Raw genomic sequence first — 144,179 nt, forward strand, 5'->3', positions numbered from 1 at the left:
GAGGGACTAGAGTTTCTGTTTTCCTCTTAATTTCCAATTTGTTGCAGACCAAAATCTTAGGTAAAGAAATTTAAGGGACTTCCCTGATGGTCCAGTGGTTAAGACTCTGTGCTCCCAATGCAGGAGGCGTGGGTTCATTTCCTGGTTAGGGAACTAAGATCTTATATGCTGCATGGTGTGGCCTTTAAGAAAAAAAAAGAAATTTAAAACATTGCATCAATGTCAAACTGCCATCAAAGTTTCCTCTCAATTTGTGTTTTCATCTCTCCATGGGCTGGAAACAAACAGGCTGCAGGCCAGCCCCAACCACAGGTCACTTTCACACAGCACTGCTCTACAGTGTACTGGCAGACCATCTGGAGGGCTTTGTGCAGACTTTTGTGATGGTGATGACAACAATTGTGGATGGGTAACAAAGTGGAGAAGACACTTCTGACAATGATGGCTTGCATGTGGACAGCAAGAACCTTCTAAGAAGCTATAATTAAGATTTTAGGTCACAGTCTTCCTCAGCTAGTAAAGCATGAGGAGGTGGAGGTGGGTACAGGTTCAGTAGGCTAACTTTATACAAATCTGACAGTTCTCCTGGTGAAGAATGTATACCACCACTTGCTTCCTGTTACTCTACTCCTCTAATAGGACAGGACAGTAGGAAAAGGGCCAGTCAGGAATACTAATCATAAAAGCTCAGGGAAATTTATTGTAAATTTTCTTTCCTCATCAACGTGCAAAGGAAAGGATCGCACATGCTTAGGAACTAGCACGTGGACACGTTAACATTATCCCAACTCAAGCAGTAAGAAAGCTGCTGAAAAGTATTTCAAAGCTAAATGACTTATGAGTTATTTGCACCACTGTTCTCTTATTATAGAAAGCAGGGAACTGATCATACACACATTCAGCATACTGAAATCTAAAATAAATATATCTTATTATAATTTTTCTTTTAAGAGTAATAAATACCCCTAACTTTAAGGTTTGTAAACTCATAAATTTTCTATGCCTCTTTATAAGTTAAGACAGATTTCCTGGGGGTATTCCCTGGTGGTCCAGGGGTCAGGACTCTGCTCTCTTACTGCTGAGGGCCTGGGTTCAATCCCTGGTTGGAGAATTAAAATCCTGCAAGCTGTACAGCATGGCAAAAAAAAAAAAATACAGATTTTCCAGGCAAGAGCTTGAAGGTTTGCCAAAACTTATGCTGGGTGGACTAAATGTCTAAAAGCATATGACAGCTACTTTCATCTTAAAGCATCTGAGGAGGTATGGTCACAGCGTTCAGTATTTCAAATTTTAAACTGCAGTGTCTATCACTAGTAGACTCAAAACTACATTATTTTCCTGCAATTGTGGTTTATTGTAATCTTGATTCATTTTTTCAAAGACCATTCAATACATTTATACTATTCCAGTAATTACCATGCTACCAAGAAAAACAAGTGAACAGTTTATTAAGAATTAAATGAGGGTATGGAATGTGATACAGTACAAGACACTCAAGATGGATACAATAGTACTACTCACACAAAAAGTTAAATCTCTTTAAAAAAATCAGAAGACAAAAGAAAAAGCAATTCCATCATCATAAAGTATTTCATGCAAAAACATCAAAGAAATCCCCAGTCCCCCCCCCCACCCCTAAGCTCCTAACAAAAAGCTATCTGAAATATGCCATGCTAACATATTAACCACAATATAATCATTCATAGAAAAGCAACACACTAATTAAGAAATGAATTAGATGAAACAACACAGGCTGCAAAATCGTAAACTCATAGACCACGATGATTTTACATGATAAGCAATTCCAGATTCACTCATAGGGCGAGCAATACGAGCTAAATGTTGAGAGAGAAGGTATGTAAATATAAACTCCACTAACTCATCTCATTATCTTCTAATTATAAAACCTGGAAGCTTCCAGAACCTGAAAAATTATATAAAATTTGGCATACTCCATTTGTATTCCAAGAAACGACTTTAGGATCGTATTTGCAATTATTAGAGAGCTGTATAAAAAGCACTTTATGGTCAGGAATTGACCTCTTAAATAATGATCACAATTTACATCAATAGAAACAACTCCAGATATGCATTTACTGTGAATAACTCTTACTCAAGATAAGAAACATGATTTTCTAGCACTTTATGTACAAATTACTGCAAAGGCCCAGTTAATTTAGAGACTGAATAAAATGTAAAATAAATGTGAATTGGTACAGAGAGATTCTGAATAGGAACAGCCCCATTAACAGAGGTTTAAGTGGGTAGCAATCTTGCCTTGACTTCCAAGAGAACGAGAGTCAACAGATTGCCAAGCTGTAACTCATGTCTCTGTACCAAGATGCGTTAATATATTTCATGGAAAAGTAGTTTTACCTTAAAAAGTAGGAATGGCATTTTATGGGATGGTATTCCCCTCCACAGCTGCCAAACAAGCCTGGTCACCAGGCGATGCAGAGAGTGTATTTCCAAGTGGGTGTAACATGTCACAGTGAGGCGACCCAGAAGCGGAAGCACCCATCTCATGGCACCTGCCTATTCAGCAGGCCAGGAGAGAACTGGGACACCCACGTGTCATGGTTTTGGGTTGAGCTTACCTATGGTGTATAAACTGGTTATACACGAAACAGTAAGGCCAAAGAAAAAGAACAGGAGAAAAACTACCCACTCCCATCTGCTATTTTTTTCCCTTTAAATTTAACGTAATTTGAACAGATTCGAAAAATTTCAGGATTACCCTTCCCACATCTGAAATTCAACCTCCTATTTACATTCCATGAAAACAACACTATAATTGTTCTCTAAAAAACAGAAGCTCTTGCTCTAATTTTCACAAAATAACAAGAAAAATTTTCCATGTGAAACCCAGAGTGTGAGGCTTGTAAAGAAGTGTCTGTAATAATCAGGACCGTGATAGTTAAGAGCTCTTTGGAATGTGTGTTATACATACAAAGTTATCACAAATTAAACTCCCAGAGTATTTATGAAACAAGTTCTTAAATAGGAAAGATTATTGATGAGAGATAAATGCTTCCATTAGCAAATTAAATCTGAGGGATCAATCTTTCCCAAGTGACAAGGTGTCTGCTAATAATTCAACACAGCCTCTGGAATCAAACGTCAAAGATCACTCAATCATGATGATTCAAGATGAAGTACAGATGAGCAGTACGTATGAAAAAAATTTGTAAACCGCTGCCATTCTAAAACAGTAGATTTATATTACAAAGCAATGTAAATAAATATTGGGCTAGTACAAAAGCTCTTATTTACAGTTTTACAAATGAAACTGTATTCAGTGTAAATGCTGTGTTTTGAAGAACACAGTACTGTATTAGTAAAATGAGTTCTGTTGAGGGGAATTACAGTTTCTGTTAGAATCAATGTATAATGTATAAAAGATTCAAGTTAACTCTGTTTATAATTTAGTACAGACAAACCCAGTTTAACCTGGAATGGCATCTGTTAAAGTGCTGAAAAACAGGAAATATTTAGAAAACACTGTACATTATTAAAGCTTTATCAAGTCAGAATGTTAAAACCCTTTCACATTTTTAACCTTTTGCCACAGGGTTGTGGACAAGATGATTTTTCTCAGCAAAGGAGTAAAACTTACGAGGCCACCAGCTGCTTAGATGATTTTAGGTTCGGTGGTGCTAGTTTCCTAAAACAACTATTTACCCATCAACCATACCTTCAGGCCTTACAATCTGGTAAGTAATTAAATATTCAGGATAAGCCTGGAAGAGAAAGATTAATTCAAAAATTGGTAAATAAATTTTTTGAATGGAGACTTATTCTAAGGATTCCTTATCTTTAGGGAAGAAGCTCTAAATTAGTGTTGCAGATCAGAATCAAAGGGCCTCTTCTCAAAACAGCTTTATGTGACTGCAATCCCTTCGATTTTCAATCAGCAGGTCTAGGATGACTACTGAGCATGTGTTTGTCTTTAGGAATTGAGGTTATCCTGATACATATCCGCAGTACATAATGTTGCTCTAGAGATGCTTCTGACTCCATCTATGCCACTAACAGCAAGCTGGAATTACACATTTCTTTGCTACAGAGAGGTTAACTATTAAAATAAATATAGGATTCTAATTAATTATATTTTACAGAAGCTTAAAAAAATTCAGAATAGCTGGCAAAATCTGAATAAGGTCTGTAGGTTAGATTTACTACACCAATGATATTTTCCTGATTTTAACAATTTTAAGACAATGTCCTTAAAATTTAGGTGTAATTAGGAAATACACCCTGAAGTATTTAAGTGTAAAGGAAGATGCTTATATCTTACTTCCAAGCAGCTCAAGGGGGGGGCGGGGGAGGGGGGGGAGGATATACACATATAGTAGGGAGAACATGATAAAGGAGAGAGAATGCTAAAGTATTAACATTTTGAATATCTGGGTAAAGGGTCTAAGGGAATTCTCTTTACTATTACTGCAACTTTAAGTCTGAAATAATTTACAAATAGAAGTTAAAAAGAAATCCAGTTTGTAAGGCACTCTACCTTGTTAATTTAAAAGATTAGAAAAAGGTTAAAGTACAGCTCTAAAGTATTGCTGAAAATGAACAAATAAAACGGAATTACCTGCTCGCCTCTGTAGATAACATACTCAGCTAATGCTAGGCCATTTACACTAGGTCGGCCAGTGACTGAGTGATGGCCTGGAGGAGAATGCGCCATTTTCATTGCACTGAACTGCAGGAAAGACTTTCCCAAGGTTACACGGCAGAAGAGCAGCTGCCTGTAACACGCGAAAACGGAAAAGATTTCCCTGAGACAAGGCCATACAGGGCAGTTTTATTTATGTGCACTATATAAGCTTTGAATGCATTTATACATAAACACAATTGTTTTCACCATTTTACCCTTTAAAGAGTTTTTAAAGAATATCTTCTACTGTTCTCACTAATGAAATAATTTGTCACTTTAATCCTCAGTGTAACTATAAAATACTATCTTAGAGAGATTATAATAATCTTTAAGTGATACTGACTCTGCCATCCTGCTTGTATCCCAGCAAAAGCACAAATCATAGCCCAAGTGAAGAGGAGGAGGAGGTTTTAAGGGACTTCCATGAAGTGTCTTACAAAGGTGAACATTTATCCAGATAAGTCCTATTGATTCCACTTTCAAAATGTATCTTTCTTCTAAATTCTACTGTCACTATTAAGGCCAAATTGCCCAAATTTCACTTGGACTATAACAATGGCCTCTGAGCTACCTTTTCTGTTTTTATTCTAATAAATTATTTTCCATCTAAGCTACTGGTGATTTAGGGAAAAAACAAACAGCAAAAACCATAAATCAGATGACACTACTTTTCTACTTAAAACCTTTTAGAGACTGTTCACTGTGCCTAAAAGAAAACCCACATTTCTTATAATGATCCCAAATTCTCCAACTTTACTTTGTGTTCATTACACCTAGACACATTAGTTTTTCTTCCTGCAGGCCAAACTTTCTTGCCCCAAGGCCATCAGACACGCTGCTGCTTTAACCATCTAGAATGATATGTTCTACCACTCTTCAACAGGCTAATAGTCATTTTTCAAGTTTAGCTGAAATGTTTCTTCTTCAAATATGTCTTTCCTCACCAGAAGTTTAGGTTGTATTACTTTCTCACTCCCCAAGGGCATATGATTGGCCTTCCTTAGGTCCAACGAACTTTTTGTTATTTCACTGCTTCTCTCTCTAATCTACTTTTCTTTCTACAGGAGAAAAGGAGATTTGGTGGCCTGATGATTCTGTCTTCAAAGAAGATAGGCTATATTTTTTATTCTAAATATGCTCTTTGCAAATTTTCTTAGCATTTCTAATAGATTTTCTATTATAGTCACAATCAATCCATGATAATTCAGCATACAGAAATCTTAATTAATAAATTTACTTCCAGACATACAAGCATTGTACTTCAAAGACAACTGAGAAGAGGTACTAGAACACTGCTTACTATTAACAGTCAGAACTATTTAGCCTCCAGATGATACATGACAAGTAAAGATAGCAGTGTTCAATTTACAGACTCTCAAGAAATTACAAGCCTCCTAGCCATTCCAACCTATGATCTAAAATAGAAGCGGGTGGGAGGTCATACCCAGGAGGTCTGGCTTTAGACACCTACATGAGTCTAAGTTTAGAGGGAAAACAGTAAGAACAAAACATAAACAGACAGTCTTTGTCTCCCTTTAGGACTTCAGGCCTTCACTTTGGCAGCCCTTCAAAATCAGCTGGGAAGCTTTTAAAAATCCCATGCCCAGACCAGACCCCCAAGTGAGAATCTCTTGAGGGTAGGACACAGTCATTAGTAGCTTTTAAAGCCCCTCAGGTAATTCCACTGTGCTGCCAAAGCTGAGAACTACTGCTCTAGGGTTTTTAGATCTGTGATCAGAAGCTTCAGCATCCCCTAGGAACTCGGTAGAAATGCAAGTTCTAGTGCCCTAGCCCCAGACCTACTAAATCAATAATTCAAGAGGCGTGGCATAGGAGTTTGTGTTTTAATAAGCCCTCTAGGTGATTCTGAACTTGCTAATGTTTGATAGCTACTGTTCTAGGTCTTTATAAGCAGTGCTCTAACCACAGAATAAATTTCAGTAATTAATCTTACTTGATTTTTCAAATGGTGAAGATTATTTACCTACAAGGATTTTATCAACTAGGGCCAAGTCATTTGAATGATTTTAAAAACTAAGCTCCACTAGGGAACTAAAAGTAGGAAAAAAAGAAGTACAAAGTAATTCTTTGATAATGTGCTTTCTAAAAGGACTGACATGCTGATATGCTTTATTATAATTTTTTTCTGAGTAGTAATATCACAAATTGACAATTAAAATCATACCACAGTGGAGGAGAGATTCTCTCATCCATTGCCATGAAATGATTAGGTGCAGCAAATAATGCCATTTTATTAATAGCATTTGAATAGATTTTTAAACAGTCCACAATAAAACTCTTTCGTGCCCAGCAATATTTTCTACTCCATATTCTGAAAGCACTGTGTGTTCCAATGATTGAATGATGTGAACAGATCAAATGCTTGTAACTGTGCTTGGCTCTTACAGACCATTTAAAAAACATAAGCTACTATTAGAATCAGTGAGAGGACCAAAGCAACCTGAACTGTGCCTCACTTGGATTCCTAGAGTGGTCCAAGATAATGTCTTACCTGAAAATTTCAATATGGAACCAGTTCTTATCTGATTCTTATCAAAATAAATGAGAAAAGCGATCTCTTACCTGTGGCAGATGTAACAAGATCTGTCTTTATGTACTGGACATCCAGTACCTCCTCCAATTCCATATACATACTGATTGCTTTTGGAAGAGTTTTCAGCAAAATAGATCCCAGCTCCAAACATGCCGCCTATGTAGGCATGCCTTTCATCAAAGCCTTTATGGATAATTGCATTCACAAAGGGAGACCCTACAAATACATATAAATAGGTAACATTTTTAAATCACAAGTAAAGGAATAAAAGCTAAAGCGTCTTAGAAGTTAAATTCTTTCTTTTTTCTTCAATTGTTTGATTCCACAAAAATCAGAAGGCACTACAGCCAACCCATTCCCATGGTGCCCTGCGTGAAAACAAGTCAGCTTAGATATATGATGGACTAAAATCCCACTACTTAAGGCTCCAAGCAGTGAGAGGAACAGACATGAGAAGAAGTTAAATTCTGAATTAACATACATATATCACCACCATGATAAGCAAAACCGAAACACAACTGTCAGCTGGCTCGCTACTTTAGAATAGTTATTTTAGAAGAATTGCTAATGTGAATGAATGTTTCTAACAGGGTGGTGGTTCGGATGCCAAAGTGAGGACACATACAGATTCAACTAGGAAAAACGTACAGATCACCAGAAAGAAACATCAGTGCTAGAGTTATCAAATTCCCGGCTCCAAATTCACACCAACCCACAATCAGGAGTCTCATAATTGACCTCCTATGGCCAGGCTGAACACAACTAGGTCATGCAATGACACCCACATTCGTGTACTTTTCCTAGATACCCTAAGCGGCTAAAGTGACCTTTTCAAGTTCATGCTTTTCTTCCTATTTCTCTCCTATTCTTCCGCTTCTCTGCCTTTATCACTTGCTAGTACCAGATTCCATATGCAAATGTGGTGTGTTCCTTCATTCCCTACATACTGACTTCTTTCTCCTCCTTCCTTGCATGCATGCCAAAAAGGAGCTCAGCCAAAGACCAGGAGGTACTAAGCATGGAGATCAGGTCAGGGAGGGCAGTGAGGCTGGGGCTTGGGAAAAGCCAATATGACACAGCTAACTGATTCATCAAGATTAGTGTCCCTTTTCATAAAGGGACAAGGGAAATACACTGAATTCTGCTTTACAGAAACTAAAGAACAGAATAACTCACTTGAATTAACTTGGAAAAACCATTTCTATTATAAAATAGAAAAAGTCATACATTACAACCCTTAAGTCAATACATAAATAAATATCATGTTCTGTGCCAAGATTTTATCATGACAATTTTTAGGGTGTTGAAATGAGAAGTACCATTGAGATATTATATACTAATTCAGTCTGCTATAGCCATTCTTCCAGGGGATTGTGAAATTTAAATACTGTATTTTATAGAACTTTACCAAGTCTCTAAAAATTTTTTGCAATCAAAGCCAATTAAGGAACAGATTGGAACTATCATGGGTAATGTGCTTAAAGACTTGATAAACACTACACTAATATCTATATTCATTTTTTCTATAAACTTGAAATATCAACCACCACCACCTGCCGTGTTGCAACATAAATAGGAAATTTCAAAAATGACAAGTAATGGTGCTCAGTAAAACTTCTCAGAAAACTCCACAGGTTCAATGACAATTATCTTTTTGCACCCTGGACACTTAGAAGCACAGTCACAAGAGGATGTACATATTCTTCTGAGGCAATTTTCAGATCCTCCTTTAATTCAATCAACCAGTTAAAAGTAACACACATCAATTTTCCAGAGTAACCCTAACACACAAAATGAATTACATACATACATACATACATACATCAGTTCAGTTCAGTCGCTCAGTTGTGTCCGACTCTTTGCGACCCCATGAACTGCAGCACGCTGGGCATCCCTGTCCATCACCAACTCCTAGAGTCCACCCAAACACGTGTCCATTGAGTCGGTGATGCCATCCAACCATCTTATCCTCTGTTGTCCCCTTCTCCTCCTGCCCTCCATCTTTCCCAGCATCAGTGTCTTTTCAAATAAGTCAGTTCTTCGCATCAGATAGCTAAAGTATTGGAGTTTCAGCTTCAACATCAGTCCTTCCAATGAACACCCAGGACTGATCACCTTTAGGATGGACTGGTTGGATCTCCTTGCAGTCTAAGGGACTCTCAAGAGTCTCCTCCAACACCACAGTTCAAAAACATCAATTCTTCGGTGCTTGGCTTTCTTTATAGTCCATGTATGGGCACATCCATACATGACCACTGGAAAAACCACAGCCTTGACTAGACGGACCTTTGTTGACAAAGTAATGTCTCTGCTTTTTAATATGCTGTCTAGGTTGGTCATAACTTTCCTTCCAAGGAGTAAGCGTGTTTTAATTTCATGGCTGCAGTCACCATCTGCAGTGATTTTGGAGCCCAGAAAAATGAAGTTTGGCACTGTTTCCACTGTTTCCCCATCTATTTCCCATGAAGTGATGGGACTGGATGCCATGATTTTTGTTTTCTGAATGTTGAGCTTTAAGCCAACTTTTTCACTGTCCTCTTTCACTTTCATCAAGAGGCTCTTTAGTTCTTCACTTTCTGCCGTAAGGGTGGTGTTATCTGCATATCTGAGGTTATTGATATTTCTCCCAGCGATCTTGATTCCAGCTTGTCCTTCTTCCTCCAGCCCAGCGTTTCTCGTGATGTACTCTGCATAGAAGTTAAATAAGCAAGGTGACAATATACAGCCTGACGTACTCCTTTTCCTATTTGGAACCAGTCTGTTGTTCCATATCCAGTTCTAACTGTTGCTTCTTGATCTGCATATAGGTTTCTCAAGAGGCAGGTCAGGTGGTCTGGTATTCCCATCTCTTTCAGAATTTTCCAGTTTATTGTGATCCACACAGTCAAAGGCTTTGGCATAGTCAATAAAGCAGAAATAGATGTTTTTCTGGAACTCTCTTGCTTTTTCCATGATCCAGCAGATATTGGCAATTTGATCTCTGGTTCCTCTGCCTTTTCTAACACCAGCTTGAACATCAGGAAGTTGATGGTTCACGTATTGCTGAAGCCTGGCTTGGAGAATTTTAGGGATCACTTTACTAGCGTGTGAGATGAGTGCAACTGTGAGGTAGTCTGAGCACTCTTTGGCATTGCCTTTCTTTGGGACTGGAATGAAAACTGACCTCTTCCAGTCCTGTGGCCACTGCTGAGTTTTCCAAATTTGCTGGCATATTGAGTGCCAGCATCATCTTTCACAGCATCATCTTTCAGGATTTGAAAGAGCTCCACTGGAATTCCATCACCTCCACTAGCTTTGTTTGTAGTGATGCTTCCTAAGGCCCACTTGACTTCACATTCCAGGATGTCTGGCTCTAGGTGAGTGATCACACCATCGTGATTATCTGGGTCGCGAAGATCTTTTTTGTACAGTTCTTCTGTGTATTCTTGCCACCTCTTCTTAATATCTGCTGCTTCTGTTAGGTCCCTACCATTTCTATCCTTTATTGAGCCCATCTTTGTATGAAATACAGTCAGCAAAAACAAGACCAGTAGCCGACTGTGGCTCAGATCATGAACTTCTTATTGCAAATTCAGACTGAAATTTAAGAAAGTGGAGAAAACTACTAGACCATTCAGATATAACCTAAATCAAATCCCTTATGACTATACAGTGGAAGGGAGAAATATATTTAAGGGACTAGATCTGATAGACAGAGTGCCTGATGAACTACGGACGGAGGTTCGTGACATTATACAGGAGACAAGGAAGGAAGACCATCCCCAAGAAAAAAAAATGCAAAAAAGCAAAATGGCTGTCTGAGGAGGGCTTACAAACAGCTGTGAAAAGAAGAGAAGTGAAAAGCAAAGGAGAAAAGGAAAGATATATCCATTTGAATGCAGAGTCCCAAAGAATAGCAAGGAGAGATAAGAAAGCCTTCCTCAGTGATCAATGCAAAGAAATAGAGGAAAACAACAGAATGGGAAAGACTAGAGAGCTCTTCAAGAAAATTAGAGATACCAAGGGAACATTTCATGCAAAGATGGGCTCAATAAAGGACATACTTATATACATATATATATAAAGAGAAAATATGAATAGTCAGTATTATCATTTCTATACTTTTTCTATTATGGTAATCTTATTTATAAACTATATCCATTCAAAACATACAAATCAAAAGTTTGAAGACACAAATATAAATGCAAAGATTTACAGAAATAATGTTTGTTTTTTAGAAAATGATATGAGAAATATATAGATTCATTATTATTTCAAACCTGACAAAAAATGTGGAGGAGGATGATGGCAGGTAGGGGGAGAGGAATCTTACCATGAAATAGCATTCTTTCATTTGCATGGTTGTGGTTTTCTTCAGAAACTTCTTTTCTCCTATGAGTGTATCTTTCCCATAGTTTCTTGTTACAAACTTTCTGAATCTATAAAAAGAAAGCAGCAAAATAAAAATCTCTGGATCACAATAATTACTTACCTACTTGTTAATCTTAACCAAAAATGGGCCACATAGGACCAGAAGAGAGGTAAAATTTTTCTCTGAAATATAAATTACGTATTATTTTTAGTCAACTAAAAAGCTTTGTCACAACCATAAAGATGAAAATATATGTACATTTTAGAAGTCAAAAACTACAGATGAGAAAAAGTTACATATGGCTACATGTAAAGGTCAAGAGTACTATTAATTGGTTAAAATACTTCTATTCTCACTTTAGAATTATTACTAAAACATGTCCAAATCAGACATACTGAGTTCTGTATGGAAGTGTAAGAAATAAAATAGTGTAAGAAAATAGTGTAAGAAAGAAAATACTGTCTTTCCCCCAACTGCTTTTTCTGGCTCAAAGTACCATCTGTTTTTAATTAAAATATTTGATATAGCCACACCAAACAATCACACCCCACACACACACCCCCTCTAATATTTCCTCTATTCTTCCCTATCCCTCCAATTCCTAAAACTTTTGTTTGGAGAAAAGTTTTAAGATGGATGCTGGTTTCGCTAGGAGTATTTCTAAGTCAAAACTCACAATCTTAGTGCTGCTTTTCAGCTGTATTGAGGGGTGCTACAGCCCCCTGCTGGTCCAGAACACATCTGGGAGCTGATGGTTTTAGTCTAGGTTCAAATTAACTCAAAATACCATCAAAGACATAATCAAAGCACACAGACTGGCATAAACAGAGCTCATTCATGTTTTTTAAAAAAGGGAACAAAAACAAAAGTTTTATCAGTGAAAACACTTGTATTAGATATTGTACTAAAATATCTTTCTAGAGAAAGAGAACAGCATACCTCCCAAATTCAGTAACTCTAGAAATCAAACCCATATTCTGTTCCTTGCCCTCACCGTTAACAAACCTTGGCGTATTTTGTTACTGGTTGCACACAAAATGCCCTTGACTAAAATCTACCTATAATAGGAATAATTATTTGTTACAGTAATTATTATTATACACGTGTTTATGAAAAGAAAACTCAAGATGTCACTCAGGTCATACCATGATACGAACTAATGAAATACAGCTCCTGAAATAACCCTTGCACCTGAATAATGTGTACTTATTTTATGTCATCTTCTTTCTAAATAGTAAGAACATAACGATCTTGATGAATAACTCTAAAATATGAGATCTATTGGTATACTCAGAATAGTGTATTATTGTGAGACAGTAACACAACACAACTGAAAGATTTCATACTATTCACCTTTCAGTTTAAAATTTAGGTATCAGAGATACTTGCCACATTTTAACTCTAAATCTTATAATGATTAAGAATAGTTAACAGAAAATCATTATGCATCTCGAGTATACAGTTTGGTTGCCATACAGCTTTTAAAAACACCAAGCAAATTAGCAAAGCTGAAAAGGCCCTGAGCAGAGTACCTGATGTTAGTAAGAGTCAGTGCTCTCTTTAAGGTATTTTTTTAAATGACTATTTCTGGAAAGATGAAAGGCACAGAGGGAGCACTACTAAAATGACCAAAAGACGGTATTATGTGTGAGGACTCACAGAAACCCGGAACAGACACAATTAGGACAAACCAGAAACAAACCAACCATGGTGTAACTGTAAAGATGGGAGTCCTTCCATGAGCCACAGAAAATTCAAAAGTACTAGAAAAAAGTCAGCAAGAGTACCTTAATAGTAGTGTCCATATTTAAAATCCTAAGCCTACAGGACTTATCATCCAAGAATGAGAAGTCATAAAGCTTACTAACAATGGAATGCTTATTCTAATCCATAATAGATTCCTTAATTTGTCGTATTTGCTGAATGTCAACCGTTAAGATAATCCTGTATCTTGCCATTTAAACTTATTTAAGTTTAAAGATTAAACTTAAATACTCTTTAAGTTTAGAGATTATTTAAAGCATAATCTCTAGACTTAAATATGTTAACAGGCTGAACTAGTAGGCAGTACAGAGACTGAGGACCTTAATTGCCAAGGACACATTCCTTCCCAAAATACCCCTGCCACGGGAAGGACTTACTGGGCTGCACACATGACGTTCTTTTGAGAGTTAATCATGGTTTCAGGCTTCTGAAAACTATGGTCACAGTGAACTTTATTTTCACTGACTTATTACCTTGAGAATATTGTATCTGTTGAAGATCCCACCTGCGTGACCTCCATCTCTGTGCTCTCGGACTGTACTCTGCATCTGATGGAAACACATTTCAAAAATATGTGCATTAGCTTGTAATTCTTTTCTGATTTAGGGAACACAGTTCTTGACTCATGTGACTCTTAAGACAAATTAGGTTTTTAATATTTTTGTTGTTTAAGGAATGAGTTCTATAAGTTTGCAAGAACTACTTCAAGAGACAGTGCATAGTTGATACAATCAATCCAAAAATACCTATAGGTGAAAATTATATAACGCAAACTACTGGACAAAAGGCAACAAGCAAATGCACAGGTGAGCCAAACATACAAAGCCAACCAGCTGGCACACTAACAAACAAAACCAAACCAATGATTTATCTGTTCCCATTCATTTTGCTCTCATAAAGCACAATTTATATTTCACTGAGAGTTGGAGTTTCCTGAGATTTACTAAGCCTCACTCAACTTTGTATCTCTGTGCTCAGCTCACACATACACAGTATGGTGTTCTTCAAAGCGCCGGGCGCCATTTTAAGACTTTGGTGGATACAAGAGTTTTATGGCAAGAAAGTTAGAAAAACATTTCCTAGATAAGTAGCATCCACATGTTCTGGGTCTTGTCTAAGATACAGGGCTTTGCAATTGCCTTCATGAAGGAAGGGAATATTAGCAACCTCTCCAACAGAACTCTGTATATTAATTGCAACGCTGAACCAAATTATTAGAATTAAAGCTTACTGAGATAGTGTATTTTAAATGCTGATTTTGTAAGTTTTCAGGTGGTAGAGTGAGGGACAATTAAAAACTCCTGCTACATACATGTTCCAATAGATCTGGGAACTTCTGGGAAATTCAGCTGCTGACCTGACATTTACATGGTGTATGAACATACCTCTTCCTCTACAGACTGAAACTCTTTATCTTCAGCAGACAGATCAATGAGAATTGTTCCACTTCCAGAGGTGTTCAGAGTTAAGTATGGGTTAAGACCTATCAAATGAAATTTGAAGGTTAAAAAAAAAAAAAACTTGCCAGAATCCTCCTCCCTGCCCCCAGTCCACAATAAACATCAACCCAATACAACCACCCAATTTATCTGATGCTTATTACTAGTTCTTACAAGTTTTTTATTTGGGGACAGTTTAGATTTATAGGAAAGCTGAGAGCACCGGGAATTCCTGTGTGCCCTCACTCCACTCTCTAAAGTCACCATCAGCAACATTAATGTTCCCATTTTATACAGTCACAGCACACATCAAAATTAAGTAAATTACAGACTTTATTTGGATTTTACCAGTTGTTCCCCACTAATGTCCTTTTAGTTTTCCAGGATCCAAACCAGAAAATTACACTGCACTTAGATGACTATTTTTTTGACCTTAAAAGTCATAAGGGTTTTGTAAGAATAGTTCTGAAAATCTTTCTATTCTTTATCTCCTATGTGTCATATGTTTTCTTCTTCAAATCATTTCCTTTACTAACTAAGCAGCCCTTTCAGCATTTGGTCCCTTTATTTTTTGTAAAACTGAGAAGAACCTAGCATGGCCACAGGTAATTTTAAATTATCTAAGAATGAGAAGTCATAAAGCTTACAAATGGTGGAATGCTTATTCTAACCCATAATAGATTCACTTCAGCAATGAATTTATCCTATTTTCTGACTGTCAACAGTTTAGATCATATATACTTTCATATTTTTACTCTCACAAAAGCTTTTAAAATGGAATCTTACACAGGATTTTCTAATTTCTTTGTGGTATCTATTAACACAACTCTCCTGTAATCTCTCCAAGATCTCCAGAGCTCCACTGTTTTCTCAGGTAGGACTCAAGTCCTTTTTTGTTGTTGCTCAGTCACTAGGTCATGTCCGACTCTTTGCATGACCCATGGACTGCAGCATGCCAGGCTTCCCCGTCCTTCACTATCTCCCTCTCCTGGAGTTTGCTCAAACTCGTGTACACTGAGTCAGTGATGCCATCCAACCATCTCATCCTCTGTCATCCCCTTGTCCTCTTGCCTTCCATCGTTCCCAGCATCAGGGTCTTTTCTAGTGAGTCAGCTCTTCGCATCAGGTGGCCAAAGTATTGGAGCTTCAGCTTCAGCACCACTCCTTCCAAGGAATATTCAGGGTTGACTTCCTTTAGTATTGACAGGTTTGATCTCCTTGCTGTCCAAGGGACACTCAAGAGTCTTCTCCAGCACCACAGTTTGAAAGCATCAATTCTTTGGCACTCAGCCTTCTGCACAGTCCAACTTTCACATTCATATATGACTACTGGAAAAACCATAGCTTTGACTATATGCACCTTTGTTGGCAAAGTGATGGCTCTGCTTTTTAATACACTGTCTAGGTTCGTCATAGCTATTCTTCCAAAGAGCAAGCATCTTTTACTTTCACGACTACAGTCACTGTCCGTAGTGATTTTGGAGCCCAAGAAAATGAAATCTGACACTGTTTCCACATTCTCCCCATCTATTTGCCATAAAGGGATAGGAATGGATGCCATGATCTTCATTTTTTGAATGCTGAGTTTTAAGCCAGCTTTTTCGCTCTTCTCTTTCACCTTCATCAAGAGGCACTTTAGTTCTTCTTCACCTTCTGCCATTAAAGTAGTACCATCTGCATATCTGAGGTTGCTGACATTTCTCCCAGCAATCTTGATTCCAGTTTGTGATTCATCCAGCCTGGCATTTCACATGATGTACTCTGCATATAAGTCCTCTGCTGCTGAGTTAATGCATGGCAGTTTCCCTCTGGAGACTAAGAGCACTGTTCTGGTCTGAATAACAGAGCTATCACAAACATGCCAAACCCTAATAACAATGTATAGGTATGGCTGCATTATAATATCTACGGGAAGTATGACAACTATACAGAGGAGGACATTTTACAGAAAAAACACTTAACAGAATAAAGTCTGTGACAGACACTGGACTAAGGCATCTTTGAACGTCCCAAGAAGATACTCATAAGTGCTGAAAGATCAGAACGTGTAATCTGTTGACTTGATGCACTGAATACTAGCTAAGGCTGTTAAGTCAGCAAGGTAAGAGACAGTCAGAAGTTTGCCACTGGTTCTAATTTGCAAACTGGGTATAATGCCAGTATTATACAGACTCCTAGCTGCAAATGAAGATAAGGCAGGTGGTAACTTCATGCAGAAAAGTGACCCTGATGTGCTAGACCAGACACAGTCATTCTGTGCTGCTGTGGTGTTTCTCCTCCACGTAGGAATCAATGTTCCTACTCAATGCAGCTGGATGTCATCAGAACGAGCAGAGGGCCAAAGGCGGCAGGGAGGGACGCACCTCTGCCACTTGGAAGCAGTGTATCTGCTTCTATCACTGTTTCCTGAGCCTGTAAACAGTCTTAACTGCCTCCCTACCAGGTTCACAGTGTTTTCTAGTAGAGGCACAATGGCAGTCCAAAACTGAGGGTTCCAGTTCCTCTTCATACTAACATTCCAAAAAGCCTCGAGTCTGCCCTCTTCTTTATCTTATAAAATTCTGTCTTCTATACTAGCAATATTTAAGACCATCTCACATTTTAAACGCTTTGCCCTAGTTCCTATCAGGCAAATAAAGTGCATCTACCTTTAATCAATCCCAATCCAGAATTTCAGTTTAAAGCATTCCTTAGCTTGAATCACAGAACTTTCAAAGTTCTCTTTTTGTTCCTCAAGAGATAGACCGTATCCTGGATAGCATACATTCTTTCCTCAAAATTCCCTCAGTTTTACTAATGGAGGTTTGTCTTTAACCCCAGTTGTATAGCCAGGTCTTCAATTATAGGAGGCTTCTAATCTCAGGGTACATCACTCCCTCAGTTGAACAAGAAACTTAAAATGTGGTTCTGACAACTAAAATAACTCATCTTTTATACCAAGACCTGATATACAGGAAGTGTGAACATTTCCAGAACAAATGCAATTTGCATTTTCCTTATGTATCAACATTCAAGAGAAATAAAATATTATTCAACTTTGTTTTATTACGTTTCCTTAGTTGCAACATTATTGTTTCCTTGTACTTTTACAGTAAGTGTTTAAAATGTAACTATTTACAGCAAAAGAGATTTACAACATTATTTTATGGGCAGGCCTGAACACCTAGCCATTACCTGTTATGTTACCATATGAGATATCCAAGTTTCAGATCTTTTAGAACCATATAATTTTTGAGCTACAATAACTTCAGAAATGAGTGAATGGAAATAATAGAAAAAACTTCAGAGCTAAAATAACACCCATATTTCTGAATGGCCCAGACACTTCACTTAGGTTCACAGAGTTAAAGGTAGCAGTTCAGGAAGCCTAACAGTGGCAGATTTAAGATTTGACTCCAGGTTTCCCGAATCCTCATTAGTATTCTTCTTATCAAGTGGACTATTACAGATTTTAAAATTATCCTTGAGGGGTGCCTTTATGCAAGCTGCTAAACTGACGATAGCAATGACTTAAAATGAAATACCTTGTTGTCCAGAGATAAGTCTCTCAACTCCTTTAATTAGTTTGTGTCTATGTCCATAAGCATTGATTCCGATCTCTTTCAACTCCTTGTGTCCCATCTCAACTAATACATCCAACGTGATCTTACAAAAGAGAATGAAACCGTTTAGAAGACTTGTTTGGAAGACATTCATATATTGGTGTTCTCACAATGTTATTAGACTTGTATTTCTGAACACAACATAGAAATGAAAGCATACCAGCTATTAAACTAAAACTGAAAAGTTGCAGTTAATTAAACAAAAGTTGAATCAAGAACTAACCAAAAACATCATTATTTTCATTTAGTATTTGAACCTGAGTAGAATTAAACTGCAAAACAAAAATACATTTTCAAGTTAACCACATTTAGGTGCACTATTTTATCTCTTCCACTATCACTTTATATCCAACTATTAATACAATGTCTTAATGTAATGTGCCTACAGATTCTGCACTATGTTAACTGGTAACTTTAGCATCGTTGTTTAAACGAACCCTTTTAACTCTGAATATATGATTCCCATTTTGTGAAACTGAAGGCATTCTTTAAAATCCTGTATTATTTGCAAACCTTTCATGAAGCTTTCTTTGAATAGTCCGGCTTGTAATAACTCTTTCTTAGAATTTCTATGCCAAAAACTTAATTCTTCATATGTTCTTGATAATTTAACTAGATTAAAATTCCTTAGAGGTACAAGATACAAAAATTACATTTTCTGAACTCAAAAACTCAGTAAATGTATTCTGACAGAAAACTTAAATTAGGACTATTCAAGAAAAGCCCAGATACATAGTTTGTGGAGAAGGCAATGGCACCCGACTCCACTACTTTTGCCTGGAAAATCCCATGGACGGAGGAGCCTGGTAGGCTGCAGTCCATGGGGTCGCTAGGAATCAGACATGACTGAGCAACTTCACTTTCACTTTTCACTTTCATGCACTGGAGAAGGAAATGGCAACCCACTCCAGTGTTCTTGCCTGGAGAATCCCAGGGACGGGGGAGCCTGGTGGGCTGCCGTCTATGGGGTTGCACAGAGTCGGACACGACTGAAGCGACTTAGCAGCAGCAGCAGCATAGTTTGTGTGTCTATATAGCTTCCCAAAGTGGTTAGCAACGTGTCAGGCTTAGAGCGGGTAGTGATTGATGTAAGAGAACTGAACAAACTGAGGTCAAGGATAACTTATCTTTAAGAAATGCATAAGCTAGATTTATTCAAGAAAGCTATTTTGTTACCACACAGAAACAATTTTTATGTGCTAATAAACTAAACATGACTTAGTGAGTAAACAACAAGAGCAACAAACTGAATGGGAAAAAAACAAGCCAAATTAGAAGAGGGATTGATTTCCAGTCCTTACAAAAAACACACATCCTTTTCAGTCCTCAATATGTTGAATGGTTCAGGGCATTTCAAAAGTTTCTATTTTTCCCTTGAGGTTCCCCAAAACAACAAACCAACTGAAACAACTCATGTACTTACCTGTTCTCGCTCAAATATATCCATTAGGTGTTCAAGCCCAAGATTTCTTACAAATTGAGTTATGCTAAAATCTATTCCTGGAACTGGAAAATAAAAAAAACAACACAGAATTTCACATCGGAATAATGTATATCAACATTACAAAGGCAAAGTTTTGTGATATTACATGTATAAAGAATATAAAGATGAAACAAAATGTAACAGCCATCACAATATAATATTAAACTTAACATCAAAATTACAAAGAGGACTTCCATGGCGGTCCAGTGGTTAAGACTCTGCAGTCCCAATGCAGGGGCCACAGGTTCAATCCCTAGTCAGGGAACTAAGAGCCCATATACGTGCTGCCATACCAAAAAAAAAAAGTGAAAAAAGGTATAAAATTTCATCATTAAAAGAAAGGGCTAACCAAGGAGGCACTCACATGTTACAAAGAAATCTTTTCTTTTTTAAAAATTTATTTTTAATTGTATCTTTAAAATAAGTTTTCATACAGCTTAAACTAATATAATATTATATGTCAATTATACCTGAATGTAAAAATGAAAGTTTCCCTATCTTAGGGTAAAGAGACTGTAGGTATATGTGTCTTTTTATTTTCTTTTTTGGCAGCACCATGTGGCTAGTGGGATCTTAGTTACCCAATTAGGGACTGAAACAAGGCCCATGGCAGTGAAACTGTCAAGTCCTAATCACTGGACTACCACAGAATTCCTTTCCTTAAAAAAAAAAAAAAACTCAAAATTATAATACGCTGGAAGAGATAAATAAAGGCATAGTACTCAACCAAAAGGATTTCTATAGCTTTCAAAAAGGTTGTTTACATCTAAAGAGTAGGTTAACATTAGAACCTCATCAAGTCTGAACGTAGAGGGAGAAAGTTTCATTAGAATTCAATAATATTAAAAATGATTTTTCAGCAATCCAATATCAGTTATTTTGGCTGATATTGGCTGATATCTCACCTTCCTTTTTCTCCAAACTGGAAGCACCCTCTGTTCCACTTGAACTGACTACTGAAGATAGCTCAGAAAAACTGCCAGACAAATTGTCGAGACTGCTGGCTGCAGAAAGGCTTGATGGGCTGGATGGACCTGAAGACAGAGCATCTGCGGTGGCTGCTGGGCTTCTCATGCCATTGAGCACTTGCGGTTTATAACACGAAGGCAGAGCGGAAGGGGGCATGGCTGCTGTCAGGAGGGCACTGACATCATCTGCCTGGAGTAGATGTCAGATGGAGATGAAATCCGCAGTAAGCAGGTGTAAAACTCTACTATACCCAACAGAATGCATTAAAAAAAGAGACAAAGCCCTAGCAGATTCGCACTAGAATTGCTTATATAAAGATGATTATTTTAAAAAGTGAAGCAAATAAGTGATATTCAGCTAAACTGTTATTAAATGTAAAACAGAATATAGAACATATACTCTGAGGCATACAAAATAGAAGTTTAAGATGTGGCAAAGCAAGAAAAAAAATCCTAAGACATCATGATTGAAAAGTACTGTAATTAATTTTAGAAATATAAACTTTAAAAAGTAAGATCTGAAAACTTTTAAAGGCATTCTGAAGTAATTCGATCTATGTGGAACTTTAGCAAACAGAATGATGGTTGATTTTTTGGGGAAAAATTTCAGCAACATATTTGTTTCTCAAAATCGAACATTTGGAAGGGTAGGGAACAAGGATATAATTTTAATCAAATATGCCAGAATGGAAAAAAATCCCCAAATTTACTGGTATATTAATTTAATTAGTAACAAATACTATTCTTTCGGTGGCTCAGTGGTAAAGAATCCGCCTGGCAAGCAGGAGACGTGGGTTCAATCCCTGGGTTGGGAATATCCCCTGGAGAAGGAAATGGAACCCACTCTAGTATTCTTGCCTGGGAAATCCCATAGACAGAGGAGCCTGGTGGGCTATAGGCCATAGGGTCCCAAAAGAGTCAGACATGACTTAGCAATTAAACAACAACTATTTTTTTACAATGCTCAATTAAGACACCAAGTAATTAACATTCAGCAAGAAGTAATCAGGACTTATTTTCATGGCTTGTCATTTATACTGCCTTTTCAATCCTCATCTTCTTTCCCTGAATCTGAGGACTCCCATGACACTCATAGTTGGTATGTAACATTTAAAAATAATAATAGCACAATTTATTGGATGCCTCTTATGTACCTGAGAGCATGAGGTATATCCCCTCATTTAATTCTCACATTAACCAAATACATTTTACCTCCATTTACAGATTAGGTAACTGAGGCTTTGAGGTTAAGCAACCTGCAAAACCATACAACTGTTAAGTGGTAGAGCTAAAATTCTAAGGCAGGTCTGTTTGACTCTAAAGCCCAAGCATGTTCTCTAGGGCACCCTGTTTCAATGTCACTTAATTATATCTAGTGGACTAACACATGGGTGGACTGAATTAAAAAAAGTTCACTTCTAAGTTAGCTTGGAACTGGAAGGACATTTCCCTTAAGAAATAATCTTGCAAATACAGTTGAGCTGTCAGCCTGCTTAGAAAATTCTATCCAACCAGCTGAACTAAATTTCAGTTTCTCAATGTAACTTGCAACCATGGAATCTCTCGGTAGAAAGCAATCTGCAAGACAGACTCTCTCCTTCTCCATCTCAAGAAGAATTTCCTCTCCCTTTCCCTCTACTGCTCTGGGTCAGTGTCCTCAGGGGCAGAGGCAAGAGAGGCACCTGAGTCACAGTGGCCGCAGCAGAGGCTGGAGGCCACAGTGTAGACACATGTAGGAATTTTCTCAGGAGAGGAAACGGAAAAAGGACTTCCCACAGAAAACTGGAGGAACAAACTTGTTTCATGAACGGTTTTGGCGGGGTATGCAATAAAACCTTTGAGATGAGACAGTGTTTGGAGGGAAGAAAATGTCTATAAACCAGGCTCTGCAGCTGCATGCTGGAGGCAACGCTCCCGGCTGGGTGGTTCATAAAGACCCCCGGGCCCATACTATCTTGTGCCCCTTGAACGCTGTTCATGAAGTGCCCTGCCTGCTTGTTTCCCAACTACTGTAAGCAGTATACCTTATACTTCTTTTTCCCATTTCTAAAAGTACTCAGCTTACAAAAACTGATAATTCTACTATTTACTTATTATATTTTAATACCAAAGAGATCCAAAATTTAAACCAAGCTAAACGCCAGATTTTGCCACATTCACCAAGAAAACATTTTATATATATATATATGCCAAGGGAATTTTCAGAACGTCAGGAAAGCACTGAGATTTTTCAAAAATCCCATCACTTACTGAAACTAAATCTAAAGGTGTTTGTCCTTCCTGATTTTTAAGAGTTGGATCAGCTCCATGGGCCAATAATAACGCACAAAGCTGTGTTCGTCCCTTCTGGGCTGCCTCGTGCAAAGGTGTGAAAGCCCATTTGTCCGTAGCATTGACACACGCATTATATTTTATTAGCAAAGCTGCTACATCTACATGCTGTAGAAGAAAATAAACCTGTTATAGTCTGAATTATTACTTTATTATATTGTAGTTCTTAAAAAGACACTAGCTATACTCTAGAAATGAAAAACTGTGTTTTTTCTCCATCAAAATTTATGGGCTACTGATTAGAAATTACAGTAGTAGACATTTATATAACTTGAGAAAATATCCAGAAAATAGATACTACTACACAGAAAGAAACTACACTAATGGAACTTTAACAATATCTCATTTAGGTATTATAACTGCTAAACATCAAGTTATAAACCTGCAGCCTTCCTTAATTAATCAACTGAAGATGTTCAATACTGATGATTAATATTCAAGGCTATTAAATATAAGTCAGAAACAATGCATCTGATCTCAACAGATTTGTATGACCCCAGTGGATTTTCTGGGTACCAACAAATAAACAAAATCACTAACATCTCACTGAAAATAAGAGACGTGTGCTGAGGAAGGTAAAATAACGGAAGACAAAACGTCCACGTCAGACAGCAAGCTCCCCGCAAGCTGCAACAGCCTGAGAATGGAAACTTAGAGGTTATTTACTCTTTAGCGCTCATATTTACTTCTCTGTAAAATGAGAAAGTCAAACTAAATTTCCTTTGCATTGTAACACTGATTTTCACTGAGAAAACTGCCGGCATTTTAAAAGCTAACATGAAAGAACTTACGCCGTAAGATGCTGCATTGTGTAAAGGGATAAGTCCTCCTTTGTCCTGAGCATTCACATCAGCTCCATGCTGTAGGAGATACTCCGCAACTTCTAAATTATTATAACCAGCTAATTCAGGAAAGAAGTAAAATTACTTTTACTTGTTAATATAAAAATAGCTACATATATATATATATATATATATTTCTAAAAGATAGGATTTTTAAAATAAGAGATTTGATAGAAATCTGAAATTCTCCAATGGAATCTACTAAAGATTTAGCTTATGAAAAAAATTGCCCACTGGCCTCAAGTTGGAAATTTTCAGTGATGAAATTCATTTCTTTTTGAGATTCTAAGGTTATATTGGCTGATTTACTTAAATAGCTCCTTTTAAAACCTTCTTACCAAAGTCCCTGCCTTCATGGTTATTGTATATACAACTTCCTGAACTCAGGTAAATGGTCTCAAGGCTGCAAGCAAAAGGCATCCAATCATACAAAAGCAAAGTTAGGAACAGAAGTGGCTGGCAGAACAGAAGACAACATATCAGTGGGTCTCAGGGTCCCATTTCCTCAGAATATCACAAAGACATGCTTTTTGTCAGAGAGAATGTAAGTGTACACATCTCTATGGGCAGCAGAATCTACTGCTGCTAAAGCCATGAAGTAGTAAAACTGAGTATTTTATAAATGTACTATAATCCCCCAGCTGTCATCTTGGGAACCGACAGCTATCTTAGTATGTGTTCTTGGTAAAAAAAAAAAAAAAAAAAAAAAGATGTATTGATATACTGTATCTGACACATAATCATAGTTTGAAAGCAAATCTGGAATTTAACTTTGCCAACATAAAATCAGCTGTCACTTGAAACTTTAAAATAGTTCAAAATATATAATTCATTCACTTTTACTGCAGTTTTCAGCCTTTTGCTGAGACATCGAAAAAAAAAAAAAAAAAAAATTTCAGTAAGATTAAGAAAAACAAAACTACCGTAAGCTAAATACACCAAATCCAAAAGTCCTTCCATGTCTCAAAGCATAATACTACCTAAGTGAGAAACGTTCTGTGTGTACAATGTATTTGCCACTTACAAAGATAACACAGACTTACAAAGTAATAGTGTTCTAGATAAGCTACCATTCAAAGCCTAATGTAAATAATTATGCACAGCACAATCCCAATCTGAGATCAGGCCACATTTTGTCTTACATAGACTACTAACTCCACTTCCAAAATGCTCTAAAAGACACAGAGATGGAGTAATTCTTTCCCTTGGCCTGTGGGGTCCCAACTCACACGGGGTCATAATTTAAAGGTCTAAACCACAAACACTAAAATGATCTCTCATGGGACTTAGCTGGTGGAAATGGCTGGGACTCTGCTTCCATTGCAGGGGGCCTGGGTTTGATACCTGGTTGGGAAACTAAGATCCTGCATGCCACACCAGGCATGGCCAAAAAATAAACAGAAACTCCCTAGGAACATAGTTGCTCACAATGTGAGACTGAAAGGAACTGAGAGAAGAGCACTTCCCACACCACACAAAGTGGCAGAAACACCTGCATTCCTTTTTTCTCTTTTTAAACCATGTATATTTATATTAATCTGTATGGGTCAAACATGCCTATGATGCAACTCCACTAAAAGACTAGTAGCTCAGTAATTTTAATGACCCATTCCCTAGCAACTTTTTCTTCTTTTTTTAAAGGTATATGAATTTTTATTTAAAAATTGTTATTATTTTTTGGCCACGAGGCTTGTTGGGATCTTAGTTCTCTGATCCGGGACGGAACCCACGCCCCTGCAGTGGAAGCACAGTCTTAACCTCTAGACTGCCAGGGAAGTCCTGCTAGCACCTTCAGTGCAGCTCAGAAAGCTGTACTGAAATCACAGTGCTGCACTTCATGCAGTGAAGACAAAGACAGACCGTGCCGGTTTCATGAGTGAAAACTCAGAACAAAAGTTAGATACTCAACTATAGCCCCCAAATTTCATATGGTGAAGCCCTGATCATTAGTACCTTAGAATGTGACTGTACTTGAAGATAAGGCCTTTTAAGAGGTAATTCAGTTAAAACAAGGCCGTGAGGGTCAGCCCTAATTCAACGTGACTGCTGTCCTTATAAGAGCAGAAGTTAGGACATAGAGACACCAGGGATGCACATATACACAGAAAAGGCCACGTGAGGACTCAAAGAGAAGGTGGCCATCTGCAAGCCAAGGACTGGGGCCTCAGTAAAAACCAATCCTGCCAACATTTCCAAAGCTGAGAAAATACATGTCTGTTGTTTAAGCCACCTAGTCTGTGGTAATTTGTTAAGGCAGGCCTTACAAACTAATACAAAAAACAACAAGAATTTTATGTCACTTTTGGAAGTGTAAAGACTTTTTTCTGCTTCTGTTTAACAACTATCATTAGAAGAATTGAAAATTTTAACTTTCCATCAGGAAGGCTGACTCAGGCATATTTTTAAAGCTTCTATAGCAAAAACACATTCACCAAAGATGATTCAAACAACATGATAACCTGGAATAAAGGTTCTAAAGCACATGGAGACTGGCAAAGCCGCTTCCAATTATTCTTACTGAATGTAAATTGCTATACTAAAGAGAGCATGGCCCTGTACAAACACTCTAGTGTATACGGTATTAGAAGACACCTGATTCGAATCTTTCAAATTTACTTACAGGAAATATTTTACTCGGGTAAAATGAATCTTAGATGTGCCAGCCTAAATCTGTGACACTTCGTTCACCTACCTGCTAAATGTAAGGGTGTTGAATGCCGGCCTTGGGTATCACGGCAGTTTACATTATCTGGTGAAGACAGCTTCTTTACTCTGGCCAAACAGCCCTTCTTGGCAGCATCCAATAAAGCTGCATCTCCCCGAAGCAGATCCTGAATATCTGTATCTCCTTCTTTCACCAGATCCAAAGGGGTGTTTCCATCTCTGTTTTTCTTTGTGGGGTCTGCACCATGCTGGGCATGTGAAAAACAGAAAGGGAAGATTTAGCTTAAGTTTGCCTTTGGATAACAAAAAAATAGTCAATCTATTTTATACAGACACTTAAAGGTTAACATGACTATGAACAATGTTAATACACAAAAAATTACAATAAAAAAGACACTTAAATATTACTGAGCTTTAATAATGCAAGAATATAACGAAAATTTTAAACTACATTCAAAACAAAGTAGTATTTCATTAAAAATTACCTTTCACATATGCTATTTTGTTTTCACAAACATTTCAACGTTTGTATAAGGTATAAATTTAACTGCAGTCTTGTTTTTACTGTAAAATACCTACAGATACCAACGGACTATCAATTTCATTAGTGCTAAATAAACCTGGCTTATAGTGTTCATGACATTTATTCTGAAGTCTAGGTACACAATTAGAGTTTTGCTTCCTATCCCTTTACTATTAAAGTTTGGAGCTACAAGTAATATAATAAACATATTCTACATTATATACCCTGTTCATAAATACTTCAATATACCTGAAGCAGAAGTTTGCAAATTTCATATTTTCCTTTGGCTGCAGCTTCATGTAAAGGTGTAAATTTCCATAAGTCAGCTACATTAACTACTGCTCCATGCTTAACAAGAAGCTCTGCAACTTCATAATGTCCATAAGAACATGCATTGTGCAACGGTACAAGGCCTCTGAAATGAAAAGTTAAATAAAAAACACAACACAAAGATATATTTTAATTTAAATAACTACACAGAGATGATAAAGTTATTGACTTATACAAGAAATTCTACTGATTTTAATTTATAGAACATAAATTTATTGTAAGCAGAAATGGAATTACTTTGACAGGGGCAGAGAGGAAATTTTTAAAATATTTAAAATTGCAGAGACCATAACAAGCATCTATTTTGCAATATCTAGGGTTAAGAATTATATATTTTTATTTATTTTAATTTTTTTCTCTTTTGGCCACATATCAGTTTATGGGATTTTAGTTCCCTGACCAGGGACTGAGTTGAACCTGGGGCCATGGCAGTGAGAACCACTGAACCAACAGGGGATTCCCAAGAAGTATTTTTTTTTTTTTAATTAATATAAACTGGAAGAAATCAAGTATCCTCAATGCAAACTATTTACTACATTAAAAATCAGTATCACACTACTGTTGCAATCTCTTTGGCTATTATAAAATAACAAGGCATTAAGCAACTAAGTCTTCATAAAAATACTTGGTAAAAATCATAAAATCTTAACTGAAATTAAGAAGTATATTTAAGCCAATGTTGGAGAACAGACTTCTCTGAAAATAAAAGAACCACCGTCTCATAAAAATGTTTTCAGATTTTCCTAAGAAGGTCAGATAAAGGCACTGGTACTTGCCCTTTGTCTTTCGCATGCACGTCAGCTCCGTGTTGCAGCAGATATTCCACCACAGACACCCGATTATAGCCAGCTGCAAAATGGAGCGGTGTAGACTGACGTCCTTCAATGTCTCTGCAGTTGACACTCTGAACAGTACACAATTTCTGTAGGATGCAAGACACATGATGCTGTATATTCTGACTTCTTGTTTTCATTCATCTAGTAGAAATTTCAAATGCCTGATTTATTTTGTCTCATCAAATTTCTCAGACACTCTCTATTTATTCTTATTTCATTTTGTCCTTTATTGGCAATCCCTCTGGTCCTCTTATCTGTAATCATCTTCTTTTGTGAAAGCTAGTGGGTAAATTTTATTATTACGATTACTACTATTTACATAAACGTAATGTAAGTACCAGTTAGCAACAGTAATTTCCATTTGGTGGCAAATATATATACAGATACACGGGATCACAGAAGCATTGGCATCACCTGGGAACTTGTTAAAAACTCAGATTCTCAGACGCTCCAACCTACTGAATCAGAATCTGTATTCTGACATGATCTCCAGGTGATCTGTAAACACATTAAAAGTCTGAGGAGTACTGTTCTAGAACAGTGGTTCTCAAGTTTTCATGTGCATTGGGTCCAGTCTCCAGATGTCTGGGACTGGGCCTGAGAAGTTGCATTTCTAACAAGCTCCATATGATGCTGATGCTGACTGTCAAGGAATTACACCTAGAGAATTATACTGTACTATACGGAATGAATGAATGGACAGAATGCTATTGGTTATGCACCATCCTTGGGAGAATTAAGAAGTCACTCTCAAGTTCTTACGTTTTTTTGGTTGTTGTTGTTTAGATGAGGAAGCTTGACTGAGAGAGGCTGTAACACTCAAAATACTCAAGGGTATTTTGCATGAAAAGTATGAATATTTGAGGAAAGAAAGCAGCACAGATAATAAATCATGGTGTTTAAAAAAAAAGTCAAAAGAATATTTTAGAATAAAAGAATATTAGTAAAAATCCTTTCTCTTTTTTACTAGCCTATCCTAAAAGCAGAGATAAGCTAAGCCTAATAAACCAAAGGAGCCAGGGATCAGTGGATTTACCTCAACGGGTTTAATAGCAGGTCTGATAACGCTATTCAGTGGCTTTCCACACGAGAGCCTGTTAGATACACACATTCAGCGTTCTACCACTGATAAAGGGTGTTTTGTGGGTCTGAAGTCGGCTCTAGGGAGTAAGTATTTTCAACACGTATAAAGTGCTGCTGCTAGATTCAGTAGTTATCACTGGCCACTCTAACTCCCTAGCTCTCAAGTTTAATTTTGTCCATTCAGAGAAGTTTTCTAATAGTAGGTGTCTAAGTATCTAGCCTGACAGCTCACCAGTAAACAAACACAAGCAAGCACATAATCAAGTGTTCACTGGGAAACATGCAGGTGGTATTGCAGGGACAGAAAGGCTGACGGAGATAAATTTCCAGTGAGTGACTTTAAAAGTAGAGGTAAGGGAAGACAGCCTAATGCCTATCACAGGGAGAGAAGAAGGTCCTCCTCAATTAAATGGCATTATTTCATTCTCTAAGTGCAATTCCTGCACCCAGTCTTATCCTCACTTCATCTGTTTCTTCCTATAGTTTTCTTTTATCTTTATGAAAACAAAGTCTGGTTTTTAATAGTAGGTGTACTGAACATAGTTTTATGCTCTTTAATATATGTAAATGGATGAGCATTACAATTTTTTATCACCACCTCCACCCAACACACATAAAAATCAGCTACCTGACTTTAACTCCACCTGCCCATCTAACACAACTTATCATTTCCTCCAAGAACAAACAGCTCACTACCCTTGAGTGTTTTGTTTTTCTGTAAGTCATTCATTAGCCAGTAAGAGAAACAAGTCAAATAATAAAACTGCATAATAGCATTTTTCTTTCAAAACAATGAAATCTGAAGTTACCTGGAGATGACTGTACTATCTACACAGATAAAGCGGGAGGAAAAGAGCACATGGACTTTTAAAAATCAACTTTCAGAAATCTCTCGATTTAAAAGCACAGTGAATAAATATCCTCAGAGCTCAAGTTCTGATGAGACCATCATTCACATTGTTTTATTCTCAAGAAATCTAAAATTTACTTTGTGGGGTAGGTCTGTTCAGGATTAAGAACACCATAGAGAAATACAGTGAAACTGCTTCAAATGGAGACTTCTGCCATGAATCAAATCAGTAATTTTAGCTTTTAATAAAACTTATTACCTATCAATGCTCCCTCAAATAGGACCAAGCATTTTTTTGAAAGTCTGTTGTGGGAGGAGGACACAACAGGGCTTCTTCCCTCCTACTAGCTTTGGAAATTGAAATTAACATTGTTTTACTAAAGAATTATTTAATCATGAAACATGCTGAGTTAATTTTAATTTATATTAGTTGACTTGAAAAACAGTCTTGCTCTTTCAAAATTTCAATCTTCTGGATTATATACCTGGATATACTAATATAGTTTCTGTAGGAACAGGAATATCTGGTATAGGCAGTAAGACATTACATATGATTATATATCACATAAATACGTATGTATTACAGTAAAAGCAAAATTTGAGGAAAGGTTATTCTATGGAGGAACATTATAGGAGATGGGCCACAGAAGGGCTCAGGATGGCTCTTCTGAAGAAGAAAAAAACATTTCAATCCAGATAAATTGAGGATTATTGGGAGATAGTGGCTCTGAAAAGTGGTGACACTGTGTTATTACTATATTTAAACACTGGGTCCTCACAGAGGTAGAGGAGGCAAAGAAATCAGAATAAACATACAGACAGAGGGATACACTGTTTAGTTTTCTTCCCTTCCTGTTTTATGTATCATATGTAAACAAGAAGAGACAATAATTCATATAGTTCATTCTTTTAAAGGGACAAATGAATAGGTTCTTTAAACAAAATGCATTCCCATAAACACGTCATTATCTAAATTTATAACTGTGATATATTTACCGAGATGTGTGTGATACTAGTTTCTTTCATTACTCAATGATCCTTATTTGCAGAGCAGAACTAATTAGCATTATTTACCTTTTAAGACAATGCACATATAAATAACTAGATTTTTTTAACAGTACAGATTCATTAAACACTGTCAAAATAAAAACCCAATGTTAAAAAAACCATAAGATCATGTCTTACTTTTACGGTTTCTACATCTCCAGCCTTTGCAGCTTCCAGCAACTGTCTGTCTGCCTCTGAATTACCTAATGGGATACCCTCTAAAAAGAAAAAAAAAAAAAAGGAAGAGAGAGAATGAAAGAGTGATTAACTTCTATTTGGAAGATGGGCCCGACCAAGTTTTAAGGGAGGCATCTTATCTCAGAGTTCCTTTTACAGTTTGATGGCAATTATGTAGGAAATCTCCATAGTAGTACGGGAAAAGCAGTATAAACTTTTTTGAAACATCACATATGTGAAATGTATATAGATATGAATAATAACTATAAAATGAGATTTAAGCAATATAACGGAATATAAAATAGATAACAAAAGATTACTCTATAATGAAGTCAGTGACTGGTGGTAAAGTATTAAATAAGGAGAGCAACAGCTAGACATCTACCCATGGTTCTGCCGTTGACTAGCTATCTGAATTGGAACAAGTCACTTGAACTTTCTGGGCCTCAGATTGTTCCAGTTCAAAAAGACAGACGTTGGATTAGAAACAAGTGAAGTTATTTTCAGGTCTGAAACTCTATGTTTTATAGCTCATTTTAAATCTCATAAGAAAGGAAGAAAACATATACCTTGTATCTCAGAACAAATAAACTTCAGATGGGTTAAACCTTAAAAATATTTTAAAAAATAGGTGAATATTTATTTTGAAATAGAAAAGCATCCTAAAGCAGTACATCAAAGGCAGAACCCAAAAAATATCTGATTTGGAAAAATATCTGTCAGACAACAACATAGCACTAACAAAATTATAGGCAAAGAAAAAATTGGAAAAAATACTGCAGCATACACCTCAGAAATGCAAATTAAAATGATATACTGGGCTTTTCTTTCATCCATTAGTGGACAAAGAGCAAATGAAGGAGTTACACTGTCAATATTTCTATAATTTGCATTTTAAAAAGCACCTATTATTTCTGTAATACAAACATACACACACACACTCACCCAAGGAAATTATAAAGAATCATAATATCTGGGACTGACAAGGAAAACTGGTCCTGTCATACACTATTAATAGGAATGTAAAATGGTACATAACAGCCTTTCTAGGAGATGATTTAACAATTATGTTAACCTTGACTCGGAAATTCCACTTACAGAAACTCTTTGGAAAAGTAATGTGTAGCATTAGCATAAAATTAGGAAGACTGTCAATGTCCATCACTAGGTAACTGAACAGAACTAATGCTATTACCCTCAACTCTGACACTGAAACAAATGCATGGTAAATGGGAAAGTAAAGGCAATTTTGAGAGCAGTCCTGTAGTTCAGAATTTTAGAAGTTCCCAGGAGATCTTATTAATCTGTCTTCGTCTATTCAAGCAATGTTTTTCTCAAAATGTGGCTTCTAAACCACAGGCTTAAGGATCATCAAGGGGGACTATTAAAGGTACAAAACGCTTGGTCTGTTACATTTCTTCTCATTTGAGCTTTGAGGTGTCAGACGTTCTATTAATTTCTAGTAAAATACAGAGATGTAGGCAAAGACACTTTCAAATTATGGGACCAGGTTTCTTTTATTTATCTTTAATTGGAAGGGACCAGATTTCTAGGCTGAAATGTTTAACCTATGCCAAATGTGTAGATATTGAATATAAATTGATTTGATTTTTAAATGCAATGAGTATCAGTGTATTCAAACATAAGTCAAATAGTTGGTTACCTTGTACAGATTCTATATGCCTTATATGAAGGATCTAGAAAAGAGTGAAGAGGCAGGACTGGTCTCTAGAGCATTATTTATAGCTCTGGTTGCTCTACTGGAGATATCTACCCTTTTCAGTTTTCCTCTCTTTAAAAAGAAATGGCAACTATTACATCTCACTCTTAAAACCTTTCTAGATAAAAGCTTAAGAGCCAGCTATTTACTCAGCAAAGATCAGTAGCAAACACTACTGGGAAAACATTAAAGACTTAACAACATGCGGGCATTGACTACAATGAGCTGATCAAGAAGTAACAGCCAATAATTTTGAAAATTTATCTTTTTACTACCAACTCCTACATGATATATGAAAAAACTTATAAGTTAATTGAAAAAATAATTTCATCGAAGTATTCAATACCTTGAAGAAGTTGCTGCACATTTTCATTTCCCATCTGTAAGGCAGTAAAGCCCTGAAGGGATATAATGTTAGGATCACACCCATAGCTCAGGAGTAAGCGGCAGGTTTGCAGATGACCACAATGTGCAGCTCTGTGCAAAGAAGTCTGACCGAGATTATCCAGAGCATTAACCTTAACAATCAGAAAAAATGGAAATTAGCCAGTGGTATAAAATTTAAAATGCTCTAATTATGGGTTCAGGTTCAACACTTGTTATTAACTTAAAAATGCTCAAGTATTCTCTTATGAAGACTATTATCCAGTGGCAAATAAACTATTTTCTCTCAAATTTAGAGTACAAATTCACCAATTCATGAAGGCCGACATCAGGATTGAATAATAGTTGTGTTTAGCATTAAAGCACTCATAGATTCATCGCATTTATAGACACTGCCTAAGGTCTAATGCATGTATTTTTAAGGATCACTGAGGTGCAGAAATGTAGAGACTAACCCCAAGAAAACAGATAACAAAGTCAGACACTAAATCAGCATTAAAATACTTATTTCTATTGGCTTAATCTTCTATCTTATCATTTAAAATACAATCTGTACAAAGACACTACAGTATATTCACACAATGGAATATTCTCAGCAATAAGAAGAATTATTGTTACTGCTGAATCGCCAAAACATTAACCTGAGTGAAAAAAAGTTTGACACAAAAGAGTCAATGAATACTGTACGATCTCATGGACATGAAGGTCCAAAGTGGCAAATCAATCTACTGTAGAAAAAATCAAAATGGTTGTTGCCTCTAGGCAAGGAGACTGCCTTGGATGGGATACTGTCTCTGCCATGTGGTTATGTTCTCTATCTTCAAGAGTTTTGGTTACACAGGTGTTTGCATTAGGCAAAATTCAGTAAATGTACATTTAAGAGCTGTATATTTCATTGTACGTAAATTCCACATCCAAACAAAAACTACAAATACTGACCTCTAGTTGATGCCTACTAAAAGAATTTAGGGAGGTGTGTATAGTAACTTGCAAATTACTTTGAAGTGTGTCAAAAAATGTAAGATACTGATAAGAGGGAAAAATTGCTGGATATGTAAGAAAACAGTATGGTGAACAGCTAGTGGTAGAATTCATATGGCGAGTATATAGTTACACTCTGTAAAACTCTCTCAACTTGGCTGTATTTTTGAAAAATTTCATAGTAATAATTAAAAAAATCTTCGGTAAGACCCCTTCTATCTCATTCCCAACCCACCAACTCCCTCCCCTGCCACCCTGGAAAATAATTCTTCAAAACGTAACTGAAAAATAAAATTCCTCAGTAATTATGTGATCACTAGTGTGTTTTAAGACATTATCCAATTCACATTCATGGAACTGGAGAACATCTGAACAGGATTATATAGTAAGATTTTCTCAATAATTCTAAAAGTAACCTACAAAAAGCTAGTCTCCATACTTACAGAATCAGAAAAATCAACTTAAAATGCTCAGAGCAACTAATCTATTTATTCATGAACTCACATTCACTGAAACCGTGAACTATATCCACTTGAAAACTTTATTTGGGTGCCATTCTGTGTCAATATTAGGGGACCAACTTGTCCTAGTTTGGCTGGGATATTTCTGGTTTTAGCACTTAAAGTCCTGTGTTCCCAGAAATCCCTCAGTTTGGGGATTAGGATGGTTGGTCACCCTAGCCAAGATTGTTTCATTGAGTTATACAACTCAAATTCAATATGCATCCAGATAGTCTTCAAGTAACACACCACATGTAAGAAAAGAAGCAATCAACAAAAAGTTATAGAACAGACAGACAAATGAGATATGCCAAGCAGTCAAGCAGAAATAAACTTTATTTTTTTAATACTTTACAATAGGAAAGATTGAAATTATACATTATCAAGAATTCCCCCAAATAAGAGAGAAATTATTAGGACACTGAGAAGCAACATTAAAAAAAACTGCAGAATTTGAAGTGGTTCCTTGAGTGGAAATCCAAGAAAGGACAGCTTAGAAAATCGTTCTGCCAAGTTCACTTAGAGAAGAGCCAGCTCGTCTATTATATAATGTATTTCTACCAAGATTTTGTTTGAAGAAGACAAGGATCTGTGGCTAAGAAAACTGTGAAAACCATTGAATTAAATGACTGTTATCTCTTCCAATCTGGGATGCTATGTGTATTGTTTATTGAGAATTTTTTTTTAAGTTCCTGGGTAAGAAATGATGACTTTTAGCCTTGATGAAAACCTAACTATTCCATGAATACAATGCTTTATCTTCTTTAAGTCTACTTGACTTTTTTGGCGGTACAGCTGATATATATTATCTAAGCTTACAGTGCCCAACACAGTGACATCAGCTTGACTTTAAACTTAAGTATACTGTTTCTACAAACAGAAAAACCATATTCTCCTAATAAAAAGTATAACTCTTATAAACAAAACATTTCTCTCCTGAATGCTCTGGAGTGAATGACTTTTGTGATTCATTTTTAAAAAAAAACGCTTTTTGTCCAAGTGCCAACTATGGAACAGCAGCTTCACAATCTGAAGAGCTATCTTTTTAGTCAACTTATTTAAGTAACTTATTTCCTTCTGTTCCATGTTCTCTGGCAGAAATAACAGAGGGTAAGAGACACTGTGGCTGGGGTAAATAATAGGAATTATCATGTAAGCAAGGAACAGAAGACACCAGCAGAGAATTCCAGAATAAATATGTCTGGCTAGGGATACTCTTAAGAGTGTACTGTTAGAAAAAGAATAACTTGACCAGTGAGGTGTGGTTAACAGGAAGGGTGAAGGAAGGATATACAGGAATAATGTTTCTTTGAGTAAATCCACAGCTTTTCTAGCAAAAAGATACTGAAAAAAGTATCTGCAGAACTATTTTGAGGGAAAAACTAATACTTAGGAGAGAGTAAATAGTTTAGGAAATCAGGCATTTTATCTACAAAATCAGAAACAACTCACTGGATTACCAAAAATTACCAAAAATGAAGTATACCTTTGCTTCATGTTTCACCACTACTTCAACAACATCGTTATGAGCTTTCTCAGAAGCCACGTGCAGAGGAGTCAAGAATCTTAAAGAGAAAAAGTCAGCCGGACAATGAATGTATTTTCCAGAAAACAAAAGAGTCAATAATTTTTAATTATTAAAAGCAAACTTACTCTTTAGTCTTTTCATTGATGTTGGCTCCTTTTCTTAGCAACAGTTCACATATTTGCTTTCTTTTGGGATATGGAGATGCAGCAGCACAATGCTAGATAATTTAAATTGAAGCATTAATCAAGGACTATACAACTGATTTTTAAGAATATTCGTGTATCCAACCAAAAATAATCAAGATGTTAGTTATTTCATGTCTTTGTTTCACTTTTGACTTAACTTTGCTCTTCAAAGACTTTCTATTGGCTAGAATGTGCAATGATTACCAAATTCTGACAGGGCCTGAAAATCCTATTTACCAGGTGATGTGTTACTAAATATTTTGATCAAGCTTTATAGTTGCCCTCCATCTCTGCAAAAGCTACCACTGCTGTGATGAAAACCTTAAACTGTGATCAACAGTCCTTTCAAAACTGTTCCCAAAGAGCATGATGTTTATGTTATTTTTTTAAAGGTTAATAAAACACTCCAAACGTCGGGATTTCTTTAATAAAGAAATAGCACAGCGTTTGTCAGCTCTGGATTCTGCTTGGTAAAAACACTGATGGAATCACTGACAAACTAGGTGGTATTTCTTTCTTTCTTTCTCAATGAGTTGCTCTAGCAGAATAAGGACCTTGGATTACCTGTTTGGTAAAACTGGTGGTGGAAATTGATACAGTCTGAGCTGGAGGCTTCAGGATCTATGTCTATGATGCATCAAGGAGGAAGAGAGACAGGAGGTAGGGATTCGCCAGTCATAAACCCAGTAAAACTCTCATGGTCATGTCCCAGATCTTTATCTCCCCAACATCCAGGATTATACTCATACACAACAGGTGTTCAATAAATGTCAGTGAGTGAATGACTTAATCAATGTATGAATGTTAAGTTAAAACTGAAACCTGAGAATTCATGGAATAAAACTTCTGGATAACTGTCACGGTAATTTGCACATACATCTAAACACAGTATACATGAATGCGTCTGATTTTAACTTGTTGCTAATTATAAAGCTTATTTGATCTTCATGGCTTTGCTTCAGATTCATTCTGATACTGTTGCTGTCACCAAACTCATTCCCTTGCCCTTAATAACATCATTTCCAATTGGTGAATACAGCTGTTTTGGTGTGTTTTGAATCATCATCCCAGGACATCTATCAGGATGGCACAGAGAATGGAAAATAGTTTATATTCAAGAATTCTTGAGCTTATCCATTTCAAATTGCACCCTTTCTCTTCAGCCTCATCCTTTTACCGGCAGGGCCTGGGACCTCGAAACTCAGAAGACACTGCCTCTGCAATACAATGTCTACCAAGGGTTAATTCTTCGCATTCTAAGGCTAATCACAAAAATGAGCAGTTTAATAGTAGAAAGCTTAAGGGGAAACAAAATGTAGAATTAATTCTTCAGACTGGAAAATTTCCCATGTCAGTTTTTCCAAATTTCCCTGTACCATCTTGATGCTGTTATGATTTAAATTTTGCACCGGCATTTCTTATCAGTCTGCAACTACACTATTTTAACATGGATTTTTTTTTTTTTTGGTAAAGTAGCAAAGAGGCCTAAAATGCTTTATAGATAGGTTCCTACATAAACTTCGTGCCCTATATCATGGCATAAGGATGAACATTAGCCATAAAACGTAAGGAAGCTACAATTAAATCTTCCCCAAAGACATTAATTTACTTATTGTCATCTTCCCTCATTGAAAGTACATTCTGCGACTCACAAAGCTCTGCTCCTTTTAAATTTCTACTTCTAAAGTAGCCTCTGATTACCACATTCTCCTTCTGATCTTCTAACACTTATCTTTAGTCACTTCCATTTTTTTTCTTACTGCTTTTCCATACACTGCCCAGTTCTCATCTACATTGTTACAGAACCACAGAGCTGACATTACCTCCATTAGGGAAACTGCCTCTACTCACAGATACTTTATTCACAAGTATAAAGGGGACATATACAGACTTAGATCTAATTTTGAAAAAAAAAAAAAAGAATACAATAACAAAAGGAGAACCAGGTGGTTTTTATCTTGATGGCAAGATTAACTTTTCAATCATAAACACTTATGCTTTTTATAATAAAAAAAAGCAAATGAGATATAATTATAATAGAAAAGTCACATATAATATATGCCAGTATGTGATAAAATTTTTGTCTAGAAGGATGCACAAATGAACAACTGTATTGCCTTTTGAGGGGATGTGTTAGTTGCTCAGTCGTGTCCAACTCTTTGCGACCCCATGGACTGTGGCCCACCAGGCTCCTCTGTCCATGGAATTCTCAAGGCAAGAATACTGGAGTGGGTTGCCATTGAGGGGATGAGGTTGTCTGTTTTTCTGTATTGTTTGGAAATATTTTCTTTATATATCCAGAGGCACTAATTCTTAAAAAGCACAGATTTTTTAGAACAATACTATTATTAAAAGTAGGACATTATGTCAGTTATCCAGTATCACCAAAAGAAGCAGGGCATTATGATTAACTTAGGATGTTTTTGGCTATTTCATTTTAAAGACTTCAATCTGAAATATTACCAATGCTGTTTCATGTGTTTGAGGATGCTTAAAGTTCACCATTTCCAGAGAGAGATGTTTTTTGATTCGTGTAACATCAGCTTCCCGTGCAGCCTGAAGCAAGGAGTGGCCTTTAAATTCATCTAGATGAAGAAGAAGCATTTAAATTGGCATAAGAATGATCAAATTTATGAAACTTACCTTGTAAAAGAGACATAGTATTTTTCTTGAACTTATTTTCAAAATTATCTACCAAAGTTGCCAGACTGAAGCCCGAAAGATAGTCTCCAAATATAACCCTTGGAAAGGGAGATAGTGGTACTCTAGCGCCCCTTGATTATGACTCAATTCATTCCCATGAGTATACAAGATGGCCAATTCAAAGTCTATTTTGGTCTGGTTTACGGATTATTGCAATATATTCCCAGAGCAGAGCTGTGAGAATGTCCCCAAAGAATAGAATTTTTCTCAGTAAAGAAATAAAAGAAAAGGAGATCACAGTCCCCGTATTAACATTATGGCAATAGCAGATGGTTATGCTCACACACTGGGGATTAGACAAGCTGGATATTTCTAAGAGCCACTTAGAAATGAGGCATTTTCTCAAGATTCCTCTCTTTTATTCATCACTCTTGTGAAACTACCCATTCTCCTTTATTATTCCAGAGTAATTCCAGTTTAACACAAGTTTCCTATTCATGTATAGTAATATATACCTGAATTAGGTGGCTATTTCTCACCACTATCTCTACTTCAGTTATAGACAGAAAAGCACAGAATTGTCCAAATACCAAAGAATATTAGATGGCACATTCTGGGGACTATGTTTACAAGACAGAAATCCTACAAGTAACACCTAAAAACTTCATGACAGATAACTAGAAAGTCACATCAAAGATAGGAACAAAACTCAAATTCTTTCTTTCCAAAAGCCTACCATCTGTAACACAAAAAGCATTTGCCTTGAAAAAAGCAAATACAAATATACTTCCTTTCATAGCATCTTAAGAGTAAGTGATTAAATATGCTAGTAAGAACAACGATACATACCCATGGCTAAGGAAAATAGCCTATGATTTAAAAATTCCTCCTCCCCGAAAAAACCCAAGAAATAAAAAGTTTGAGGTTACTGGTGTAAGAGTTTAGCTGAACGCTCATCACTTTATACTTACATGCTAACCTTTCTTTTAACTGTGGTGTGGGAGCCAAGTCTATAGCACTTTTATTGTGACAGTTCAGCAGTGTTGGATCCGCGCCATAACTCAGGAGAAGAGAACACACTTCAACCCTGTTCTTGGAAGCAGCCTCATGGAGAGGAGTGAACTGCCACAAGTCCATTGCATTTACGCAGGCACCATGCTGGTGGTGGGGCGGGTAAAGCATATATTTAGTGCTCAACTTTTAAGAGAACTTAGAGAGAGAACTTAGTACTGTGTAATTTACATCATGCCAGCTTAAAAAGGTTATGTCCCCAAAGGTTACTTTTCAAACCAGTTACTTCAAAAAGAGAATACATTTCTCTCTCATAGAAAAAGAGTCACTAGTTGCTAAGCCTACCCACAAGTGCCTATTTAATTCTTTTACTGTTAAAAAACAGTTACAAATGATACTTCAGATTTAATAAGAACTATTTTTTCCTTTTCTGAGATATACTTTATATATGGCAAAATACATAGTTCTTAAGTATATAGTTTGATGAGTTTTGACAAATGTATATATCCATGAGACCATCAGGCTTCTCTGGGGGCTCAGCTGGTAAAGAATCCACATGCAATGTGGGAGACCTGCAATCTATCTGATGCTTCATTCTTATCCACAATAACATTGCAAATATTCTGTTGAGTTCAATTCAGTTTTACAATAAGCAAAAGCATTAGTATTAAATGTATAATAATATTATGGTCACGTTTATAAAGGCTTACGGACCACTCAGAGTATCTAATTACTATAATTGTTTCTGTGGGAAAATGTATTTAGTGGTAGCACATGCCCAAGAGGAAACATAGAGGTGTTGGAAACAAAGGTCCTTCCCATGACAGCTGCTGACAGAATGAGGCAAAGTTTCAAAGGCAGAATGGGTGCAGAAAGAAGACTAAAGAATGTGGTCAAATACATATGTAGAGATTAGGGGACAAAAAAAATGGGTATGAGTAACATCCTTGAATCCACTCTCAAAAAGAGTATGTAGCCTCTATTCTCATCCAACAGGGAGCAAAACAAGAAGCTTTTTGCCAGTTCCAGGAACCTGTCCGTCAAACAATAGCCGCCCATCGTTCTGCCCAGTATACTGGAAGAAATGAAGTTTACCAAGTAAGCCTGTTTCAACACACCTAGGCAGGCCCTGCAAATCTAACTAGTGGTTGTAAAAATACATGGTTCACTAAATATTGCTTTCTGATATTTTCAAGAACTTTGAACTGCACTTTTAGCTACAAATTAAAAGAACCACTTAGTCTGACATTCACAAAACAGGAAAGCTATTTTATATAAAGACTTGCAGTGTTTTAAAAGTCTCAAAGCAGTCAAATGACCTATCAATAATCCACATTTTATGATTATAAATACTTCTTCTATATCTACCAAGCACTAAAAACACAAAGAAAAACATATACAAATACACACTGTAAGAAAAGTATGTAAGAACTAACCTTGACCAGAAGTTCAGTTACTTCATAATGACCATAGGAACAGGCGTTGTGCAGGGGTACCAGATCACTACAATAAGACAAGGGAAAAACCCTGCGTTATTACAGATCCCCTATGCTTTAGCTTATGTACTTAAATTTAAATAGCAAATGGCTTATGTCACCTTCTGGGCTTCCCTTGTGGCTCAGCTGGTAAAGAATCTGCCTGCAATGCGGGAGACCTGGGTTCAATCCCTGGGCTGGGAAGATTCCCTGGAGAAGGGAAAGGCCACCGACACCAGAATTCTGGCTTACAGAATTCCAAGGACTATATGTATAGTCCGTGGGGTCGCAAAGAGTAGGACATGACCGAGCGACTTTCACTGACTTCTGTATCTTTTCCGAACTCAAACACTTGGTCTTCTTTGAAACTTTTTCTTTTAAAGATTCTGTAAGGTAAACTGCTATATTCCTTAACGTAAACCCAATTCCTTCATGATGGCAATAGAGGAAGAATTTTCTGAACAGGAAGGTACAATAGAACCCTAAAATCCTGACGTATCTTTAAGTTGCTCCACCTTGGGAATCACTCACTAATCACCACAGACATCACCATGATGTCCTTTGTTAAGAGATGACCACTCATGGCTAAGTCTTTCTGATTCTATCAGAACTCTCCGTCAAGTCTCACAACTTTCCTCACCATTTTGATTATATGATTTCTTACCTGAGTCCTATCTACTAGCTAACACCACCTGAGTTTCCATCATCATCTCATAAAACCAAGACTTCTAAAGTGAACTCAATGGTTTCCCCCACAAACAAATTTCTTGGATTTCAGTATGTGTACCACTGGGTCTCATGCATTGGGCTTCAGAATATTGAAATGTAATAGTCTCATTTATTCTATCTCATCACATCCAGATATTCAACAAATCTTACGCATTCTTACACTGTAACATCTCCTGCATCTCTGCCTTCTTTTCATTTCCATTTCCCCCACCACCACTACTGCAGATCTCACTACGCCTGAACCCCTACAATGCTCACTCTCATGTTCTTTTTGCCTCTAGTCTCCTTCTTCAATCTACTCAACACATTGCTGCCAGAGTGCATTTCTCAAAACTCCTCTTTTAGAAGAATCATTCCCCTTGCTTAAGATCCTTCAATTCTCTTGCACAGGGTGATGTTTCCTAAACTCTCTGTTTTCTTGAACTAAGTCCAGGTGAAGGATCACCTTCCACGGAAAGATTTTTCAACCACTGCACCCAGCACTGAGCATTCTCTCCTAAAATCTCCTATAAGTACTAGCCCTTTCTATTTATCACCTCACACTTACTAGAGAACTTATGTTCTTAGGTGTCTTTTCGTGCCTCCTAAAACATAGTATAAGTCCTATGGGTGGTGGCCTTAATGGTTTATAATTTCCTGTTCTCTCAGAGCAATCTGCATATTATAAAAGCTCAATAAATGTTTTATGCTGTTTAGTAAAAAATATGACTCTTACAAGATTATGACACAGATTATCATGAAGACAGAAACATTTAAAAAATTCTCATTTTTGTTCAAATGCTTGATTTACCCTTTATCTTTAGCATGAACATCAGCTCCATGTTGCAACAACAGCTGTACAATCTTTACTCTGTTGTAACCTGCTGCCAAATGCAATGGAGTTGACTGAAATATTAAACAGACAAATCAGTGAAATTCAATAGCTAAAAACATACATATATAAAGATAAAAATCCAAATATAAAACCAGAAATTGAGAAAAAACTTTATAACTTACTTTATAACTTATTACTATCTAAATGACAGTAATAATTTGGTTTTATAAAATCCAACATATATACCAAAGCACAGTATACAAGTTTGTAAGTTCACTATTGCAAACAGGAAGCTAACTAAACATTTATTATAAACGAAGTTTTACTAAGATTAAGAATTAACAGAAATTATTGCTTAAAAGGAGAATTTTCAGCAAATGTTTTAAGTTAAAAGACAAACATAATTTCAAGTCATACAAAACTTAGTTGCAAAAGGAAGTACCTTTCTGCCATCACTTGCATGACAGTTGACATTTAATGGTGTAAGCAGAGCCATCATTTTTTCCTCATTGCCACTCCTAGCACACAAAAAAAATGTATTAGCAATTTGTTTTCTTCATCAAATCCTATTTGGAGACATGTATGTGACCACTAAAAATTCATTCTCTTTTGGAGTTTGCTTATTGTAAAATAAAATGATTAAAATCATATGGTAAAATATTTATGGTACATATTTATAACACACCTGGCACTTTCCAAGAGTTCATCCTTCTTATATTCACCTGTGAATCAGAAGAAGAGCAGAAATTTTTTAAAAATTAATTACAAAACTAGTATCAGTTTTATGCATAAAGATGCTCATTGACCTATGTTTAAAGTAAAAAAATTTGGAAATAAATTCAAGTAAATGGAAAATGGTTAATCAACAGAATACACTGTAGTTTAAAATATTTATATGAAGAACATGGAATACCTTTGCTATGAAAGTGAAGAAAAAAGATTCAATGTTATATAATGAAACATGACTACAACTATATGAAAACAATATACACAGTAAGAGCAAAGCCAAGAAGGAAATAAATCAAAATTTTAGCAAAGTGTGTCTTAGGGGATTGGCTGTGGGTGAAAGTTTCATTTTCTTTTTACCTCTCAAATTTCCTAAAACCAGTATTATTTAACAGACAAAATGCCTCCACAACTTCATTCAAAATCAAAACAAAATCCATATAAAAATGTAACAGTATCACAGAAATTTATAAATAAAATTAAAATCAGGACTAAATATAAACTCTTTATGCCTATAGCTTTTATATTTACCAATGAAAACAAGCAAAAACTTTAAAATTGATATAATTTAAATTAACATAATAGTGTTTACTAATTCACTTAAACAAAACCCAAACTGGTGTCCACAATATGAATTGTATACTGATTGCTGTGCAAGGCTTTTTTGGTGCCCCAAGATTAAAAAAAAAAAAGGCAAACAGGGAATAGCATGGAACAGGGAAGGAAGAAATAAACTTTGAATTGTCAGTTACAGTAATAGCTCACTTTTCTAGGACTTTTTGGGGGGACTAGTCTAAATTTTCTCAGTAATACCAAAAGAAATATCACAAAGCCCAAGCTCAAAAGCTTACAGCAGAGCCCCTCGGGCTCTTGACTATTAGACATAATTTTAATGGTGATCACACAGTAAATAAGAGTCCAAAAAATAATATAGTAGAGAGCTGCTTCAGAGGAAATCTCTGTTAAGGGAGAAATGTGTGAAAGTGAAGTCGTTCAGTCGTGTCCGACTCTTTGCGACCCCATGGACTATAGCCTACCAGGCTCCTCTGTCCATGGGATTTTCCACGCAATAGTCCTGGAGTGGATTGCCATTTCCTTCTCCAGGGGATCTTCCCAACCCAGGGATTGAACCGGGGTCTCCCGCATTGTAGACAGATGCTTTACCGTCTGAGCCCAAGGTGAAAGTGTTAGTCCCTTAGTCCTGTCCAACTCTTTACGACCCCATGGACTGTAGCCCATCAGGCTCCTCTGTCCATGGAATTCTTCAGGCAAGAATACTGGGGTGGGTTGCTATTTCCTTCTCCAGATCTTCCTGACCTAGGAATTGAACCTGGGTCTCTGGCATTGCAGGCAGATTCTTTACCATCTGAGCCACCAGGAAAGCTCATATTACTACTCAAAAAAAGCCTGACAGTCTAAAATAAACCTAAACCAGAGGACGACAGTCTTATATATCTTAACAGGTTCCCAGGACATCAATATGTCCCAGCAGAATACAATAATTGCCATTCTTCAAGGTTTTGAAATTGGTGAGCCCAGAATCTTGTTTGAAAACGCAAGAGAATGATTAGTAACACATGATTATCTACTACCTCTGGCCCCAGTAAAGGTAGGAATCACAAAATTTAAAAGCTAATTAAGAAAAAAAAAGCTTTATTTTTCTTAGACAAGAATCAAATGTCAACTATTCAGTCAGATATAGAAAAGAATAGCAACTAAACTGACACTATTGTAATAATCTAATCGAGACCATTAACTGCAAGAAACTGAATGTCTATCTAGGAAGCTCGTGTGTTATACTGTTCCCAGAATACCCAAAGAGAGCTTGCAGACTTACCAGTCAGCACTGCTTTGGCAGACGGGTCTGCTAAATCCAATGCTGTCCGTCCATCTGTATTTCGAATGGTTGGCTCAGCTCCATGCTGTAAGAGCACTGCAAAACAGAAACACTATCTTTCAAAATGGTAATTCTGACAATATCATTTTAGTAAATCATTTTCTCAATGGTTCCTGGTTCCTACCAGGGAAGCCCTAAGACGTCTCAAAGTTATTTTAAGACTTTATATATCCTGATAGTAGAAAAATGCTGTATTTTAAAGATAAAACTATATAAAATATTCCATTATTTCATGTATTGCTATGCTAAGTCACTTCAGTCGTGTCCGACTCTGTGTGACCCCATAGACGGCAGCCCACCAGGCTTCCCCGTCCCTGGGATTCTCCAGGCAAGAACACTGGAGTGGGTTGCCATTTCCTTCTCCAATGCATGAAAGTGAAAAGAGAAAGTGAAGTCGCTCAGTTGTGTCCGACTCTTAGTGACCCCATGGACTGCAGCCCACCAGGCTCCTCCGTCCATGGGATTTTCCAGGCAGGAGTACTGGAGTGGGATGCCAGTGCCTTCTCCGATTTCATGTATTAAGACACATTAAATATCTTGTCTGCTGAGTTTAATGTCAGATTCTCCTCTGTTAAACAAATGACCAAGGACAGATAAAGAATTAAAAGGCAAGTTTACTTGAAAGCTTGTTTTCTGTTTTCTCACACCAAATGAACACTGCCCAAGTCAGAAAGATTGCTCATAATAACAAAAATGAAACTTCTAAAGCTATGAATAGCCCAAGAATAGGGATTTGTGGAATTTGAGAAAGAAGAAAGGAAGAAAAGGAGAGAGAAAGGAAGGAAGAGAGGAAGGGAGGGAGGATAAGAGAAAACTACTCTGAGGGTTAATGAATCCCCAATCAAAACTTTCCACATTATAACTCAAAACATGTTAAAAAGAGAAGAGCTGTGCTACACTCTGTACATGTTATTTGATTATATAAAGATACTCCAGCACACTCTATAAAAAAAAGCTGGGGAAAGACAGGTGAATACACGCAGAAAGGGAAGCTCAGCTCCTGTGCATTCCACTGTACTATCTCTAACAGTAATGTCCAACAGAAAAAAAACGTGAGCCACATATGTAATTTAAAATTTTTTAGCATCCAGATTATAAAAACAAAAAGAGGATAATTTTAACATGTCTTATTTAAGCCAATATACCCCAAATATTGCTATTTCAATATGTACATTAATACTGCAGTCCATACAAAATTGAGGTAACTTTGTATTCCTTTTATTCATACAAAGTCTTTGAAATCTGGTATGTATTTTCCCCTTTTAGTACATCTCAATTTGACCTAGCCACATTACAAGATTTCAACTACCACACCGGACGTGTGTACGTATGTGCTAAGTCACCCAATCATGACTGACTCTTCGCGACCTTATGGACTATAGCCCTCCACGCGCCTCTGTTCACGGGATTCTCCAGGCAGGAATACTGGAGTGTGTTGCCACGCCCTCCTCCAGGGGATCTTTGCGACCCAGGGATCAAACCTGCATCTCTTATGTCTTCTGCACCCGCAAGCAGGTTCTTTTTCCCTAGTGCCACCCAGGAAGCCCAGACTAGACAGTGCAGATACATAACTGTATTTGAAAAACTCTGTATTATTAAAACTAAGTATTAATAGGCCTGAAACTCACATAACAGAAAAGGATTCTGAGCAGAGGACAGATAACACAAAAGATAAAAGCAAACAAAAAAACATAACACATAGAAAAGGAGAACTGGACAGATGTTACTAGGTCATCTTTTTCTTATCTTTATAAATTACCTAACCTAATTCAAACTAAGTTCATGACTTCCGTATAAAGTGATTTGAGGTTGGGTTGGAGGGGAGAGAGAACAAAATAGGTTCCCTAGACCTTTCCTAGTGCACAGAACTGGCTTTCTGTCTGTCTCAAGGATTTAAAATGTCCCTGTTTTGCATCAGGACATAGAAGGTAGCAGAGTCTGAAATTTCTGACTCTTTAGGCTCAGAAAAGTCAATACTGGGTTAATGACTATTCTGAAATAAGCAGCCTTCTCACATGTAACTTTCTGTCAGTGATTAACCTGTTAGGCAAATCCTATTTCATTAAAGTATCCTACATGACAGACAATTTTTTCTCCAAACACTTCTTTACTTACGCTGCCATTTCTACTCTCCTACAACCATCCTAGTTCATGCCTTCATCATTCTTCATTTGCATTATTCTACAGCTTCCTAACTAGTCTTCCTAATGTCATGCTTTCCACTCAGCCCTCTACCAAATCACTTTCTAAATATACTGCTCTCATCACATTGTCCCCTCCTTAAGTTATCAATGATGCCACACTATTCACACAATAATATAAAGCTCCTTCATCTGGAATTCAAAGCTCCTTAGAAAGTAGTCAATACCCTTCCCTTTTGAACCTTTCTCCCCAGTACTTCCGAGGAAGACTGATAAAGGAGTGACTCAACTCTAGCCCACGCACTGCACTATTATCCTCTAACACTCTCTGTTCACTTCCACCATGCTGTCATCTGGTTCTTTGTGGGTATCAGTCTCAAGAGAATCCACATTTCCAAAGAAGAGAAATTCTGTACTACTCCATCATCTAAAAATTTTAAGCATAGTACCACATTCAAAAAGATACTCAGTAAACAGTGACTAGGTTCATCATTAAATGTTCTTAAATATTTAAATTCAGTCTGGCAAAATTTGATCACGTTAACAAATAAACTCAATTTAGATTCAGAATAGTTACAAACTATTTCTGAAAAATTCTGGAATGTAAACAGTCTTACCAATGCAGACATCAATCTTTCCTTTAATTGCAGCTTCATGGAGAGGAGTATAATTCCAATTATCACGAGCATTTGGGTCTGCACCATGTCGCAAAAGGAGGTTGACCACTTCAGCATGACCAAAAGAGCAGGCATTATGAAGAGGGATAAGCCCCCCATCATCACGAGCTTGGACGTTCGCGCCATTCTGAAGCAAATATTCAACTACATCTTTCCGACCAAAACCTAGAAGAAAATAAATTATCCACATTTAAGTTCTCCAAAGAAAATATATCAAGATAGAAGCAATAAATACACATCATACTAAAGTGTTTTTGGATGCAAAACATTAACAAATACAAAAATTCATTGTTGAAATACATCACTAACTAATCTTAATGAGAAAGCCAAAGGTAGTACTCAAAGGAAGTACAAAGGTAGTATGCATTAGGCAGTACTATTACTAACTTCAGAGGAAGGTTATGTAATTAATGACTGAAAGCCTGAAGTTCAAATGTTTACCACTCTACAATAGCATCCCTAACTGCAAATAACGAGTTCTGCGTATTTTATATGCATACATTTTCAAGTATTCAGAGTATATACTAACCAACTCTTGCTAGACTCCCTTTCCCACATCCCATCTCATAAAACGTTTCTACTGAATTGGGGGACCATGAGAAAGTAACAGAAAGTTTGTACTGAAGACAAAGAGAGGTGATACCTGGCAAAAGTGTGACATGAGGTATCTTTGAAGGAGCACCTAGTCTGCCACTTGCGCAACACAAGCAACTCTGCCTATAAGAGGCCTCCTTTAACAACCCACGCGACTTCCCCCCGGAACAAACAAACCCAAAGAAGTCTGACAGCTCATTTATATTGGTTTACAGGTTTAGTACCAATGAGTTTCAATCTCTTACATACAATAGCACCTAAAATCTTTTTACAATTAATTGTTAAAGGACAAGGACTTCACATATATATTAAAGCAGATGGGAAGAATATATGAGTATTGGGGGAGAGAGAGAGAAGACCGTTTCACTCATCTGAAATTTTACCAGAATATTCTTACAACCATCAAGACTATAAGACCAAAATGGAGTTGAAAGAGAAAGCAAAAACATATAATCTTTCCAAGGGGTACATCTGGGACTGGCCTGGCTGTAGCTGAGGGAAGAGTTAGATGACTGTAGAGATAAACTGTTTTGTTTATCTAAATTTTGCTAAGCTCTATGTCAGAGACATGGGTATCTTTGATTCCCCCTATTCTCAATCTCTGATTCTTCCTATCCTCAGTTCAGTCGCTCAGATGTGTCTGACTCTTTGCAACCCCATGAACCGCAGCACGCCAGACCTCCCTGTCCATCACCAACTCCCAGAGTCCACCCAAACCCATGTCCATAGAGTCGGTGATGCTATCCAACCATCTCATCCTCTGTCGTCCCCTTCTCCTGCCCTCAATCCTTCCCAGCATTAGAGTCTTTTCCAATGAGTCAGCTCTCCGCATCAGGTGGCCAAAGTATTGGAGTTTCAGCTTCAACATCAGTCCTTCCAATGAATACTCAGGACTGATCTCCTATCCTCAAAGAGCTTACGGTTTACGATGTGGAAAACAGTTAGAACTAATAATTTCAGTATACTGTAACTCATAAAAGAGGTATATATAAAATGCTACTAGAGCTCAAAGAAGAGACTATCTAAATTAATGGAAAGCAGAGAACAGGAAGGACAACCCCAGAGAAGAGTCCAGTGATGACACCTGAGCTGAAGGCTTACATTAAAAATGAAGAGATCACTAGGAGAATGAAGAGAGAAGAAAGGTGAGAAGGGAAGAGAGGTTAGGAGAAAAGGGGGAGTGGGAAGAAGCTAAACAAGGAAAGAGCATGGCAATTCAAGCAGAAGAAACAAAATGTACACAAGTGTGAAAGAGCAAATCACTCACAGTAGCTAGGACACAGAATGCCCAAGCAGGCAGAAGTCAAAAAAGGAAGAGTCTTTTAAGCCACACTAAGGTGGTATCTGGATTTTGTCCCACAGACTATAGTGTTTCTCAAGCTGCTTTCAGGCAATAGATTTAAAGGAAATCTTTTTTTGCCTAGGAAAAAAACTGAGACATAATTAACATATAAGGTTTTATTAGTTTCAGGTGTATAACATAATGATATGATCTGTATATACTGCATGCATGCATGCATACTAAGTCGCTTCAGTCATGTCCAACTCTGTGCAACCCCATGGACAGCAGCCCACCAGGCTCCTCTGTCCATGGAATTCTCCAGGCAAGAGTACTGCAGTGGGTTGCCATTTCCTTCTTCATGTACATACTGTAAAATGAACACAACAGATCTAGTTAACATTACCACCACATATAGGTATTTTTCCTTGTGATGAGATCTCCTCTTAGCAACTTTCAAATATATAATGCAGTACTACTGACTACAGTCTTCATGCCGTGTATTGCACCCCCAGGCCTTAACTTCACATAGCTAACAGCTGGAAGTCTACCCATGCTATTGCAAATGGCAAGGTATCAGTTTTCCCAGCTGAATTATATTCCATCGTGTATATATACCGCAATTTCTTTCTCCATTCATACCTTGACAGGCACTTAGGTTTTGTCCCCATGTCTCAGCTTTTGTAACTAATGTTGCAACGGCACTATTTACAATAGCCAAGACATGGAAGCAACTTAAATGTCCATGGACAGAGGAATGGATAAGACAAATATCAGGTATCACGTCTATCTAAAACATGGTATGACAGTGGAAGACAGAGGAGTCTGGAGTGCTACACAGTTCACTGGGGTTGCAAGAATTGGACACAATTTAGCGATAGAACAACAGCAAAAATATGATACACATGAACTTATTTACAAGACAGAAACAGACTCACAAAGAAAACAATGTATGGTTACCAAAAGGGAACTGAGGGATCAGTAAATTAGGAGCTTGGGGTTAGCAGATACAAACTAATATTTATAAAATAGATAATTATCAGGGACCTATTATATAGCACAGGGACTATATTCAATGTCTTGTAATAAATTATAATGGAAAAACTATGAAAAAGAATTTATACACATACACACAAAACCGAATCACTGTGCAGTACACCAGAAACTAGCACAACACTATAAATTAACTATACTTGAATTTTAAAAAATACGAAGAAAAGAAAAAATGCTGCAGTGAATATGGAGGTGCATAAGCCTTTCTGAGTTAACACTTCTAATGAAATCTTATATAAAATCCCAGTATGTGTCTTGTTTGTTGCAAAAATACCCAATGCCTGGTACACAGCTGGCACTCACAGAGTTGCAAATTAACTGAATTCAATTTAAAGTACTATTCAGAAGAATCTGCCTTCTTCTCCTTTACAAAGACCCAAACGGAATTATTCCTCTACTTCAGAGGCATCTCAAAGAAATAGTATGAAAAACACCGCTGTAAAATATGAATGGTCACTGAAGACAAGCAAATTGCCTAATAAATATATTTTAAAACCTTGTTTTGCATCTGCCTTTTAAAAAAGCAATAATATCCTACAAATCAACTCCGATAGCCACACATTTTACTGATTGCCAAGTATCAAAATTAAACTAGTTTTAGGGCATCACCGGAGAAGGCAATGGCACCCCACTCCAGCACTCTTGCCTGGAAAATCCCATGGATGGAGGAGCCTGGTAGGCTACAGTCCATGGGGTTGCTAAGAGTTGGACACGACTGAGCGACTTCACTTTCACTTTTCACTTTCATGCATTGGAGAAGGAAATGGCAACCCACTCGTGTTTTTGCCTGGAGAATCCCAGGGACGGGGGAGCCACGTGGGCTGCCGTCCATGGGGTCGCACAGAGTTGGACACTACTGAAGCGACTTAGCAGCAGCAGCAGCAGGGCATCACCAATGCAATGGACATGAACTTGGGCAAACTGGGAGGCGGTGAGGGACAGGAAAGCCTGGCGTGCTGCAGTCCATGGGGTCGCAAAGACCGTGACTGGGCAACTGAACAAAAAAAAACCAATCAATTTTAAAACTAGTTCCTTTCTCATGAATCTTCTTCCAGGTCTGCTGACATATTGAATGCAACACCTTGACGGCATCATCCTTTAGGGTTTTGAAGAGTTCTGCTGGAATTCCGTCGCATCCATTAGCTTTATTAACAGCAGTGCTTCTTAAGGCCCACTCGACTGCACTGTCCAGAATGTCTTGCTCTGGGTGGCTGACCACACCATCGTAGTATCTGGTTCATTTAAATCTTTTTTGTGCAGTTCTTCCACGTATTCTTTCCATCTCTTCAGCATCTACTAGGTCTCTACCGTTTCTGTCCTTTACTTTGCCCATCTTTGGGTAAAACGTTCCCTTGGTATCTCCCGTTTTCCTGACGAGCTCTCTAGTCTTTCTTCTTCTGTTGTTTTCTTTTAGTTGTATACACTGTTCATTGAAGAAGGCCTTCTTGTCTCTCCATGCTGTTCTTTGGAAATCTGCGTTTAGTTGGATATACCTTTCTCTTTCTCCCTTGTTTTTTCTCTTTTCTTCAGCTATCTGCAAGGCCTCCTCAGATAGCCACTTTGCCTTTTTGCTTATCTTTTTCTTTGGGATGGTTTTGCTTGCTGCCTCCTGTACAGCATTACGGACCTCCATCCATAGTTCTTCAGCCACTACTTACAAGTTCTAATCCCTTGAATCTATTCATTACCTCCACTGCTGGAAGACCCAGCAGTGGCCACAGGATTGGAAAAGGTCAATCCTCATCCTAATTCCCGAAAAAGGGCAATACCAAAGAATGCACTCACCATCAGACAATTGCACTCATCTCCCATGTTAGCAAGGTCATGCTTAAACTCTTGCATGCTAGGCTTCAGCATTATGCAAACCAAGAACTTCCAGATATCCACGCTGGGTTTAGAAAAGGAAGAGGAACCAGAGATCAAATTGCCAACATTCACTAGATCACAGAGAAAGCTAGGCAATTTCCAGACCAACATCTACCTCTGTTTCATCGACTGCGCCAAAGCCTTTGACTGTGTGGATTGTAATAAACTGTGAAAAGCTCTTAAAGAGATAGGAATACCAGACCATCTCACCTGTCTCCTGAGAAACCTGTATGTGAGTCAAGAAGCAACAGTTAGAACCCTATATGGAACATGACTGGTTCAAAATCGAAAAAGGAGTATGACAGAGCTATCTGCTGTCGCTCTGTTTGTTTAATCGATATGCTGAACACGTCATGTGAAATGCCAGGCTGGATGAGTTACAAGCTGCAATCAAGATAGGCGGGAGAAACATCAACAACATCAGATATGTGGATGATACCACTCTAATGGCAGAAAGTGAAGAGGAACTACAGAGCCTCTTGATGAGGGTGAAGGAGGAGAGTGAAAGAGTCGGCTTAAAATTAAATATTAAAAGAACTAAGATCATGGCATCTGGTCCCATTACTTCATGGCAAATAGAGGGGGGAAGAGGTGGAAGCAGTGACAGATTTCCTTATCTTGAGCTCTAAAATCACTGTGGATGGTGACTGCAGCCATGAAATCAGAAGACGTTTGCCTCTTGGCAGGAAAGCTATGACAAACCTAGACAGTGTGCTGAAAAGCAGAGACGTTACTCTGCTAACAAAGGGCTGGACAGTCAAGGCTATGGTCTTCCCAGTGGTCACATATGGTTGTGGGAGTTGAATAGTAAGGAAGGCAGAGTGCCAAATAATTGATCCTTCCAACTTTGGTGCTGGAGACTACTCAAGAGTCCCTTGGACAGCAAGGAGATAAAACCAACCTTAAGGGAAATGAACCCTGAATACTCGCTGGAAGGACTGATGTTAAACCTGAAACTCCAGTATTTTGGTCATCTGATGGGAACAGCTGACTCATTGGAAAAGTCCCTGATGCTGGGAAAGATTGAGGGCGGAAAGATAAGAGGGCATCAGAGGATGAGATGGCTGGCTGGATGGCATCACCGATGCAATAGACATGAGCTTGGGCAAATTTCGGGCGATGCTGAGGGACAGGGAGGCCTGGTGTTGCAAAGTATTGGACATGGCTGGGTGACTGAACAACAACAATCAAAATTAAACTAGTTTCTTTCTCATTAATAGTTGGTTGTTTCTAATCTTTTCCTACTACATACAATGTTGCCAGGAGTAACTAAAGAGAAGAGAAAACTGACAGTATCTTGCAACTTCTTTAATTTGGGGAAAGAAGATGACAATCGGATATCCAAAATATAAAGGAAAACAGGATGTTTCCTAAGATAAGATTATTTGGTTTTGGAAATGCTTAAATACTTTTGGACATCTGTTTGAGGAACAAATGTCCAATAAGTAGAAGGTTCTGTGTATTTCTAACTAAGGAAATTAGTATCAACTAACAACTGACACTTTGAAGTCTTGACCGTAAAGATGGTGTTCAAAGCCAGGCAAGGAAATGAAGCTGACTAGAGGGCGCTAGTTTTCTGTTTTGTTGAAAGAAGTATGTTTCTTAGCAAAGATCAATCCCTTCTCATCTTACACTTTCTCACCTTCTCAAGTCCTTTCTCACCTTCTCAGGGTATTCCCATCCACATCAATCTCTCCCTCTCCACCAGATCATTCCCAACAGTATGTAAACATGTTCTTCATGTTCCTTTTTATTAAAAATATTCTCCTTGAATTCACATGTCCATTTCTCTGCTCCCTGAATATTCAAACCTCTAGGAAAGTGAAAGTGAAGTCGCTCAGTTGTATCCAACTCTTTGGGACACCATGGACTGTAGCCTACCAGGCTCCTCCATCCGTGGGATTTTCCAGGCAAGAGTACTGGAGTGAGTTGCCATTTCCTTCTCCAGGGGATCTTCCCGACCCAAGGATCGAACCCAGGTCTCCCGCATTGTAGGCAGATGCTTTACCATCTGAACCACCAGGGAAACCCTACAGACTGTCCCCAATTCTCTATTTCACATTTACTCCTCTTCCAAATGCAGTCTGGCTTCTTCTTTATGACTGCTTTCATCGAGGCCACCTACAACCTCCATGTTGCCAAACCCAAAGGACACGTCTGTTCTCATTTGACTAGATCTCTCAGCAACATTTGGCAACTGACTCGACAAATGACTAATCCCTCTCTTGTGAAAAGTATCTCTGAGTTTCCATGACATCACACCTCTCTGGTTTTCTTGCCTCATCTGTTCATTTAACAAACGATCAGGGAGGGATTTCCCTGGTAGTCCAGTGGTTAAGACTTCACTTTCCAATGCAGGGGGTGCAAGTTTGATCCCTGGTTGGGGAGCTTAGATCCCACAAGCCTTGAAGCCAAACAAAAACAAAATGAAAAACAAAAACAATATTGGGACAAATTCAATCAAGACTTAAACAAAAAAAGAAACCAAATGATCAGGGAATCAACCATGTGATGACATTTTTGGGGGTGCCTCTGACTTACTAGTGTACTGCTGCTGCTGCTAAGTCGCTTCAGTCGTGTCCGATTCTGTGCGACCCCATAGACAGCAGCCCACCAGGCTCCCCCATCCCTGGGATTCTCCAGGCAAGAACACCGGAGTGGGTTGCCATTTCCTTCTCCAATGCATGAAAGTGAAAAGAGAAAGTGAAGTCGATCAGCTGTGTCTGACTCTTAGCGACCCCATGGACTGCAGCCCACCAGGCTCCTCTGTCCTTGGGATTTTCCAGGAAAGAGTACTGGAGTGGGGTGCCATTGCCTTCTCCGTACTAGTGCACAGAACAGACCAAATATCTGCCTTTGAGGAACTTCCATGGAGGTGGTGGAGATGAACAATAAATGCACAAAGTAAGTATGTTAGAATGTAATTAGAAAAAGAGGAGAATAAGAAGTGATCAGGGATTCCCTTGTGGCTCAGTGGTAAAGAATCAGACTGTCAGTGCAGAAGACACAAGTCAATCCCTGATCCAGAAGGTCCCACACGCTGTGGAGCAACTAAGCCCATGTGCCACAACCATTGAGCCTGTGCTCTAGAGCACAGAAGCTGCAACTACTGGAGCCCAAGGGCCCTGGAGCCCGTGCTCTGCAAACAGTCACCGCAATAAGAAGCCTGAAAAAAAGAAGCCTGAGTATCACAACTAGAGAAAGGCCCGAGCAGCAACGAAGATCCAGCCAAAAAAAAAAAGGGGGGGGGGTCAGAGTGTGTATATGGAGGGGGTCATCAAGTAGAACAGTGAGGTCACCACAGGCCTTGCTGAGATGGTGACATCTGACCCAAGACTTGAAGGAGAGAGAACTAGCCCTACTGACCGACAGTCAGAAGGCTAGAATAAATGGAGCTGAATGAGAAAGGGGTAGCAGAATAGGAGGTGAGGTTAGAAGTAACGAGGACCAGTCACAGAGGCTTGAGGATTACAGAATTCATTGTAAGAATTCTGGCTTTTTTACTGTGAGGAAGAAGGGAGTGTCATCGTAGGATTCTGAGTTGGTAAATTACATGACATGACGTATCTGCAAAGTACCTTCTGGCTGTTGGGTTGAGACAAGATTTAAGGGGGTTCAGGTTAGAAACCAATGAAAGATCATGGTAGTTTGGACATAATGTGGTGGCACCTGTCAGAGTATTAAGTGGCAGATTCTGGGCACTCTGAAGGTAAAGCCACTATAGTTTGCTCTCAGATTGGATGTGGGTAAGGGTGAGAGGGTGAGGAGGTTAAGAGAAGGTAGGGGCAAGGGAGGAGTCACGGCTGACTCCAAGGTTTTTGGACTAAGGAATGGAGGAGTGGGGTTAGCATCAACTGAGACAGGAATGTGGCAGCAGATGAGAAATGTCAAGTTTCGGACATGTCCTTAGGGGCTTCTTGCTTATTCCACCTGATTTTTAAATGCTGGGGTTCCTCAAGACTCAGTTCTCTTCCCTCTTTTCCCCTCATCTTCTCCTATGGCTTTAAATACCACCTAGATACATGAAGGCAATGGCACCCCACTCCAGTACTCTTGCCTGGAAAATCCCATGGCTGGAGGGCCTGGTGGGCTGTAGTCCATGGGGTCGCTAAGAGTTGGACACGACAGAGTGACTTCACTTTCACTTTAGATACATGACCTGCAAATTGAAATCTCCAGTCTAGATTTTTCACCTAAATTCCAGACTGTTTACTAGACATATCTCCACCTGGGTATTTCAAAGGCATCTCAAACTCAACACGTTCCCTAACTTCTTTTCATTCCACTGACACTGCCCAACCACCACCCACCCACCCCCGCCCCTGGCCACTGTCTCCAGCCTGAACCACTGCAAAAGTCTCCTTAATTGGGCCTCAAATTTTCACGTCCCCAGCAATCTTTTAAAAACAATCCTCATATCATACCCCCATTTAAAGTAATTCATTGGCTTCTCACTGACACTCTTAGAATAAAATTCAATCATGCTACCATGGCCTACAAGGCTGCTGCCTGAACTGGCCATTACCTACTTCTCTAACCTCATTTCAAACCACTTTTCCCTTTCTGAACCATGATTCCCTTTCTTTCAGTTCATCAAGTGTGCCAGCCTTACTTTAGTACATGCTGCCTGTCTGCTTGGCCTCCTCCTCCCTTGTTCTTTGCATTTCTATTCACTGTCTAATGTCTCCACCTTAAAGAGGCCATCCCTGATCATTCTATCTAAAGCGGTCCATTCTGCACAGTCATACTATCAATTCAGTTGGTTTCCCCCTCTCCTCCATTAGAACTCAAGCTCCAGAAAATACACAGGGGTTTTCGTCTTTGCTATTCACAGCAGTATCCTCTGGTACTTATTAAAACATATAATTACTGTTCAGTACCAATCTCCTGAACTCCATAACAGGAGGGTCAACATCTATCTTAATCCATCCCTACTTCCCCAGTGTCCTGCACACTGCCTGGCACACAGCAACAAAAAAAATTGTTTATATTTGCTGAAAAAATACATCATGGTACGAGGAAAGGAGACTGAGAAGTAAACTTAGAAAGACTAGCACTGCAAAAGCCAAGAGGGAAAGTTTCCAGGAAGAAAGGTCTCTGACCCAAATATTCCTTATCACAGCCTGGGCACTGCTGATCACACTGTCCTCCCAAGTGAGCCGCCCCCAGCTGCCCCAATCTGCCGAAATCTGCTATTTCGGCCACGCAGCATCCACCTGGAAGAAAAGCTTTTATTAAAGACTTCAGTTGGAGAGTAAGAGAAAAAGAATCAGAATAAAGAAAAGTTAGTAAAGGTATCTCTTTCTGTGCAAAGTTACTTGGTGTACTCAAGGACCTTGAGAAGGATCACTATTTCTTCAGTGGTAATGTTGTCTGAAGTAGTCAAAACGGTGACTCACAGAGTAACTTCCCAAAAAAGGGGTGTGAAGTGGGCACAGAAATAGCTATAGCAGAACATCTAGTTGTTTTATGTGGTAGTGTCAGGAAGCTATCTGTTACAAAGGATTAGTGATCAAGCTGAACAAAGGTCAAGACTAGCCTTTTGTTAAAATACCACTGAGAAAAGAAGACGGTTGTTTCTAACCAGAGTTAACGAGAGAATCAATACTGATGTGTTTGATTAAATACTGAAATTGAAGTTTTAGCTAGGGAGGAGATATGAGGAGAAAGGGTTAAGGTGATTTTATCTACATAATTACCAACAGTCCAAGACACGGATGAGGACTTTCACCTCAACAACTGTATCAACATGATTTCCTAGCCATTAAGAGGTCTGAAACCCATTTGGAGACTGAGAGAGATCAGCATGTTTTCCAATCACAGTGTAAGGACTACAATACGTATATAGAGGTCATGCTGCTATTCTGAGAATAGATAAAGAGTCTGAGATTTAGAGTGTTGGAAGTCACTTCTTGACATGAAAGGAATTATTCAGAAGGGGTCAGTAGGGAGCTATTTCAAATTTTAAAATCTACTTTTGGAAGTTTGGTGAAATCTCTGGATTTAAGTGGCTCCCCAAACTCTAAGAGCTAATCCCTGACACAATCCCCATTCTTACAGTCTCAAGAATAATTCAAAGCATTTCTGTTATGTACTCATTTTTTGAAGAAAAAACAGTTTTACAAAGTATGTTCTGATCATGCTCTCACTGGCCAGGTAAAACATGAATACGCATATCCTTAGAATCGATACCCAGCTCCATTATCCTAAGGATCTCTTTACAAAGGAATCAGAAGCCTACAGTCAGTGGTTCTGGCTGCTCAGGATACACTGTGATTTTATTTTACAATTATGTAATAGCACTCATCTTCAAACATGAAAATCCTGATGAAATCATACACTGAGTTTGAATACACTATACAGCCCCGACAGTGAAACCAAACAGGCTTACTTGGAAACTAAATTTGCTGATCAATAAAATGGCCGGCAAGATGTCCTGTTCATTTCTGTTCACTGGACAAGGCTAGTACTGGTTATATAGGAGGACTTGATAAACATTTATTTAGTGTATAGCTGATACTTTGGCTGGAACAGTAAGCAAACAACCTCCACAGAAAATATGAAGTTAATGATTTGTGACAACTAAGAAAGTAGTCTATTCAATTTCCCTTTTGTTTCATTACCATCCAGATGCCATCAGTTTCTGCAGTCCAGGAACTGTCTTGCCAACCATGACTACTGTTAACAGTATCATATTTTCCTGCTATACTGGAAACATGCTTTCATCTGAATGGTTTCCAAAAAGTTGTGAAGCACTGGAAGTTGCTACAGAGAAACCAACTTAGACTCTTAGGAAGTTTCATTGAGAGCCCCCATCTCCCCCTTTTTACAGCCTGAAGATAGAATGAGCCACTGATGATGCAGCTGGTCCAATATGCAATGACAGTATGTGTTGCCAACCCAAGGCGTCACACAGAGCTTTGTCAGAAGGAAACATTAAAAAACAGAAAATATCAACAAATGCCACGAAAGAGAGAAGGCTCCTGCGATCCAGAAGATGCGAATGTTTAATCAAGCAGCCTTCAGCTTGACTTACACAGCCAGGACTCTTGTCAGATTTTTTAAAGGCTATCATTTTATACTTCTCACTTACTATTATTAGATTGGTTCAAATTAATTGCAGTTTTACATTGTTGATTTTTGCCATTTGATAGTGGAATATATTCTTAAATAAATGTGGCTATGTTATACATTGTTTTAATGCACATTTCTTCTTTTATGTTTTTTTGCTAATGACTTACTACTTGCTGGTTATTTTATATTTACTTTAGACTATAGAAATGATGTTAGACAAAAAAATAATTTGAGTAATTTTTTTATTCAAGTTCAACACGGGTTTGGGTCATAAAGCAGTGGGGACAACTCAAAACATCAACAATGCCTTCGGCCCAAGAACTACAGTGCAGTGGTGGTTCAAGAAGTTTTGCTGAGACCAGGGCCTTGAAGATGAGGAGCGCAGTGGCCAGCCATCAGAAGTTGACAACGACCAAGTAAGAGCAATCATCGAAGCTGATCCTTTTACAACTACACAAGAAGCTGCCAAACAACTCAACGTCAATCACTCTACGGTTGTTTGGTATTTGAAGCAAATCGGAAAGATGAAAAAAAAAAGTGGGTGCCTCATGAGCTGACTGCAAATAAAAAAGAAAAAAACAACCCATCATTGTGAGGAGTTTTCTTCTCTTATTCTACTCAAAAACAAAGAACCATTTCTCAATCAGACTGAAAAAGTGGGATTTTATATAAAAACCAGAAATGACCAGCTCAGTGACTGGACTGAGAAGCAGCTCCAAAGCACTTCCCAAAGCCAAACTTGTACCCCCCCAAAAAAGTCATGGTCACTGTTTCATGGTCTGCTGCCCATCTAATCCACTACAGCTTTCTGAAACCATTACATCTGGGAAGTATGCTCAACAAATCAATGAGATGCACCAAAAACTGCAATGCCTGCAGCCGGCACTGGTCAACAGAAAGGGTGCAATTCTTCTCCATGACAGCATCCGACTGCACCTCACACAACCAACGCTTCAAAAGTTGAATGAATTGGGCTACAAAGTTTTGCCTCATCCGCCATATCCACCTGATCTCTCGCCAACTGATTACCACTTCTTCAAGCATCTCAACAACTTTTTGCAGGGAAAACACTTCCACAATCAGTAGGAAGCAGAAAATGCTTTCCAAAAGCTCATCAAAACCCTAAGTATGGATTTTTACACTACAGGAATAAACTTATTTCTCATTGGCAAAAATGTGTTGATTGTAATGGTTCCTATTTTTATTAATAGACATGTGTTTGAGCCTAGTTATGATGATTTAAATTTCATGGCCCAAAACCACAATTACTTTTGTACCCACCCAATAACTTAACTTTACTAAGATCCAGAAAGAAGTACTTCCTGCATGTATTTGTTGAGAATGAGGAATATACAGGAGAAGGCTTTGTCTAGTTCAACTTGGGACAAATAGTCTGGTCAGAGTAGGAGAAACTTTGGAAAGGATCCCATGGCCTCTGGGGTGATGAAAGTCCGACAATCTGAATGCAGAAATATTGAAACAAGCACTCCAAACTGGTTGCTACTGAAGTCTACTGCCTATCTCTAAATCCACCAACAGCTGAGGAAAAAGATGTAACTCAAGTCTTGATAATATACTATAACAAGAGATCTGGTAGTAAAAAAAAAAAAAAAAAAATTCTTAAGTCTTAAATAGACTGGTCTTTGATACAGGGGTTTTCTACTGATACAGGATTTAATTATCCTCCACAGCAAAAAACAATCCTGAAAACAGTCTATAATTCTAGCCCTACGTAAGAAATGGGGGTACTTTTTGTGGATCTCCCATAATTATGATGTTGGCCTACAGCCAAAAGAGGGAAATGCTTTTGAAACTTTAATGGAGGGCTTCCATAGCACCACTTTGGGAAAGGGTATCAGTGATAATCACACAAGCTATTACATCTTTGGCAGCTGAAAGTAAAAGGGTCAGTTGCTCAGTGTGTCTGACTCTCTACAACCCCGTGGACTGTAGCCTGCCAGGCTCCTCTGTCCACGGAATTTTCCAGGCAAGAATACTGGAGTGGGTAGCCGTTCCCTTCTCCAGAGGATCTTCCCGCCCCAGGGATCGAACCTGGGTCTCCTGCATTGCAGGCGGATTCTTTACCATCTGAGCCACCAAGGAAGCCCCTGGGCAGCTACGTTATTAACATCTTCAATTGGATAAATCATTTCACTTTCTTATACAAGTCAGATTCTGACCTACCAGTCCAACTGCCTTCCCTATACAGAAATCCTTTCCACACCTCTCAAAGGTGCCAATTCAACCACTGTACGGAGACTCCCAGCCAATCCCACAGTTGAGTAGACTGTTAAAGGCAGTCTGACTCCGCGTAACCTTTCACCTACTAGCCCCTAGCTTTGACTGCAAAGGCCACACAAGTCATATCCTCTCACTTTGTGTACTTGACTTCTTCCACATATGTGGATGGCAACATTGTTTAGCCTTAGTATTCTTTTCCCTCTAGAATAAGTAGGTTTCCTATAAGTTGATTGTATAATAAATTCCAGGTGCTCTAGTTCACACTTGGTGTGGGAGAGTGGGAAACCTTATATGCAATTCATATACATACTTTATACATAACTGAAGGTAGCAACTGAAGTACATGGCTGAGTAGCATAAATACAGAAAAGTAACATACTAAGTACAAAACAAAAGTTACTTTAACTAGAACTCTAACAATGCAAGTTATTTTTCAACTTGTCTTCTCCAACTACAACTATATACACACATATATATCATCTCTTTCTACCATCTCTATACCTGAATTCTTTGAACTGAATGCTATTTTACATTTTTTTCCCATTGAACAATTCTCTGCACATCTTAAAGAATATTTAAGATTCTCAAGCCAGAGAATTCTGTTCTCCTGTTCTAAGATTCCTGAGAATGCTGTGTATTTCTTTCTTTGGCTATGATGGACAAAAAGATAACCTTCTCCCAAAGATTCTGGCCCTCTTCATTTTTTCAGAAGCAAGTTCAGAGAAGCAATATCCTTTACTGAAACCTGCTTGTTTTCTAGGGGATTATACTGTCAAGAATTTCGGATGTTACTGCTTTTAGCAAAATTAGAGCTGCAGCTTTCCTACCACCAACTTGCCTCTACAAGTTTTGTAATGTGTCACAAAAAACTCATTCACAACCTGTGTGTGTGTGTTGGGGGGAGGGGATAGGTAAGGGGCTGGTGGCAGGGGGATTGAAGAGGAAACTTCTGACTAGCAGTGACTTCTTGAAGCATACTTATTTAAGAAATGGAATCTAGTCTGATAATAGAAAAGTTACTGTTTATCTGATTATTTTTTCCATTTGACACAAGAACTTAACTCCTTTAGGGCTAGCAATTATTCTTTAAATGAACTAAATATTTTAGATGAAAAGACAGACCAAATTCTCTAAACTGTTCTATAGTGATTCATTTTCCTTTGCACCGATCTCTCATTCCTGTTCTTTGGAACTGAAACAAAAAGACAAAATCATACCTACCCATCTCCCATAAAATGTCCAAGTTTTAATTGGCTTAAAAAAAAAAGGGTTCCCCTACAGCTTACCCTGTAATGCACAAAACAGGACACTGCTCGGTCAGGCAGTTACATAATCCCACCTCCACTGAACTTCCAATGACATGCTGACGTGCATGTTAACATAACTGATAACTCACTACCACAGAGAGTTCATAAAATATATTCTCCACATATTAAGAAAAAATGCAGCTGGATGCATTTATTTAAAAATTTGAGTAAGAAGGTTCTCTCTCATTAATCTTAAGTAATAATTCAGATTGAAATTTACAGAGTTAATTAAAGTTTTTTATACACCTGGGTTTAAATGCAGAGCTTTAAAACTCTGATTTAATATAGACCATTAGTAATTTTTATTACTTTCTTTTATACCTCAAATTCTTAATCTTATAACCTGTACCTGATAATTTGGGTAAATTGTGAAGCGTAACTGGTTCCTAAAATAAGTTTTCCATTTCAGTGTGAACAAACCACAAAGTTTTCCACTTCAGTTTGGTAAAAAGTGCTTTGATCTTGGGACAGAGCTCAGGGTGGGATGGTTGGGAGGAAAAAGGTCAATAGGAAGCTAATCCATAACCTTAAGTCTCTAAATATTATTATTTTCAGATATGAACTCATTAATACAACAAATTCTTGAAAGGTAGCAACTAAGATCTTCTTTGGTTATTTTTATCCCACAGATCAAGCAAACAGAATCTGAGTAACACTACCCTTTGGATTATGTATCAGTAGGTTATGACAGTTTCCCAAATCAGTTGCTTAAATGTTGACTACATGGACAAGCAGGACAATTCAAGTTAAGAGACAGCGGTGATCATCAAAATTTTAGGCAAAACTAGCTAAACGTGAGATTAGACTTTAGTATTCTTCTCTTCCCCTTCCACTGCCCACAGGCTGCTTCTAGTTCTCCCACCAATGGTCCTCCAAACCTTCTCCCTTAACAAGTTCCTCAATGGGAACCCAACAAATTTGTAATTGATGGAGAAAGCATACTTTCCAGTAATATTTACATTCTAAATCAGGTACAGGTTAAGACAAACACATTTCCCACTGAAAGCGTAAAAGCAATGCTTGTGAACAAGAAAATCTTTCTTACGTTTCTCGGCTCATCATTACACAGTGCAATCACAATCCTTCCAAGAGAAAAGTATAAATGCTTCATAGAAATAAGCTGTGTCCCATCTCTAGTTTTTATATTCTTCAATTAAATTTAATACACCTATCAAAAATGAACCTAGTAAACACATATAAAAATATGTGTATGTGTAACTCAAACGATCTAAATCTCAGGATGAGGCGAGATTACTTCCAATTTAAAATCTAGACCCAAGCTAGAGTCCCCGCACCATCTTTGTGGCATTATACTACTCTCCATCCCAACTTGTGTCTGGCAGAGACTACCCGCACGCATCCCGCACCCAGCTTAAGTCAGACCTCAGTTCTTCCAAACTTGACTATTTCCAGTTCGTCTCCAGAAACTTGCCTATGACTGCTACCCAGGTAAACCCATTAATGCTAATGTGTCAATGGACCATATAAGCTGATCCTCCTAAATTACATCCCTGCATTTGACAAAAGCCTCAAGAACGTAACACAAAGGATTTTTAAGAGTTATGGTGGAAAGTGCAAGAAAGATAGGTTTGGGAGATAACTGGCCTTTAAAAATCACAAGGTCTACTTCGTCCCCTACTCTTTCTAGCCTGTAGAGGCCTTTTAGGGTAGTAAGACCGGAAGTGGGTACAGGTATTGTCGAAACAAAACAAAGCAAAAAAAAAAAAACCCCACAACTTCCAGTGACTGTGGCACATTCACCCCCTAAAACCTAGGGGACTCCTCACCTCCCATTCGACGACATCAAGAGAAGCGGGACCGAAGTCCCAGGGGGAAAGGCCGGGGGGGGCGGGGGAAGGAGCACTGTATCTGGATTCGGGCCTGCGAACCCGGGTGCGCAGGTGGGGTCTGGGGCGAGGCAAGGAGGCGCTGGCCTCGCTTACCTGCGGCGAAGTGGAGCGGGGTGGACTTCCTGCCCGCTGTGTCGCGGCTGTTCACCTTCTCGGGCGTCACCAGCCTCTTAACTCGCTCAACGTCCCCGTTGCGGCAAGCCTCGAACAGCTCGCGGGCGGCCGGCTCCACGACCTCGGCAGCAGCGCCCGCGCAGACCGCGCCCCCGCCGGCGCAGCGGCGGCCCGACATTATTCTGGCCGCCGCCGCAGCCAGCAGCAGCGCCAGCAACGGCAGCAGGAGCCCCGGCCCCGCGAGCAGGAGGGCGAGGCCCCCCGGAGGAGACGCGCTCAGGGCCCGGGCCGCTCGGCTCCCAGCTGTCACCGGGCACGGCGCAGTCCCATGGCCGCGCCACCTCGCATCCCTCGATCGGCCTCGCGACCCCCGACTGCCCCGCCAAGGCGGAGGCACCGAGAACCCGCCGTTCGAGCTCAGAAGCGACGCGGCGGCGGAAGCTAGCAAGGCCCCTCCCGCCAGCTCCGCTGAGCCCTGGGAGCGCACGTGACGTCGCGCCGCGCGTGCGCAGTGGTGGTAGGCAGGCCGGACAGGTTTTGGCCAGCAGGCCGCGCGGAGGGGTTTGTGGGAAATGTGAGGCGACAGCCTCTGGCTGCGGGTGGAGTAGGGGCTTCGTCCCACCGCCATCTTTGTGGTGGGTTCTGCTGAAGTTGAATGTTCTGCTTAATGTCTTTATAAAAAAATGGATTCTTAATCTGAATTTCCTTATTGCACAGAAAAGAACCTTTGAAAGTTTCCCCCCAATTTTGGATGTTATTTTGGACTTCTTACTGTGGACATTTTCCATGTTTTCAGCTTCCACAACCCCTTTGTCCTGGGGGTTTCTCCCTGCCACTGTCTCTTTCCTCCCCCGCAAGTGCCGTTTTGTTTTTTGTGAGCCACTTCTCAGAAATGAATGAGTTGCCCCAAGATAATGTGAAGAAAATTAGGAAAGCATTGGAAGTTTGTTCCAATTCTAAATTAATGATTGAGAGGTATGGCTTACATGAATTACTCTTTTCATAGTTAATAGTTTACGACTAAAGGACCCATCCTGAGTCTATATTATGCTGACTTGGCCGAAGTGTGGATATACTGGGTATACACATCGCTGACAAAGTTTAATGAATTGTGATTTCTTTTCTTTTTGCCGTGAAAGCAAGAAAAGCACATAATTAACTCTCACGCCTAAGGTAGTGATACAGCTGTTCATGATCATTCCCTACCCTATGCCCTGGTCTTAAGAAACTTTAAAACTATGGTTACATACATGTGGAAAAGACCCTGAAGCTGGGAAAAATTGAAGCAAAAGGATAAGGTGGCGGCAGAAGATGTGATGGTTAGATAGTATCACCAACTCAGTGGACATAAGTTTGAGCAAACTCCAGGAAATAGTGGAGGACAGAGGAGCCTGTCATGCTGGAGTCCTGGGGTTGCAAAGAGTTGGACAGGCCTTAGCAACTGAACAACAAATGGTTACCTAAACGGGTACATGTGACCCTTGGCATGCAGACAAGCATCTTCCCCACCCCCCCTCTCCCCTGTGTTGTCTTAACTTCTTAACCTGGTTTTTTTTTTTTTGGCAAATTCAGTGTTTGTTTGGGAACATCAACTCACTATTGTGTTAAAAGGTAGAGGTTTTACATGGATGGGGGCATTTTTATAAATGTGTAAATTACATAATTATATATGCACACGATAAGTATAGATTTGAATTATGTTGCATAATGATAAGTATCTGTGAATCCACCTGAAGAACTGGTACACCACCAATGGTATTGAATCTATCGTTTTTCTTCCATCTTTCATCTACTTACCAACTGTATTCCCTAATTTTCTTATTCTCTAGCTATTAATTTGTAGTTATTAATCCCTTACCATGTGGGTATTCCTCAGCAGCACATTGTTCACCTTTACTTGTTCTTGAGCTTTCTCAAAGTATCAGTCTATGAGGTCTTTTTTCACTTGTGATGCTTGTAAGTCTCATGCAGTCGTTATTGTTTTCTAGAGTTGTCTTGTGAGTATACCACAGACTTAGAAGTCCACTGGTCATTTGATTTGTTTCCAAGTTTTGTTGTAAAGTACTGCTACAAACATTTGTATACATTCTCCTGGTACATATGTGCAAGTATTTAAAATGAGAAGTGTTTGAACTTTTTGACCACTATTCATAGCATAAGAAAGGTGATTGCTGTATTCAACCAGTAAACATGCTCACATATATAAAACAAAAGTTTCACGAAATAATGAAGTGATATTTACCTCTTCAGTGTTTACAAAAATGCTAGTTATGACTTCCAGTTAACTGATCACAGAACACACAAATGAGTGGTAACAAAAGGTCTGAAAAATATTGCAGGAGTAGGAATGGACTACCCATGAGAGCAGTCACTCAGTCATAGGCAGCAAATGCTCACTTTACAAAATAAAGCCAAATTGTTTTCCAAAGAGATTGTTTATAATGTACATGGCTACCAGGAGAGTGTAGGAGTTTTTAAAATCTCTGTCTTCATTAACCCTTGGTATTGTAGGACTGGGCTTTACTAAGCTCAGTTGGTAAAGAATCCACCTGCAATACAGGAGACCCTGGTTCAATTCCTGGATCAAGAAGATCCACTGGAGAAGGGATAGACTACCCACCTTAGTATTCTTAGGCTTCGCTTGTGGCTCAGCTAGTAAGAATCCAACTGCAATGCGGGAGACCTGGGTTTGATCCCTGGTTTGGGAAGATCCCCTGGAGAAGGGAAAGGCTACCCACTCCAGTATTCTGGCCTGGAGAATTCTATGGATTGTAAAGTCCATGGGATCACAAAGAGTTGGACATGACTGAGCAACTTTCACTTTCATTGTCTGATTAATTTTTCCATATAGTGTAAGTGGTATCGCAAAGAAATGTTAGTCGTCATTTTTTAAAAATACAGAATTTCTAAATTTCTGTTCAGTTCAGTTCAGTCAGTCACGTCCGACTCTGCGCGACCCCATGAATCGCAGCACGCCAGGCCTCCCTGTCGATCACCAGCTCCCAGAGTTCACTCAGACTCACATCCATCGAGTCAGTGAAGCCATCCAGCCATCTTATCCTCTGTCGTCCCCTTCTCCTCCTGCCCCCAATCCCTCCCAGCATCAGAGTCTTTTCCAATGAGTCAACTCTTCGAATGAGGTGGCCAAAGTACTGGAGTTTCAGCTTTAGCATCATTCCTTCCAAAGAACACCGATGGCTGATCTCCTTCAGAATGGACTGGTTGGATCTCCTTGCAGTCCAAGGGACTCTCAAGAGTCTTCTCCAACACCACAGTTCAATCCTTCAGCGCTCAGCTTTCTTCACAGTCCAACTCTCACATCCATACATAACCACTGGAAAAACCATAGCCTTGACTAGATGGACCTTTGTTGGCAAAGTAATGTCTCTGCTTTTCAATATGCTATCTTGGTTGGTCATAACTTTTCTTCCAAGGAGTAGGAGTCTTTTAATTTCATGGCTGCAGTCACCATCTGCAGTGATTTTGGAGCCCCAAAACATAAAGTCAGCCACTGTTTCCACTGTTTCCCCATCTATTTGCCATGAAGTGATGGGACCACATGACATGATCTTAGTTTTCTGAATGTTGAGCTTTAAGCCAACTTTTTCACTCTCCTCTTTCACTTTCATCAAGAGGCTCTTTAGTTCTTCTTCACTTTCTGCCATAGTTCAGTTCAGTCGCTCAGTCGTATCCGAATCTTTGCGAACCCATGAATTGCAGCATGCCAGGCCTCCCTGTCCATCACCAACTCCCGGAGTTCACCCAAACTCATGTCCATTGAGTCTGTGATGCTATCCAAACATCTCATGCTCTGTCGTCCCCTTCTCCTCCTGCCTTCAGTCTTTCCCAGCATCAGGGTCTTTTCCAATGAGTCAACTCTTCACATGAGGTGCCAAAGTATTGGAGTTTCATCTTCAGCATCAGTCCTTCCAATGAACACCCAGGACTGGTCTCCTTTAGGATGGACTGGTTGGATCTCCTTACAGTCCAAGGGACTCTCAAGAGTCTTCTCCAACACCACAGTTCAAAAGCATCAATTCAAAAAAAATTTTTTTTTTCAAAAAAAAAAAAAAGCATCAATTCTTTGGCACTCAGCTTTCTTTATGGTCCAATTCTCATATCTGTACATGACCACTGGAAAAACCATAGCCTTGACTAGATGGACCTTTGCTGGCAAAGTAATGTCTCTGCTTTTTAATATGCTATCTTGGTTGGTCATAACTTTCCTTCCAAGGAGTAAGCGTCTTTTAATTTCATGGCTGCAGTCACCATCTGCAGTGACTTTGGAGCTCAAAAAAATAAAGTTTGACACCGTTTCCACTGTTTCCCCATCTATTTCCCATGAAGTGATGGGACCAGATGCCATGATCTTAGTTTTCTGAATGTTGGGCTTTAAGCCAACTTTTTCACTCTCCTCTTTCACTTGCATCAAGAGGCTTTTTAGTTCCTCTTCACTTTCTGCCATAAGGGTGGTGTCATCTGCATATCTGAGGTTATTGATATTTCTCCCGGCAATCCTGATTCCAGCCTGTGCTTCTTCCAGCCCAGCATTTCTCATGATGTACTCTGCATATATGTTAAATAAGCAAGGTGACAATATACAGCCTTGACGTACTCCTTTTCCTTTTAGGAACCAGTCTGTTGTTTCATGTCCAGTTCTGAGTGTTGCTTCCTAACCTGCATACAGGTTTCTTAAGAGGCAGCTCAGGTGTTCTGGTATTCCCATCTCTTGAAGAATGTTCCACAGTTTATTGTGATCCACACAGTCAAAGGCTTTGGCATAGTCAGTAGAGCAGAAATATATGTTTTTCTGAAACTCCTGCTTTTTCGATGATCCTGCAGATGTTGGCAATTAGATCCCTGGTTCCTCTGCCTTTTCTAAAACTAGCTTGAACATCTGGAAGTTCAAGGTTCATGTATTGCTGAAGCCTGGCTTGGAGAATTTTGAGCATTAGTTAACTAGCATGTGAGAAGAGTGCAATTGTGTGGTAGTTTGAACATTCTTTGGCATTGCCTTTCTTAGGGATTGGAATGAAAACTGACCTTTTCCAGTCCTGTAGCCACTGCTGAGTTTTTCAAATTTGCTGGCATATTGAGTGCAGCATTTCACAGCATCATCTTTTAGGATTTGAAATAGCTCAACTGGAATTCAATCACCTCCACTAGCTTTGTTTGTAGTGATGCTTCCTAAGGCCCACTTGACTTCACATTCCAGGATGTCTGGCTCTAGGTGAGTGATCACACCTTTGTGATTTCACCATGCAGCAGATAATGATGATTATTATGAAACAAACCCAAAAAGCAAAAACCAAAATAAGTGTTAGTGAGGATGTGAAGAATTGGAACACTTGTGCACTGCTGGTGTGTCTGTAAAATGGTGTAACTGCTAAGGAAAACAGTATGACATTTCCTCAAAAATTTTTAAATTGAATTACAATGTGATCCAGGAATTCTACTTCTGGGCCTATGCACAGAAGAACTGACAGCAGGGTCTTGAACAGATATTTACACACCTATGTTCATAGTAGCAATATTCACAATAGCCAAGAGGAGGAAGCAACCGAAATGTCCATGAACAGATGCATGGATAAACAAAATGTGGTATTTATGTACAAGAGAATATAATTCAGCTTTAAAAAAAGGAAACCTGTTATATGCTATGACAGGGATGAACTTTGAGGACATTATGCTAAGTGAAATAAGCCAGTCACAAAAAGACAAAGACTATATGATTTCACTTATACAAGGTATAGTAGTTTGTTAGGGGTGCCATAATAAAATACCACAGAGTGGGTAGCCTAAACCTCAGAAATTTATTTTCTACCCTTTTTGAGGCTGGAAGAATTTTTAAGTGCATCTTAGAAAAAAGCCTAGATAGCCTTGAAGAGATGGTTGGTAGAAAAAGAAGTAAAACATAATTCTGATGAATGTCCAAAAGGAAGAGAACCCTATAGAGAAAGCTTTTCTTCTCTTAGGGCATACAAATATCACTAACAGAACGTTATTAGAAACATGAATAATAGAATAGTTCTGGTGAGGTCCCGGACATAAATGAGGAATGTGTTATTGAACACTATAGGAAAGGTAATCCTTATACTAAAGCAACAACAAACTTGGCTGAATGATGTCCTGCTATTGAGTGAAAATAATTTATAAGAGATGAACCTGGGGCTACTCCGGTGGCTTAGTGGTGAAAAGTCTGCCTGTCAGTGCAGGAGACGTGGGTTCAGTCCCTGGTCTGCGAGGATCCTACCTGCCGTGGGGTGACCAAGCTGGGGCACCACAACCACTGAGCCTACACTCTAGAGCATAGGAGCTGCGACTGCTGGAGCTTGCCCTCGAGCCTGTGCTCCGCAACAAGAGAAGTCACAGCAATGAGAAGTCTGCACACTGCAAGTAGATGGTAGCCCCCACTTGCAACTAGAGGAAAAACCCTTGCAGCAACAAAGAGCCAGCACAGCCAAAAAAGAATAAATAAATAAAAGTTTTTTAAAAAATAAAACATTTTTTTAAAAAGAGGTGAACATGAGTAGATTTCCAAGCAACACGTAGAAGGTGGAGACTGGTTTTGCCTTTTCACTTACAGTAAAATAAGAGAGGGGCTTCCCGGGTGGCTCAGCAGGTAAAGAATCCTGCAATGCAGGAGACACAAGTTCGATCCCTGGGTTGGGAAGATCCCCTGGAGGAGGGCATGGCAACCCACTTCACTATTCTTGCCTGGAGAATCCCATGGATAGAAGAGCCTGGTGGGCTACAGTCCATAGGGTCACAAAGAGTCAGACACAACTGAAATGACTTAGCATGCACACACGCAAAATAAAAGAAGATGTAAACTTGAGAAATAAAAGGTTAAGGAAAACAGAACCTGAAAATGATGAATTGGAAAATTCTTAGTCTACCCAGATAGCATACTCTGGAATAGGGCCAAGGGTGTGAGTGGACCACACTTTGCTACAGCAATCAGGTGTCTGTGACTTATGGATCTTATCAACCATTTCAGCAGCAACCAGCAATAGAGACAAGGTTATCCAGGAACCCTTGTGTCTGATGGATTCTCTTGACACTCATGGAAGACTGACAAGGTTTTGGAGAATTTTGCACCAACAGAAACACTGCCAGCCTGAAGGGGACAGAGACAGGATGAATGAAGAATGCCTCTGAAAGCAGAGCTGTGAATGCAGAGGCCAGAGAGGGTGGGGCTGCTACCTAAGAGGGCTGAGAGTACAGAACATCAAGCCACAAAGGATTATTCTTAAGCCTTGAAACCTAATATAATTTGTCTTTCTGGGCTGTGAACTGTTTTAGAAAGGTAATCTGTGTACTCCTAATGTATTTTTTCCCCCTAGTTTAGGAATGGGAATTTCTACCCCATGACTGTTGCATCATTGTATTTTGAAAGCAGACAGTTTGTTTTCTAGTTTCATGGGTCTGTGGACAGAAAAGGATTTTGTCCTGTGATGGACCATACCCAGAGTGTCACCCATATCTGATTTAGATGACAAGATTTGGAATCATTATGAGTTGACAATATTTTGGATTTTGATTTAATGTTGCAATGAGTTAAGACTTTGGGATGGGTGAATGTATTTTGTACACGGGATGGATGTAAGTTCAGGGGGAACCACGTGACAGACTGTCCTGATATTGTCCCCTCTAAACTCATGTCCAGTTTCAACCTCAGAATGTGACCTAATTTGGAAATAGGGTCTTTGCTAATGTGATTAAGTTGAGGTCATATTGGATTAGGATAGGCCCTAAATAAAATCACTTAAGTCCTTACAAGAAAAGATGAGGACACGCAGACACAGACCTCCTTCATGGCTGTGGTTGAAGAGGCAGTCGAGGAGTAAACTTTTCTTGGGGACTATGTAGTTTTCTCAGCCTGCTTGCAGCTATGTAAACTCGAAGACTGTAAGGTTGAAGACTACAAGAGTCAATGCTTTTTTGCTGTTGCTTTTTTGGTTGCTAAGTGTCTGGCTCTTTTGTGATCCCAGGCAAGAATACTGGAGTGGGTTGCCATTTCCTTCTCCAGGGGATCTTCATGACCCAGGAATTGAACCCATGTCTCCTGCTTTGTAAGCAGATTCTTAGCCACTGAGCCATCTGGGAAGCTCCTTCAATGTATTTTTAGTAGATTCTATTTTTAACTCTGTTTTTGGTTCTAGACAAATAATTCCTTCCAAAACATTATAGGTTTCTGGTCAATTTGCTTCTAGTCAATTCCTTGGGCCTATAACCAGAGCTAATTCTTTCACAGATGTAATTCTCAATCTTAATTTAATTTTTGCTTCCTTGATGCCATGCCTCTTTGTCTTAATATAATTACAGCTACATTAAGGCCATAAGGCTTGAGAAGGAGAGCCACCATCTTAATTTATTCTCTGCTACCTGGCCAAGTCTTACCTTGGTTCCATAAGAGTTTCCTCAATCCTATTTCCTTCTGTCTAGCTTTTGTAACCCTCCTAGGCCCCATATTCTGGGTTCTTTTTATTCATTTTTATTTCTGCTTGAAATTAGCTAATTTTTACCTGAGATCATTTTGTTTTCTAATAACTCGCTAAATATAATCAGTAAGAACTGTAGCATTCAGTTAACCTTTTGTTTTCCCAATGCCTTCTCCTAAGCTATCGACCTCATAGATTTGTCTTTCAAGTTATCTCAGACAGTAGTTTACCAAATATTTTGCTATTGCTTATGCGTATGTGTGTTAGTTGCTCAGTTGTGTCCCACTCTTTACACCCCCGTGGACTGTAACCCACCAGGCTCCCCTGTCCATGGAATTATCCAAGCCAAAATACTGGAGTGGGTAGCCATTCCTTTCTCCAGGGGATCTTCCCGACCTAGGGTTTGAACCCAGGTCTCCTGCATTGCAGGTAGATTCTTTACCATCTGAGCCACCAGGGATCCCACCATTGCATGAATGGGATATCCACTCCCCCCAAATCATAGTATTTTCCTCACTACCTCTCCATATTTAAGCCAATGCCATACAATTTAGATTTTCTTTTACAACACCCAACTTCCAGGTTCTAATTTCTGTATTCATCAATGATACAAAACAACCAAAATTGTGGTGGCTTAATAGAAATTTATTTCTTACACACATAAATTCTATGTGATTAGGCTGTATGGTGGAGAAAGGAATGGCAATCCACTCCAGTACTCTTGCCTGGAGAATTCCATGGACGGAGAAGCCTTAGTGGGCTATTGTTCATGGGGTTGCAAAAAGTCGGACACAACTGAGTGACTAATACACACAGGCTGTGTGGAGGGAAGGTCTTTTTTCCCCACATGGTCATTCAGGGATCCAGGGTAATAGGAATTAGAAATTCTGACTTTACATTGAGTTTCTTCTAAGGTTGCCCTTAGCTAGTTTGAATTGAGATGTGCCATAAACCTAAAATACATCTGCATAAATGTATTTCATTAATATTACATGTTAAAATGAAAATATTTTTATATATTTGGTTAAAAAACATTTATCATTAAAATTAATTTACCCAGTTCCTATTTTACTTTTAAAATGTGGTTACTAGAAAATTTAAAACAACAGACTTACCACTTTATATTGATCAGAATGACAGAAGTAGGAAGTTCGATGTGGGATGATATGGAGAAACCAGAAACCAGAATCCTCTTGCACTGCTGATATCATATGGGACTTGTTCAGTTTTTACTGGGGCACAGTCATGCCCACTCATTTATGGCTTGTCTATGGTTGCTTTTGTGCGTGCGTGCGTGCTAACTTGCTTCCTTCGTGTCTGACTCATTGCGACCCTATGGACTGCAGCCTGCCAGGGTCCTCTGTCCATGAGATTCTCTTACTATAACAGAATTGAGTAGTTGTAACATTCCGATTCCCAAAACCTAAAATATTGAGTAGCTGGGTTTTTACAGGAAAAGCTCGCTGACCACTGGCCTAGTTGGTAAAACCTTGTTGTTGTTGACATTACAAATATCTTCTGCAAATGGGATCCCTGCGTGTTTAACTTTTCTATGGTTTTCTTATTTTAAAAAATCTTTTATTTTAATGTAGTCAGATCCTTTCATTTTTACCTTAAGATTTGTGCTTTTCGGGCCTTTTTAAGCAAGTTTTTCCACTCTCAACGATCATAGAGATATACTCCTTCATTCTCTTTGCATTTCACACTTAGGCCTTTGATCAATATCAAATTTACCTTTTAAAACATTGATGTGAAATTATTATCAAAATTAATAGGATAAACTATTTTCCCAACAGCATGTATTAAATAATCCATTTCCCCCACTGTATTGTGGTATTACCTAGAATTCCGATTTCATTCCATAATCTTATGCAATTTCTACGTTTCCGTTGCCTCTTCTGTAAAATGATGATAATAATAGCACTTACCTCATGAGGTGACTGGGGTAAGTAATTAATTGTGTTGTTACAACTAAAGCACTTAGAACAGTACCTGGTAAATGAAAAGTCTATAGTAAGTATTGGTTATTACTATTTGTGTTAGCTGTTTCTGTGATATGTGTATCTGTGTGTGTGTGTTTCATGGCAGGTGGCAGATATACAAGAGAAGCCGAGCCATGAAACTCATGTAAAGCCTCTGCTCATGTCACATTCACTCACATTCCATTGACCAAAGCAAGTCCTCTGGCCAAATCAGTGAAAGAAAGTGAAAGTGTTAGTCACTCAGTTATGTCTGACTCTTTGTGACCCCATGGACTGTAGCCTGCCAGGTTCCTCTGTGGGATTTCCCAGGCAAGAATACTGGAGTGGGTGGTTATTTCCTCCTCCAGGGGATCTTCGTGACCCAGGGATTGAACCCACATCTCCTGCAGCTCCTGCATTGTCAGGCAGAGTCTTTACCACTGAGCCATCTGGGAAGCCCCAGTGAAACTATAAGTAAGTAAGTAAGTGTTAGTTGCTCAGTCGTGTCTGACTCTTTGTGACGACCCCATGGACTGCAGCCCACCAGGCTCCTCTGTCCAAGAGATTTTCCAGGCAAGGATACTGGATTGGGTTGCCATTTCCTTCTCCAGGGTATCTTTCCAACCCAGGGATCAAACCCAGGTCTCCTGCACTGCAGGCAGATTCTTTGCTGACTGAGCTACAAGGGTAGTCCAGTGAAACTATGACAGGGGCCAAAATGAAAGGAAGAATTGTGACAATATTGTCTTCCATATATTCTTATTATTATTATTTTCAAAATTCCCATATATCCATGGTCTGTTTTTTAATTTCAGTTCTCTTTCAATGGTCTATTCATTGCAAAAGAAGCAGCTGTTATTATTGTAACTGTGTAATATACTTTCATATCTTGTAGGTTAACTTTCCTCCTCTTTTCTTTTATAAAACTGATTTTTCTATATGTGGAATTAATTTTTCTACATATATACTGGGGCTTCTCAGGTGGCGCTAGTGATAAAGAACCCACTTGCCAATGCAAGAGACTCAGGAGATGTGGGTTCAATCCTTGGGTTGGGAAGATCCCATGGAGGAGGGCATGGCAACCCACTCCAGTATTCATGCCTGGAGAATGCCATGGACAGAGGAAGCTGGCGGGCTATGAAAATGTTTGTTTCTTCAAAAATTCTGGAATTCTAATTAAAATAGCTTTTAGTGATTAATGACTGGGGGAAACACTGACATTTATGATGTGAATTAAGATGAAAGATTGATGTATACTCATTAGATCATCAGATAATATTAGGAGCAGTTGGAAATACTAGGAAACTGTTTATGGTGGAATGGTACAATGCTGCTGTTCTAGAGAGCAGACTGTCAATATTCAATAAAGTTAAATATGTGTATATGCTATGATGTAGCAGTTCCTTTCAGGAGTTTTTACCTAATGCACAAATAGACGTGCTCAAGATGTTCTCTGCAGTTGCTTATGGCAGCCAAGAGCTGGAGACAATTTACATGTCCTTCATAAAGGAATAGATAAGGAAAATATATAAGCATATGATTGAATATGATGTGATGACCAGAAGAAATGAACTGAATTTTCATAGAGCAATATGGATAGACGTCATAAACAAGATTGTACAAAAACTGAAAAAGAATGCAGTTGATAGCATAGTTTCGTGTTTGTAATTTAAGAAATACACAAAATAATACCACATATGTTCAAGGATGATACATGCATGAAAAGTAGACCGTAAGGCCATACATTATGTTAATACATAAGGGACAGAGCTTATGATGTAGAAAGAAAATAGAATTGGAGACTTGGGACAGAAATAAGGGAAAAAGAGAATAAATAAAAATGTTAATTAGGCTTAACTTAGATGGATAATGATAACTTGCCATGAAAGTAATATTAATTCAATTCTATATCCTTGAGGTAAAAAAAGAAACCTCTGTTAATAGTTTACTAAGGTATAACACTTTTGAAAGTATTCTATTTTTGTTTTATAAATATTTTAGTTTATTTATACCACTATGAATAAAATTAACATTTTTTTTTAACACTGATTGAGTACCAACTGTATAATTCATTTATTTTCCATTTCCATGAAAAACTTGCCAAATTCTCTTTTTGCTTCAATCTTGAATAAAGTTTGCTTTCAATGTCCTTTATTAATTACATGTTTGTTTTTTATTTTGTATATTTATTTTTCTTGTTTCTTGAGAAAATAGTCCAATGGAAGTTTCTATTAATTAATTTAAATTCACATTTTTCCAAAGGACACACTAATTACTATATAGTTAATATTTAGAGACCATCATATACCTGATTTAAAAAAGAGAGAGAGAAACACTCTCTTATTGAGCAATCCAACTTTCTAAAGCATAATAAGTAGTTTCACTGAAGGGGAAGCTCTTAAACTCTGTGGTTAGAGCTTCTACTTTTAGCATGATAGAGTAACTTTGGCAGAAAGCGTGCATTCTTTCTTTTTACAGCACAATTTTACTGTAATTTATTTCATAGAATTTCTATTGATAGAATTGATTGCTCTTTTTTGTTCAACTTCATTTCTCTTACATTTCATTTTTTAAAAATTAATTTTAATTGAAGGACAATTACTTTAAATATTGTGATGGTTTTTGCCATACATCGAAAAATGCATTCTTTTAGAACAACTAGAGAGAAGTTGGATAAAATAGTAACAACAAATAAAATCTCTTTATGGGTATTGGGAAAGCTGCTAAGCGAACTTAGAACTTGAGAGGTCAAGATTCTGGAGAGGGAAAAACCATGGAGAGTTGAACTGACATTGTGCAGATGTGTTTTTCCAAGGGATATTTCACAATTCTGGTCTCAGGGAATGTGGCTGAATGTGCAATAAAAGTCTTGAGCAAAGAACAGCTGCTGCAAGGCTGAGAAACCAACCATCTGAGCATTTGGTAATACTGTGCATCTAAAGAAACAAGTTAGAGCTGGAAGGGGCAGAAAACTGAATCCAACTGGTCAGGGTTTGTTTTTTTTTAAAGCATTTTGTTGAATTCTGAAGCTGTGAAGTATAGGAGGCTAAGAAGCTGGGCAGAAGGTTTCCAAAAAGCAGAGTGCAGTTTCTGACTGCCCTAGGCTACTCAGCAGTCAAGGATTAGAGTTCGAGGGAGCTCTGATGGATGGCTATGTTTCCCCCAGTCCTGTGGAAGTTCTGTAATCAAATTCTGCCAACCTTCCAAGTCAGATTCCCTGGGGATTCCCAGTCACTTTGCCGGATCCCCGGATTGAGAAGTCTGATGTGGGGCCTAGAACCTTACCATCAGTGTGAGAACTTCTTTGGTATAATTGTTCTCCAATTTGTGAGTCACTTACTTGGCAGCTCTATGGTAGGTCTACTGGCCCTAGGTAGGGCTAATGGCAGCTTCCTCCAAGAGGTCTTATGCCACACGCTGTGCCTCCCAGGACCGCTGCTGCCAACACCCCTGTCCCAGCAGCAGGCCACTACTGACCCATGCCTCTGCAGGAGACTCTCAAACACTCACGCAGGTCTGGCTCAGTCTCTTGTGGGGTCACTGCTCCTTTCCCCTGGGTCCTGTTGTGCCCATGGTTTTGTTTGTGCTCTCCAAAGGTCTCCGGTGAGTTTGGGGTTTGATTTTAACCTGATTGCGGCTCCCTTACCATCTCGTCGTAACTTTTTTGTCCTTGGACCTGGGATATCTTTTTTTGGTGGGTTCCAACATCTTCCTGTTGATGATTGTTCAGCAATCATTGTGATTTTAGTGTTCTCACAGGAGAAGATGAGGGCACATTCTTGATATATATTTCACATGCTAGCAAGGTAATGCTCAAAATCCTTCAAGCTAGGTTTCAACAGTATGTGAACCAAAAACTTCCAGATGTACAAGATGGATTTAGAAAAAACAGAGGAACCAGAGATCAAATTGCCAGCATCACTGGATCATAGAAAAAGCTAGGGAATTTCAGAATAACATGTCCTTCTACTTCACTGACTATGCTAAATCATTTGACTCTGTGGATCATGACAAAATATGGAAAATTCTTAAAGAGATGGGAATACCAGACCACTTGACCTGCCTCCTGAGAAAACTGTATGCAGGTCAAGAAGCAACAGTTAAAACCAGACATGGAACAACAGACTGGTCCAAAACTGGAAAAGGAGTACCTCGAGGCTGTATATTGTCACCCTGCTTGCTTTACTTATATGCAGGGTACATCATGTGAAATGCTGGGCTGGATGAATCACAAGCTAGAGTCAAGATTCCCAGGAGAAATATCAGCAACCTCAGATATGCAGATGATACCACTTTAACAGCAGGAAGCAAAGAGGAACTAAAGAGCCTCTTGATGGAGGTGAAAGAGGAGGGTAAAAAAAGCTGGCTTAAAACTCAACATTCAAAAAATGGAGATCATGGCTTTCGGTCTCATCACTTCATGGCAAACAGATGGGGAAAAAATGGAAACAGTGGCAGATTTTAGTTTCTTGGGCTCCAGAATCAATGTGGACAGTCACTGCATCCATGAAATTAAAAGACATTCCTTGGAAGAAAAGCTATGACAAACCTAGAAAGCATATTAAAAGCAGAGACGTCACTTTGCTGACAAAGGTCCATATGGTCGAAGCTATGGTTTTTCCAGTAGTCATGTACACATGTGAGAGCTGGACCATAAAGAAGGCTGGGCACTGAAGAATTGATGCTTTCAAATTGTGGTGCTGGAGAAGACTCTTGAGAGTCCCTTGGACTGCAAGGAGATGAAACCAGTCAATGAAATTAATGGAAATTTGGCTTGGAATTCAATGCTGAATGGAAATGGAAGGACTGATATCGAAGCTGAAGCTCCAATACTTTGGCCACCTGATGCCAAGAACCAACTCACTGGAAAAGACACTGATGCTGGGCCTCAGTTTGAGGGCAGGAGGAAAAGGGGGAGACAGAGGATGAGATGGTTGGATGGCATCAGCGACTCAACGGACATGAATTTGAGCAAGATCCAGAAGATCGTGAAGGACAGGGAAGCCTGGTGTGCTGCAGTCTGTGGGGTCACAGAGTAGGACAGGAATGAGCGACTGAACAACAACAGCAGCCTGTGCCCTAAGGTGGGAGTGATGAAGGAAGAGCTTTAGTAAAACTGCAGCATCACCTGGTGCTAGTGGTAAAGAACCCGCCTGCCAATGCAGCAGACATAAGATACGTGGGTTCAATCCCTGGGTTGGGAAGATCCCCTGGAGGAGGGAATGGCAACCCACTTCAGCCTGGAGAATCCCATGGACAGAGGAGCCTGGCAGGCTACAGTCCATAGGGTCACAAAGAGTCAGACATGACTGAAGTGAATTAACCCGGTAACGTGAGTGGATTAAGGTGATCAGTCCTAACTCAGCCTGCCTAGCAGAGGAAATTGTGAACTCTCTAGAGAGGTCCTCATCATCCAGAATTTTTGCAACTTCTCAACACAATGTCTGACCATCAACCAAGAGTACTAGGCATGCCAAGAAATAGGACACAATAACCAAAAACATAAGGGGAAAATCAGACAGGATCAGACAGGTGATTCAGAATTATAGATACTGGTAAAAAAATTTAATATAATATTGATAAATATAGTCATAAAAAATAGAAAAAAAGAAGGAAGAACTAGATTAAGAAAAGGACAGGAAATTTCTCTGGTGGTCCAGGAGCTAAAACTCCATGCTTTCAAGGCAGGGGCTGGGTTCAATCCCTGGTCAGGGAACTAGATCCCACATGCTGTAACTAAAGGCCTTGCTCTGGTGCAGCCAAATAAATTAAAAAGATTTTTTTAAAAAGAGAGAAGGATAATTTCACCAGTAATAAATAGGACATAGTTCAGTCAGTCAGTTCAGTCGCTTAGTGGTGTCCGACTCTTTGCGACTCCATGAGTTGCAGCACGCCAGGCTTCCCTGTCCATCACTAACTCCCGGAGTTCACTCAAACTCACGCCCATCGAGTCAGTGATGCCATCCAGCCATCTCATCCTCTGTCATCCCCTTCTCCTCCTGCCCCCAATCCCTCCCAGCATCAGAGTCTTTTCCAATGAGTCAACCCTTCGAATGAGGTGGCCAAAGTACTGGAGTTTCAGCTTTAGCATCATTCCTTCCAAAGAACACCCAGGACTGATCTCCTTCAGAATGGACTGGCTGGATCTCCTTGCAGTCCAAGGCACTCTCAAGAGTCTTCTCCAACACCACAGTTCAAAAGCATCAATTTTTATGCTCTCAGCTTTCTTCACAGTCCAACTCTCACATCCATTCATGACCACAGGAAAAACCATATCCTTGACTAGACAGACCTTTGTTGACAAAGTAATGTCTCTGCTTTTGAATATGCTATCTAGGTTGGTCATAACTTTTCTTCCAAGGAGTAAGTGTCTTTTAATTTCACGGCTGCAGTCACCATCTGCAGTGATTTTGGAGCCCAGAAAAATAAAGTCTGACACTGTTTCCACTGTTTCCCCATCTGTTTGCCATGAAGTGATGGAACTTATGCAGAGTACATCATGAGAAACGCTGGACTGGAAGAAGCACAAGCTGGAATCAAGATTGCCAGGAGAAATATCAATAACCTCAGATATGCAGATGACACTACCCTTATGGCAGAAAGTGAAAAGGAACTAAAAAGTCTCTTGATGAAAGTGGAGAGTGAAAAAGTTGGCTTAAAGCTCAACATTCAGAAAATGAAGATCGTGGCATCCGGTCCCATCACTTCATGGGAAATAGATGGGGAAACAGTGGAAACAGTGTCAGACTTTATTTTTTGGGCTGCAAAATCACTGCAGATGGTGACTGCAGCCATGAAAATTAAAAGACGCTTACTCCTTGGAAGGAAAGTTATAACCAACCTAGATAGCATATTGAAAAGCAGAGACATTACTTTGCCAACAAAGGTCCGTCTAGTCAAGGCTATGGTTTTTCCAGTGGTCATGTATGGATGTGAGGGTTGGACTGTGAAGAAAACTTAGCGCCCAAAGAATTGATGCTTTTGAACTGTGGTGTTGGAGAAGACTCTTGAGAGTCCCTTGGACTGCAAGGAGATCCAGCCAGTCCATTCTGAAGGAGATCAGCCCTGGGTGTTCTTTGGAAGGAATGATGCTAAAGCTGAAACTCCAGTACTTTGGCCACCTCATTCGAAGAGTTGACTCATTGGAAAAGACTCTGATGCTGGGAGGGATTGGGGGCAGGAGGAGAAGGGGATGACAGAGGATGAGATGGCTGGATGGCATCACTTACTCGATGGATGTGAGTCTGAGTGAACTCCGGGAGTTGGTGATGGACAGGGAGGCCTGGTGTGCTGTGATTCATGGGGTCGCAAAGAGTCGGACACGCCTGAGCGACTGAACTGAATTGAACTGAACTGATGGGACTGTATGCCATGATCTTAGTTTTCTGAATGTTGAGTTTTAAGCCAACTTTTTCACTCTCCTCTTTCACTTGCATCAAGAGGCTTTTTAGTTCTTCACTTTCTGCCATAAGGGTGGTGTCATCTGCATAACTGAGGTTATTGATATTTCTCCCAGCAATCTTGATTCCAGCTTGTGCTTCCTCCAGTCCAGCGTTTCTCATGATGTACTCTGCATATAAGTTAAATAAGCAGGGTGACAGTATACAGCCTTGATGTCCTCCTTTTCCTATTTGGAACCAGTCTGTTGTTCCATGTCCAGTTCTAACTATTGCTTCCTGACCTGCATACAGGTTTCTCAAGAGGCAGCTCAGGTGTTCTGGTATTCCTGTCTCTTGAAGAATGTTCCACAGTTTATTGTGATCCACATATTCAAAGGCTTTGGCATAGTCAATAAAGCAGAAATAGATGTTTTTCTGGAACTCTCTTGCTTTTTCGATGATCCAGCAGATGTTGGCAATTTGATCTCTGGTTTCTCTGCCTTTTCTAAAACCAGCTTGAACATCTGGAAGTTCACGGTTCACGTACTGCTGAACATATAGGACATAGTACATAGGTCTAAAACATATATAACTATAGTTCCATCAGACTAAGGAAAAAAGCAAATGCTCCAAGATGGAAAAGAAAATGCAAGAAAAAAGTGAAAGGCAGTGAAAAAGCTAAGCATATGGATAAATGAATGGATTATGAGTGTATAAAACAATAGCAATGTTCTTTAGAATTGAAAATGTGTAGAATTAAATCCATGATAACAATAATACAACAGACAGGAAATGGTAAATTGAGTTAAAGTGTTCTAAAGTCTTAGCATTGTCAGGGAAATAATAAAAGTAATAATTAATTTTAGGCTGTGTTGTGGGCTAAATTGTGTTTCTCCAAAAAGACATGTTGAAATGCTCACCCCAGATACTCAGAATGTGATCTTATTTGGAAATAGGGTCATTGGAGAACTATGAGTGAATTAGAGATAAGGTTATACTGGAGTTGGTAGAATCCTAGTCTAATGTAGTATCCTTATAAGAAAACAGCCATGTGAAGACCCAGAGCCATGAGAAGAATGTCATATGAAGATGTAGGTAAAGATTGGAATGATATATCTACAAATCAAGGAATGCCAAGGATTGCTGGCTATCACCAGAATCTAGAGGAGAGGCGTGGAATGGTTCTCCCTCAGAGCCTTCAGAAAGAATCAACCCTTCTGGCACCTTCATTTTTAGACTTCTAGACTCCAGAATGATGACAGAATACATTTTTGTTGTTTTAAGCCATCCAGGTTGTAGTACTTTATTATGGCAGCCCTAGGAACCTAGTGCGTACTGTAATAAATTACAATATTTAGGCTAACCACTGAAAGAATAGCTTAAAAGTATAAATAACTAATCGATGGAAAATACAGTATTATTTAATAATAAAAATAATATAGCATTGCTTGACTAAACCGAAAGAAAATAAGAAATGAAAGATAAAAACCACCTGGGTGCTATGTAAAACAGCAAAACAAACCTACGAAAGTAGAAGAGTACATAAAGATAAGAGCAGAAATAATTAAATATATAACTAATGCACAATAGAGAAAACCAAACGAGCAAAAAGTTAGATCTTTTGAATCAAGCTTGGAATTTCAGCAACTCTGAATTCTGGTGTTTCTTAAGATGGGGAGAGCATAGAACTAAGTTGGGAGACAATGTCAAGAGATATATGGGGTATGTTAGATGTGATAAGTTGGAGAAGGCAATGGCACCCCACTCCAGTACTCTTGCCTGGAAAATCCCATGGATGGAGGAGCATGGTAGGCTGTAGTCCATGGGGTCACTAGGAGTCGGACATGACTGAGCGACTTCACTTTCACTTTTCACTTTCATGCACTGGAGAAGGAAATGGCAACCCACTCCAGTGTTCTTGCCTGGAGAATCCCAGGGACGGTGGAGCCTGGTGGGCTGCCGTCTATGTGGTCACACAGAGTTGGACATGACTGAAGTGACTTAGCGGCAGCAGCAGCAGCAGATGTGATAAGTTATAGAAGACATCATTATATTATGCATTAATTATTGAGTACATTTAACTACATTAAATATAAATGAACTAAAGGTTCCAGTGAAAAGATTGTCATATTGGATAGGAAGCAAAATCCAATTATATGCTGCTTAAAAACACAGAAAATGTGAAATTAAAAGAATTAAAAATAATTAATGAAAAGAAAACTGATGTAGCTATATCAATATCAGACAAGAACACATTACAGCAAGAAACTTTATTAGGAATAAAGAGAAACAGTTAATAATTTTAAAGAGGTGAATCCTTCAGGAAAATACAATTTTAGATTTATGTCAGACTTTATTTTTTTGGGCTCCAGAATCACTGCAGATGGTGACTGCAGCCATGAAATTAAAAGACACTTACTCCTTGGAAGAAAAGTTATGACCAACCTAGATAGCATATTGAAAAGCAGAGACATTACTTTGCCAACAAAGGTCCATCTAGTCAAGGCTATGATTTTTCCAGTGGTCATGTATGGATGTGAGAGTTGGACTGTGAAGAAGGCTGAGCGCTGAAGAATTGATGCTTTTGAACTGTGGTGTTGGAGAAGACTCTTGAGAGTCCCTTGGACTGCAAGGAGATCCAACCAGTCCATTCTAAAGGAGATCAGCCCTGGGTATTCTTTGGAAGGAAGGATGCTAAAGCTGAAACTCCAGTACTTTGGCCACCTCATGCGAAGAGCTGACTCATCGGAAAAGACTCTGATGCTGGGAGGGATTGGGGGCAGGAGGAGAAGGGGATGACAGAGGATGAGATGGCTGGATGGCATCACTGACTCGATGGACCTGAGTCTCAATGAACTCCGGGAGGTGGTGATGGACAGGGAGGCCTGGCGTGCTGAGATTCATGGGGTAGCAAAGAGTTGGACACTACTGAGCGACTGAACTGAACTGAAGTGATACTCAATAAGACGGCTTCAAAGTATCTGAAGCAAAAATTTGACAGAACTAAAATGCAAAACAGCAAAATCCATAGTCACAGTGAAATAACAGGGATCTCTCAATATTGGTTAGAACAAGCAGACACAATATCAGTAAGTATATAATGTGATTAACTAAACAACTAACATACATAGAACATTACACATGACAACATAACACACATTCATTTCAAATGCATTTGGAACATTTATCAAAACTGACCATATGCTGGATTATAAATCATACCTTATAAAAATTTCAAAGGTTTGAAATAAAACAGAGTGTTTTCTTTGACCATAGTGAATTCAATTAGAAATAAGAAACTGTTAACTACAGAAACCCCTACTTTAAGAAATTAAACAATATAATTCTAAATAAATCATGGATCAAATAAAAATCATAATGGAAAGTAGTATTTTGAATTGACTGATAATGAAAATATTACATGTTACTACCCGTGGCTACTACTAAACTGTGTTTATAGGGAAATATATAATTTTAAATAATCAGAAAAGGAAGATTGAAAATGAACAATCTAAATATTTATCTTGAAAAATTGGGAAAAAACAGCAAAACAAACCTACTAAAGTAGACGAGTACATAAAGATAAGAGCAGATATAATTAAATTTATAACTAATGCACAGTAGAGAAAACCAACAGAGCAAAAAGTTAGATCTTTTGAATCAAGCTTGGAATTTCAGCAACTCTGTGAATTCTGGTGTTTCTTAAGATGGGGAGAGCACAGAACTAAGTTGGGAGACGACGTCAAGAGATATATCGGGTATGTTAGATGTGATATAGGTATCTGATATCTGTGGAGAGATACCAAGTGTGCAGTTGTTTGTAAGAGACCAGGGCTCCAGAGAGAGGTAGGACTGCAGATACAGATTCGTGAGTCAGCAGCGCATGATGGACCGAAACCACTCACCGAGAAAGCACACAGATGAAGGGATGAGAGACCAGCAGCCCCAGGCAGCCTTGAAGAGGTAAAAAACACCAAGTGAGATTGGAGAGAAATAGATAAGGAAGTAGGGAAAAAAGGTTATTTTGAGAAATACCTGCTATGTCAAAAATGAATAAGATGAGAACAGGGACATAACCATGGGGTGTGACAATATAGAGTTTATATGAGATGCTAACAAGTATTGTCCTGAATTGGAGAAAGCATGGGCCACTGGTAATCCTAGAAGTAAAAGTTATTTTATCATAAATTAATCACATTAAAAAATAGTTGGATCTTTGAAAAGACTAGTAAATTTGACAGACTTCTTTCAAGATAAGTCAAGGAAAAAAAGAGAGAAAACACAAAATTTAAATATCAGGAATAAAATACATTCCTACAGATCTTATAAACATTAAAAATATATAAGATGATGTATACAACACACATTGTATAGTCTCACATCTAAACAAGTTGATTCAATAATTTAAAACCTTCCAATAAAGAAGTCTTCAGGCCCACATGGCCTTATGGGTGAATTCTCCCAAATATTTAACAAAGAAATATTATTTTATACAACTCTTCCAGGGAAGAGAAAAAGATGGAACACTTCTAAGTTACTTTAAATGGAAAAAAAAAAAAAAAAGTGAACTGAGTTGACCTTAACTGAAAAATACAAATCAGGGCTTCCTTGGTATTCCAGGGGTTGGGAATGCGCCTGCCAATGCCAGGCACGCAAGTTAGATCCCTGATCCAGGAAGATTCCACATGCCGTGGGGCAGCTAAGCCCATGGGCCACAACTAATGAGCCCATGCTCTGCAACAAGAAAAGTCACCTCAATGACAAACCCCCGCACTGCAACGAAGAGTAGCCCCTGCTTGCCACAACTGGAGAAACCCTGTGTGCAGCAACAAAGATAAAGATAAATAAGTGCAGCCAAAACTAAATAATAAAATACGAATAAACAGAATTACAAATCATTATTCAAAGAAATTTAAAATGACCAAATGACTAGAAGTCAATACCATGTTCATGAATTGGAAGACTCAATTTATAAAAATGTTGTATCAATCAGGGATCAATCGGAAAAGCAGAATCACTAAGATGATGAATAAATACACACATTATATATACACACATGTGTATCTATGTTTATGTGTATATATGTGAGATTTGTTGTAGAAATTTGACCTTGCATGATGTGGAAGCTGAGTAAAGAGTCTCTGTAAAGCGGTTGTCTTTGTGTCTCATGCTGGACCATGAAATCTCTATGGGAGAAGGGAGAATGTCTATAAGTGGGTAGAACAAGGACAAGCTGGAACCCACGAGGACACGTGTGAGCTCAGCTCTTTCTGCTTCTAACCTCGATGATGTGGGTGCCCCATAGAAGATACTGGTGCCCACTGCCAAGGAGTCAGAGAAGCTGAAAGAGGATTCAGAGGAAGTTAGAATAATCACAGGCTGAACGGCTGTTTCCACCCCAACAAAGTGAGCCAAGAGATAAGTGGTACTGTACATGAGCTCTAACAATGCCCGCTCTGGAATTTTGAACATGAAAAATATGACTGCTTCACTTTTGCCCTCCAAGTCTCAGGCTAAAAAAAAAGTCTCCTGTGGCTCTCTCCCACCAAAAAGCAAAGCAATCAGGGAAGGGAATTCTGGGAAATATAGTTTTTTTTCTTTAAGAACTTTTTTAAATTGGAGCAGTTGATTTACAATGTTGTGTTAGTTTCACGTGTACAGCAAAGTGAATCAATTATATATATACATACACACACATATATATGTGTATATGTGTATATATATACACACATATATCCACTCTCTTTAGATTCTTTTCCCAGATATGCCATTACAGTGAAAGTGAAAGTCACTCAGTCATGTCTGACTCTTTTCGACCCTATGGACTATACAGTCCATGGAATTCTCCAGGCCAGAATACTGGAGTGGGTAGCCTTTCCCTTCTCCAGGGGATCTTCCCAACCCAGGGATCAAACCCAGGTCTCTCACATTGCAGGCAGATTCTTTACCAGCTGAGCCACAAGAGAAGCCCAAGAATACTGGAGTGGGTAGCCTATCCCTTCTCCAGCGGATCTTTCCAACCCAGGAATCAAACCAGGGTCTCCTGCATTGCAGGCGGATTCTTTATCAACTGAATTTTCAGGGAAGCCCTATGCCGTTACAGAGTTACATGTAAAAGAATGAAACCAGAATACTCCCCAACACCACACCCAAAACAAACTCACAATGGACCAAAGACCCAAGTGTAACGCTGGATACCACAACACTCCTAGAGGAAAACATAGGCAGAATACTCTGACATAAATTGCAGCAAGATTTACTTTTTACTTTATTTTGTTTTGGGGGTATAGCTGATTAACAAACAATGTTGTGACAGTTTCAGGTGAATAGTAAAGGGATTCAGCCTTACGTATATCCATGGGAGATGTAGTTTTTGTTTACAAATACATTGAAATATTCAGTTCAGTTCGGTTCAGTTGCTCAGTCGTGTCCGACTCTTTGCAACCCAGTGAACTACAGCACGCCAGGCCTCCCTGTCCATCACCAACTCCCGGAGTCCATCCACCCAAACCCATATCCATTGAGTCGGTGATGCCATCCAACCATCTCATCCTCTGTCGTCCCCTTCTCCTTCTGCCCTCAATCTTTCCCAGCATCAGGGTCTTTTCTAATGAGTCAACTCTTCAGATCAGGTGGCCAAAATACTGGAGTTTCAGCTTCAACATCAGTCCTTCCAATGAACACTATCTCCTTTAGGATGGACTGGTTGGATCTCCTTGCAGTCCAAGGGACTCTCAAGAGTCTTCTCCAACACCACAGTTCAAAAGCAGCAATTCTTCGGCGCTCAGCTTTCTTTATAGTCCAACTCTCACATCCATACATGACCACTGGAAAAACCATAGCCTTGACTAGACGGATATTTGTGGACAAAGTAATGTCTCTGTTTTTTAATATGCTATCTAGGTTGGTCATAACTTTCCTTCCAAGGAGTGAGTGTCTTTTAATTTCATGGCTGCAATCACCATCTGCAGTGATTTTGGAGCCCTGAAAAATAAAGTCTGACACTGTTTCCACAGTTTCTCCATCTATTTGCCATGAAGTGAAGGGAGCAGATGCCATGATCTTAGTTTTCTGAATGTTGAGCTTTAAGCCAACTTTTTCACTCTCCTCTTTCACTTTCATCAAGAGGCTCTTTAGTTCTTCTTTACTTTCTGCCATAAGGGTGGTGTCATCTGCATATCTGAGATTATTGATATTTCTCCTGGCAATCTTGATTCCAGCTTGTGCTTCCTCCAGCCCAGCATTTCTCATGAGATGAGAGCAATTGTGTGGTAGTTTGAGCATTTTTTGGCATTGCCTTTCTTTGGGATTGAAATGAAAACTGACCTTTTCCAGTCCTGTGGCCACTGCTGAGTTTTATATATACACAATGGGATATTACTCAGCCATTATAGAGAATGAAATAACGCCATCTGCAGCAACATGGATGGACCTAGAGATTGTCATACTGAGTGAAAGAAGACATACAGAGAAGGAGAAATATCATTTAGCATCACTAATATGTAGAATCTAAAAAGAAATGCTACAAATGAACTTACTTACAAAACAGAAAGAGACTCACAGAATTAGAGTATGAGCTTATGGTTGCCTGGGAGAAGGATGGGGGAAAGGGATAAGTTAGGGAGTTTGGGACAGACATGTACACACTGCAATAGTTAAAATGGGTAACCAACAAGGACCTACTGTATAGGACATGGAACTCTGTTCAATGTTATGTGGTAGCCTGGATGGAAGGATAGTTTGGGGGAGAATGGATATATGTATATGTATGGCTGAATTCCTTTGCTGTTAACCTGAAACTATCACAATATTGTTAATTAGCTATACTCCAATATAAAATAAAAGTTAAAAAAAAATAAAGCCACCAAAGATATCAATTTTCTCCCAAACTGACTTATTGATTTAATCCAATTCCAAAAACAATCCCAGTAGCTGTTTTTATTCTCTCTGTATAAATTGACAAGTGGATTCTAAAATTTATCTGCAAATGTAAAAAACCAAGAGCAGTCAATAGAACCTTGAAGAAGAAAAACAAGGCTTGGGGACTTACACTACCAGTTATCAAGACTTGTTTTATTGTTACAATAATGAAGATAATGGGCCCAAGGAGAGAAAAATAGAAAGATGAAAGAGGATAGAAAGTCCGGAAATAAACATACACACATATATACCTAATGTATATATTATATATACATACATATTTACAGATACACACACATACACACACACACACATAGAGAGAGTCAAAGAATTGATGCTTTTGAATTGTGTGCTGGAGAAGACTCTTGAGAGTCCCTTGGACTGCAAGGAAATCAAACCAGTCAATTCTGAAGGCTATCAATCCTGAATATTCATTGGAAGGACTGATGCTGAAGCTGAAGCTCCAATACTTTGGCCACCTGATGTGAAGAGCTGAGTCACTGGAAAAGACCCCAGTGCTGGAAAAGACTAAGGGCAGGAAGACAAAGGGATGACAGAGGCTGGGAGGGTTAAGATAGCCTCACTGACTCAATTAATGTGAATTTGAGCCAACTCTGGGAGATACTGAACGACAGGGGAGCCTGTTATGCTGCAGTCCATGGGGTTGCAGAGAGTTGGACATGACTTAGCGACTGAACAATAACAATGACAAAGATATATATAGTTTGTTTGTGACAAAGATAAAATTATTGTACAGATGAAATGATGGTAATTTTAATAAATGGTATGGGGACAACTTGATATCCATGTGAAAAACTGAGTTTTTGTCCCTTCGTGACACCATACACAAAAAGCAACTGCAGGTCGATTGTATCTAAATGTAAATAGTTAAATAATAAATCTCCAAGAAGAAATCATAGAATAATATATTCATGAATTTGGAATAGGCAAAGAATTTTAAAACCAGGACTCCAAGAATGTGTTAACCATAAAGAAAAAAAAATGACAAATTGGATTTTGTTCATCAATGATTATTGAGACAGTAAAAAGTTAAACCCCAGAATGGGAAGAGATGATTACAATATATTTGTATCTGACCACTGATTCGACAAGCCTCAGATGTATAAAGAACTCATGCAAATTAATTTTTAAAATGACAATAGGGCTACCCTGTTGGCTCAGTGATGAAGAGTCCACCTGCCAGTGTGGGAGACACGGGTTTAACTACAGATGGTGACTGCAGCTATGAAATTAAAAGACGCTTGCTCCTTGGAAGAAAAGTTATGACCAACCTAGATAGCATATTCAAAAGCAGAGACATTACTTTGCCAACAAAGGTCCGTCTAGTCAAGGCTATGGTTTTTCCTGTGGTCATGTATGGCTGTGAAAGTTTGACTGCGAAGAAAGCTGAGTGCCGAAGAATTGATGCTTTTGAACTGTGGTGTTGGAGAAGACTCTTGAGAGTCCCTTGGACTGCAAGGAGATCCAACCAGTCCATCCTAAAGGAGATCAGTCCTGGGATTTCTTTGGAGGGAATGATGCTAAAGCTGAAACTTCAGTACTTTGGCCACCTCATGCGAAGGGTTGACTCACTGGAAAAGACTCTGATGCTGGGAGGGATTGGGGGCAGGAGGAGAAGGGGATGACAGAGGATGAGATGGCTGGATGGCATCACTGACTTGATGGACGTGAGTCTGAGTGAACTCCGGGAGTTGGTGATGGACAGGGAGGCCCGGCATGCTGCGATTCATGGGGTCGCAAAGAGTCGGACATGACTGAGCGACTGAACTGAACTGAACTGATTCAACAAGCCTCAGATGTATAAAGAACTCATGCAAATTAATTTTTAAAACAACAATAGGGCTTCCTTGTTGGCTCAGTGATGAAAAGTCCACCTGCCAGTGTGGGAGACAGGGGTTTAGCCCCTGATCCGGGAGGATCCCACGTGCTGCAGAGCAACTATGCCCACTTGCCACAACTGTTGAGCCTATGCTCTAGAGCCTGCACATCACGACTACTGAGCCCAAGTGCTGCAACTTACTGAGGCCCCTGTGCCTACAGCCTGGGCTTTGGTAGCTAGAAAAGTAACCGCAACGAGAAGCCCGTGCACTACATCCAGAGAGTAGTCTCCGTTTTCCGCAGCTAGAGAAAAGCCCATGCAGCAACGAAGACCCAGCACAGCCAAAAATAAATAAAATAAAATGATATATAAAACTATAGAGAAACGAAAAAAAGAAAAAAAGATTGGAACATTCTTAACCCATAAGCATATAAATAGTTTCATTAGGAAATGCAGTTTAAAATCACAATGAGATATCACCCATCAGAATGGCTACAATATAAGAGGACTAACTACCAATGCTGGGGAGGAACTAGAACATGGAAGCACTTATATCTTGCTGGTGAGAGTGTAGATTAGCACAACCATTTTAGTAAACTGGCCTTGTCTTTCAAAGCTGAACATATGCAAATCCCATGACATATGCAAATCTCACTTCTAGGTAGATACTTACCCCAAGAAATGCATTGTCATTCAAGAACTGAATAGAAGCTCTATTCATAATAGTTTCAAACAGAAAAACATACATATCCATTGATAATAGAATGAATAAAAAGTTGTGATATACAGCAGTGGAAACAACATGGATGAGACCCATAAACACAGTGGGAAGCAAAAGAATTGAGAAGACTCATGTAAGCTTTAAAAACAGGCATGAGTCGTATATAGCATTGGAAGTCAGTTATGGTCACCATTGTGGGCAGGTGACCAGCAGGGAGAATGAATGGCTTCTGGGTGGCTGTAGTGTTCTATTTCTTGATCTAGGGGCTGATAACTTGGGTATAACCAAACAAATAGCAAATAAAATCTAAAAAGATAAAATCTACAATTAAACAAAAACATTTATATTCATTTCACTTTGTGAAAATTTATCAACTATATCCTTGATAGCTCAGTTGGTAAAGAATCTGCCTGTAATGTAGGAGATCCTGTTCAATTCCTGGGTCAGGAAAATCCACTAGAGAAGGGATAGGCTACCCACTCTAGTATTCTTGGGCGTCCCTTGTGGCTCAGCTGGTAAGGAATCAGCCTGCAGTGAGGGAGATCTGGGTTCAATCCTTGGGTTGGGAAGATCCCCTGGAGATCCATTATAGTCCATGGGGTCACAGAGAGTCGGACACTTTCACTTTCATCGAATAGACACAACTTGTGCACTTCTTTTTAGTTATAGTTCAGTAAGAAGTTTACAAGGTACACAACTGTTATGCTAATCAAATAACAAATCAAATACTAATCAATAGCAAAGCATGTGACAGGGAACAAACAATCTCATTGATGATCAGAGTAGAAATTTGAGCATATGATAAATTTTGCACAATTGATTATGTTTTAACTTAAAAGTATCTTTATTGAACAGGGTGGGAGGTGGGAAATGTAAAACAAATGTCAACTATAAATGGCAATAGCCAATCTTTTCTCCCAAATACCAAACACTTAATTTCTATAATCAACAAGTATTTTTTGATCAGAGAATACGAACAACATTACAAAGAGAAAACATTTATATATGTCTCTCAGTCTTTATTCTGGGTAAAATCCCTTATTTCCTTAAGAAAATTTTCAGCTGTTGTTTAAGTCTACAAACTTGCAACGAATAGTAAACAAGTTCTGGAAATCTGTGCATTAGCATAGTCTAGTAAATATAGATACAATATTGTATTATAATCATCGAACTTGCTAAGAGACTGGAACTTAACTGATCCAACCAATAAAAAGAAATGATAATTACATAATGTGATAGAAGTGCTAAATTATTGCTACAATGGCAATTGTATTACAATATATCAATATAACAAATTAACCTGTACACCTTAAATTTGGGATTCTCTGGTAGGCTTCCCTGATAGCTCAGTTGGTAAAGAATCTCCCTGCAATGCAGGAGACCTTGATTTGATTCCTGGGTCGTGAAGGTCCCCTGGAGAAAGGAAAGCCTACCCACTCCAGTATTCTTGGGCTTCTCTTGTGGCTCATCTGGTAAAGAATCCACCTGGAATGCAGGAGACCCCAGTTCGATTCCTGGGTTGGAAAGATCCCCTGGAGGAGGAAATGGCAACCCACTCCAGTATTCTTGCCTAGAAAATCCTGTGGACAAAGAAGAATGGTGGGCTACAGTCCACAGAATCACAAAGAGTCAGACACAACTGAGGGACTTCACTTTCACCTAAAATTTACACAGTATCTTAGGTTCAATTACACATGTATACCTGTGGTGGATTCATTTTGATATTTGGCAAAACTAATACAATTATGTAAAGTTTAAAAATAAAATAAAATTAAAGTAATTAATTAATTAAAAATAAATAAAAAAAAAAAAAGAAAAAAGAAAAAAATTTCAACTAGCAACAAACAAAATTTCTGTATTTTTTAAAAAGCATATCATGTTTTTAACATTTATTGACTTTTTCCAAAGTGGGGGCTAAAAAAATGGAATCATAGAAGCTTTGTATTATTAAGTTTACTAAATGGCTACGTATATAGTTCTCTGTAAAAGGCAGGCTATAAAATTTGCAAATTGCTACAAGTGTGCATGGCTCTTACAGTTCTTGGTAAAGACAGCCACCTAGTGGAAATAGCTTTACTCATTTTTTAAAGACTGAAATATTGTTCACTATGAACCTTGGCCACTGCCCCTGACATCCGGCCCAGGGTAGCTCCTCTCGGTCATGCTCGTGTGCCGTCGCAGCCGCTGCACTCGTGCTAGACAGCATATTAAAAAGCAGAGACATTACTTTGCCAACAAAGGTCTGTCTAGTCAAGGCTATGATTTTTCCAGTGGTCATGTATGGATGTGAGAGTTGGACTATAAAGAAAACTGAGCGCCGAAGAATTGATGTTTTTGAACTGTGGTGATGGAGAAGACTCTTGAGAGTCCCTTGGACTGCAAGGAGATCTAACCAGTCCATCCTAAAGGAGATCAGTCCTGGGTGTTCATTGGAAGGACTGATGTTGAAGCTGAAACTCCAATACTTTGGCCACCTGATGCAGAGAGCTGACTCATTGGAAAAGACCCTGATGCTGGGAAAGATTGAGGGCAGGAGGAGAAGGGGATGACAGAGGATGAGATGGTTGGTTGCATCATTGACTCGATGGACGTGGGTTTGGGTGAACTCCCGGAGTTGGTAATGGACAGGGAGTCCTGGCCTGCTGCGGTTCATGGGGTCACAGAGTCGGACACGACTGAGCGACAGAACTGAACTGAATGAATCTTGGGTCTGATAAAGAATCTGCCTGCAATTCAGGAGACCTGGGTTCAATCCCTGGGTTGGTTGGGAAGATTCTCTGGAGAAGGGAAAGGCTACCCACTCCAGTATTCTGACATGGAGAATTCCGTGGACTGTATAATCCATGGTGTTGCAAAGGGTCAGACACGACGGAGTGACTTTCACTTTGACTTTCTGGAGAAGGAAATGGCAACCCACTCAAGTATTCTTGCCTGGGAAATCCCATGGACAGAGGAGACTGGCAGGCTATATAGCCCATGGGGTCAAAAAAGAGTTGGACATGACTTAGTGACACTAACATGAACCTTTAGCCCAACTGCAAAATGTGATGCTGGTTTGAGGCTTAAAAACAAATATTAAAAAGTATTCAGATGCTTCCTGATCTTACGTCCACTTCCTATGTGAGCTGGGGGAGAGAAGGCAAGTTGTGGGGTAGGGAAAGAAACTGATCCTTTGTACATGGTCCAGGGAATAGAGTGCCATTAGAATAGAAAGCCATAAGACCCAAATATACATTGCTTTGAGCTGCACTGAATGCTCTTTCAAGGAACAGGAAGAAGACACTTTTTCAGGATGGCAGGAAGTTTCACAATGATAGCTAAAAAATGAGCACCTAGTGGTGATGTCAGTAGTTCAGTTAGCTAGTAGTCATCAACCCAGTGAGAGTTCCAGGATGAGTGAGTATTCTTGTAGGCTAATGACTTAAAAAACAAAAGCATTGTGCTATACTAGATTTGGGGCTTCCCTGGTGGCTCAGATGGTAAAGAATCTGCCTGCAGTGCAGGAGACCTGGGTTTGATCCCTGGGTGGGGAAGATCCCTTGGAGAAAGGAGTGGCAACCCACTCCAGTATTCTTGCCTGGAGAATTCCATGGACAGAGGAGCCTGGTGGACTACAGTCCATGGGGTCACAGAGAGTTGGACACAATTGAGTGACTAACACACACACACACACACACACACACACATACCAGATTCACCCCAAAGGCTCCAGTTCTGAGAAGGAATGGTGTATGGTAGAGTGTGAATTAGGGGTGAGAAGACCTGAGTTTAGTCTGCTTCTGTGTAAAGTTGACATGACTCTTCTCATTTGACTTATCTAAATTAGTTTTCTTGTTTATAAAAATAGGTTAGTATAGTAATAATACCCACTCCCATAAAAATCATCAAATTTAGCCTTAAAAACCTATTAGCATTTAAAATAAGGCATATTGAAATTATTGATAATAATCTCTGATTGGCTTGATCATGGATGACTGGAATTATAGGTTGTTATATGCACATATTCTCTTTTTTTACTCTTTATTTTCTTCTAAATTAGAAGATGCTAATTTATAATTATAAGTCATCAGAAGTGGGAACAAATGTTTGCTGACTTTGTCAGATAATTTCGAATATGGGGGTTGAACAGAGATCCAAAAATGTAGGAGAGACTTTTCTCAGAACAGCACATTTGGTTCTTTTCTCAGTCAGATGCTAACGTTTCAAATGTTTCAAACACTTGGATGTCTAATAACACACTCTTTTACTGTATGAGGCTCTAAGAAATATTTCTTGATAATCTGTTGCAACATCTGGTTATAGTTTTAAAATATACCTGCAATAGACCATAGATTTCTTTCTTTGAGGAGAAAAAAGAATCAAGGATTGGCAGAATGAAAATCTTGACTTTGAATCATTTTCACTACAATTCAGATTTCTTATGAAATCTCAGTACCGTAACTTCAGCATTATAAACAACACCTTAAAATGAAAGTTTCTGGCAAGTTAATATACTAGGCATGTTTCTGAGACATGAAGCTTAAGGAAGCCATCTGAAACCTTAAAAAATGTAGTTCACTAGCTTTATCAGAATCTAGACCAACATTTTATTCTCAGTCTTCATTTTATATTCTCAGTCTTCATTTTAAACACTTGTGAAATCAATTGGCAAACTTTAGCATGAAAAAAGTTTTATTCTTTAAAATATCTATTCTCATTGCAAACCTGAAGTAACATTCATTAGCTGCCCTTGTTCCTTGGCACAATTGCCACTATTTTCTTCAACACTGAGTGAAGACCCCCAGGTATATGCAGATTTCCTGTTGTGCTGTGGATCTGAGTTTAGACGCTGCTTCTTTTATTTGCATAGCAACACATCCCTTGCTCTAATGTAGCTGGTACTCCATCATTAATAAATCCAGCATACATTTTCCATTTCATATCACAGATGCACAAAATAGTTGCTAAGCATAGTTTCTTCCCTTGCAGCATGCATTTTCTACGTTAAATGCATAAAGGCATCATGTGCATCTCTACATATAAAGTTAAGAGGTGATTCATAATTTCAGTGGTTTTGAGCAAATGCAGAGTGAAGCTATCTTCTAAACTGGATATGTGATACTAATTGCCTTCCATAGCTGTATTCCAGATATGCAGAATTCAAGTGTTATTTGATAAATAATTTTTTCTAAATGCTTTCTAAAAGTATCAATTTTATTGATATGGCTCTTAGTACAAACATTGTACTAATACTATAACATAAGTTTTTACTATGAGAAATGAAATTTTGAATGTTTCTTTAATTTTGCCCTCCTTTTTTTGCCTCTAGCAACCAAACTCCTCAATTTAAAGCTGGGAAGCGTTATTTGGTACATACTTAGCTTACTAAAGAGATTGTGGTATTTTAATTGAAAAGACCCTGATGTTTCCATGGCAGGAATGATTTGACAAGTTTTCAAAACATGTAATGTTCTGGAGACTAAGACAATAATTCTAATAAAATGTGCAAAGGATAAGAACATGAGTTGTCTAACTTACAGTGTAGGAAACTCTAGCAAGCAAATGAAGAAATGCTTTGTTATTCAGTCACTAAGTCGTTTCTGACTCTTTGTGACCATTTGGGCTGTAGCATGCCAGGCTTCCCTGTCCTTCACTAACTCCTGGAGTTTTCTCAAATTCATGTCTGTTGAGTCAGTGATGCTCTCTAACCATCTCATCCTCTGCTGCCCCCTTCTTCTCCAGCCCTCAATCTTTCCCAGCATCAGGGTCTTTTCCAATGAGTCAGCTCTTCAAATCAGGTGGCCAAAGTATTGGATCTTCAGTTTCAGCATCAGTCCTTCCAATGAATATTCAGGATTGATTTCCTTTAGGATTGACTGGTTTGATTTCCTTGCAGTCCAAGGGACTTTCAAGCATCTTCTCCAGCACCACAATTCAAAAGCATAGGTTCTTTGGCGTTCTTTAGGGTTCAACTCTCATGACTTTGAGGAGAACATGACTACTGGAAAAACCATAACTTTGACATCACTGTGCTGACAAAGTGATGTCTCTGCTTTTTAATACACTGTCTAGGTTTGTCATAGTTTTCAGGGAGCAAGTGTTTTTTAATTTCATGGCTGCAGTCATCATCAGCAGTGACCTTGGAGCCTAAGAAAATAAAATCTGTCATTGCTTCTACTTTCCTCCTTCCTATTTTCCATATAATGCATGTATAAGAAGTACTTAACTGCATCAATAATCAGAGAAATTAAAACAGTGAAATATCAGTTTCCATTTATTAGAAAGCTATATCAGGCCAAGCTTGGAGTTACAGGAACTCTCAGGTACTGCTGGAACCAGTATACAGGTGTAATCCACCAGTACTTGATAAAATTAAAAGTTATGCATCTTAGTGTATAGCAGTTCTGTTCCTGGGCATGCATGCTGAGGAAATCCCACATAGGTAAATGTGGGAACTCATATAAAAATTTTAATTTCAGCATTATTTGTACTGGTAGGTGTACATTAACGGTCCATTCCTAAACTGGTCAACCACTTCCTAACACCATACACAGAAATAAACTCAAAATGGATTAAAGATCTAAATGTAAGACCAGAAACTATAAAACTCCTAGAGGAAAACATAGGCAAAACACTTTGACATAAATCACAGCAGGATCCTCTATGACCCACCTCTCAGAGTAATGGAAATAAAAGCAAAAATAAACAAATGGGACCTAGTTAAACTTAAAAGCTTCTATACAACAAAAGAAACTATAAGCAAGGTGAAAAGACAGCCTTCAGAATGGGAGAAAATAATAGCAAACAAAGCAACTGACAAAGAATTAATCTCAAAAATATACAAGTAGCTTCTGCAGCTCAATTCCAGAAAAATAAAAGACCCAATTAAAAAGTGGGCCAAAGAACTAAAAGACATTTCTCCAAAGAAGACATACAGATGGCTAACAGACACAAGAAAAGATGCTCAACATCATCACTCATTATCAGAGAAATGCAAATCAAAACCACAATGAGGTACCATTTCATGCCAGTCAGAATGGCTGCTATCAAAAAGTCTACAAACAATGAATGCTGGAGAGGGTGTGGAGAAAAGGGAACCCTCTTACACTGTTGGTGGGAATGCAGACTAGTACAGCCACTATGGAGAACAGTGTGGAGATTCCTTAAAAAACTGGAAATAAAGCTGCCATACGACCCAGCAATCCCACTGCTAGGCATACACACGGAGGAAACCAGAGTTGAAAGAGACACGTGTACCCCAATGTTCGTCGCAGCACTGTTTACAATAGCCAGGACATGGAAGCAACCTAGATGTTCATCAGCAGATGAATGGATAAGAAAGCTGTGGTACATATACACAATGGAATATTACTCAGCTATTAAAAAGAATGCATTTGAATCAGTCCTAATCAGGCGGATGAAACTGGAGCCTATTATAGAGAGTGAAGTAAGTCAGAAAGAAAAACACCAATACAGTATATTAATGCATATTATGGAACTTAGAAAGATGGTAATGATGACCCTGTATGTGAGACAGCAAAAGAGACACAGATGTAAAGAACAGTCTTTTGGACTCTGTGGGAGAAAGCGAGAGTGGGATGATTTGAGAGAATAGCATTGAAACATGTATATTATCATATGTGAAATAGATCACCAGTCCAGGTTCAATGCATGAGACAAGGTGCTCAGGGCTGGTGCTCTGGGATGACCCTGAGGGATGGGATGGGGAGGGAGGAGGGAGGGGGGTTCAGGAAGGGGGAACACATGTACACCCATGGCTGATTCATGTCAATGTATGGCAAAAACCACTACAATATTATAAAGTAATTAGCCTCCAATTAAAATATATAAATTAATTTTAAAAAAAGATAGAAAATTTAAGAAAATGCTATCATAAAAAACAAGCCCATTCCTGGGAAAGTGGCTGGGTATGTGGTTCCACATCAGAGAAACAAGGTAATAAGCAGAAATAGCTAAGCACATTTATACATGCTAGTGTAGAGGAACTTAAAAAGCACAGTGTAGAGTAAAAAAATAAAAGAAATGGAAAGATGTAGCAAAATGCTATTTAGATAAATCAAAATTATCTTTATACAAAGATAATGGAATGGAATTATCACTTACACAAAATGATATATTTTGTAAGTGCACTTAAGAACCAAAAAGATACTCTTTCAACTCATTGGCATGGTTGCCTCTGGGGGGATAAAGGAGAAAGGCATGAGGAAAGGGGGTTAAAGGAAATAAATAAAATAAGGGCAAGGCCTTGAACAGACCAGTGATGATAATGTACCACAAAGCAAAGAATAGAATTAACTCAACCCTGTACACCTGGGGCATCCATTCCACCCTCCCACCTCCTCAAAAAAAAAAAAAAAGACTCATGATTAAAAAAAAGGTCTGCACCCTTTCATTATGTCTTAGCTTTGCATGTATATCTCATGTCTTCAGATAGAGTTGTTCCAAGTAAGTTTGCGCAGACCCGACAGAAAATCTTGCTTTTGAATTTGTCTTTGAAGAGGAATTGTGAAGGGCTAATAGTTAATAGATTTTATGCCTTTCCCAAACCACAATAAGAAGAAATAAGAAAAAACTCCTCCAAGCCAAAACCAAAAGAAAATTAAACATTAGATAAATAATACTATTTATAGAAATAAAATTACTTTCACACAAAACAATATATTTTGCAACAGCACTTACAAACAGAAAGATACTCATTCGATCATTGCTGGAGAGGAGGGGAAGGGGTGCTGCCATATATCCCTGTGCTGGGCTGTGCTTAGTCATTCAGTTGTGTCCAACTCTTTGTGACCACATGGACTGTAGACTGCCAGGCTCCTCTGTCCACGGGGATTTTTCAGGCAAAAACACTGGAGTGGGTTGCCATGCCCTCCTCCAGGGAATATTTCCAACCCAGCGATCAAACCCAGGTCTCCTGCATTGCAGGCAGATTCCTTACCATCTGAGCCACCAGGGAAGCCCAAGAATACTGGAGTAGGCAGCCTATCCCTTCCCCAGGGGATCTTCCCCACCCAGAAATTGAACCAGGGTCTCCTGCATTGCAGGCAGATTCTTTGCCAGCTGAGCTACCAGGGAAGCCCCCCATACATCCCTATTGGCTCACAATAGTAAGAATGTCTAGAGATGGGGAGAGGGTCAAAGGAAAGTCACTAGATTCTAGGCGCTGAAATAGATATTTCATATAGATTCTCTCATTTAATTCTTATACCAGCTCTGTGGAATAGGTTATTATCTCTGTTTTACAAAAAATGAAAACTGAGACCCAGAAAAGCAGTCAAAATGTCACATAACTCTTGAGTGGTAGAATTGGGACTCAGATCTTGATTAATTCTGAGAAAACACTTAATCAAAATCATGGGCATGCTTGAATCTGTTTGGCTTAATCCTCACACTAGACAACCACGGCTTAAATAATATAGATACTGGTGAAAGCTATTTATTGTTGCTGTAGCTTGATATATTATATTATATCCTCCTGAGATCCTAAGGAAAAATTAAGCCTAGCAGAGAAGGCAATGGCACCCCACTCCAGTACTCTTGCCTGGAAAATCCCATGGACCGAGGAGCCTGGTAGGTGGCAGTCCATGGGGTCGCACAGAGTCGGACACGACTGAGCGACTTCACTTTCACTTTTCACTTTCATGCATTTGGGAAGGAAATGGCAACCCACTCCAGTGTTCTTGCCTGGAGAATCCCAGGGACGGGGAAGCCTGGTGGGCTGCTGTCTATGGAGTTGCACAGAGTCAGACACGACTGAAGTGACTTAGCAGCAGGATCTCAAGAGTAACTTAACTTGTAATTAGAAGCATTTAGTTTTTCAACTCTCCCAGCTTTGTGGTATTTTTTCATGGCCTTTTAAAACAAATTTGTTATTCTTTAACTGTGTTAAAAATAGAAAATCCAATGATTTGTACATATCATTGCTGCAGTCAAGTTGAGAGCTTACTCTCTAGCTAGTTACTCACTAGGTAGCTGCTAAGTCACTTCAGTCGGGTCCGACTCTGTGCAACTCCATAGACGGCAGCCCACCAGGCTCCCCTGTCCCTGGGATTCTCCAGGCAAGAACACTGGAGTGGGTTGCCATTTCCTTCTCCAATGCAAGAAAGTGAAAGGTGAAAGTGAAGTCATTCAGTCGTGTCCGACTATTAGCGACCCCATGGACTGCCGCCTACCAGGCTCCTCTGTCCATGGGATTCCCCAGGCAAGAGTACTGGAGTGGGGTGCCACTGCCTTCTCCGCTCACTAGGTAGAGCATATGATAATCAGAAATTTGACAATGGAATTGATTGAAATTTGGGCTCTGATTACCTATTAAACTCATGTTATTGAATTCAGCAGATAAAAGTTTATAGTCAGATGAGATCAGATCAGTCGCTCAGTCGTGTCTGACTCTTTGCGGCCCCATGGACTGCCACCATGCAGCACGCCAGGCCTCCCTGTCCGGCACCAACTCCCGGAGTTCACTCAGACTCACGTCCATTGAGTCATTGATGCCATCCAGCTATCTCATCCTCTGTCGTCCCCTTCTCCTCTTGCCCCCAATCCCTCCCAGCATCAGAGTCTTTTCCAATGAGTCAACTCTTTGCATGAGGTGGCCAAAGTACTGAAGTTTCAGCTTTAGCATCATTCCTTCCAAAGAAATCCCAGGACTGATCTCCTTCAGAATGGACTGGTTGGATCTCCTTGTAGTCCAAGGGACTCTCAAGAGTCTTCTCCAACACCACAGTTCAAAAGCATTAATTCTTTGGCGCTCAGCCTTCTTCACAGTCCAACTCTCACATCCATACATGATCACTGGAAAAACCATAGCCTTGACTAGACGGACCTTTGTTGGCAAAGTAATGTCTCTGCTTTTGAATATGCTATCTAGGTTGGTCATAACTTTCCTTCCAAGGAGTAAGCGTCTTTTAATTTCACGGCTGCAGTCACCATCTGCAGTGATTTTGGAGCCCATAAAAATAAAGTCTGACACTATTTCCACTGTTTCCCCATCTATTTCCCATGAAGTGATGGGACCGGATGCCATGATCTTCGTTTTCTGAATGTTGAGTTTTAAGCCAACTTTTTCACTCTCCTCTTTCACTTTCATCAAGAGGCTTTTTAGTTCCTCTTCACTTTCTGCCATAAGGGTGGTGTCATCTGCATATCTGAGGTTATTGATATTTCTCCCAGCAATCTTGATTCCAGCTTGTGTTTCTTCCAGTCCAGCGTTTCTCATGATGTACTCTGCATATAAGTTAAATAAACAGGGTGACAATATACAGCCTTGACGAACTCCTTTTCCTATTTGGAACCAGTCTGTTGTTCCATGTCCAGTTCTAACTGTTGCTTCCTGACCTGCATACAGATTTCTCAAGAGGCAGATCAGCTGGTCTGGCATTCCCATCTCTTTCAGAATTTTCCACAGTTTCTTGTGATCCACACAGTCAAAGGCTTTGGCATAGTCAATAAAGCAGAAATAGATGTTTTTCTGGAACTCTCTTGTTTTTTCCATGATCCAGCGGATGTTGGCAATTTTATCTCTGGTTCCTCTGCCTTTTCTAAAACCAGCTTGAACATCAGGAAGTTCATGGTTCACATATTGCTGAAGCCTGGCTTGGAGAATTTTGAGCATTATTTTACTAGTGTGTGAGATGAGTGCGATTGTGCGGTAGTTTGAGCATTCTTTGGCATTGCCTTTCTTTGGGATTGGAATGAAAACTGACCTTTTCCAGTCCTGTGGCCACTGCTGAATTTTCCAGATTTGCTGGCATATTGAGTGCAACACTTTCACAGCATCATCTTTCAGGATTTGGAATAGCTCAACTGGAATTCCATCACCTCCATTAGCTTTGTTCGTAGTGATGCTTTCTAAGGCCCACTTGACTTCACATTCCAGGATGTCTGGCTCTAGGTCAGTGATCACACCATCGTGATTATCTGGGTTGTGAAGATCTTTTTTGTACAGTTCTTCTGTGTATTCTTGCCATTTCTTCTTAATATCTTCTGCTTCTGTTAGGTCCATACCATTTCTGTCCTTTATCGAGCCCATCTTTGCATGAAATGTTCTTTTGGTATCTCTGATTTTCTTGAAAAGATCCCCATTCTGTTGTTTTCCTCTATTTCTTTGCATTGATCGCTGAAGAAGGCTTTCTTATCTCTTCTTACTACTCTTTGGAACTCTGAATTCAGATGTTTATATCTTTCCTTTTCTCCTTTGCTTTTGGCTTCTCTTCTTTTCACAGCTATTTGTAAGGCCTCCCCAGACAGCCATTTTGCTTTTTTGCATTTCTTTCCATGGGGATGGTCTTGATCCCTGTCTCCTGTACAATGTCACGAACCCTCATTCCATAGTTCATCCGGCACTCTATCTATCAGATCTAGGCCCTTAAATCTATTTCTCACTTCCACTGTATAATCATAAGGGATTTGATTTAGGTCATACCTGAATGGTCTAGCGGTTTTCCCTACTTTCTTCAATTTTAGTCTGAATTTGGCAATAAGGAGTTCATGGTCTGAGCCACAGTCAGCTCCTGGTCTTGTTTTTGCTGACTGTATAGAGCTTCTCCATCTTTGGCTGCAAAGAATATAGTCAATCTGATTTCGGTGTTGACTATCTGGTGATGTCCATGTATAGAGTCTTCTCTTGTGTTGTTGGAAGAGGGTGTTTGTTATGACCAGTGCATTCTCTTGGCAAAACTCTATTAGTCTTTGCCCTGCTTCATTCCGTATTCCAAGGCCAAATTTGCCTGTTACTCCAGGTGTTTCTTGACTTCCTACTTTTGCATTCCAGTCCCCTATAATGAAAAGGACATCTTTTTTGGGTGTTAGTTCTAAAAGGTGTTGTAGGTCTTCATAGAACCGTTCAACTTCAGCTTCTTCAGCGTTACCGGTTGGGGCATAGACTTGGATTACTGTGATATTGAATGGTTTGCCTTGGAGACGAACAGAGATCATTCTGTCATTTTTGAGATCGCATCCAAGTACTGCATTTCAGACTCTTTTGTTGACCATCATGGCCACTCCATTTCTTCTGAGGGATTCCTGCCCACAGTAGTAGATATAATGGTCATCTGAGTTAAATTCTCCCATTCTAGTCCATTTCAGTTCGCTGATTCCTAGAATGTTGACATTCACTCTTGCCATCTCTTGTTTGACCACTTCCAATTTGCCTTGATTCATGGACCTGACATTCCAGGTTCCTATGCAATATTGCTCTTTACAGCATCGGACCTTTCTTCTACCACCAAAGTTTATAGTAGTTCATATTTATTATTATATCATAACGTGATATTTAAAGACTACGAGTATGCTTCCAAACTTCCAAACTTCCAAAACAGAAGTTTCCTGAGAAAAAAAATTTTCATTTCTCCTTAAAACACTTTATGAAATGAAATAAAAGTTGCTCAGTTGTGTCCAACTCTTTGTGACTCCATGGACTGTAGCCCACCAGGCTCCTCTGTCCATGGGATTCTCCAGGCAAGAACACTGGAGTGGGTTGCCATTCCCTTCTCCAGGGGATGTTCCTGACCCAGGGATTGAACCTGGGTCCCCTGCATTGCAGGCAGAATCTTTACCATCTGAGCTACCAAAGAACCCAAAACACTTTATAGTGAATATGAAATACATCTATACTCCGACGATTTATAAAGAAATAAATGATCTGTTGAGTCAAATTTTATTCATATCCAGTTGTAATATACTGACCTTAAAAATCTCAAGTATAGATTACTCACAATTCAGTTTTTATTTTAAAATTTCTGTTGTTCAGGAGGAGGACAGGAAAAAGGAGCCAGAGAGCAGAAAAAGGGAAATGGGAAACGCAGTAATGACTGGTGACCAAAAAAAGTTGTTTTTGTTTTGTTTTGTTTTAAACTGAGAAGGGAAAGTAAACAGGCCAAAAGAAAAGTAAAAATCTGAATGACTTGCCATTGTTAAGGGGACGGAATGGTGTATGAATTTGGTTTTCTTGGCTACAAAAAATATTTTAAAAAATGAAGTGTGTTGGTGGATGTGTGGGTACAAACTGAGAAACAATTACAAGTTTGACTTTTTGTTTTGGAAGCTTATTTCCAAGGCTACAAGCCCATCCTGGAAGAGCTTATTTGTATGTTCCTTGCCAAAGACATCGGCTAATGACTACAATAAAGAAATAGTGTCCACATTTGGAGGAGAAGATGGTCTTCCTTTTACATCTTAGACTGACACCATTTTAAAATTAGGGTGCCAAAATTCCTACTCCCTTCCCTTTGGTATTTTTGGAGGTGGCTGGCCTTGATTTCCAGACAGAGAGGGAGCAGGATAGCTCACTAATGCTGACGTGCAGGGAGATGCAGGTTGGCTGCCCAATTCTGTCACTAAGACAGGTAATAAGACTGTCATAGGCAGCAAGGAGGTAGGCATGGATGGCAATCAATTTTGGTATGGCATAGATACAATTGGTTGCTGGTCAATATTCTGATTTAAAACATGCATTTTTGATTTGGTGATTGGGGTAGAAGTGGTGCTGGGTGAAGGAGGAGGAGTGGGCCTGGGGGGCTCTTCCTTTGCCTGTTAGGCCAGACTTTGCAAGGTTAAAATTGGTAGAGTCCTACGGAACTTCCCAAAGGAGGGTCTTCGTTTATTGATGCTAATTATAGTATCTTGCTTTCTAAATTAGCCCAGGATTTATCTTTGACCCAGTAGATTGTTGGTAACTCTTGAAACATAAAGCATTTGTGTTCAAACAGTCATCTGCACCTCGGTTATGTAAACTGGTAGGTCAAAGGTGTGTACTTTTTTCATTCAAACAAGTGTTCATTGCACTCTCACTGTTCTAGCTGTGATGTGGGAGACTTAAAAAAAGTGTAATGCATTCTAAGGATTTACCTGTGAGCAGTGAACTCTGAGTATAATAAGAGAGGTAAGCTACAACTTAAGTAGAACAGTTTACAATACAAACAAATACATACGTATTTAGGAGAAAACTTGGATCTACAGATTTTAAAAATTAATTCAAAAAAGACTCCACTGTAGTCTGGAAAGGTTACTTGGAGAAGGTTAGATTTTGACTTGCGGAAGGGATGGAGACAGATTTAGAGAGGAGGAGAGAAAATGCATTCTAAATGGTCAAGGCCTGATTTAACCTTTATAAGAAAATTTATGATGCATGTATATCATATACAATTTAAAAACAATTCTAAAACTGTAAGCACAAAACATGCATGCATGATGAAATTAAACAGTTTATTCCATTTTTCTGGTTGCAAAATTCTGGACAAATTCATTATGGTTGATTTTCTCTCTCCTTTGCTTTGCTAGTGTTTTAAAGACTCACTTGCTTTGTCTATTACATTATCCACCAATTTGGAATGGGGAGATCATGGCGTAGATGTAATAAAGAATAGGAGAAGAGTAAGGAGAGTTTGTTCTTATCTATTTGTTTTTGAGTGGGAAGATTTAAATTAAGAAAGAGAAGGACATAAATTCAATTTATTGTGATTGAATTTTAAAATCATTGAATGCTGCTGCTGCTACTGCTGCTAAGTCACTTCAGTCATGTCTGACTCTGTACGACCCCATAGATGGCAGCCCATGAGGCTCCCCCATCCCTGAGATTCTCCAGGCAAGAATACTGGAGTGGGTTGCCATTTCCTTCTCCAACGCATGAAAGTGAAAAGTGAAAGTGAAGTCGCTCAGTCGTGTCTGACTCTTAGCGACCCCATGGACTGCAGCCTACCAGGCTCCTCCATCCATGGGATTTTCCAGGCAAGCGTACTGGAGTGGGGTGCCATCGCCTTCTCTGCATTGAATGCTAACTAATATTATTTGATAGGTTATGAGAAGTCATTAAAGGTTTTACTGTGTGATGGCGTGAAATCACACCACAGATTTATGAAAGCAGTGACTTAGTTAATGATCTTTAAGTATTAGTGGAAGGTTCAAATAAAGACAGATTGGAGGAAGTTGAGACTAGGTAATGAGTGGGGAAGATTTGAAAATACATATGTATATTTGCTTCTTTATCCTTCCTGTAATTCACTCCACTTCCAGGATTATTTCACCCATGTTAGCTGAGTTTATTGTTCCCTTTCCTCTCTCCCTCTTTCCTTCTGTTTTCTTATCCAGACTGTTCTACGTAAAAGAAAAACACATTTGTCCTCACAAACTCATTCATAAAATAATGTAAAGAATTAGATTTCATTTGGTTGTTAATAAAGGAAAACCTAACTAACAATAGCCTAAATTGTAAGAACATCTGTGGTTTCCTTAGTAAGAGCACTGGACACAGGCAGTTACAGGCTTATGCACTGGCTCAGTGATGTCACCAGGACCGAGGTTTTCCTGTCTTTCCATTGTATTATTCTCATTGAGTTTCCTTTTAGTCTTCATGCCTCTCACTTCATTGTCACAAGGTAGCTGCCACAGCTCTGAGCATTATATCTTCAGACCCATATTCTAAGAAGGAAGGAAGAGACAGGTACAAATATTAGTTGCTTGTAAGACTCAGACTTTTTATTTAAGATGGGAAATATTTTAGTTAATTTTCCCCTCCCTTGAAAAAAAAGCAGATGACATGTGTACCATGTAACAGTTTATGCCAAAGTGGAATAGAGTTAGCATGACTGGTTTAGGAAAATTGTGATTCATTGTTGGGGAGTGGGATAGATCAACAACTCTATAGTTGAAAAAAAAAATCAGGGTTTTATTGTTATGGAAATGAGGTATGAGGGTTAAGTGATGGATGGACAACAAACCGTGTGTGTCAAAATTATTAACTTAGAAAAAGTAGAAGATATGGTAAAGAATGGTAATAGAGGATAACTCAAATTTGGGCAGAGGTCTATGGGAAATTTATTAATTTTACAAATACAATGACTGAGTTCCTACAACATGTCAGACACATTTTTAGATGCTGAAGATAGTTGTAAATAGAATAGTGTGTGTAAGTGTTGGAAAGACAATAAAGAAACCAATTCATATCAATGATGAAGTCGGGTTGTAATATGTGCCATGCAGTAAGAAGTATGGGCAGTCCGATTGGATGATGATTGAGTAAAAACCCTAATCAATGAAGGAAAGATATATCTGACAGAAGAGTGTTCCAGGAAGGACTTCCCTGGTGGTTCAGTGGTTGGGAATCCGCCTGCCATTTTGGGGAATGCAGGTTCAACCTCTGAGAGGATTCCACATGCTGCAGGGCAGTTGTGTGTCACAACTCCTGAGCCACGACTACTGAGTGTGTGCTCTAGAGCCCACAGATCGCAACTCCTGAGCCCATGCACCCTAGAACCTGTGCTCTGCAACGAGAAGCTACCGCAACGAGAAGGCCTTGCACAGTAACGAGAGCAGTCCCCACTCGCTGCAACTAGAGAAAGCTGCAGCCACAAAGACCCAGAGCAGCCAAAAAAAAAAATAGACTGTTCCTGGGAAAGAGAACACCAAATAGGAAGGCCCTAATGAGGAACATGCTTGACATGTTTGAGTAACAGCAAGGAGGCCAGCAAAGTGAGCATGTAGGAGAGTGGTAGACGCGGATATTGATGAGATAACTAGAAGTCAGACCACACAAGGCCTTGTAGATTATGGTAAGGAGTTCGTATTTTATTCTATTTAAAGATGTTGGAAGGCTTTGAGCAAACGAGTAGTATGATGAGGTTTGCATTTTTAAAAACGTAACTTCAGAGATGTTCTTTGGAAAATAGATTGTAGGGGGCAAGGATGGAGGCAGAGACTATAGCAGTGGCTCAGGCAATAGACCATCCTGACTTAGATGAGGAGAGCAGTGGTGGGGGTGGCGACAAATACATTTGGAATATAGTATGGAAGTGGAGCAAGCCGAATTTGCTAATAGATCAAACATGGGATGTGGAAGAGAGGAGTCAGACTCCCAGTTTTTGATGTAAGCAATTGGGAGAATGGAGAAGGCTTCTTCAGCCAAAACTGTTCTTTTAGAAGCTGAGAAAGTAATTATTTAGTGTTCCTAGCTTCTATACTGAAGGAAACCGGGAAGAAAAAGTAGAGATGAATGCCAAATGAGCCAACCTGGGATGCCTGCAACATTGTTATTATTAAAAAATGGGGCATGCGATACCATTGCTGATTGAGTTTGTATTGGCATGTTCCAGGCACCCCTTCTCATTTTCTCTCTGTTCTCAGGCACATCTTTACTTGGTCAGTGCCTATTAAGGCCTCCCTCATTTTCATTTTGTGATTTAAGCCCTGTGTCTACTTTGAGGTTGCTGAGTATGCTTTACCCAAGCAATTGATTTCTGGATACTTTCAAGGCTGTTCTTCTGAAAAAGCCAATCGACTATGTAGAAAATTAGGCACTCTTGTCTTACATAACCATTGATTTTTTTTTTTAACCTGAAATTTTGTTGACACAGATGGCACTGACACTGTCCTTGAAACTATTTTAGAGAAACTGGTTTTTTTATTTCTCCTTCATTGGTAAGAGATAGAGTAAAATCTGTGGTATTTTCAGTGGCAAAGTGTGATTCTGGGGCAAGTAGTAGGTCATTTTAGAATTTTGTCTTCCTTATGTGTTTTCCACATTGAAAAGGGTTAGTTTAAGAAGGTAGGAACAGGTATCCTCTCACCTTCCTAGGGAGTGGGAACAATTTGAGCAGGTTCTTAATTCATTCTCTAACATTGACTGCAGCCATGAAATTAAAAGACACTTACTCCTTGGAAGGAAAGTTATGACCAACCTAGATAGCATATTCAAAAGCAGAGATATTACTTTGCCAACAAAGGTCCGTCTAGTCAAGGCTACGGTTTTTCCTGTGGTCATGTATGGATGTGAGAGTTGGACTGTGAAGAAGGCTGAGCGCCAAAGAATTGATGCTTTTGAACTGTGGTGTTGGAGAAGACTCCTGAGAGTCCCTTGGACTGCAAGGAGATCCAACCAGTCCATTCTGAAGGAGATCAGCCCTGGGATTTCCTTGGAGGGAATGATACTGAAGCTGAAACTCCAATACTTTGACCACCTCATGCGAAGAGTTGACTCATTGGAAAAGACTCTGATGCTGGAAGGGATTGGGGGCAGGAGGAGAAGGGGATGACAGAGGATGAGATGGCTGGATGGCATCACTGACTCGATGGACGTGAGTTTGAGTGAACTCCAGGAGTTGGTAATGGACAGGGAGGCCTGGCGTGCTGCGATTCATGGGGTCGCAAAGAGTCAGACACGACTGAGCGACTGAACTGAACTGAACTGAACATTAACTGGCCCTAATCATGTGAGCTGGATCATTTGGCTAAGTGAGGAAAGCAGTGTTCCACTTAGAGGGATTAACATGCGTGAAGGCTCAGGAGCGACGTGGAGCATTGGCTCATTTAATAACCCCAACAAAAGACTTCCTTGGTGGTCCAGTGGTTAAGAATCCACCTGCCAATGCAGCAGATATGGGTTCAATCCCTAGTCTGGGAAGATTCCACCTGCCACAGGGCAACTGGGCCCGTGCATCACAACTAGGGAGCCTGCACTTAAAGCACGCATTCCACAGCTACTGAAGCCCATGATCCCTGGAGCCCATTTTCTGTAACAAGAGAAGCAACTGCAATGAGAATCTTACACAATGCAACGAGAGAGGAGCTCCTACTCCCTCCCCCAACCCTCATCACAACTACAGAAAGCCTGCACCCAGCAACGAAGACCCAGTGCAGCCAAAAATAATAAATAAATAAATGAAATAAATAAATGAAAGTAAAGAAAAAGAATCCAAAAGAAGTTCAGTGAGGCTGTTTTTCAGTGTGATTATAGGTATAGTACTTGGTGGTGAACAGGGAAGCCTGTGTTGAAATCTATTGGTGTGGTGGAGCAGAGAGGGTGGTTGAGAAGGGAGTCATAGACGCGAGGCTTGAGCCCATGATTCGTGTATTCATTAATCCAGTTGTTGGAAAAAACCCAAGATCACGTGCCAGGTGCTGGCAGAGTGCTGAATATAGAAAAGTGATGAGCCAAACAAGTATTCCCTGGCACCTATTCTCATGCGGGTTAAGATCTGGTTTAGTGGGAAAACATACTAGAAATAATCATATAAATAGATTCATAACAAACCAAGGTAAACTAGACAAAGGCAACGTACGAGATGGTATACTGCTGCTGCTGCCGCTGCTGAGTCGCTTCAGTCGTGTCCGACTCTGTGCGATCCCATAGGCGGCAGCCCACCAGGCTCCCCCAACCCTGGGATTCTCCAGGCAAGAACACTGGAGTGGGTTGCCATTTCCTTCTCCAATGTATGAAAGTGAAAAGTGAAAGTGAAGACTCTCAGTCATGTCCAACTCTTCGCAACCCCATGGACTGCAGCCCACCAGGCTCCTCCGTCCATGGGATTTCCCAGGCAAGAGTACTGGAGTGGGGTGCCATTGCCTTCTCCAGATGGTATACTAGAGAGACCTAATTTATTTTTTTATTTTTTAAAACTTTTTAATAAAGCTTTTTATTTTGTTTTGGAGTACAGCCAATTAGCAACCTTGTGACAGTCTCAGGTGGACAGCAAAGGGACTCAGCCATACATATACAAGCGTTCATTCTCCTCCCAATTCCCCTCCCAATTCCCCTCCCATCCAGGATGCCACATAAAACAGAGCTCCTTGTGCTAAACAGAAGGTCCTTGTTGGTTATACATTTTAAATATCACAGAGTGTACATGTTGATCCCAAACTCCCTATCTTTTCCCCCATCCCCCCACCCCCCTAGCAACCATAAGTTCATTTAGAGAGATCTAATTGAGGTTGAGGGAGGTGGTGGTCGGTGAAAGCCTCTTTGAAGGAATGACATTTAAGCCGAGACCCTGAAGGATAAGGAAGAGATAGACTGGCAAAGAGCCAGTTCAGTAAAGAGAAAAACACAAGTGAATTTCCTGAAGTGGGAAGTTTTGATACATTTGAGGACTTGAAAGAACAGAGTGGGTAGAGGAGAAAAAGACATTGAAAAGGGTATAAGATGAAGCCTAAAATGTACAAGAAGCCAGGTTGTGTAAAATCATTGTGGGGACTTTTGATTTTTACACTGATTTTAATAGGAAGCCACTGAAGAGTTTGGATTATGTATTTCAAGAATATTTTTTCCTGGCCTTTGTATGATGAATAGATTGGGAGGGGCAAGAGTCAAAGTGAGATCAGTCGAAAGTTACATAAGTAGTCAAGAAGGTAAACAGAGGTGGCATGGATGGGGCCCAATACTCAGCAGAAGAAGATGGGTTTAAGATATATTTTGGAGGCAGAATCAGCAAGACTTGATGGAGTTAGATTTGGGGAGTAAGGAAGAGGGAAATAACAATCATAACTTGCAAGTTTCTGGTTGGAGTTACTGGTTTAAAGGAGGTGTCATTTACTGAGAGGTAGAGCAACAAGCTTGGATGGAGGAGGTTTAGAAAGAATGAGTTCTGTTTTGGACATTAGTAGCTGTGAGAGACTCATGAGATATCCAAGGGGCGATATGAGTCTTGAGGTCAGGATAGAAACTTGCTTTGGAGATAAAAATCTGGGGTTTGATAGCAGAGAGTTGAAATTGGAATAAACGATAATGGGTGCGATCATCCATTATAAGTGAAAAGACCTCCAAAGAGAGGCCTGGAATAACTCCACACTCTTTAGTAAGGAGGAAGAGAAGGGAAGGCTATCCAAGAGGAGACCTAGATAGAGCAAGCAGGGAAGTAAGAAACTAAGGAGGTGAAGTTTCATGGAATCGGAAGAGAAGGGTGTTTCAACATGGAGGATATGGTCAATTGAGAGGCTGAATATGATCTGGATTGATAGGGATGTATGGAATTTGGCATCCTGAGTATGAAAAACTTTATTAGAGTGGGTCAGCAAAGCGGGAAGATGGAAGGAGATTGAAAAGTGAATGGAAGACACTGAAGTTGATCCAGTTGGTAGACATGATCTCAAATGAAATTATTGTCTTTAAAAGTAGGAAAGCAAGGGCTTACCTGGTAGCTCAGTGGTAAAGAACCCACCTGCCAATGCAGGAGACACGAGTTCCATCCCTGGTCTGAGAAGACCCCACATGCTGCAGAGCCGCTAAACCCATGCATCACAGCTACTGAGCCTGTGCTCCAGAGCCTGGAAGCCACAGCTACTGAAGCCCATGAGCCCTAGAGCCCATGCTCCAGAACAAGAGCCGCCTGTGCAGAGTAAGAAGTGCACAGAAGCCTGTGCACTGCAGTAAGCCTGTGCACAGCACTAGAGAGTAGCCCCCTGTTCTCTGCAACTAGGGAGCCCACACAGCAATGAAGACCCAGCACAGCCCAGATAAATTAATAATTTTTTTTTTTAAAGTAGGAAAGCAAGGTTACCAGGGCAGTTATTGGGATTTCTGGGCCATGTGAGATTGCTGGTGACTAATTTAAAGGGAGATGAGTCCGTGCAATTGTGTGATATCCCAGCTACACCAGCTGCTTGGGAGCAGGCCTAGGGATAGGGGTGGGGGATCTTGGCTGGGGTTTTGCCGGATGAGATGTTTGCCTGCACAGGTGAGTGGAGAGGGCAAGAGTTGGTGGAGATGTGGGGGTTTAGGATAATGGGGTGGGAAGGAATGAGAATTCTAAGCCAAAGAAACAGACACAGGATAGAGAAGGTGTTGCAACAGGTGAGGCTTGAAAGCTTTGAATGGAGGTATGAAAATTGTCACCTTCTCTTTTGTAGACTTTCTTTTCATGCCCTTTTCGCACTCACCATTGTCCTTTAAATATTAATAATATGAATCTTTTGCTTGTCTTTTGTACATAGTTCTGTTTTTATATACATTTTCATTTAGTTTTATTTGTGGTCAGTAGAAATTACATTTTTAAATGTTAAATTAATTCATCTTTTTCAGACTCTCCCCTCCCAAGCTCCCTGTGGAAATTATAAAGTCCTTTCCTTCAGAGATTGTGTAAATTTTAATTTCTATTTCCATTTCTTGAAGTTTTATTTTTTAACACGCAGTTTTTATATAGTCTGTGTATAGCGAAGGTCTAAATGAAGCTTTTGAATAAAAAGAAAAGCAATGGCAGTATTTTTGACTAATTCCTTCCTACATTCTTTATTATCTATTGAATTTATATTCATAGAAATATATGTGTATACATGTGTGTATTTCTAAGTTATCTGTCCTGACACATTTCGGTAAATAGACATTCTGATATTTTTTTGGATGTCTCTACCTATGTCTCAGTCTAAATTTATACCTGTGTGCACACACACATATGGAGATTTAAACAGGTTCATACTGTAGGGCTGTGTATCAGTCAGAGCTCTGCTAGGAAACCACACTCAAGTGGGTTATAAAAGGGACTTTAACAGAGGGAGCTTTTACAGAGGTGCCGGGCCAGGGTTAGAAGAACCAGCAGGTACAATGCCTCCGTTGCTGGCTGCTGCTAAGTCGCTTCAGTCGTGTCCAACTCTGTGTGACCCCATGACGGCAGCCCATCAGGTTCCCCCGTCCCTGGGATTCTCCAGGCAAGAACACTGGAGTGGGTTGCCATTTCCTTCTCCAACGCATGAAAGTGAAAAGTGAAAGTGAAGTCGCTCTGTCGTGTCTGACTCTTAGCGACCCCATGGACTGCAGCCCACCAGGCTCCTCCGTCCATGGGATTTTCCAAGCAAGAGTACTGGAGTGGGGTGCCATCTCAGGAAAACTTTTCCACCCTAGGCCTCTGGGGCTTGAGTCTGAGGAGGGAGCTCTTCCTGGAACCTGCTGGGAGCTGTACTGTGAGAGAAGGATCATCTGACAGGTACTGTGGCCTCAGGAACACAAACAGCACGGCAAACCACGGCCCAAATGTGGAAAATAAACATTCCAATCTCTCTCTTGCTTCCTGTCTCTTGCTGATGCCTCCCGTTGGTTAAATGCAACGCAAAGTCACTTTCGCAAATATTTACTATTATTATGCTTTGATACTATCTTTCTTTGATTATTTGACAGGTGGAAATATCTTTACCTTATTATTTTAATATGCATTTCTCAGGTTAATAGAAATGTTGTATTTGTTCTTTGTCTATTCATCATTTGTATTTCTTAAAGATGCACTGTTCGAAATTGACTCATAGAGATGGCAGACAAATTTATGGTTATCAAAATGGAAAGAGGGAAAGGGATAAATTAGGAGTTTTAGGGATTAACAGATACAAATTACTATATATAAAATAGATAATCAACAGAGACCTACTGTATAGCAAAGGGAACTCTACTCAATATTCTGTAATAAGCTGTATGGGAAAAGAAATTGGCAAAGGATGGACATATGTACATGTATAACTAAGTCACTTTGCTGTACACCTAAAACTAATACGACATTGTAAATCAACTATCCCTCAATTATAAAAAATGCACTGTTTGTGATTTTGCATGTTTTCCTAGTGAAACATATTATTTGTTTAGGATTCTTTTATATTTGAGTAACACTTTTTTCTTATTAAATTTTTCCTCACACTTTGTCTTTTCTTTGTGTGTGTGTGTGTTTTTGTTAGAAATCCATTTAAAGGGCTTTGTTTGGTGGTACCAGTTTTCATATTTCATGTACCAGTTTTCATATTTCATCTTTTGACTTCTTTTGATTTGTGTTTAGAGTATCATTTAATTTGATTTGAGATGCTACAGTCGTCATATTTGGGTCTTTTTCTGGGTTTTAAATTCTGTTTCACTGATCTATGATTCCCAAATTTCAGCCCAACATTTACATTATTGTGGCTTCTTAAGCACATTTTGTTGGCTTGTTGGACAGGTTTCCTTTCACCAATATTCCTTCTATATTGTTCTGTTTTTTTTCTTCTTGTATGCTTATTCTTGCAGATGAAATTTTGAATCATGTCAAATTGGAAGGAAATTCTGTTGGTGATTTTATTTTCATTGTGTTGCTTTGGATTAATTTCTACAGAATTGACATCTTACCACAGAAACACAACACATCTTGCAGTTTTGCAGGTCTCCTTTATGCCCCTCGGTAAATACTTGTTTTCTTTATATTAGACCTGTATGTTTATTTTAAATATATGCTGAAATATTTTACAATATATGAAAACCATTATTTTGGTATGTTTTGCAACCAACCACCAACTTATTGGAATTCCTTCCACTAGTGTTTCATTCGAGAAGGCGATGGCACCCACTCCAGTACTCTTGCCTGGAAAATCCCACGGACGGAGGAGCCTGGTAGGCTGCAGTCCATGGGGTCGCACAGAGTCAGACACGACTGAGCGACTTCACTTTCACTTTTCACTTTCATGCATTGGAGAAGGAAATGGCAACCCACTTCAGTGTTCTTGCCTGGAGAATCCGAGGGATGGGGGAGCCTGGTGGGCTGCCGTCTCTGGGGTCGCACAGAGTCGGACACGACTGAAGCGACTTAGCAGCAGCAGCAGCAGCAACAGTGTTTCATTTATTTTTGTAAATTCTGGTAGAAAACCAGCTCATCTATTACAAACAATGACCTTTTTATCACCTCTTTTTGAATATTTATATCTCTTATTCATTTTACTTATCTAATTCTACTAGTTTATTTAATTCTACTAGTTTATTTAATTCCACTAGGCTTTATTGACTATGCCAAAGCCTTTGACTGTGTGGATCACAACAAACCGTGGAAAATTCTGAAAGAGATGGGAATACCAGACCACCTGACCTGCCTCTTGAGAAACCTGTATGCAGGTCAGGAAGCAATAGTTAGAACTGGACATGGAACAACAGACTGGTTCCAAATAGGAAAAGGAGTACGTCAAGGCTGTATATTGTCACCCTGCTTATTTGACTTATGTGCAGAGTACATCATGAGAAACGATGGGCTGGAGGAAGCACAAGCTGGAATCAAGATTGCCGGGGGAAATATTAATAACCTCAGATATGCAGATGACACCACTCTTATGGCAGAAAGTGAAGAAGAACTAAAGAGCCTCTTGATGAAAGTGAAAGAGGAGAGTGAAAAAGTTGGCTTAAAGCTCAACATTCAGAAAACTAAGATCATGGCATCTGGTCTCATCACTTCATGGGAAATAGATGGGGAAACAGTGGAAACAGTGGCTGACTTTATTTTACTGGGCTCCAAAATCACTGCAGATGGTGACTGCAGCCATGAAATTAAAAGACGCTTACTCCTTGGAAGGAAAGTTATGACCAACCTAGACAACATATTAAAAAGCAGAGACATTACTTTGTCCACCAAGGTCCATCTAGTCAAGGCTATGGTTTTTCCTGTGGTCATGTATGGATGTGAGAGTTGGACTATAAAGAAAATTGAGTGCCAAAGAATTGATGCTTTTGAACTGTGGTGTTGGAGAAGACTCTTGAGAGTCCCTTGGACTGCAAGGAGATCTAACCAGTCCATCCTAAGGGAGATCAGTCCTGGGTGTTCATTGGAAGGGCTGATGTTGAAGCTGAAACTCCAGTACTTTGGCCACCTGATGCGGAGAGGTGACTCATTAGAAAAGACCCTGATGCTGGGAAAGATTGAGGGCAGGAGGAGAAGGGGATGACAGAGGATGAGATGACTGGATGGGATCATCGACTCAGTGTATATGGGTTTGGGTGGACTCCGGGAGTTGGTGATGGACAGGGAGGCCTGGCATGCTGCTGTTCATGGAGTCACAAAGAGTCGGACATGACTGAGCGACTGAACTGAATTCTATTAGTTAGAATGCCAGATTAATTAAAAGAAACTATAAAGGTAGTAATAGTGGGCATTCTTGGCTTTATAGGAAACCATCTAGTATTTTATCACTAATACTATTTTGGATATCAGCATGAGAGACTTTTAAAAAATCATTTTATGGAATATTTATGAAATTCTCCTAGAATAAAAAATCAGGCTCTAAAAGTCTTAATTAAAAATTTAAATGTCAACTAATATAATTTAGGGACTTCTCTGACTCTTCTGGTGGTGCGGATGATAAACAATCTCCCTGCAATGCAGGAGACTCAGATTTGATCCCTGGGTCAGGAAGATCCCCTGGAGAAGGGAATGGCTACCCACTCCAATATTCTTGTCTGGAGAATTCCAGGGACAGAGGAGCCTGGCGGGTGACAGTCCATGGGGTCACAAAGAGTTGGACTCGACTGAGTGATTAACACTTCACTTCACTTTAAGGACTTGCCTGGCTGTCTAGTGGCTTAGACTCTGTGTTCACAGTATAGGGGGTCCAGGTTCTATCCCTGGTCAGGGAACTAGATCCCAAATAATGAAACTAAGAGTTCATGTGCTGCAATGAAGATTGAAGATCTCACATGTGGCAATTAAGACCTGGTGCAGTCAAATGAATAAATGAATATTAAAATGTGAAAAATTAATTTAGCATATAAATGCTTTTAAATATTATATAATCTTTGCATTCATTGCATAAAGCTTACATGGTTAAAATATTTGAAAATATACTGCTGAATTAAAATTGTCAATGTTTTCTTTAGGACTTTAAAAACAGCTTTTTAAAGGAACAATTGATATACACTAAACTGCACCTACTTAAAGCTTAGCATCTGATAGGTTTTGACATATGTACACAACTGTGAAACCATTGTCACAATCAAGCTCTGAAGTTTCCTCATGCCCACTTGCAATCTTCCACTCTCTCCCCATCCCTGCCCTCTCCACATCCTCCCACACCCTATCCCCAGGCAATTCATTGTTTTGCTTTCTGTCACCATAGATTAGTTTCCATTTTCTAAAACTTTATATAAATGAAATTATACAGTGGGAATTTATTTTGGGGGGTTGACTTGTTTCAGATAGCAAGGTTATTTTGAGCTACACATATTGATATTATAGTTTATTCCTTATTATTGTTGAATAGTAGTCGATTGTGTAGTTATCCACCTTGTGTTTATCCATTCACCTCTTAGTGGACATTTGGATTGTTGTTAGTTTTTTGTCATTACAAATAAAGTTGCTTTGAACATTTGTGTTCAAGTCTTTGTGTGGACATATATTTTCATTTCTCTAGGAGTAGAGTTGGAATAGCTGGCTCCTAGGGTAGATTTTTCCACTGTTTCCCCATCTATTTCCCATGAAGTGATGGAACCAGATGCCATGATCTTCGTTTTCTGAATGTTGAGTTTTAAGCCAGCTTTTTCACTCTCCTCTTTCACTTTCATCAAGAGGCTCTTTAGTTCTTCACTTTCTGCCATAAGGGTGGTGACATCTGCATATCTGAGGTTATTGATATTTCTCCCAGCAATCTTGATTCCAGCTTGTGCTTCTTCCAGCCCAGCGTTTCTCATGATGTACTCTGCGTAGAAGTTAAATAAGCAGGGTGACAATATACAGCCTTGACGTACTCCTTTTCCTATTAGGAACCAGTCTGTTGTTCCATGTCCAGTTCTAACTATTGCTTCCTGGCCTGCATATAGGCTTCTCAAGAGGCAGGTCAGGTGGTCTGGTAATCCCATCTCTTTCAGAATTTTCCATAGTTTATTGTGATCCACACAGTCAAAGGCTTTGGCATAGTCAATAAAGCAGAAATAGATGTTTTTCTGGAACTCTCTTGCAGCAGATGGTGATTGCAGCCATGAAATTAAAAGACGCTGACTCCTTGGAAGGAAAGTTATGACCAACCTAGATAGCATATTCAAAAGCAGGGTCATTACTTTGCCAACAAAGGTCTATCTAGTAAGGACTATGGTTTTTCCAGTAGTCATGTATGGATGTGAGAGTTGGACTGTGAAGAAAGCTGAGCGCCGAAGAATTGATGCTTTTGAACTGTGGTGTTGGAGAAGACTCTTGAGAGTCCCTTGGACTGCAAGGAGATCCAACCAGTCCATTCTGAAGGAGATCAGCCCTGGGATTTCTTTGGAAGGAATGATGCTAAAGCTGAAACTCCAGTACTTTGGCCACCTCATGTGAGGTGAGACTCTCACCTCACATGGAAAAGACTCTGATGCTGGGAGGGATTGGGGGCAGGATGAAAAGGGGATGACAGAGGATGAGATGACTGGATGGCATCACCGACTCGATGAATGTGAGTTTGAGTGAACTTCGGGTGTTGGTGATGGACAGGGAGGCCTGGCGTGCTGCGATTCATGGGCTCGCAAAGAGTCAGACACGACTGAGCAACTGAACTGACTGAGGGTAGATTTGCTTTACCTTTTGCTTAGTTTTAGTATTTTGGCCTGAAATATTTTAAATAGAGAGTGAAGTTGAAAAGACTTTCTGTGTCCACCTTTATTGCTGTTGTTTAGTCCTTTAAGTTATGTCCAACTCTTGCGTGAGTCCATGGATCACAAAAGAGAGCCTGTAATTCCACCAGGCTCCTCTGTCCATGGGATTTGCCAGGCAAGAATGTTGGAGTGGGTTGCCATTTCCTTGGGGATCTTCTGATCCAGGGATCAAACCCACATCTTCTGGATTGGCAGGAGGATTCTTCACCACTGAACCACCAGGAAAGCATCCATCTTCATAGACACTATAAAATTGTATCATTAATATTTTATGCCCTTGTTTTATCAGATGTCTATCAATCTACCTTTTTTTGGTGCATCACAAAGTAACTTGCAGATACCAATACAATTTGCCCTAAATATTTCAGTAAGCATATCATATTAAATACTTGTTTACTGATTTTTCTTATGATACAATATCTACAATACAATGAAATGTCCACAAAATTATATCTTTGCTGAGTTTTGACAAATGCATGTACAAGTGTAACCCAAACCCAGATAAAGCTATAGGACACATCCAGCATCCCAGAAGGTTACTCATGATTGTGGTTAGTCAATCCCCACCTCTGCTTCACCCAAAACAAGAACTTTTATACAATGCCGATAAGAATCTAAAACAGTACAACCACTTTGGGAGATGTTCTGGCAAAACCTTATGAAAGGAAACATACACTTACATTATGATCCAGGTATTTAATTCCTATGCATTTACCCAAGAGAAATGAAAATGTGGTTCACAGAAAGCTGTATAAGAACATTCATAGCTTTACTCATAAGAGCCCCAAGCTGGAAACGGCCCAGGTGTTCATCCATAAGGGGCTGGATAAACAAACTATGGTTTATTCACACAACTGAATACTGCTCAGCTGTAAAAAGGAAAGAACCACTGACATATACAACAATACAGATAAATTTCAAAGGCACTGTGATGAGTGAAAGAAGCTTTATACAAAATGGTTCATATGGAGCAATTTCATTTAGATGAAATTCTAGAACAGACAAAATAATCTCTAGTGGAAAAACTGAGAAGAATTTTTTTTTTTAAGAACAAGCCAATTTTCTAAAATGGCAGGTGCTACTTAGCATTTCCTTCAGCATTATATGAGAATTTCAGTTCCTTCACATCCTTGCTAACACTCAGTACAGTCAGACTTCTAAATTTCAGCTATTCTAATGTATATATAGTGATATCTCATTGTGGTTTTAATTTCCACTTCCATAATGACCAGTGATATTGAACATGTTTTTTTCTTGAACATCTTTTTATGTGCTTATTTGCCATTCATATATCTCTAACAGTGAAGTGTCTGTTTAAATATTTTTATCTATTAAAAAAAAATTGGTTTATTTGTTTTCTTGCTGTTGAATTTTGAGAGTTCTTATATATTCTGGATATAAATCTTTTATCAGGTATATGCTTTACAAATATTTTCTTTTTGTCTGTGGTTTGTTTTTTTCATTTCTTAACAGTATCTTTTGTAGAATAAATGTTTAATTCTGATGAAGTCTAATTTATCAATTTTTTCTTTTATGGATTGTGTCTTTATGTCATACTTGAAAAAATCTTTGCCCAAACCGAGGTCACAAAGACATTCTTCTATGTTTTCTCCTTAAAGTTTTATTCTTTTAGGTTTTACATTTAGGTCTATGATCCATTTTGAGTTAATCTTTGTATATGGTACAAAGTATGATCAGTTGTTGTTGCTGTTCCTATTTTTTTTTTTTTTTGCATAGAGGTATTCAAGTTTTCCAGTAACATTTGTTGAAAAGACGATTCTTTGGAGAATCTTCTAAAACTCTTGCTCTGAATTTTAATCTATCTGCTTATATTTCAATGTCCTTTACTGTCCTGTGAGTCCCTCCAAGGTTGTAGCTCTGATGCCCATCTTGAACTAGAAGTCCTTGACTCCAGGCTTGACTTAATATTTTTTAAAAAATATTTATTTATTTATTCCTTTGGCTTCCCTGGGTGTTAGTTGAGGCGTGTGGGATCTAGCTCCCTGACCAGAGGTTGAACCTGGGCCCCCTGCATTGGGAGCATGGAGTCCTCGGCACTGGACCACCAGGGAAGCCCCTTAACTTCCTTTTGGGTACTCCATTCTCCGCATGGATACTCAGGCATCTTTCTAAAATGCAAATCCAATCCTGGCTCTCTCCAAAGACTTTAATCATTTGATGTCCTTATTTGTGTGCAGTATACTATTCCTGACCACCAAACCTCATTGGCACTCCAGCCATTCTGAAAAAATAGCCCTTTCTTGATGCTTCGCTTTTGCACAGGATCTTCTTTCCTTCTGGATGCCTTTTGACTTTTTCTCCCCCTTAAAAAACTCCTCCTAACTCCAACTCAATTTTGATCCAGCTTAAATGTATTTCTAGGATGAAACCTCCTCACTTCCCTCAGATACAGTAAGTTTTTTCTTTTCTGTGTTCTCACAGTATCTCTTTGGTGGTGGTTAAGACAGAGATCTCTTCTTAAACTAGCTATGTGACCTTTGGGGAGTTAACCTCCTAAAACCTCACTTCATAGGGTTGTTGTGAGAATTACATGAGATTAACTCATGTAAATAGTTATATAGTATCTGGCATAGTAGGGGCTTCCTAGGTGGCTTGGTGGGTAAAGAATCTGCCTGCAGTGCAGGAGACACAGGAGATGAGGATTTGATCCCTGAATCAGGAACATCCCCTAGAAAAGGGAATGGCTACCCACTCCAGTATGCTTGCCTGGAGAATCCCCTGGACAGAGGAAGCTGGAGGGCTACATAGAGTTGGACACAACCATAGTGACTTAGCTCACAGGCATGGCACATAGACACTTGGTAAATGTTCGCTTCATTATTATTCTGAATTTTAATCTATCTGCTTATATTTCTATGTCCTTCATTGTCCTATGAGTCCCTCCAAGGTAGAGGCTCTGTCTTTTTCACCTTTGTATCCTCTAATGCCTAGCACAGTTCCTTAACCATCATGTTATATGAATGATTATTTCCTACACATTACACTTCTGTGTTTGGGGAAGAAGTCTTTAATAACCCCAAACTCCTACTTTCCCTTAATTATATCTCAGTGAATGTTAAAATTTTGAATAAGTAAGAGTTGACATTGGTTTTTAAAAAATTACAGCTTACTTAAAAATCTGTAGTTCTTCCAGAATTCAGTGGCTTAAATTTAGATTTGCTGTCCTCAAAACAGCTGGAACTGTTTATTTTCCATTTTAAACATGTAATTTATGGTAAAATATACAATTAAATACTTGGAAAAATGCAACATGGCTTATTTAATTATTGGCATGAATAGATCTGGCACTTCATAATAATATAGCAACAGTAGAGAAGACAGCATTTTGATGAAAGAGAATATTTTGATAAAAACTATAAATAAATATACAGCTCTTCCCATAAGAAAATGAAACACTGAGTATTTGGTGTGACTAATTTTTAAAACAGCAGTGTTGGTTTAGGATAAGCTGCCTATGCTCTTTTATTCATACTAAAAAATAATGAAGATAATTATAATAGGAACAATAGCTGCTATGTGATATATGCCTACTATATGCCAGAGATTAAGGGAGTATTTTGCATTTGTTAATTTTTGTTATCAAAATAGCCTAGCAAGGCATATATTATTTCCGTTTAACATATGAAGAAACAGGCTTAGAGGGTGTATTAGTTTTTCATGGCTGCTGTAACAAATGACCACAAAGTTGGTTGCTTGAAACAACAGAGATATATCCTATCAAGATGTATTGTCTCATGGTTCAGAGGCTGGAAGCCTGCATTCAAGATCCCAGCAGGACTGGTTCCTTTGGGAAGTTCCAGGAGAGCATCTGCTCCTTGTCTCTTCCAGCTTCAAACTGCCATTGCATCCTTTGGCTTGTGGCCGCATCACTCCAATCTCTACCTCCATTTTCATACTGCTTTTTCATCTTTGTATGGCATCTACTCTTCCTCTGATTCTCTAAGGACACTTGTGGTGGCATCTGGGACCCACTTGGATATCAGGGTAAACTCCTCATTTCAAGATCCTTAATTGATCACACCTGCACAAACTTGATCATATAAAGTAACATCCTCAGGTTCTAGATATTAGGTTGCAGATATGTCTTAGGAGCCATTATCTGCTCATCACAACAGGGTTAAGTAATCTAATCAAAACTCATACTTAGTAAGTGGTAGTTATGAGAGATAAACCTAAGTACAAACTTCCGAGTTTGTACTGTATACTATTTTAAAAAGGAGGCATTTGGAAGATAACTGTCTTCTCAGGAAATGGTGGTGATTGGGCAGATGAGTTCAGACCCGGGGATTCATACCACAGGAGGGAAGGCTGCGTAGGCATCTACCTTCTCTCAGCATCAGTTTCTTCATTTAAAATGGTGACTCTCCAGAGAATGGATGTATGGAAACCAGGGGGAAGGGGGAGGTGGGATGAGCTGGGAGATCGGGATTGACATATATACACTACAATGTATAACACAGGTAACTAATGAGTACCTGGGCTTCCCTGGTGGCTCAGTGGTTATAAAGTGGCTTGCCATCAATGCTGGAGATGTGAGTTCAATCCTTGCGTCAGGAAGATCCCCAGTAGAAGGAAATAGCAACCCACTCCAGTATTTCTGCATGGGAAATCCCATGAACAGAAGCCTGATGGGCTGCAGTCCATGGAGTCACAGTCAGACACAACTGAGCGACTAAGCAACAACAAATGAGAACCTACTGTATCGCACAGGAAACTTGACTCAGTGCTCCGTGGTGACCTAAATGGGAAGGAAATCCAAAAAGAGGGGATATATGTATATATATATATATATATGTGTGTGTGTGTGTGTGTGTGTGTGTATAGCTGAGTCAGTTTTGCTCCATGCAGAAACTAACACAACATTGTAAAGCAACTGTACTTCAATAAAAATTAATTAAAAAAATAAAACAAAATGATGACTCTCTAGAACAAGGTCTCTTGTGGGGTCACTGCTCCTTTCTCCTGGGTCCTGGTGCACACAAGTTTCTGTTTGTGCCCTCCAAGAGTCTGTTTCCCCAGTCCTGTGTAAGTTCTGGTGCCTCTATGGTGGGGTTAATGGCGACCTCCTCCAAGAGGGTTTATGCCATACTCGGGTCTGTTGCATCCAGAGCCCCTGTCCCTGAGGCAGTCCACTGCTGACTGTACCTCCACAGGAGACACTCAAACACAGTTCTGGCTCAATCTCTGTGGGGTCTCTGGGTCCTGGTGCACACAAGTTTTGTTTGAGCACTCTGAGCGTCTCTGGTGGCTATGGGGTTTGATTCTAAATATGATTTTGCTCTTCCTACCATCTTTCTGGGGCTTCTCCTTTGCCCTTGAGTATCTCCTCACAGTTTCTCAAGCACCGTGCAGCCACTTCACAACCCAGATAATCATGATGGTGTGATCACTCACCTAGAGCCATATATCCTGGAATGTGAAGTCAAGTGGGCCTTAGGAAGCATCACTAAGAACAAAGCTAGTGGAAGTGATGGAATTCCAATGGAGCAATTTCAAATCCTAAAAGATGATGCTGTGAAAATGCTGCACTCAATATGTCAGAAAATTTGGAAAACTCAGCAGTGGCCACAGGACTGGAAAAGGTGAGTTTTCATTCTAATCCCAAAGAAAGGCAACGTCAAAGAATGCTCAAACTACCGCACAATTGCACTCATCTCACACGCTAGTAAAGTAATGCTCAAAATTCTCCAAGCCAGGCTTCAGCAGTATGTGAACTGTGAACTTCCTGATGTTCAAGCTGGATTTAGAAAAGGCAGAGGAACCAGAGATCAAATTGCCAGCATCCACTGGATCACTGAAAAAGCAAGAGAGTTCCAGAAAAACATCTATTTCTGCTTTATTGACTATGCCAAAGCCTTTGACTGTGTGGATCACAACAAATTGGAAAATTCTGAAAGAGATGGGAATACCAGACCACCTGCTCTGACTCTTGAGAAATCTGTATGCAGGTCAGGAAGCAACAGTTAGAACTGGACATGGAACAACAGACTGGTTCCAAATCAGGAAAGGAGTACATCAAGGCTGTATATTGTCACCCTGCTTATTTAACTTACATGCAGAGTGCATTATGAAAAAAGCTGGGCTGGAGGAAGCACAAGCTGGAATCAAGATTGCCAGGAGAAATATTAATAACCTCAGATATGCAGATGACACCACCCTTATGGCAGAAAGTGAAGAGGAACTAAAGAGCCTCTTGATGAAAGTGAAAGTGGAGAGTGAAAAAGTTGGCTTAAAGCTCAACATTCAAAAAACTAAGATCATGGCATCTGGTCCCATCACTTCATGGGAAATAGATGGGGAAACAGTGGAAACAGTGGCAGACTTTATTTTGGGGGGTTCAAAATCACTGCAGATGGTGACTGCATCCATGAAATTAAAAGATGCTTGCTCCTTGGAAGAAAAGTTATGACCAACCTAGACAACATATTAAAAAGCAGAGACATTACTTAGCCAACAAAGGTTCACCTAGTCAAAGCTATGGTTTTTCCAGTGATCATGTATGGATGTGAAAGTTGGACTATAAATAAAGCTGAACACCAAAGAATTGATGCTTTTGAACTGTGGTGTTGGAGAAGACTCTTGAGAGTCCCTTGGACTGCAAGGAGATCCAACCAGTCCATTCTACAGGAAATCCGTCCTGAATATTCATTGGAAGGACTGATGCTGAAGCTGAAATTCCAATACTTAGGCCACCTGATGGGAAGAACTGAATCATTGGCAAAGACCATGATGCTGGGAAAGATTGAAAGCGGGAGGAGAAGGGGATGACAGAGGATGAGACGGTTGGATGGCATCACCAATTCAATGGACATGAGATTGAGTAAACTCTGGGAGTTGGTGATGGACAGGGAGGCCTGGCGTGTGACAGTCCATGGGGTCGCAAAGAGTCGGACACGGCTGAGTAATTGAACTGAACTGAACTGAACTAGAACAAGGGGATGACTGTAGGTGCCTAGTACAGGTGACTGCAGCACAGGAGATGGCTAGGTTCTCTGGGGAGACCCCCTGGATCTTACACTCGGGGTCTTCATGAAACAGCCAAGTGCCAGGAAGGCTGGGCAGGTTTCTCAGTTTTGGGAGGCAGGCACTCTCTGCACCCAGGAGGGTTGGGAGTTACCGAGACGCTCTTGGAACTGTGGTAGCTGAAATGATCCCACGATGTAGACTGTTTTCCTCCCCATTCCCATTTTCTGTCTTCTATGGAGAAAGGATGTCTCAAAGGCCAGAACTGCTTCATAGGCTGGAGAAAAATTCTGTCAAGGACGAAGACACTATGATTGTTTCCTAATGTCTGGTTTGGATTATGAATTAAGCCAGTGACTATGAAACAGATTTTTTTTTTCTTCTTTAATGCAAGAAGGCTACACAGATCCTAAAGGGTGTCTTATGGCCTGATTATCATCTTGGTCTGTCTAGCAGAGCTACTATTATAAACACCTCAAATATAGACTCCTTTTAATGTTTTAAAGTAACCAGTGTCACAACTGCCAGGAAAAGTGGTTAAAAAAAACCACATTGTGTAGAAAATGAAAATATGTCAAATTATATTAAGTACTATGTAGAGGGCAATATATATTAAGTACCACATAGATGGAAATATTCAAAGGAAAGTAACATGATGTGAAAATCACTGCTGTCAGCTCTAGATAACGTCAGCTTTAGATAATGGGAAGTTTAAAAAAAAGCCTGGAAAAAGGTACATACACTGTATATAAAATAATAGGGCCAGAAAAACATGCCTCTCCCCTTCCATGACAGGAAAGGAAAGGTCAAAATTAAGTGGAAAAGTCATTGCTACACAGAAAGTCACTGCGGGAGAAAAGAAGGGAGGCAATTTTTTCTTTTGCTATTTCTGAGGACTAATTATTTTGGATCAGTCATTCCTGTTCAGGATGATTTTAATGCCTCAAACTGAAGATATTACAGAAAATTTGATATTTAACTTTTACCATCTGAAGGCTGTGCCAAAGAACATATATAAGAATAAAACCATGGGACCAATATGTGAGTTTTTAATATTTCAACATTTGTATAGTAATTAAAACCTTTGGATAATTATGGACATATTCCCTCCCCAACATTTTATTATAAATGCTTTAAAAGATGTAAAAAAGTTGAAAGAATTATATAGTAAATAACCATATATCCATCATTTTGATCAGGAGCTGGCAAACCACAGTCCCTGGGTCAAATCCAGCTGCTTGCCTGTTTTTGTAAATAAAATTTTATCAGAACAGCTGTGCTGATTGTGTGTATTAGTCGCTTAGTTGGGTCTGACTCTTTGCGACCCCATGGACTGTACAGGCTCCTCTGTCCAAGAGATTCTCCAGGAAAGAATACTGAAGTGGGTTGCCATGCCCTCCTCCAGGGGACCTTCCCAACCCAAGGATCGAACTTGGGTCTCCTACCTTGCAGGCAGATTCTTTACTGACCAAGCCACCAGGGCTCATTCAGTTCAATTCAGTTGCTCATTTGTGTCTGCCTCTTTGAGACCCCATGGACTGCAGCACACCAGGCTTCCCTGTCCATCACCAACTCCCTGAACTTGCTCAAACTCATGGCCATTGAGTCAGTGATGCCATCCAACCATCTCATCCTCTCATCCCCTTCTCCGCCCGCCTTCAATCTTTCCCAGCGTCAGGGTCTTTTCCAATGTTCTTTGCATCAGGTGGCCAAAGTGCTCATTAGTTCATGTATTGTTTCTGGCTGTTTTTGCATTACAGTAGTGGAGTTGAGCCATTGCAATGAGGATTACAAAGCCTAAGTACTTACTATCTGACTCTTTACAGAAACAGTTTACCAACCCCTGATTTAAATAACATGGCTGTTAACATGTTGTTGTATTAGCTTTATCGTCTATCTAGCCATTCACCCACCTTATTGTTAAAGGAAAAAGGACAAAATGGTGGTCAGATTCATGTCTCAAATAGTTACGGACTATTACTAAAGTTTCCAAAAGAAAAAACTAATTTAGAAAGAAAAAAAATCACTTAATTTTGTTATTTGGCATTGTAATTAGGCTTATTCTCAGCCATCATGTAGATAAACTCAGTTATAATGCTAGATATAAAAATCAGATTAACTGAATTTTACTGTATTTTTTGTTGAATCATACCAGCTGATTTAGGTTTTGATGTCTCTAAATATATTACTGGGTAGTTTGTTTGTTTGTTTTTAAAATCAAGACAGTATTTATATTCTGAGAGGAAAACTTCCTCAAAATAGTTGAGTAAAAACTATTTTTTTCAGTCTTTATAGTGGAACTATATACTGCTGCCTAGCTGTTAATGAAATCACGTGTAGTTAGGATTGTTACTATTAGTGCATTAAAGTCTACAAACACTATTTATTGAGTCTTTTTTATGCCTTGGACAGTTAGAGCTCTAAGTACTTTAGGAGATGTGAGGATGAATCAAAGATTCTGTCCTCCAAGCACTATATGATATCTCTTATATGTGGAATATAAATTATGACCCAAATGAACATATCTATAAAACAGAAACAGGCTCACAGACATGGAGAACAAAGCTGTGGTTGTCAAGGGGGAGGGAGACATAGGGATTGGGAGTTTGGGATTAGCAGATGGAAACATATAATTTGGATAAACAACAAGGTCCACTGTATGTAGCATGAGAACTATATTCAATATCTTGATAAACTATAATGGAAAAGAATATGAAAAAGAACATATGGTGGACTCTTTAGTGTCTGACCCACCAGGGAAGCCCCATATATATGTATAACTGTATATATATATATATATATATGTATATATACACACACACACACATATATGTATTTGCTGTACAGTAGAAATTAACACAATATTGTAAATCAACTATACTTCAATAAAGTAAATTATAAAAAAGATTATGTCCTTGAAGAAAACATTAACTCAGAAAGATAACTGCATCTCCATGCTCATAGCAGCATTATTTAAAATAGCCAAGACATAAGAGATACTTCGTGTCCATCCATTGGGAGAATAGATAAGGAAGTTGTGAGTGGAATAGTGGAATATTATCCATCCATAGAAGTGAGGAAATTATGCCATTTGCAACAACATGGATGGACTTGAAGGCATTATACTAAGTGAAATAAGTTAGAGAAAGACAACTACTGTATGATCTCACATACAAATGTGAAATCTAAAAAAAAAAAAAGAACAAAAGAAACCTATCAAACTCATAGAAAAGAGATCAGATTTGTGATCACTAGAGGTGGTATCAGGACAAGAGAAATTGGAGGAAGGAGAAGGCAATGGCACCCCACTCCAGTACTCTTGCCTGGAAAATCCCATGGATGGAGGAGCCTGGTAGGCTGCAGTCCATGGGGTCGCTGAGAGTCGGACATGACTGAGCGACTTCACTTTCACTTTTCACGCTCATGCATTGGAGAAGGAAATGGCAGCCCACTCCAGTGTTCTTGCCTTGAGAATCCCAGGGAAGGGGGAGCCTGGTGGGCTGCCGTCTATGGGGTTGCACAGAGTTGGACACGACTGAAGCAACTTAGCAGTAGCAGCAGCAAGTCAAAAAGTACAAACTTCCAGTTACGAGATAAGTCCTTGGGATGTCATGATGACTATAGTTGACCCTGCTATACTATGTATGGGAAAGTTGTTAAGAGAATAGATCCTAAGAGTTCTCATTACAAGAAGAAATTTTTTTCATTTCTTTTTATCCTATCCATATGGGATGATGGATATTAACTAAATCTTTTGGGGTAATCATTTCACAATACAATGTAAATCATATTATCATGCTGTATATCTTAAACTTACACAGTGATATAGATCAATTATTTTTCAATAAAGTGAGGGGGAAAAAATCCTGTTCTTAAGGCATGTACCTGAGTATGGTAGATGGGACATGGACACAACTGTCAACAGAATGGGAAGTGTTTGATGTTGTAAGAACATAGTAAGTTCTGTGAGAGCAGCTGCTGCTGCTGCTAAGTCGCTTCAGTTGTGTGTCCGACTCTGTGGGACCCCATAGACGGCAGCCCACCAGGCTCCCCTGTCCCTGGGATTCTCCAGGCAAGAACACTGGAGTGGGTTGCCATTTCCTTCTCCAATGCGTGAAAGTGAAAAGTGAAAGTGAAGTCGCTCAGTCGAGTCTGACTCTTTGCGACCCCATGGACTGCAGCCTACTAGGCTCCTCCATCCATGGGATTTTCCAGGCAAGAGTACTGGAGTGGGGTGCCATCGCCTTTTCCGGTGAGAGAGCAGAGGAAGGTGATATTTGGCATATTTTTCTCCCGATAAGGTGATATCCTGAAGGAAATGGCATTCTATTTCGATCGTTATAGACTGATGACATTTGAAGCAGAAACTGAAGGGTGTCTTTGAAAAGAAGTTGGGAGATTGTATGAAAGCCCCAAACTGCATTTGGCTTTCTGACAGAGTAGGCAAAGCTGGTGAACTTTGAACAAACTTATGAAACCCATCTAGGCTTTTCATTATCATTGGTTTCCAGTGACTTGCAATCAAGAGACAACTTTTAGTAAAACAAACAATAATCTTATGAAATTGTGGTTTACTGGATGGTAGTTGCTAATCATTCTCTTCCTGCTAGCACATCAGCCAATTTGGTTCTTGGCAGTGATACAATTTAACAACCATTTCCCATATAGTATACAGGCTTGAATGAGTTAATGCAACTCCTCAGTAAAGAAGCTTCTATGACTGTATCTTAAGGAAATAATAAAAAGTGTAAACAAATATTTAAATATGCTGATAATCATTATGTGCGTGCGGGCTCAGTTGCTTTCATAGTGTCCGAGTCTTTGTGACCTATGGACTGAAGCCCGCCAGGCTCCTCTGTCCATGGGATTCTCCAGGCAAGAATACTGGAGTGGACTGCTATTCCCTCTTCCAGGGGATCTTCCTGACCAGGGTTCAAACTCATGTCTGCCTGCTTCTTTCCTTCATTGTAAGGGGATTCTTTACCCACTGAGCCACCTGGGAAGCCCAATCATCATAGTTTTATTTACATAAAACAATGAAAAATATGTCCATCTTCAAAATAGAGTGTTAAATTACGATACTTCAGTGAGATAATATGCAGGTCCTAAAAATCAAGATTTTTTGGGTGAATTTTTAATGGTACAGGAGGTGGTAATTAATGTTTTAAGATAAATACACAAAAAGGCAGTTTATAAAATTTTATGTATAACATTTTGTCAATTTTTGATTCACTGCTTACTTTCAACAAAGGAACTTCAGCCAGGGAAATGAACCAAAGTGATTTGAGAAATGGAAACACCATTTTTTGATAAGAATTTTGCTAAGATAATGCATGCTTTCTACTTAACAGGAAACTTTATAAAAATATCTATTTTCTGGGTTCTGGGGATAGGGCTTACCGAGATAGCCTGTATTATCTTCTTTCCTCACTCTAAGCACATATAAACATAGGGGAAAATACTGCAACAAAAAATTTAAATGCAATACCCAAGCTCAAAATAAAGAATTCCCTGGGAGCCAAAACCAAAGAGGAAAGGTAAAACCAGAAGTAAACTTTGACATTTGATGCTGCAATGCCTCAGAAAGATATTGGTCTGGAAACAGACCAAAGGGACTAGGAACTGGGGACTTAATATTTATGTTCTTTGGAGGACAGAGGGGTGGCCTTGGACTTTTGTAAGAGGGGAAACTAGATCTCAGAGCTCTCCTTAGAGATAACACTTCTGATGACCTTGAAATGTGGGCTATACAATTCAGATCACCTACCTTTATTTGTCTTGTCTACAGGGATGCTGGGAATCAGCATAAATTAAATGATTAGAAGCTGGAGTGAGGCAGCAGCACTGGTGTTGCCGTAGGACAGTCTGACTCTCAGAGTCTTCAAAGATTAAATCCATCATCCCTCCCTCCCTCTCTTCTTCCTTCGTTCCTCCTGTCCTGATACATTCGTTGGACAGCTATGCTATGCTAGGCATGAGGACTAACACACACAGGGCCCACTTCAAGAAACTCAGAATTTAGGAGGGAAAATAACACCATGATGGATGGAGAGTAAGGAGGTTAGTGATAATCTCTATACTCTGGGTTGGGCTGCCAGATTGGGCAAAATAAAAATATCAGATTTGTTATAATTTAGTTAAGCTTTAGTTTCAGATAATGATGTAATATTTGGGACATACTTATACTGAAAATTATATATTGTTTATATGAAATTCAGATTTAACTGGGCAGTCTTATTTTATCTGGCAACTCTAATTCTAGGGCGCGTGGGCCTTTGTCTAGGCAGTGTCTTGGCTGGTAAACTGTTCACATTTGCCCTGGGAAAGAGAAAGCAAGGTGTGGTGGTCTTTTCCTTTTAGAAATTTCTGGTCAAGTCAAATCCCTGAGTGATATTTGACCTGCCTGATGAAATCCAGACATAGATGTTGGTCATCTTAAAATCTAACCACTACCCAGAAACACTAGCATTTTCTAGTCAACAGGTAGAGATCTGTTGATCATCCTGAGGTATAAAATTTTAGGAGAGACAGCCCAAGAACTAGCAGCAAAGCGCATGGGACTGTAACACTAAAGCACAGGTCTACCGATGGTGGGCAGCGTTTTTTAGGGTGTGTCAAAGGTGAGGGTGTATCTTCTACTCTGGAAGAGTCTTGTAATTAAAGCTTAAATATGTTTATTCAAAGAGTTCTAAGGACTGGCAATTCGTGAGGAATATATTGATGAAGTGATGGGTAAGAAATCAAGTTTAGAATCCAATATCTGTTTTTCTTTACAATATTTGTTTTTTGAGAGACATCTCCTAACTTCCCAAATTATCATAGCTATCCCCAAAATGATGACAATCATACAAATACCCACTTCCTATTGATATTCACCACGCTGTAGGCAGTGTGGCAAGCGTTTTATGTCCCTTATTCCATCTAAAGCTTACAATGTTATGAAGTAGGCTCTGTTACTCCAACACAGAAATGAGGAGACTAGGGGCCATCCTCAGAGCAGGGAGATCTTCCCATAGTGACACCATAGGAAATGGTGACCTTGGACTTGAATCCAGACATTGGTCTCTCACTCTGCATTCTGGGTTTTACCTATTTGACTGAGTCAGTGATCCAGTTGCGTTAGTGGGTTGTGGGAGGACGCCCCCAAAAACATGCAGGTGAAGTCCTTCTCGGGACTAAAGAGAGTGGATATTTTTGCTGTTAATACCTGTGGATTCCTCTGTGGGGAACTATTTGTCTTTTCAGAAGAGATTGGATAAGAGTGCACTGATTACAATGAATTTAAGGTCCTCAAAATGTGTAGTTTTTAGACTCTCCAAAAGACCTGTACTTTAACGAAGCTTTCTAGGTTTAAATAATGGAAAATTTTATTTTAAGAAAACAAATGAAACCCACCACTCATTAAGACATTGTGTTCATTTGGTTATGTCCTTTCCTCAGTGGGGTTTGCCCTCCTTTTAAAGGTTCTTCTCTTGGGTAGCACCCTGGGGAATCTGTCCTCATGGATAAGGAAGTGTTCTGCCAGCATATCTCCTTTCCTTCTTCCCAATGATATCAGTCCCCTGCTCTTGCACCACCCTGATTCTTCATTAAGCTGAATTCAAAGAAAGTGTTGAAGGACGAGTATATAAAAGAGTAACCCATTTGGAAAACTTCAGGCATAGATTTCTCCAAGAACTATCTCAATGTGAAACATGACAAAGTAAACTCAAACAAGCAAAAAAAATGTGGGAATTTTTCTAAAAGACTTATTGGTCATTAAATACATTTTTTTTTTCATGTCATCACACACACAATTTGTTCATATAGTCAAGTCAGTCAACAGTATCAGCCACTGTTCTAGGTGCTGGTATTTACCAGTGAGCAAAACAAGGCCCCTGCTCTAATGGAGATTATATTGTAATTGGGGCAGACAGAAAAGAAGCAAAATGAATAAGAAAATTATATGGAATGTTCCATGGTGATAAGTGGGATGGAAAGAAAGCACAGAGTGGGTGTATGCAGCTTTAAATAGGGTGCTCGGGGAAAGCCTGGAAGAAATGAGGGAACCGGCCATGTGGATGTCTTGGGGAAGAGTATTCTAGATAGAGGGAACAGCAAATATAAAATCTGAGTAAAGAATCGATGATGGTTAAAAAAAATCAATGAATTTAGAGCATTTATAACCAAAAGCCTTGTTTTACACTTTTCCCACAGTCCCACTGCTCGAAGGCAACCATCCTATTTCTTTCCAATTATTTTTGTTTTAAGTTATATTATTATTTCCAGCTCTCTAATTTACATGCTCATGTAATTCCATCTTCATTTATCAACTTTAGATGTTACATGTTAACCCCCTGCATCAGATGAAGATTTAGCTCACCCCGTTGGAGAAGGCAATGGCACCCCACTCCAGTACTCTTGCCTGGAGAATCCCATGGATGGAGGAGCCTGGTGGGCTGCAGTCCATGGGTCGCTAGGAGTCAGACATGACTGAGCGACTTCACTTTCACTTTTCACTTTCATGCATTGGAGAAGGAAATGGCAACCCACTCCAGTGTTCTTGCCTGGAGAATCCCAGGGACGGCGGAGCCTGGTGGGCTGCCGTCTATGGGGTCGCACAGAGTCGGACACGACTGAAGCGACTTAGCAGCAGCAGCAGCAGCATTCTACGTTTCCTCTTTGCTCCTTCCAATATTTGATAGATACACATGAGTTTTTAGTTATGACATTACTTACCATTAAAATTTTAATATATAATACTTAAACCTCTGTTTATGGCTCAATCGATTTGGGAAAGAACAACTGAAATCGGGAAGTGTAGACAGAACCATGAGATTGGGCAAAGGTCACAAGTCTGGCTATTGGCTCAAAGTCCAGAGGCTTTGAAGAGGCACATGGAGTGCAAACCCAGTCAGAATCTAGATCATGGACAGATGATGAAATGTGACATTGGGCAAGGTGCAGAGATTAAGAGGAGGAAGTAAAAGTGTATCCGGGGCTTGTGAGGGGGAACGTATTCATGGGAAGATTAGAGTTTAAGGGCAAGAAATGTCTGAGTATCTGGAGTGACTGAGGCACTAGGCAATCTTTCATGAGCAGAGAAGTAGTCCCGTCATGGCAGGATACCAGTTGTTTGCTGGTGCCCTATGCCACTCATTTATTCCATCTGAGATCCCATATCTACTTCCTCTGCTCTGTTTTAAATCCCAGCAGGACTGCCCAGCAGGGAGTGTTTCTCAAGCTTCTTGCCAATTGGTTTTTGTCTATGATTCACAGATGGAGAGCCCAGGAGGGAGACTGGAGAAAAAAGAAAAGGAGAAGCCCAGGTCTTTTATTGGGGGTGTCTTGAGTTTCCAATTTCTGTTCTGTTGCTCTGACTTCTGGATTTTGATAATGTGGTAGAATAACTTCCTGCTGTTGTGAGTTTCTGGGTTACCTCATTGTCCTGGGCCTAGCTTCTCAGTTTTTCCAACTCCTTTATAACTGGTTCCCGGCATTCCTGTATCCTTGAACCATCTGGCAGGAGCTCCGTTTTCCTGAGAGAAGTTTGACTAATACATGTTCTAAAGTATTGAAGAGACTTTCCTAGTACTGAGTTAATTTCATTGATTCCTGATTCGTAAATGAAGAGTAATGGATTTTAGGAAGATTCCTAATTTTTTAAGCTTAAATTTGACTTTCCGCCCTTTGAATGGCATTTTTTTTTCACACATGATTTTGTCTAGCATCAGACAAGAGGCTGGATATAGTATTAATGGAAGAGACAGGATATAGTAATGCAATTCTGTATCATGTCTTTTCACTTAATACTGTTTTGTGAGCCTTACCCCATTGTTATTGGGATTAGCACAATATAATGACTGTATAGTATTCCACCATGGGGAACTCCACCATGGGGAAAGTTGTAGAGTGTTAATTTGGTTTTGCAGTTCTTTTATGGATCAGTGTGTGAGATGATGCAGGAGAGGTAAGAGAAACCAGTTTGATCCCTGGGTCAGGAAGACCCCTGGAGGAGGGCATGGCAACCCACTCCAGTATTCTTGCCTGGAAAATCCCACTGACAGAGGAGCCTGGCAGGCTACCATCCATAGGGTTGCAAAGAGTTGGACATGACTGAAATGACTTCACACATACACATGTGAAAATGATGACACAACTTAACACATTTCTCAGTGATGTGGAAGAGGCTTCCACTGCTGCTGCTAAGTCGCTTCAGTCATGTCCGACTCTGTGCGGCCCCATAGACGGCAGCCCACCAATGTGCAGGATGTACAAATAATAAGCTAGAGGTGATCCATTGAAGAGATGTCTGGCTGACTGTGCTGTGTGCTTGGGTGGGCATGTAATGAATGATCAGCAGTCAGCATGGATGGGAGACTGCTCATGACTGGGGTTCTGTGACTCAAGGGACTGTCATGATGGCTATTCCAGGACAGATGCTGTTCATTGAATCTCGTTTGCATGGATTTACTTGCTCCCAATTTCTTCTATGAATTCTCCATTAACACCCAGATGTCTGTGGTGACATCCATTCTCTGTGCATCTAGGAATGCAATTTCTTAAAAAAAAATTTTTTTTTAATTTTTATTTATTTTCTGACTGTGCAGCACATGGAGTCTTAGTTCCCTAACCATGGATTGAACCCACACCCCCTGCATTGGAAGGATAGATTCTTAACCACTGGACTGCCAGGGAAGTCCCTAGGAATATAGTTTCTTGTTACTCATTGTTATGGTGATCTGTGTCCCTACCCTTCACTTCCCATGTTGAAACCCTAACCTCCAGAGCCTCAGAACTGTGACTGTGTTTGGAGATAGGGCCTTTAAAGCAGTAAAGAAGTTAAAATGGGGTTGTTAAGGTGCATTCTAATTCAATAGGACTGATGTCCTTATAAGAAGGAGAGGTTAGAAAGCAGACAACACAGGCAGAGAGCTGGCCCCGGGAGGACACAGAGAGAAGGTGGCCATCTGTAAGCCAGGTAGAGAGGCATTAGGAGAAATAAACCTGTTGACCCTGTGACCCTGGGCTCCTAGCCTCCAGAATTGTGAAGAAATAAATTTCTGTTGTTTAAGTTACCCATGTCTGGTGTTCTGTTATGGCAGCCCTAGCAAGACCAGCACACTCGTGGGAGAGAGGACTAATGAATGGGTCAGGTGAGGAGCTGAGGGGCAGCAGAGCTTGATCCCCATCTCTTCCCTCATCCCTCAGTTCAGTTCAGTTCAGCCGCTCAGTCGTGTCTGACTCTTTGCTACCCCATGAATTACAGCATGCCAGGCCTCCCTGTCCATCACCAACTCCCGGAGTTCACTCAAACTCATGTCCATCGAGTTAGTGATGCCATCCAGCCATCTCATCCTCTGTCGTCCCCTTCTCCTCCTGCCCCCAATCCCTTCCAGCATCAGAGAGTCTTTTCCAATGAGTCAACTCTTCACATGAGGTGGCCAAAGTATTGGACTTTCAGCTTTAGCATCAGTGCTTCCAAAGAACACCCAGGACTGATCTCCTTTAGGATGGACTGGTTGGATCTCCTTGCAGTCCAAGGGACTCTCAAGAGTCTTTTCCAACACCACAGTTCAAAAGCATCAATTCTTTGGTGCTCAGCTTTCTTCACAGTCCAACTCTCATATCCATATATGACTACTGGAAAAACCATAGCCTTGACTAGACAGACCTTTGTTGGCAAAGTAATGTCTCTGCTTTTGAATATGCTATCTAGGTTGGTCATAACTTTCCTTCCAAGGAGTAAACGTCTTTTAATTTCTGCTGCAATCACCATCTGTGCTGATTTTGGAGCCCCAAAAATAAAGTCTGACACTGTTTCCACTATTTCGCCATCTATTTGCCATAAAGCGATGGGACCAGATGCCATGATCTTAGTTTTCTGAATGTTGAGCTTTAAGCCAGCTTTTTCACTCTCCTCTTTCACTTTGATCAAGAGGCTTTTTAGTTCCTCTTCACTTTCTGCCATAAGGGTGGTGTCATCTGCATATCTGAGGTTATTGATATTTCTCCCGGCAATCTTGATTCCAGCTTGTGTTTCTTCCAGCCCAGCATTTCTCATGATGTACTCTGCATATAGGTTAAATAAGCAGGGTGACAAAATACAGCCTTGACGTACTTCTTTTCCTATTTGGAACCAGTCTGTTGTTTCATGTCCAGTTCTAACTCTTGCTTCCTGACCTGCATATAGGTTTCTCAAGAGGCAGGTCAGGTGGTCTGGTATTCCCCATCTCTTTCAGAATTTTCCACAGTTTATTGTGATCCACACAGTCAAAGGCTTTGGCATAGTCAATAAAGCAAAATATAAAGCAGTATTTTTTTCCCTAATGTGGACCATTTTAAAGTCTTTATTGAATTTGTTACAACACTGCTTCTGTTTTGTGTTTTGGTTTTTGGCCATTAGGCATGTGGGATCTTAGCCCCACAACCAGAGATTGAACCCATACTCCTTGCATTGGAAGTTTTTGCTAGTTGCTCAGTTGTGTCTGACTTTTTGAGACCCCATGGACTGTAGCCCACCAGGCTCTTCTGTCTATGGAATTTTCCTGGCAAGAATACTAGAGTGGGTTGCTGTTTCTTTCTCCAGGGGATCTTCCCAATGTAGTGATTGAACCTGGGTCTCCTGCATCACAGGCAGATTCTTTACAGTCTGAACCACCAGGGAAGCCCCTTGCATCAGAAGGTGAAGTCTTAACCACTGGAATGCCAGTGAAGTCCTTAAAACAGCATTTGGACAAGATGATCCATAGGCAAGCTCCCTTTTAGTGTCGGTCTTCTAAGACATGGCACATCATTCAATAATTCTATTGGCTATTTCTCACTTAGAGGAAAGCAGCAGCTTTGTAATAGTTAACTTCTCCCTGGTCCATCCTCCGAGTGCAGTTTTCACGTATCTGATCATACTACATTAACTCTTCAGTGCTGTCCATCCCCTTCAGTGTGAAGCCTCAGCACCTAAGCCCAGCACATAAGGCTCTTCCTCACCTGGCCCAAGCCCCTCACCCCCCAGCTCTGTTGCATTCCAACCTGCCTTCTGGTCACACCAGACTTTGTATAGGTCCCCAAAGTGCCATACACGCTCATGTTCTGTGCCTCTGCCTAGAATATCCCAGCTTCTCGGCTACTCATTTTTTTTTTTATTACTTTATTTTGAAAACTCCACTGAGTGCTAAATGTCCACCTTTACAATAAACAAGTTCACTAATGACAACTCACACTAAAATAAAACACATTTCTGATATTGGCTGCTCATCTTTAAAGATTAGCTCAGCCACTGTTTCTTTCTTGGAAGCCTTCCCTGACCCATCTTGCTTCTCCTCCATCCTTACTCCCTTTTGGGCTAAGCAACAGTGTGAAAAGTGAAAGTGTTAGTTATTCAGTCATGTCCAACTCTTTGTGACCCTTTGGACTGTAGTCCACCAGGCTCTTCCATCCATGGGATTTCCCAGACTGGAGTGGGTTGCCATTCCTTTCTCGAGGGGATCTTCCTGACCCAGGGATCAAATCCAGGTCTCCTGCATTGCAGGCAGATTCTTTACTGTCTGAGCCACCAGGGAAGCCCTA

At 39.4% G+C, this 144,179-nt stretch overlaps 1 protein-coding gene and 1 non-coding gene across 4 annotated transcripts; both read right to left on the minus strand.

Moving 5' to 3' along the window:
- Positions 1-1,431: 1,431 nt before the first annotated feature.
- Positions 1,432-66,760, minus strand: TNKS2 (tankyrase 2). Of its 3 annotated transcripts, XM_070363787.1 has the most exons (27): positions 66,273-66,760; positions 48,856-49,080; positions 46,038-46,133; positions 44,160-44,196; positions 43,917-43,992; positions 43,451-43,545; positions 41,893-41,959; positions 40,417-40,603; positions 39,266-39,387; positions 36,743-36,834; positions 36,576-36,654; positions 33,571-33,742; positions 31,466-31,545; positions 28,288-28,433; positions 27,431-27,596; positions 26,687-26,906; positions 23,944-24,053; positions 23,072-23,260; positions 20,759-21,011; positions 19,794-19,876; positions 18,293-18,413; positions 14,715-14,812; positions 13,803-13,877; positions 11,527-11,632; positions 7,244-7,430; positions 4,595-4,751; positions 1,432-3,740 (listed from the first exon to the last, which is right to left on the minus strand). In XM_070363787.1, exons 1-27 carry the CDS (start codon positions 66,469-66,471, stop codon positions 3,678-3,680), a joined length of 3,501 nt encoding a protein of 1,166 aa, XP_070219888.1. In that variant the 5' UTR covers positions 66,472-66,760; the 3' UTR covers positions 1,432-3,677. The 3 variants fall into 3 exon arrangements, with proteins under 3 accessions (XP_070219888.1, XP_070219890.1, XP_070219889.1); XM_070363789.1 differs by lacking the exon at positions 23,072-23,260; XM_070363788.1 differs by lacking the exons at positions 36,576-36,654; positions 36,743-36,834.
- Positions 7,525-7,667, minus strand: LOC138985880 (small nucleolar RNA SNORA79). Its single transcript, XR_011462841.1, has one exon. It is a non-coding gene; the product is annotated as a small nucleolar RNA SNORA79 (small nucleolar RNA).
- Positions 66,761-144,179: the final 77,419 nt, after the last annotated feature.

The sequence above is a fragment of the Bos mutus genome, chromosome 26 (genome assembly GCF_027580195.1).
Source record: "Bos mutus isolate GX-2022 chromosome 26, NWIPB_WYAK_1.1, whole genome shotgun sequence".
NCBI classification, from domain to species: domain Eukaryota; kingdom Metazoa; phylum Chordata; class Mammalia; order Artiodactyla; family Bovidae; genus Bos; species Bos mutus.

What these genes read in the sequence shown, in the direction of transcription:
- TNKS2 (XM_070363787.1), bottom strand. Translation starts at nt 66,471, where the DNA reads ATGTCGGGCCGCCGCTGCGCCGGCGGGGGCGCGGTCTGCGCGGGCGCT. An exon ending in AAAGATTGATGTCTGCATTG is followed by an intron (nt 46,134 to 48,855) that starts GTAAGACTGTTT and finishes TCTGTTTTGCAG; the next exon opens with TGCTCTTACAGCATGGAGCT. An exon ending in CACCTTTAGATTTAGTTTCA is followed by an intron (nt 21,012 to 23,071) that starts GTAAGTGATGGG and finishes CATCTACTCCAG; the next exon opens with GCAGATGATGTCAGTGCCCT.